The sequence below is a fragment of the Scardinius erythrophthalmus genome, assembly GCF_964197995.2.
Source record: "Scardinius erythrophthalmus genome assembly, chromosome: 2".
Classification (NCBI taxonomy): Eukaryota; Metazoa; Chordata; class Actinopteri; order Cypriniformes; family Leuciscidae; genus Scardinius; species Scardinius erythrophthalmus.
The window spans coordinates 64,801,111-64,941,955 of record NC_138222.1 but is presented as its reverse complement, the minus strand read 5'-3'; the positions used below and the strand labels follow the sequence as shown (position 1 = coordinate 64,941,955).

At 41.6% G+C, this 140,845-nt stretch overlaps 4 protein-coding genes across 5 annotated transcripts in view; 1 reads left to right on the top strand and 3 right to left on the bottom strand.

Annotated features, from left to right (window-relative positions):
- The window catches only part of LOC308687333 (uncharacterized protein), a 64,926-nt gene extending 42,070 nt beyond the window's left edge, over window positions 1–22,856 (bottom strand). The window contains exons 1-3 of one of the 2 annotated variants that reach the window (XM_081359823.1): window positions 22,561–22,856; window positions 21,461–21,521; window positions 15,291–15,390 (exon numbers count right to left, since the gene is read on the bottom strand). In XM_081359823.1, coding sequence (XP_081215949.1) covers window positions 15,291–15,390; window positions 21,461–21,475 — 115 coding nt within the window. In that variant the 5' untranslated portion in view covers window positions 21,476–21,521; window positions 22,561–22,856. The remainder of the gene's footprint in view (window positions 1–15,290; window positions 15,391–21,460; window positions 21,522–22,560) is intronic. The other variant, XM_081359824.1, reaches the window with a different exon arrangement.
- Window positions 22,857–60,407: 37,551 nt separating this feature from the next.
- LOC308707564 (uncharacterized protein) lies at window positions 60,408–65,711 on the bottom strand. Its single transcript, XM_081394131.1, has 3 exons — window positions 64,269–65,711; window positions 63,589–63,730; window positions 60,408–63,164 (listed from the first exon to the last, which is right to left on the bottom strand). Exons 1-3 carry the CDS (start codon window positions 64,367–64,369, stop codon window positions 62,622–62,624), a joined length of 786 nt encoding a protein of 261 aa, XP_081250257.1. The 5' UTR covers window positions 64,370–65,711; the 3' UTR covers window positions 60,408–62,621.
- Window positions 65,712–74,696: 8,985 nt separating this feature from the next.
- Window positions 74,697–87,468, bottom strand: LOC308686979 (uncharacterized protein). The gene is made up of 4 exons (XM_081359138.1): window positions 87,083–87,468; window positions 79,183–79,258; window positions 79,010–79,037; window positions 74,697–78,721 (listed from the first exon to the last, which is right to left on the bottom strand). The coding sequence occupies exons 2-4, from the start codon at window positions 79,256–79,258 to the stop codon at window positions 77,089–77,091; spliced, it is 1,737 nt and encodes a 578-aa protein (XP_081215264.1). The 5' UTR covers window positions 87,083–87,468; the 3' UTR covers window positions 74,697–77,088.
- A 4,487-nt stretch (window positions 87,469–91,955) lies between these two features.
- Window positions 91,956–122,732, top strand: LOC308705822 (uncharacterized protein; the record flags this gene model as incomplete). The annotated part of the gene is made up of 10 exons (XM_081391046.1): window positions 91,956–92,062; window positions 92,158–92,393; window positions 92,486–92,764; window positions 111,669–111,832; window positions 116,589–116,662; window positions 117,586–117,710; window positions 118,703–119,536; window positions 120,075–120,139; window positions 120,802–120,845; window positions 121,779–122,732. 10 exons carry the CDS (start codon window positions 91,956–91,958, stop codon window positions 121,813–121,815), a joined length of 1,965 nt encoding a protein of 654 aa, XP_081247172.1. The 3' UTR covers window positions 121,816–122,732.
- Between the last annotated feature and the right edge of the window lie 18,113 nt (window positions 122,733–140,845).

Genomic DNA, 140,845 nt, shown 5'->3' with positions numbered 1-140,845 from the left:
TGTGCTCGCGTCTCAGATGAGTATGTGCGCGGAGAGTTTGTGTGTGTGTGTGTGTGTGTGTGTGTGTGTGTGCTCGCGTCTCAGATGAGTATGTGCATGGAGAGTTCCGCGCGTCTAGAGTTTGCGTGTGTGTGCGTGAGCGACTTTAGAAGTTGTGCATTTCATATGTATTAGTTTGAGCATTCAGCAGTATACGTATGTGTGACTACCTAGTATACGTGTATGCAAGGGTTTCATATGTGCGTGCAGCGTGAATGAAGTTTGATTTAAGCCCTAGACGGCGCGTATACTCATATATATTCGTTCTGGTGAAATCTCAAAATATAATGGACACAAAGGGCCCTATCTTGCACCCAGCGCAATTGACTTTGTACAGCGACGCATGTATCATTCCTATTTTGCACCCGCGCAAAGCGCACTTTTCCCTCCACAGAAGCACGTCGCTAAACTAGGGAATGAACTTGCGCTCCCTGGGCGGTTCAGCGCAAAAAAGGAGGCGTGTCCCGGTGCAAACGTTCCTTCATGCTATTTTGCAGGTTTAGAAAACAATTGCGCCACTAACCAGGAAAAACTAGTTTAAAGTCAGTGGCGCGTTGCGCATGTTATTCATATGCTATTTTAAGGGCGCATGCTTGGCCATAATCAATGTAGCGTGTGCACAACGCGCATACACTTTGATTCTCTTTTGATACACTTTCATTTTTTGATTCTCTCATCTACACAGAAGCAGCAGTTTTCATTTTTGCAAATCATACATTATTACGATAGATAGATAGATAGATAGATAGATAGATAGATAGATAGATAGATAGATAGATAGATAGATAGATAGATAGATAGATAGATAGATAGATAGATAGATAGATAGATAGATAGATAGATAGATAGATAGATAGATAGATCTATGAATAATGAAGCTACTTCAGACCAACCCATTTTAGACTTGCGCCTGGCGCAAATGTCATTTATCACGCCGGGAAAATAGCAACAGCGCCAAGACCCGCCCACAAAGTTACTTGCGCTTTGCGCTTTGACACTTGCGTTTCAGATCATTAAAATAGGGCCCAAAGTGTCCCTGCTTGATATACAACCACTGATGAGCATAATCGGTTTAAAAAAAATAAAAAAAATTAAAAACTACAAATGCGGATTAGAACCCGAAACCTCTGACACGCTTGACTAAAGTTCAAGTTCAGCTGCCAGTGTCGGGTAAGTCTAGTATTTTAATGCCAACTGCAAATCTTGCATATCAAGTATGAAGTATATCAATATCAAGTATATTTATATGAGGCTATACTGTGTGTGTTAAATTTGTCAGATATTTTTCTGTTCTGTAAAAGTCATAATATGAGAAGACAATTTTGATCTTAACTCAAGTGTTTTGTGCTACATCAGTAGCCTTTTAAAGGGCACAATTTTTCATTTAATCAGAAAATCTTTTTCAGAAAAACACACACACACACACACACACACACACACACAGAGAGGTATTATTTTTTTGATAAAGTGTGTGCAGTTTAGTTTTCTTAAGTACCGTTTCAAGAACCGTTTAAGCACCGGAACCGTTTGAAAAATACCGAGTAGGTACTGGTATCGGATAAAACCCAACCAATACCCATCCCTAGTTCTAACCATAATTAAACTAAACTATACCTGTTCTATCTCCATACAGCATATATTCTCTGGCTCTGTGGGCATTATTGTCTGACTCCAAGTCGAAATAAACACCGTTACTGAGAGTTTCTGTTCTGATATTATCAGATGAGATTGTCCTGACTCTGAGGCTCCGCCCCCTGGGCCAGCAGCAGCAGCTCATTTGCATTTAAAGGGATAGGGGAGAGAGCGGGGCACAACCTAACGCTTTTTGACTTTCTTAGTTTGTGTAAATCTACTTATGGTTCAGAGTATTTATTTTTTCCCACATTAATTTCCCACATGTCTAGTACAATTATGCGTTTTTGTTTTATTAATACAGTATATACTTTTTTCTTGATATATCCCGAAAGAATGGAAGTGAAATGTGACAACATGCCCCATAGGTGGGGTACAGTGTAACATGTGTGGGGCACATTGTAACATAACATATGCTTAAAATGTTATCTGATCTAATAAATAAAATATACAAAACAAACTAAAATATTTTCTAAATAAAATACAATTAAAAAACTTTTTCATATAAAATAATGGCAATTTTTAATAATTAAATATAAACAAATTTTTGAGTTTTGACTACGAACACATGAAAACACAGCTATACAACATAATTCAAAACAAATAAATAATTAGTCATTTCTGAACATTGACACTCAGTCTTTATTCACCTTGTTCTCACGTTTTCTCAATAAAATTAATAAAAGTATAGAATATAATAGCATATTTCTAATAGGGGCACATTGTAACGCAGTGTTACAACATGCCCTCGCCTGCACAACTGGGATTTAAACCCTGCTAGTGTCTTCTGCTATTAGCGAAGCATTAAATAACTATCTCAACTGTTAAATAACATATTGAAGATTAAAATAATATCAGATTTGTCTTATTTTAAATAAACACAAAAAATAGAGATGAAAAATGAACTTAAGTAAGACATTTACTTTTGCTATGGTTTAATAAATGTCTATGGATATCTTCCAAAAAAAAAAAAAAATTTTGCCGGATTTTTTTTTTATATATAGTGTTGATATGGCAACTAGTAAATAAACAAAGTTCCGACATCCAAGCATGTGCGGAAGTATTTAAAACAAGTGTGTTACAACTAACCCCGAGTTAGGTTGTGCCCCGCGCTCCCCTACACACTAAAACAGCGCGTTTTTCTGAGCCCCAAAAAATGACAATTTAAACATTATCTGTTGGGTATTTTGAGCTAAGACTTCACATACATACTCTGGGGACATCAGAGACTTATTTTACATCTTGTGAAAAGGGTCATAATAGGTGCCCTTTAATGCACGGCTTTTCAAAATGTCACAAAGCGTTTTGGGATTGGTTTGAATGAAATATTGCAGTTTATAATTAGTATTTTGGCACACCACGATGAGTGGCGCTATGCATTGTTCTAAAATCGTGTTTTATTCTGGCATGCTGAATTACAGTAGTGTTCGACAGACGCGGTGGCACGTTCACTTGGTTTTATTTTTCTCACAACAGCTAAAATAACTTAATACTTTTGGGGTCATACAAATAAGAGTACATTGTTCAAAACTGTAAACTTTTATTCATATTAGGCTAGCGACAAAAGTTTGTCTGTCGTCTCTCTCTCCGGGAACTGCGCATCACAAAAATGAACTGAAACCCACTAGCCTCAGCTCAGTCACAATAAGATGAAAAATTTAAGGAAAAGGGATCGACAGGTAGACGTATATCGGTAACAGGTCGAGTTGCAGGCACACGTGCAGTTTAACGGTGTCCTGACACGGAAAGAATTTTGCCAGCTGAGCTCACTGTTATCTTCACTTATATGAATGAGCAACGCATGAGAAGTGAAACTAGAAATAGCAAGCGCAGAAAGTGGAAAGAAGAGCGAAGAGAAAAACAGCAGAAGCGTCCAAAAGAGTAAAATAAGAGCAAAACATGTAAGAGAGCACAAAGTACAGAGTAATAAAATCAAGGAAAATTATTTTTTAAGAAAACATGAACATAAGTTTAAGTTTTGTGCAATATATTTTTACATGTGTTTTTTATATTTTTGATTCATGCTTATTAATTTTGTATCCGTGACTGCAATTTGTTTGACGGGATATTGATCCCATATTAAAGGTGTAGGATAAAAAGACACACCCACGAAATGTATTTAAAAAGTAATAATAACAATAATAGTAATAAACAGTAAGTTAAAAAACAGTTATGTAATGGCAAAACACTGTAGCCAGTAGTTTACTGTATGTAACCCTGGTTACAAAGCACCATTTCAAACTAAAGCTGTTAATAAAAAACAGTCATAAAGAATTACATTGCAAGCAATGAATAGGCAACAAATAGGTTAAAAGAAATTTAAAATGCATTAAAATAGTCAAATGTTTTATTTCATACGTTTCATTTAGGTTTAAGAACATATAAAAAGGGTTAAAAATATGTGAATTTATTTTATTTATTTTTTTCTTTCTTCATTTAACATGGTTTAAAATGTGTTCAGACTCTTATTTTGAAGAGTCACGTTGCAGCGTGACTCTTGAGACTAGCCACAGCCAACCGGGTTGTTTTGTCTTTTCCTGCTTGTTAAACGCAGACAGTCGTTGCAGAGCTGCTGCTGAAAAACAGAGGAAAACAAGAAAGAATAAGTAAAGAGTCCATTTAAAGTTAATTTTGTGCCTTGAAGAAGTTTTTTTTTGTGTTCCAACCTGCTGTGACCTGGCGATTTTTCATACTTGTGTTCATTACCGAACGGGACTTGGTGAGTTAAAAGGAATGTATTTTATTTTATGTGTGGAACATTTTGTTGTGATGTATCGGTACTTTCATGAAGATGGAAAGCTAAGGTAGTTAAATTATGATGTTTTGTGTTGGAATGGTGGATGTACATGGTGGATTGAAGCACAGGCCTGTAGTTCAATGTCCTGTGATGTTACGTTTTTTTCCTGCCGCCATGATGCGAATACGCCATTTCATGAAGTGCCAATTAAGCTAAAAAACAAGCTTTTATCAATATGTAAAGCTACCAGATGTAGTATTTGATTTTTTTGTGTGCATATTATTTTATTATTATGCTAGGCCATTAAGGTTTGGACTGGAAATTCTGAGCGAATATCGGAGTTGGATTCCACGTGCATGAGATGTAAGATGGCCACCCAGTGACCCCATGAACTGTGCATCACACAGGAGTAAGGCGCCTCTGCTGGGTGTTGCATGGTTTTCATCAGAAACTGGTAGGATTTATCCACATTTCACTGCAGAGCTGCAGTGGATCCACAGAGACACTGGATTAACCATTCAGGACAATCAGGACTGATACCAAAGAGAACAAAGACAATTACTTGTGAAATACAAGTTTATTCAGTCTTTTGCTGAATACAATTTGAGTTGTTTTTTTTATTTTTTGTTATTGTTTTATTTGTTAACCCTTCATGTTAATGCTGTAATGGTGTTTTCTGACAGGTAATATTTTTTTGGGGGTACGAGCAACAAAATAGAAAACGGTTGAAACTAACAGGGAATTTAACCAAACTTGAACTAAACCTTGAAACTTAAGAACTAAACTTTATGCAGAATAAAGCTGAGTTAACTCACATAAATTAGTGATACAACTTGAGACTAATAATAACCTAGGTTGAAAATAGTATCCTTTTAAGCCAAATAGTAGGTTTAACCTGTTAACTGTCACGGGCCCACCGGTGGGCCCAAATCCATTACATATTTAAAACAGTAATATCCCATACTAAACCTAAACTAATCTTGACAAACTATATATCATTTGAAAGCTTACAATCTCTAGTTTTCATATTTGGTGACTGATTTTCAAAATAAATTACAGAGGAGCCATAATTTATCAATTTGCAACAAGAATATTTTCATATTCCTAAGGCGTGTTCAGACCTTTATTTTGAAATAGCAATGAACATGAAAAATCATGAAAGAATGGTAGAAACCTGTTTGTTTTCATGCCAAGAGTTCAAAAGATAGCATCCATTCAATTATTTTAGAAAAAAGGGTCTGAAAATGTTTCAAATATGAAGAAAAAAATTATAGATTCACCATTTGTGATGTTGCAGCGAGCTATAGCGCGTATACGTGTTATTTTATGTTTCTTAGAGGTTGAATTAATATCAAAATCTGTCAAACTTCCCATATTACTTCTGAATAGAATGTCTACTTCATAAATTGCATGAAAATTGTGGAAATGATGGTTTAGATCACTCAAACCACATATGGAAATGGAGGCGCCCTTATATGGGCAGTAATGGAGTCTGGTTGTCACCTAGTGAAAAAGTTTGGTACTGCGCCCAAACAAAATCTTACTGAAAGCTAATTTTTTGAGATATCAACCTAAATTTTGAAACACAACTTGTTCAGATTTTTGACTTTGATTTTCTTGCAGTTTTAGAGTCACCCAGGTTTTAAAAATATATATTTTATATAAAATATGAATAATATTTTTTTTTATATTGGATATTTCCATAAACTCAAACTTCTATAACTTTTTTTCTTTTTCACTTTCTTAATTTATTTCACTTCTACAAAAATCTGCCAAATGTCTTCTTTAAAACAAGACCAATTGTATGTCTATACTCCAAAGCATTCTTTAATTACAACCATTTAAGTTCGAAATGTGTATTTTCATGTCAACTCAAAAAAAGGGGGGTGACAGTTAACAGGTTAAATAAAAAAAGAGGGGGAAATAATTATTTTTTCCTTGAGTGATTTTGAAATTAATGTTAACTGTATGTCAACTGTCTGTTTTATGCTGTCAACTAAACGTATTAAGCCGGCAATTTAAACTGATTCTGTGGTCTGTGGTTATTAAGCATCCTACATCAATCACTGCTCCCGTAGGGAACCTAGCACTGAGCCTAGTATACTGTAACGGTTACAAAAGTGTTACAGAAGTGGCGAGCCAGCCAGGAGAGCAGTAATTTAACCTTCCAGTCTTTATTTTTAACCCAGACCTGACAAACAGGCCAAGCCGGCAAAATGGACATAGTTGACAGAGAAAATGTTAAAGTTCCAAACTCAGTTATCATTAGTGGAATTACTGACACAGCTGATGAGGAAGATTTAATTGACTTCCTGAACAAGTATGGGCGAACTGCAAGAACCTTTAAAATAGATGATCCCCAGTCTTTCTACCACAAAAATGCCATTGTGGAGTATGAGAGTGGAGCTGCCTTGACAGCACTTGGACCCTTATTGCCCTACACTCTTGAGAGCCAAAAGCAAGTCACTTATGTAATCCGAGCCCTGTCAACTGAGTACGTATCAGCTGTTACAACCAGCGCCACCCACAGTTTGTTCAGTGAACTGCGGAAAATCGCCAAGTTAAGTGGCAAATCTTTTGAAGCTGTTCTGCATGAGCACCTTTCCGAGTGTGCTCAATCAGTCACAAGCAGTGCAGAACCACCTGAAATTGTGGGTTCTACCCAAAAGACACAGAGTGAACCCACAACTCCAGTTGCTAGACCAGCACAGGAAATTCGACAACTTTTCCAGAGTGAAACTGTAGAATCGACTGCAACTAGTGTAAGCACCAGTGCTTCTGAATCAGTCAACCAACCACAACCTGATCTACCATCTAACATACCAACAAGCTTTATATCTCATCCTGAGGTGCAAAAAGTTGTTGTAGAGCATATCATCCGAAGTGAAGCTCCTACCTCACAAGTCAGTGCCTCTTTCCGTTTAAGACAGTTCTCAGGAAAACTACCTTGTCCTAGTCATGAGGTTGATTTTGATTCCTGGCGCCATAGTGTTGAGCTCGTACTTCAAGACCCCGATCTGTCTGACTTGCAACGCTCACGAAAGATCTTGGACAGCCTTTTGCCACCTGCTGCAACCGTGGTGAAACCTTTAGGCCCCAAAGCCTTACCATCTGCTTACCTTGAATTGCTTAATTCAGCTTTCGGCACAGTGGAGGATGGCGATGAGCTTTTCGCTAAATTCCTAAACACACTCCAAGATGCAGGTGAGAAGCCCTCACATTATCTCCATCGCTTGCAGACAGCTCTCTCCAAAGCTTTGAAAAGAGGCGGTGTTGTAGCTGGTGAAGCAGACCGACACCTATTGCGTCAGTTCTGTCGGGGGTGTTGGGACAATGCCCTTTTAGCTGGTCTTCAGCTCGAAAGAAAAAAAGATGATCCACCTTCATTCAGTGAGCTACTGCTACAGTTGAGAGTGGAAGAGGACAAACACACTGCAAAAGAAAGTCGAATGAAAAAACACTTTGCTGCCACCAGACCAAAAGTAGCCTCACACGCTATAGCTGTAAACACTGGCATTCCCGAACCCACAATGCAAGACGATCTCACTCAGATGCGAACCCAGATAACTGAGCTGCAAGGTCAGCTGACGAGACTGAAACCCCAAAAGGTATACCCACCTGTAGTTTCTCCAAGTGATCTGGTCACAGAATTAAAAGCACAGATCACTGAGCTCCAGAGCCATCTCGCTAGACTAAAGCCACCAAACCCTAAGAAAAATCCTAAACCACCAAAAGCTAATGCTAATACTAAACCAAGAGGACCTGAGCAAATTCCCTTGACAAACCAAGCTGCAAAGGGTAGGCCGAAGCCCTGGTACTGTTTCCAATGCGGCGAGGACGGCCATATTGTCTCTGCATGCTCCAATGACCCAAATCCATCCTTGGTTGCTGATAAAAGGAAACAGTTGAGAGAGAAACAGTTACTTTGGGATACACAAAACAATCAAACACGGTCTTTAAACTAAAGCAAGCCCTCATTGCGGGACAAATGGGTGCTACTGATGAAGCTAGTCCCACTGAATATTCACATAAATCCAATAAACGATTCCTATCTAACAAATCAGCCACTGTGAAAATACCTAAAGGCTTAGTGGGGGCTAAGTACACTGCTCAAGTACAGATTAATGGACAGGCTTGCAATTGCCTTCTCGATACCGGGTCACAAGTAACCACAGTGTCCCAGTCATTCTATGAAAGTAATCTCTCACATCTGGAAATTTATCCAATACAAGATCTGCTGGAAGTCGAGGCGGCAAATGGTCAAAATGTCCCATATTCAGGCTATATTGGTGTCGACATTACCTTTCCTAAAAACTGTTTCGGAACTGAACTTACTGTGTCCTCTCTTGTGTTAGTGGTTCCAGACACTCGATCTAATGTTCAGTCATCTCTCTTAATCGGTACCAACACTCTTGACTTTCTCTTTGACAGTCTCTCCCTAAACGATACGAATCTCAGTGCCCTGCCATACGGTTACAGAGTGGTGCTGAATGTATTACGACAGAGAAACAAGCAAAAAGAGAGTGGCGGCTTTGGTCTTGTCAGACTGTCAGGGAAAGAGTCTGAAATCATTCCTGCGGGCCAAAGTCGAGTCCTTGAGGGGTCAATTAATGCAAACACCGAAATCTCTGACAAGTGGGTAGTAGTTGAGTCTCCCTCCTTATCCTCCTTGCCAGGTGGTATTCTAGTCACCCAGTGTTTACTTACCCTCCCTGAGAAACTCTCACAAAAGCTTCCAGTGGTCCTGCGAAATGAAAGTAAACATGACATAGTTATCCCTGCAAAGAGTGTCATCGCTGAAATGCATGCCATGCTGGAGGTATTGCCAAACAGTCAGATTCCACAGCAGTCCGAGCATACTTCCAGCTCAAACGCCGTTAAGCTCGACCTCAACTTTGCCGATTCTCCAGTCCCTGCTGAATGGAAAGAGCGAATCATACAAAAGCTGAATGCGATGCCAGAAGTGTTTGCACTACATGATACAGATTTCGGTTGCACCGACCAAGTAAAACACCAAATCAAAATGAGTGATGGAACCCCCTTTAAGCACAGACCCCGTCCTATTCGACCCCAAGATCTGGATGCTGTACGGAAGCATTTGCAGGAACTGAGCGAGGCAGGAGTAATCCGTGAGTCTGAATCACCATTTTCCTCACCGATAGTGGTGGTGAAGAAGAAGAACGGAGACATAAGACTCTGCGTTGATTACCGAAAGTTGAATCTGAATACAATCAAAGATGCCTATGCGCTTCCTAATGTGGAAGAGGCGTTTTCGGCCCTCACTGGGTCGAAGTGGTTTTCGGTCCTTGACCTAAAAAGTGGGTACTATCAGATTGAGGTCGATGAGACTGACAAGCACAAGACAGCCTTTGTATGTCCGATGGGGTTCTTCGAGTTTAACAGGATGCCCCAGGGCATAACAAACGCTCCCAGCACATTTCAAAGGTTGATGGAGAAATGTATGTGTGACATCAACCTTAAGGAAGTCCTGGTCTTCCTGGACGACCTGATAGTTTTCTCCGACACCCTTGAACAACATGAAACCCGCCTTCTCCATGTGCTTAGTCGTCTAAAAGCATACGGTTTGAAGCTTTCGATTGAAAAATGCAAGTTCTTCCAGACATCCGTAAGGTACTTAGGGCACGTCGTTTCTCAGCATGGGGTTGAAACGGACCCTGAAAAAGTTGCAGCCTTAAAAACATGGCCAAGTCCCAAAAACCTGAAAGAGCTCCGTTCCTTCTTAGGGTTCGCGGGGTATTATAGAAGGTTTATCAAGGACTTCTCTAAGATCGTCAAACCCCTTAGCAATCTGACTGCTGGATACCCCCCACTGAGAAAGAATAATAGCCCTAAGCCAAACGGTGTCCAGTACTTTCAGCCAAAATCTCCTTTCGGGGAGAGGTGGACAGAGAGTTGCCAACGAGCATTTGAGACGATAATAGAAAAACTGACTACTGCCCCCGTGTTAGGCTTTGCCAATCACGAGTTGCCTTACGTACTACATACCGATGCTAGTACAACTGGGTTAGGGGCAGCTCTTTATCAAGAACAGGAGGGAGAGATGCGCGTAATCGCATACGCGAGTAGGGGACTATCAAAAAGTGAAAGTCGCTACCCCGCCCACAAGCTCGAGTTTCTTGCCCTCAAGTGGGCTGTAACGGAAAAGTTTTGTGATTACTTATATGGCCGTCCTTTCACAGTGATAACTGATAGTAACCCCTTAACGTACATTCTGACCACCGCTAAGTTAGATGCGACAAGTTACCGCTGGTTATCCGCCCTGTCCTCTTTTGAGTTCCACCTCCGGTACAGAGCAGGCAAACAAAACATTGACGCAGATGGCTTATCCCGCCGTCCACACCCCGAGCCAGTAAATGACTTGGTCTCTCTGAAGGAACAAGAGCGGATCCGCCAGTTTTTACAACACCACTTACCTGGCACTGATCCTTTCACTCACATTCCTCCTCACGCTGTCAGTGCAATCTGTGACAAACACCAAGTCCTCCAGTCTCTTGATAAAGACCAAAATGCTTTTGCATCCCCACTCGTAACCTCTCTGTCCATGACCACCAATGCCCTTCCAGAGAGTTTCGAGCAGTGCAACGCTTCTCCTGTCATTCCAAGTATGTCAGAAGAAGAGTTGAGACAAAGTCAAAGAAACGATCCTGCTATTGGCGAAATCATACATCAGCTCGAAACGGGTGAAACATCTTCCTCTACTGTACGGCAAGAGATTCCATTACTTTCCATCTTTCTCCGCGAACTAAACAAACTAGAGTTTCAGAATGGAATTTTGTACAGAAAGAGGCAAGTAGGTGAAGGAACCCAATATCAACTCGTTCTCCCTGAAAACCTGAGATCTATGGTGTTAAAAAGCCTTCACGATGACATGGGTCACCTCGGCTTTGACCGGACTCTTGACCTAACTAGGACCAGATTTTTCTGGCCAAAAATGGCTTCAGACATTGAGCAAAAGGTCAAAAGTTGTAGCAGGTGCGTTTGCAGAAAAACACTTCCAGAGAAGGCAGCGCCCCTAGTAAACATACAAGTCACCAGACCTCTCGAGTTAGTATGTATCGACTTTTTAACTATCGAACCAGACCGCAGTAATACAAAGGATGTCCTTGTCATTACAGACTTCTTCACGAAGTACGCTGTAGCAACTCCTACCCCAAACCAAAAGGCTCGAACCGTAGCCAAAGCTCTGTGGGAAAATTTCATCATCCACTATGGTTTTCCGGAGAAGTTGCACAGTGACCAAGGAGCAGACTTTGAATCGAAAACCATCAAAGAGCTGTGTGACCTAGCTGGAATACAAAAAGTCAGAACTTCACCTTATCACCCCAGGGGAAACCCTGTAGAAAGGTTTAATAGGACCCTACTAAACATGCTAGGTACACTCAACGACGAACACAAGATACATTGGCGTGACTTTGTTAAGCCACTCGTACACGCCTATAACTGCACCAAACATGAAAGTACCGGGTTTACGCCTTACGAGTTAATGTTTGGTAGGCAGCCTAGATTACCAATAGATCTGGCTTTTAATACCCCTTTGAACCATCGTCAGCAACAATCTCACTCACAGTACGTTGATGCCCTCAAATCTCACCTCCAAGAGAGTTACCAACTGGCTACCAAAAATGCTGCTAAAGCTGCTGAACGGAATAAAACCAGATATGACAAGCATGTAACTGAATCTGTCCTGGATGTTGGCGATCGTGTGCTTGTGAGGAATGTTAGGATTAGGGGTAAACACAAGTTGGCCGATAGGTGGGAGTCCGTTGTCCATGTGGTTGTGAGTCAAAAAGACAACCTACCGGTATATACGGTCAAACCAGAGCACCACAATGGTCCCACTAGAACTCTTCACAGAGATCTTTTGTTACCGTGCGGGTTCTTGCCAACTGTCCCTGAAAATCCTCCTGCAGTCCAAGAAAAACCACGCCGAGCAAACACGCGTCAACACCCTATAACTGATCCTGATGAACCGGAACAGGACTATGATTCTGAGGAAGGGGACAACTATCCTCTGTATTACTCTCCAAGTCCTCTCAGAGAGCTCTCCAGGTCCTTTGAGGAATACAAAGTAGTTTTTCCTCTCAACACTCATTCAAACCCTGCTGTTGAGCAACCAAAATCAGACAATGCTCAAGTCTCAGAACCTGCCAGACCCCCTGAACTGGTTGATGCTCCTAGAGAGGCTGGTGGTGAGGTATCGGCCAGCCATGATGAGCCTGGTAACGCTACATTGCCTGATAATGCCCCAGAGGGCATGAACATAATGGAAATGGCAAAGTCGCTTGAGACAGAGAATGTACCTGAACCTGCAAGGGAAGAAGAACCAAAAACACAACTAGGTGAAATGGACAGTGCACCAGATTCAAATGAGGAAACAAGTCAAATTCACATTGAAATGAATGAGGACCCACCTGTGAACAATGACAACAAAGAACATGACCCAGAGGCAGAACAAGCTCTCAGGCGATCTTCTCGAGAAAGACTAAAACCCAAACTCTTAACCTACCCTGAATTGGGGAATCCTCTAGTCAGCATAGTTCAATCTCTGTTCCAAAGCTTAAGTGACGCTGTAACAAACACTATTGAAACCCACGAGATCAAAGTAGTCTAAACTATGCCTTGTGCAAAGGGACTTGCATATATTTGAGCAGGGAGGGTGTAACCCTGGTTACAAAGCACCATTTCAAACTAAAGCTGTTAATAAAAAACAGTCATAAAGAATTACATTGCAAGCAATGAATAGGCAACAAATAGGTTAAAAGAAATTTAAAATGCATTAAAATAGTCAAATGTTTTATTTCATACGTTTCATTTAGGTTTAAGAACATATAAAAAGGGTTAAAAATATGTGAATTTATTTTATTTATTTTTTTCTTTCTTCATTTAACATGGTTTAAAATGTGTTCAGACTCTTATTTTGAAGAGTCACGTTGCAGCGTGACTCTTGAGACTAGCCACAGCCAACCGGGTTGTTTTGTCTTTTCCTGCTTGTTAACGAGGGAGAAACGCAGACAGTCGTTGCAGAGCTGCTGCTGAAAAACAGAGGAAAACAAGAAAGAATAAGTAAAGAGTCCATTTAAAGTTAATTTTGTGCCTTGAAGAAGTTTTTTTTTGTGTTCCAACCTGCTGTGACCTGGCGATTTTTCATACTTGTGTTCATTACCGAACGGGACTTGGTGAGTTAAAAGGAATGTATTTTATTTTATGTGTGGAACATTTTGTTGTGATGTATCGGTACTTTCATGAAGATGGAAAGCTAAGGTAGTTAAATTATGATGTTTTGTGTTGGAATGGTGGATGTACATGGTGGATTGAAGCACAGGCCTGTAGTTCAATGTCCTGTGATGTTACGTTTTTTTCCTGCCGCCATGATGCGAATACGCCATTTCATGAAGTGCCAATTAAGCTAAAAAACAAGCTTTTATCAATATGTAAAGCTACCAGATGTAGTATTTGATTTTTTTGTGTGCATATTATTTTATTATTATGCTAGGCCATTAAGGTTTGGACTGGAAATTCTGAGCGAATATCGGAGTTGGATTCCACGTGCATGAGATGTAAGATGGCGAGCCACCCAGTGACCCCATGAACTGTGCATCACACAGGAGTAAGGCGCCTCTGCTGGGTGTTGCATGGTTTTCATCAGAAACTGGTAGGATTTATCCACATTTCACTGCAGAGCTGCAGTGGATCCACAGAGACACTGGATTAACCATTCAGGACAATCAGGACTGATACCAAAGAGAACAAAGACAATTACTTGTGAAATACAAGTTTATTCAGTCTTTTGCTGAATACAATTTGAGTTGTTTTTTTTATTTTTTGTTATTGTTTTATTTGTTAACCCTTCATGTTAATGCTGTAATGGTGTTTTCTGACAGGTAATATTTTTTTGGGGGTACGAGCAACAAAATAGAAAACGGTTGAAACTAACAGGGAATTTAACCAAACTTGAACTAAACCTTGAAACTTAAGAACTAAACTTTATGCAGAATAAAGCTGAGTTAACTCACATAAATTAGTGATACAACTTGAGACTAATAATAACCTAGGTTGAAAATAGTATCCTTTTAAGCCAAATAGTAGGTTTAAATAAAAAAAGAGGGGGAAATAATTATTTTTTCCTTGAGTGATTTTGAAATTAATGTTAACTGTATGTCAACTGTCTGTTTTATGCTGTCAACTAAACGTATTAAGCCGGCAATTTAAACTGATTCTGTGGTCTGTGGTTATTAAGCATCCTACATCAATCACTGCTCCCGTAGGGAACCTAGCACTGAGCCTAGTATACTGTAACGGTTACAAAAGTGTTACATGTACAATTGAGTTTTGTGGGTCACCACTGGGCTGACAAATCAACAAAATTAGTTTTTTTTAGCTAATATGTAATGTAATTTCATATTTTTGGTATCGGATCTCATAAATTGGTATCGATAAAAGGTATTGTTCAGGAACCGGTATCAGTCAAGGTATAGATATCGTATTTTTTTTTTACGATACCCAGCCCTAATTACTAGGGATTTTAAGGTATTTTCTGAAAATTGACTTTGACTATGAACTTTAAATATGTGTAGCGTGTCATTTTTTCTCGGATTCCATGAAATCATAAATCATTTTGAAGAAAAATGAGAAGAAAAGCTCAGAAGAGAGAATCGAGATGCATTTTAGCACATTCAATTTATGGATCAATCGATATTAAATACACATACACAGGACTAAATGTAATATTAATTTCCCTTTAAACATGATTGTTTTCAAATAAATTTAGTACAAACAATTGTCAATTTCTGAGGGTGATTTGATGTTTAAAGCTGCTAACATAAAACTATTGTTGCTCAAATTCATAATGAAATTTACTTACCGAATGAAGGAGGTTGTCCAATGCTCCTATTTGAGGAATCACTGAAACCACTGTCAACACAGACAGCACAGGCATCAGGGAGTTTGCGATAGTGATGCATCTTTAGGGGGGAGAAAATACATCCTCTTAATAAAGAATCTATAATTCACATATTAAATATTGTTGAATGAAAACAAATATTAAAACTAAATATTCCTTGTGAATCTTAAATCTGTGGTAACTTGTTATTGAATTTCTGATTATGAAACATTAAAGTTTTTTAATAGCCTGGTTAAAACCAGACCATTCTCAGTAGTAACTGAGTTATGGTCTGGCAAAGCTTCATTAATAACTCATTTCCAAAGGGGCGTCACCAACGGACGTCGCTCAAATGCCTCTGGGCGCAATTGGATAGACCTACACCTATCAGAGCGATCGTCATCATGTGTAAAGCCATATGCTGCATCCCAATTAGAGGTGGGCGATATATCATTTAGACGATAGTATCCAAATTGTTGTCTGGACAATATGCAAAATTGGGATATCGAATATTTCATAATTTGTACAATCCGACCCCCCAAACAAGAAAAGAGCTGAAAGAAGTTAAAGAGAAAAATAACGCACACTATAACCTTCTAAACAATTATATGTAGTGATTTTTAATACTGTAGTGCAGTACTATTCCTGGAAGCAACCTCCGAGTGGCCCAGCCCATGGTCCCATGTCGTCAAAAACACACATTCATACGTAAATTCGAAATAGTGTGCACAGAAGCACATGCACAAACCGTTTTGCAAAATGATATATGAATTATTTTTATTTTATCATATGTCATTTTACAAAAGGACATTTTACAAACCTACGTTTTGCGCATGTGCTCCAGCACGCATTTTTTCTATCACAACACAGCAATCAAAGGAGGACGCGCTGAAAACTGTAATGCTGTTCTCTTTCTTCATAACTCGTACTGAGAAGGTTTGAGTCAGAGGAATTTGTGACTGTTTCACCTGTTCAACCACATCAAAGTTTCGTAATTAGTAAGTCCTGCTTTTTCTCTTTTGTTCTTATGTGCTGAAGGGCTGCTGTGCCTTGGTGAAACGGTGTTTGTAGCCAAGTGAAGAGCTCTTTTCCAAAACGCCATAAACCTAAAAAGCTGCCTCAAAGAACCAGCAAAAGTAATGATTATGAATATGTAAAATATTGCAATAAGACATTTTAATTGTTTATTAATTTCTGTGTCGGCTACAAAGATGAAGTTGATTAGATCTCCGCAGTAGGCTAGTGAACACACCGGAGAAATGCACATTAGGCTACATAGTTTTATTTTATTTTTGGATGGTTTTGTTTAGAACCAGCTTTCTGTAAATATATTTCACATTTTTTAGACCTGTGAGGCGAGTAGGCTACGGTCTGGTTCATGATGATCTCCAGTTCAAGCACCTTATGTTGTGATTGCTAGCCTATATTTACTTTTTATGTATTAAATCCAGGAAATGTGTTAATGAAAAATGTATTAAAATTAAGATACAATTAATACAAAACGAAATTCGTTTTAAAGAAAGGCTTTGTGCTTTCTGTTTTGAGGTCTCTGTGAAAGTTTGAAAGTCTTTTATGCCGCTTTCAGAGCACTCGCGCCCATAATGGAGAACTGTCACGTAATATTGTTTTTTCCTCATAAATGCGAACACGAAAAATAAAACACAAAAGACTTTTTTAAAAAGACAAACCATCAATTTAAAAAAAAAAAAAAAAAGTATTTATAGCGTTTTGGTGAAAAAAATGGATGGATTTATAGCATTTTGAAAATATTTTTTTTTTACTTTCAATTTATCATCAACAATATTGTTGTTTGATTTAATAATCACTGTTGCCAGAGGTGCCTAGTTCCGTTTTTTTTTTTTTTTTTTTTTTGTAAGTGGAAAAAGTAGGGGCTACCTCAGATTCTGTTTAGTTAGCTCCTTTATTGTTTTTTCTATAGCCTGCAATAACAGGTCAAATGCAGCAAGTCAAAAGACCAACTGGACCTTCTTTGCCAGTTTGCACACATTTCTTTGAAGGATGGCAAAAATATCGCCTGAATATCGATATCGAGATATTGGAAAAAAATATCGAGATATTCATTTTTGTCAATATCTCCCACCCCTAATCCCAATTTGCATAAGTTACACTACGCCATAAAAGTATGTACTCTTTTTGTGAAGAAAATGTATTTACTTTTGAATGTGTAGCAAAAAAGTAGGCAAACTTTGGGACATACGACTTCGTCATCTTTATCGGACGGATCTGTCGCGTGCATCCTGTCACGTAAACTGCCCTGTCAATCATCTTGTCACAGTTAAAATCCTTTATTAAATCTAATTTAATTTCCTACCGTTTAGGATAGAAATGTATTCATCTGCCAGTGGGTCTTTCATGGAGACTGTCCTCATGTGTAGCAATTTGAATATAATAATGCATGTAAAAGTTGGTGGCTTCACCAACGGACGTCGCTCAAATGCCTCTGGGCGCAATTGGATAGGCATTTAACCAATCAGAGCGATCGTCATTGTGTAAAGCCCGCCCAAACATTTCTGATTTCGCAATTCGAAACATTCCGCAATTTCGACGGATTAGAATGTGCTTCCAGAAATTAATGGGGTGTGCTATGGGGGTGCTTTGGTCTTTTTTGGGGGTGCTGAAGCTCCTGCTAGCCCCTCCCTAGCGCCGCCCATGAAGCACATTATACGCTTTACACTCAGTTTGCAATTGTAAAACAAAGTTTTAGCAAAATGCTCTACAGTATTTTATTTGCTTGTATGTTTGCTGTGACTTTTCTGTAGCCTGTTTTTTTCACCATTGTTGAGATTGATATGCTGATTTTTTATGTTTGTGTGTGACTCTAAAGGATGTTGTTTATTTTTTTGTGCATGATGCTTAAAAATCCATCATTATAACGGAGTGTTGTTGGAACTAGAGGTCTTCACAGTGAACCCGAGACCCGTCGACCCGGGACCCGACCTGGGTATTTTAAATGATCAGCCGAGTTCGGGTCGGGTCCGAATCTATTACGTCGGGTACCGGGTCTGTTTAACATTGTGTGTAATACCTGTGCGATCGGAGTCATTAGATCAGACTCGGAGAAAACCCGGCCGTGATTAGACACTGCTTGTGTTTTTTTGCAACTTGTAAAATTAGGACACTCAAAATAAATTGCGTTAAAAAGCATATTTTAGATTGATCCAGCTAGCGTGCGTGTGCAGTCTCAAGCGCGAGTCATGTTTCTATGGCAACCAGTTACCAGAGCTTCAGTGAGGGACCGCCAAACCGCGCTTTAGATTTTACAATATAAATTAACCGTCTTGTTTAATCTTAAAGTTTTAGTGGTCAGATTCAGACTCGATTCAGAGCAAAGAGCACGGAGATGATAGCAAATAAATAAGCGGCTATGGCACTGAACGAGCAATCGTTATTAGTTCAAAAGGGCAAACAGTCAAAGTTATTATGCGAGTTAACTCGAGTCAGAATGTAAGTTACATGTGCAAAGTTGCATTTGTCATCCGCAGTGTTGTTTTTGGCAGCCCTTTTAGTTTTAGTCTTAGTTTTAGTCTTTTGGACGAAAATGCTTTTTAGTTTTAGTCACATTTTAGTCACTTATAAACTTGATAGTTTTAGTCAAGTTTTAGTCGACGAAAACGCAAAAAAGTTTTAGTCAAGTTTTAGTCAATTTTAGTAAAAAAAAAAAAAAAGTAGGCTAGTCTTTAAAATTTTTATTTAGGTTAAAAAGTATTGGAAATGAGCTTAGGTTTGACAGGTTGTAGCAAGTGTTGCAATTCATAATTTTTTTTGTGAAAAATAACCCCTGAAATGATTAGCCTACTTCTGGTGAATACTGTGGAAACTAATTATACATTTAGATAAATATATTTCATATAGCATATTATAATACAACTTATTAGGCCTATATATAGAATAGCAAAGTAGGCCTAATCAATATACAAGACTGAACCACATAGATGTGAAATATAAAGACTATCATGATCATTTTGCCAACAATGAACCATGGATTTGTTTAGTTTATAATACGTTTTATTTTTAAATTATTTTTAAACAAATACAACATATAACATTCAAAACTCACCGGCTTAGACTGCATTTGAAGAAAGATAAACACAACAGTTTTCTGTAGCCTTCTGTGCGAATTTATTCAATAGAATTATTAGATTATCTCCTGATGCGTGCTGCTTAATATCACACACTCCGCCGTGAAAAACGAAAAAAAAAACGCGACGGCATATGGTACGCCTTGTATTCATTGTCCCTCACGCATTCACGGGTATTTTAATCCCATTCAATTTTACATTTCTGTGCTCTTTTCTTTTTCGCCGGCTGCTCGGAGGTCATTTTTACATTTCCCGCTGTTGTCACTTGTCGTCATCGTTGCTACGATACGTGACTCACAATGACTGAAACGACCAATTAAAAGGGCATTCTCTGATGATGTTCCAAGATGTTAAAAACGCTACGCTGATCAAACAGGGGGAGAAATTAGTATCTACCGCACCGTCGGTTTTTTTCTCATAGCCTACAAATATCTTCGTTCATAGTCTGACATATTAGAAGCTATGTGTCTGTCATGGATTTGCACTGAATTGATTCTCAAAAATGCGGAACGGAACAAGACTTTATTGTGTCAAATACGGGACGATTCCGTATTGGAGAGGTTGGCAACCGTCAGACGTGTAATAATTTTCGTTCCATCTCGTCTCGTCAATGAAAACTCGAAAACGTCTCGTCATGTTTTAGTCCCCTTGGAGCCATTTTAGCTAGTCATCGTCGCGTTATCGTCATAAAAAAAAGGTGCGTCAACGAAATCATTTCGTTATCGTCATCGTTGACGAAAACAACACTGGTCATCCGTCACCGTGACATCAAGTGGACTTTTGAAGCTGAAATAATGAGTGGATTAAGCTTGGACTTGGAATAACGAGAGGAATAACATGAATAACTTTCTTGTCGGAGGATTGTAATGCATGATCACAGCCAGTCAGGTAACGTTAACGTTACAAGGAAGGGAGAGGAGACTACTAACGTTACGCTACCACGGCTCCTTAAATTAAGACAAAAAGTTGTATTTTTCGTAACCGGTTTATTGACTTGTAATAGCAGTTTAAGGTGGAATATGTGACAATCGGGTCCAGTCGGGTCTGTGTCTTCCCGGCGGTTTCGGGTCCAGCTTTCAAATAATAGACGGGTCCAGGTCGGGTCCGGTTAGGCATTTCTCGGATCTGCACGGGTCCGGGTCCAGCTTTTGAAATAATAGACGGGTCCGGGTCAGTTCGGTTTAGCACATTACGGGTCTCTTTCGGGTTCGGGCACGAATTTTTGGACCCGTGAAGACCTCTAGTTGGAACTCTTGCTGTAGTTTCACAGTGGTGGTAAAGTCAAATTAAAGTCTGTTAATAATGTAACTCTTTTGATAAGGGATTGACACTGAGATCAGTGAATCAAGCGTGATATAACGCTATAATCTCTTTCTCTTCACTATCATTTACAGGATAAACATGAATGAACATCAGAAGGTTGAAAGATTCAGAACAACTTACAGAGAAGTATCTGGAGTAATCGCTCAATCAGTGTTTCATCCGCAGAAATAAAACAGCTTGTAAACAATGTCACGTAACATTACATTCGCTTTATTGGAGTTGTATGAATTACTGTTATGATGATGGATGCGCTTTCTGGGGCTTCAAAATCTAGGGGACCATTCACTGCCATTATAAAGCTTTGAAGAGCAGGATATTATTTTATATAACTCTGATTATGTTTGGCTGAAAGAAGAAAGTCAATCATGTACATCTAGGGTGGCTTGAGGGTGAGTAAATCATGGGATCATTTTAATTTTGGGGTGAACTATCCCTTTAAGATGTGTTTACTTTTACATTTAAGGGTTATATTCTCATCTGTCAACCTTTTTAATTGTAGAGAGTATTTAAAATAGCATTTCCATTTTGCACAAAGGCAAAGAAAATAATAATATCAACAACAAATATTTTGGTATACGATGCCATACTTGTTACAGAACTTACAATTGATTACAAATTCAATAAAAGATCTATCAAATCATCATACATCAAATGTATTAAAATTAAACTATTGCAGGTTAATGGTTTTACGCCTTCAAATAAGGTTCATGAACATAAGCTTTAACTCACAGGGTTTGTTTCCATCTTGTTTCCTCCTCACAGAAGACCTCCACAACTCTTCAGTTATCTGCTAAACACAAAATAATTCATTACAAATAAACACTCATTACTCAGATTTTTTTTCCCCCAATTTTTGTATTTAAACAATTTGATATATAATATAATTATTGGTCTCTCTCTCTCTCTCTCTCTCTCTCTCTCTCTCTCTCTCTCTCTCTCTCTCTCTCTCTCTCTCTGTGTGTGTGAAAAAGATGTGTGTTATAAAACAACTGTGTTGAAGGTATTTTGTGTTTATGACAAAATAAGATGTATTTTAAATGGTCTCCTATAAAAGCTCTAAAATAAATAATACAATAAATGAAAACAAATGAATAAAATATGAATTTTTAAAACCTTAAAGATTGAAGGGTGTTTTTTGGCAGCCAATCACTTCATGCCTCTTGTCTTTTTCAAATGCTGCATTCACTGCGCTTTTCACTTGTTATTAACCAGATAAACTGCATCTCTGTCAGACGTCTACAGAAGCTCTTATTGGTTTTAAACAATACTTTATTAAATGTCACTGGACTACAAAAAACAAGTTAACAATACGTTTCTGTGTTCTTCCAATCCAAAACACCACCTCAGTTGTAAAAACACAGGAAGTAACTCAAATACAACACACGTGACTGAGTTATTTTTTCTCTGGTTTCAACGACATATTATTCACCGTGTATTTATATTTTCATTTGTTTCTTGAAAAGTTACGATATTAAAGGCAAAAAAATAATCCCATAGTTGCACATGGCCATATAAAGACATACTTTAGCCTCAACAGACCAATCAAACATCTCTGTGGAAACGGGTCAGTGATATCAGTAAAATAAAGTTTCAAGTTTCTCTACAAAGGGCTCATTTTGAGTGAAAATTATATATACTGAAGACTCTAATCATATAGCTTAATCACGAGCTCACGCTTATTTCTATTCCAAACAAAGTCTAATAGGCCTATATCAAATGTCCCTTTCGGTTTCGTTTTTGTCAGGTTAACGGTGCGTCATTACTTAATCCTCTCAAATTCAATCAGTTATTGCAAACTGTACACTAGTAACCCATCACACTAGACAAACCTGGTTGCAGTCTTGATCGAAGCTCTTCTGTATTTTGCGTCCTCATGAAAATTGAAACTGACGAAGCTCGAGCTTGAAGAGTTTTAAAGCGCGACGATAGAAACCAAATTATACTTAACGTACGGAACTAATATATTCTGTTTAGTTTTAAACCATTTTAGTAACATAAATAACAGGCAAACAAGGTCTAAATCGTTGAAAATCAGCCAAAATGAACAACATCAAACTTTCAATGCTCCGCCCTTCTTCTTCTTCTTTCTTTCTTCTCTGAGTCCCGCCCTATTTTTTTTACAGTCTATGGTCCCGCCTCAAAAGAGGAAGAACAGATCAAACAGCCGGAAGAACAAAATACACATGCAAATGATGTTTCAAGATGTATTGGCGCTTTTTTTCCGCACACGAAAACATTACAGATATAGGCTACAGTTAATGTTTTAAACCAGACTCAAAATGAGTGAACAGCTACAGACGTTATTAACTTTTTCAGCATCATTGCAGGTTCACTGAAGGACACTGAATTTACTGATTACAATAAAACATCCCCAGCAAACATTTGGACGTTTAATGACCGTTGAAAAGACGTCCGTTCGAGACGTCCCGTCATGGTTGAAAAATAGTTCCAAAACGAGAGTAGAACCGACGTCTTTGACGTCGTCTGGCCGTGAATTGCACGTCTTTTCTGCGCGTCTAAATGGGTTTATTTTTTTAGTTCTTCTGGATGTTTATAAGATATATATAGGCCTATATATATATATATATATATATATATATATATATATATATATATATATATATATATATATATATATATATATATATATTCCTGCATATAAAATAATCACACCCATATTGTGTAACACCGTGAAAGGCAATCATTTAGGCTATTTTTACACATCTGAACTTGACAAAGGTTCTAAAAAGGGTCCAAAATCGGTCCGGTCAGACCTGAACGTCTATAAAACAGTTTAATCACGTGTACATCAACACATTATTTGTGGACTGAAAGCAAAAAAAAGTGCTATAATTCAGCACAACATTTTATTGTGAATATTACATTTGAAATGTCTTCCAGTTGTTAAAGGGTTACTTCAGGATTTAGCATTAAGCTTTGTATTAGTAGAAAACCTGTAGTATTTTCGAATTAGCCTACCATGCTTTCCACTCTCATATCCCCCTGAGACAAGAGATTTAAGTATTTTTTGTCTGGAAAAAATCCTCCGATGACGCAAAAATCGTCATTTTGCGTCATCGGAGGATTTTCTGGCCAGAGGCTAAAGACTACAGCCAGTAGATGGCGTTGTTCCGCATGTTTTCAACCCGCCCATAGAGGGTGGGATCTCACTCAGAATGTACAGTGTCAGCCGTCTTTCTTTGGAAGCTAAGCTAGCAGGCTCTTGTTCTGTGGAGAAAGCTGAATAGTATGAGAAAGCTGAGTAAGTAACCATCCTCTCCTATTCCCGGACTTGTCCGGCGGGCGAGATCGTTCAAAATGTGCGGGATTCAGCTTTTGCTTTCTGCGGTCGCCATTCATTGTTTAACATTACATGCACACCTTTCAATCTAACTGAATTCATTCCGATTGGTGAATTTGAATGTAGTGTTTACATGAACGCTAAACAAGTGATCGGTTGATGTGCGTTTTACCATTGCTAAGAAAAATTCCCGCTCCTCCGTGAGAGATGCGAGACCCGGCGTAATCATGCCACCGGCCTCGCGCTGTTCTCCCGCGGCCGTCAGCCTCGTCCTGCTTGCCACAGTAAACATGATGAATGGCGACTGAAGAACGCAAAAGCCGAATCCCGGACATTTTGGACGATCTCGAAATCACGGGCAAACTCGTCACGTAGGCTAGCTTTGTTCTTCTTCTTCTTCTTTCGTTTTTTGGCACATTGCATTCTTAGTGCATACCGCCACCTACCTTTGCTGTTATGCAGTCATGATTTCTTATAATCAGTTTTTCCTTTTTTCTTTTTTCATTCTCACTTGCCTCTTCCTCACAAATCAATCCTTATAATTATTTGATGCTCCATCTCATTCCAATTCCCATATCCGATCTGGCGCTGCGTGTTCAGCTCCTCCAGACCGGCCTATGAAATCTGGAATAGACCAAAGCATCCTTATATTAAATCCTTTCACTTAAACCTGTAGTATATATGTATTCTATTAACATTCTGTATCCTACTCTATCTCTATTAAAATCATAACCTATACAAATATGTCAAATCCTTATTAACCTTCCCTCTTTCGTTTAAATATGATATCAACTCCTTCCTTTCCTCATCAAACCTTTTACAATCGTATATCACATGTTCTACTGTTTCTTTCTCCCCACAATTCTCACATAAACCAGTCTCATGAACTCCAATTATAAAGAGCGATGCGTTCAGTCTTGAGTGTCCAAGTCTCATCCTAGTCATTATAACCTCTTCTTTCCTATTTCTACCATTTATACATTTCTTACCTACCATTTTTTTAATATTATATAAATGCCGCCCCTTATTATCTGTATTCCAGTTTTCCTGCCACTCTTTAATAATATTTTCCTTAATAATAGATTTGATTTTGCCTTTACTTAATGGAACATTAAAATCTATTTCTTCCCTTTTTAAAGCATTTTTTGCTAATTCATCAGCAGATTCATTACCAGCTATTCCTGCATGTGCTGGCACCCAGCAGAATCCAACTTCTATTCCTATCCTTTGTATTCTCCATAATAATGAAAATATTTCACACATCAAATCTTCTCTAGCAGTACAATAAGTAAACAGTGATGTTAAGACAGAAGCAGAGTCAGAGCATATGACTACTCTGTCCGCTTTTACCTCCTCTACCCATGTTAATCCTATTATAATAGCAACCATTTCAACAGTATAAATTGACAATTTAGATGTTAATCGTTTAATTATTGATATTTTAAACTCTGGAATATACACTCCTATTCCTGTAATCCCTGATCTTGGTTCTTTAGATCCATCAGTATAGATGTGCATACTTGCATAGAATCTTTCCTGTATGTATTTATTAACTTGGTACTTAATCATACCCATTTCCTCCCATTCCCGTTTCTTATCTAATATTCCTAAATCAATTTTAACCTCAGAAATAATCCATTTTGGAACCTCTCCCCACACAGGTGACACACTACATTCCAAATTAGCAATCTGATATTTCTCTGCTAACTGATTTATCTTCCATCCATATCCTCTCTCGTTACTTAAATATTCCCAACAATTATTTAAAACATCAGCTATACTTTCTCCGGTGTAACTCTTTAAGGATGTCCAAAATACCAAAGACAATTGAACTCTCCGTAATTTCAATGGCATCTCATTCGCTTCTACTAATAATGCATTGACTGGTGTTGTTTTAACTGCTCCTAAGCATATTCTGATAGCTCTATATTGAATTCTATCTAGCTTTTTTAACAATGATTCTGACGCTGACCCATAAATCATGCATCCATAATCAAGTGTCGATCTTATCAAGGCTTGATAAATTGTTATCATTGAGTCTCTTTCTGCTCCCCATTCTTTCCCAGCTATTGCCCTCATCACATTTAAAACCCTCCTGCATTTTTTATCTAATTCCTCAATATGCTTATTCCAAGTATATCTCCCATCTAAACAAATTCCTAAATATTTAAAACTTTTAACTTGTTCTAAAGGCTTTCCATATAATAATAATTTAATATCCTTAAAATCTTCCTTTTTCCTACTGAATATCATATAACTTGATTTACTAGTTGACATTTTAAAACTCCATTCTATACTCCATTCTTCCACCTTTTTAATAGCTGTTTGCATACCTGAAATCACTTGCTTTGTATTTCGCCCTCTCTTCCAAATAGCCCCGTCATCAGCATATAATGCACATCCCACACCAAATCCTACATTGTCAAAGATATCATTTATCATAATATTAAAAAGAATTGGACTTATAACACTCCCTTGAGGAATACCATTTTCTGCCTTATAAATTAATGACTGACACATTCCCACTTGAACTACAAATGTTCTTTCAAACAAAAATTGAGATAACCAATTATACATATTTCCATCTATTCCTATCCTTGATGCTTTGATTAATAGCCCTTCTCTCCATACCGTGTCATACGCTTTTTCTATATCAAAATACACTACTGCCATGATTTCATTTATAGCTATTGTCTTCTCTACTTCATTACTAACCTTGATTAACGCATCCATAGTTGATCTTTTACCTCTAAATCCACATTGATACTTACTAAATTGACCCTTTTTCTCTAGTTCATATGTTAACCTCTGAACTATAATCTTTTCCATTAATTTACATAAATTTGAAGTCAGAGCAATTGATCGATAACTTCCTGGGTTTGTTGGATTTTTTCCTGGCTTTACAATAGGGATTACTACAGCTTTCTTCCATATTTTTGGCATAATTCCTTCCATCCATATTTTATTATATAACTCAAGTATCTTTAACAATATACTATCTGACAAATGCTTTATCATTTTTTATTACATGGCTTGGCTGAATTCCAATGTAGAATGCGGTCTGTTATTTCTTGATAACAGACCGCTGCAAAGTATAACAGACCGTTGCCATGAAAAACAGCGCGTTGCTATGGACGCGGAACAGACTATTTTCTTTGGCGGAAGCAATACAATCGTTTTTAAATCAATAAACTCCTTTTAAAATCAATAATTCGTGGCAAATTATTTATTTATTTTGTAGGTAGCCATGTAATAAGCGGGATAATGTATAGTGAGCCGGTTGTTATAGTGAATAACAACCCCTTCAGGCTGATTCAAGATCCCTCCGCTTCGCGTCGGGATCCCGTTCAGCCTGTCGGGGTTGTTATTCACTATAACAACCGGCTCACTATACATTATCCCTTACATAACTTACCCTATCCACCCCAGGAGCGGTATTGGCACATTTTTGTAATGCAACTTTCAGTTCTGTAAGTATCCATACAGCTACTATTGCTATTTCTTTTCTTCATTATATCTGGATTTTTGTCTAAAATGTCCTTTTTCCTTATCTCATATTCTTCTCCCAATTCTATTCTATGTGCTCTTTCTAAAACCTCGCCTGTCATGTTTGCTTTATCTATATTGTCATGGATTTTTTCCTAAACCTAACTATCTGGGGCGTCTGCACTCGACACCTGCCTTAATATCCCTGGCGTCTACACTCGACACCAATAGCTCTATACTCTAGCTCTTGCGTCTTCAGTCGACAACTGGCCGAGTTTCTAACTAACTTGCTTCCCTAAACTAGCTTCCTGCGCAGGAATAAATTGACAAACAGACCTGCAGTTGCCCTTTAAATGTTTTAATCACGGCCAGGAGATCTTCCCGAGCAGTTCTCAGGGAATCTCTCCCAAGAAACAAAGGCCGGAGGATCTCAGACAAATTCCATTGAGAATCCCACCGAAAAACACATATACAACAGTTTTTATAGCAAAGAGGTATGACTTAAATTTCATACTGCATTACATAATTTCCCCACTATTTGATTGGTTCTTCATATGCAAACCCCTCTGTTACTAGGTAAAGAAAACTCTGATCTGGTGATTACTTATCACAAGGTTTTAACGATGACTTAATTAGTTAATCACAAGATTCTAACAGACTGTCTAGTTTCACTTCCCCTTTTTGTTATTAATATACATAGACACATACTGTCACAAGTCACAAGTTTTTCCCCAAAGAGTTTTGACACATTAAAAGAATGTTGTTCCTGCAAGAAAAACAAATGTTAGTTGATTAATTAAAGTTGATCAATTAAAATTTCATTGACAATATTTATTACTGCAACTTTATCTCCTTCAATTAAAACTGGTATTAGAGCCGACTTCTTTCCTTTCCCACTCATATTCCTTAACATATTCCATATTTTATCCATAGGAGTATCTTTTCCTATGGTAGAACAAAATTATCTCCATCCTTCTCTCTTCGCATTCTTAATTATTCTTCTTGTTTTAGCTCTTGCTTTCTTATACTCTACCAAATTTCTGATACTCATATTTTCCCTGAGTTGTTTAAATGCTTTATTTCTTTCTTTAATTGCATTACTGCATTCTTCCTTCCACCATGGAATATTTCTGTTTTTCTGTTATTCTTTGTGGTATAAATAATGTTGCAGCTTCCATTATTAGATTTGTAATTGAATCACAAAAAGTTTCTACTGAATCTCCAGCCACTGAATCTTTATTATCTTCACAATGCTTACTAAAGGAATTCCAATCTGCCTTCTCATACAACCATTTCTTTTGAAGTAAACATTCTGGATTATTATTTACATTTATTTTACAAATAATTGGAAAATGATCACTCCCAACTGTGTTCTCGCTAATTACTTTCCATTCACATAAGTCATCCATACTATTTGATATTAATGTTAAATCTATACTTGATACCGTATTCTCTGTTAAATTATACCTAGTTCCTTCTCCTGTGTTTAAACATACTAATGATCTATCATCCATGAGCTGTTCAATTACTTCCCCGTTATAATCTATATTTTTACTTCCCCATAGCCAATTATGTGCATTAAAATCACCACACCATAATTCCTTTGTCTCTTTCCTAATTTTTTCAAACAACTTTATTGAAATCTTCTTACACGGGTTATAAAAATTATATATTACAATTGATTCTTCTCTAAAATATATTTCAACTACAACACATTCCATATCTTTAATCTCACTTAATTCCCTATAAATAGTTCCTTCTTTTATAAAAGTTACCACCCCTCCCCCTTGTTTCCCAACCCTATCCTTTCGAACAGCCTTATATCCTGGTAACACAAATTGCAGATTTGGCTTGAGCCAAGACTCTTGAACACAAATTACGCTTGGTTTATCAGTGTTTCCCACAGAATTAGATTCTATGTGCGGTGGTGTGGTGTTTGGGGACGGGGACGGAGGGGGGGGGGGACGTGTGGATATTAAGTTAAATATATCATATATATATATATATATATATATATATATATATATATATATATATATATATATATATATATATATATATATTATTTTTGTGGGTGTAGCCTGTACCCCTAGGGGGGTCCGGGGGCTTGCCCCCCCGGAAGAAATTTTTGTAAATTTTAAAGATAAATTCATTAATCTGGTGCACTTTGAGTCACCCGAATCCACTGTTAAAAATAAATAATCCACCCGCAAACCGCCCATATTCTTTGATTATCTGCATCTGTCAATGTTTCATTACATCACTGTTTGAAAACACTCAGAATAATTTTTTGTACCTTTTATAAAGGGCATTTTTTTCCTTAATTTTATTAAATGTTTGCTCCATCTTTCATTTCAAATTCTTAAATTTGATTATTTGATTAATCTTAATATAAATAAAAAATAATAAGACACTAGGCTGTTACCAATCAAATTAAATAATTTACATTGAAAATTATAACTGTATATTAAATTAGATTATTTTATATATTTTTGAATATACAAATAAGGAATGTTGAAAAGAGTGATACTTTATGAAACTAAACCGCCAGTAGGAGGCGGCAGGCGACCGTCTTAATGAGCGAGTCATTGAGTCATTCATTCAAACGATTCGTTCAAAAGGCTGATTCATTCAGAATGAGGCAGTTTATGAATAGGTAATTGGATCTTTGACTCAACCGATTCGTTCAAAACGCTGAATCATTCATTAATGAAACATGGCTGAGTGTTGCTGTGAGATGCGCGATGGTTCTGCGTGATCTTTGTTTGGAACTATTTTCGCTGCTGAAACAGAACAAAAACAGTCAATGCGTCTAAATGTGTAAGTGACTTAATTTGAACTATTTGTTTATTGAACTGTTATGATTATGAAATCAGTCTCGGTTTCAATCTTGATGGCATTCAGGAAAACAGCACTCTGGTCGTGTGTAGTGTAGCCATGTTATAAATAACATCGCAAGCCTCAACAGCGCAACTTTGTTACCGTTAGTAGCCTACATTAGGTAGGTCTAATCACCACTTACATTAACTGAAATAAAACAGAATCATCCTCACGTTTTCGGTGATTCCCTAGTTTTTTTTAATTTTTATATAAAAAATTGTTTTAATCAGGGCATTTGTCCGGATGGGCTACAATTCTCTCTCACTTTTCCCTTCAAAAAAAGAAGAAAAAAAAACTTTTTCATTGATTGGTTTTCCCTGAAGAGAATTAGCCTACGTTGTTGAAAATGACGTTTAGTCGCATAACATCGGTGAAACGCCTTCGCAATAGTTGTTTATCGATGTTTAGAAAAAAAATCGCAAAAGTTAACTTTCAACAAAAGTTATGTTGAGCAACAGTGTTCATTACTAACCATTCAACTCCGGATTTATTCTGGAATCTTCGCTGGGGGAATAAGCATTAAGCACCGGCAACAATCCGTCCTCTAACCAACGCATGCTCATGTTTTGATTCAGAGGGGCTAGTCGTGCCTCCGTTGTCAGTTTGTGTGTGAGAGAGAGAGGGAGCAAGCAGCGCGCAGCTCTACAATAAAATACAATTTTACCCATATTAAATAGTTAAAACAATCTGAATCAATCCGTGGCGGTCAGCGTTGATATTGTGGCGGGCCGCCACAAATTAATGAATGTATGGGAAACCCATTATGTTCCAAATCGAGCACATATTTTTTTAATTCTTGACCATTTAAAATTACAGAATAGTCAACGCATTCTATTTTTAGAGTCTTTCTATTCCATCATTGATGAATAGTCAGAGCTGTGGCAGTGCTAAGTTTCAGTTACTAACAGTCTTGCATTACTGTTAAACAGCCATAAATAAAAGTTTTTAGAGTCTATGAAGTTTATGGCTTTATGGTTTTTGTTTTGTTCATGGCTCATTTTTTAAATCCACCACCCCCAGCTGTTCCTGGAGCGTTCTTCAGGTGTTCCTCCACTGCTGCATCAATGTCTGAGTCTGGAGAATCGGGCTCCACCTCATCACAGCATCTGAGGAAAGTGAACATGGTTTAAAAAAAAAAGAAAAACGCTCATTTCTAGGTAAATTACGTACTTTTTTTTTTTGGAAAATGTCAGAAAATAACCATGTTATTTTACTGCATAATAATCTTATGCCAATAAAAGATGTTCTGCATTAAATGTGTTCGAATAGTAAAAAATAAATAAATAAATAAAAAACGCATTTGCCCTCTTCAATACTGAGCCCTTAAAGGGGTCATATAATGCCATTTTTGTACAAGCTAATATGATTCTTTAGGGTCTAAATTAAAAGTTTGTAATATACTTTAATTAAAAATTCTCATTAGTATTGTAAGAAAACACTAATTTCACCTGCTCAAAAACAGCTCTGTTCTCAGCACGCCGTTTCAGTGCATGTGTCTTTAAATGATAATGAGCTTTGCTCACTCCGCCCCTCTGTTCTGTGCGTACACCGTTTCTAATACAATAACCACGCGTTGTTCATTATAAACGTGGGATTATGAATTATATTGAGAACGTCGTACATAGAAAACATGCCGTAATGTACCCGGAGTGTAAACCTTAGATGCATTCATCATGAAGCGTGCAGCAAGGTTTGCAAATTTGCAAAGATTAATATAAATATTAATATAAAGGTTAATAAAACATCACACTCACTTCTGGAGGTTCAGCAGGAACACGTTGGTACCGATCCGTTTTTTCTCGTTTGTAAAGCTGTCTGGTGTGAAATGATTCACGCAAACAGGAAAGCGCAGACGATCGTGGGGAATCCCTGTGAGGGAATCCCCGCGTCAATCCTTTGGGCATATCGCTTCAAAAACAAAACTCAGCCACTGCATCTTCAACGGCTCGGATTTAGGAACATCCAAATGACTGCTGTGTTCCTTATTACATCAAAGAACAATCGCAGACGCCATTATGCTCATAGACAGCGCTCCAGTGAGGGTATCAACAATGACGCGCGGACTATGATTGACAGCTCGCTCATGAGCGGGGGCGGGTCTGTGTTGAAACGCTGCAGCTGTCAATCACAATCATGGGAGGGGCGTCCGACCGTGTGACGTCACACGGTCGAACGGCTTGATTTCTGAGTGTCTCAAACATATAAGGAGATAAAAAAAAAAACACTGGATGGATTTTTATCATTTTATGATTGTTGTGTACAGGCACTGCCAACACACATTCCAGCACAATCAACTTGTAAAAGTGCATGTACCATTATATGACCCCTTTAAGAAAGACCCTTCACTAGGTGTGTAACACTAAAAGTGAAAAGGGCATTTCTGATAAAGACAGGTGGTCTTATAAAGAATGTCCCCTGAATAGATGGACATTAAACAATAGTAAACAATTTAAAAGTAAACAATAAAAATTACATTATTATTGATTTTTTTTTTTTGAAGGCCAAAATTACCTTGAATTACATCGTACAAAGCGCTCATGTAGCGTTGAATGACTTCTTTTCAATTTGGCCACCACTCCTCATATTGAAAATCACCATTAAGGCATTTGACATGATTCTGTGAAAGAAATTACACAGGATTACTTCATAAAATAAATAAATCCAAGTAAAGGTCAATTCAGGGGAGACTGAATTGACAACGAGCGAAAACAATGGTATCAATAATCATTCAATACTTGGTTAAATAATTCTAACAAAGGTTGACAAACTATTTTAAACACACCATATATAGTTAGTTAAATTTTATTTGTGTCATGCCAAACATTTGGCCCATCCCACATGGGATTACAAGACACCACAAACTTATTTAGCAAACATCTTCCGGTCGCATATACAAATCATTCGGAGAAATACATGAATACAAATATATACATAGCTTTTTTCCTCTTCTCCCAGGCTTTTTCAAGATAATTGGCTAATTTATGTTTCACATGTGAACAGCCAGCTCAGTCTTTGAGCATAATCCATACTTACCAAATCAATCTCTGATTTTATCTTACAAAACAAAAACAAAAATCACGCTGTTCACAATAATTAGAAGTATATAATATTTCTTACTTTCACTTTCATTTGACATGGGGTAAGCGCTCCTTGAGGGTCTGGTGCCAGCTATTTCAAAATGTTAAGATTTGTAAAATGTAAATTCAATTTTGGACAGGACAACCCCATGGCTGGAGAAGACCATTAACACACATTGTTCTGTTCTTAATAACAAAATTATTGCAAAAATGTAAATAAGCATTAAGTTTTTCTTTTAGTCAGCATTTCAGTATTCTGTGTTTCAGTAATATGCATTATTTCTTATGCGTTTCTATTTGGGTCATGTCACTTTAAGATCGCGCTGCTCTAAATGTCCTTTTGCAGGATCCTTAGTTGGGAAGTTAACACTCACGCGTTTCGGCAGTTTGTTCGAGTGTGCAAAATTCACGGAGCTTCTATCATTTCTGTCTTCTTCTCATTTCTGACGTGGCATCGTCGGTATGTGTATTTTGTTTTGTGGGATTATCCGGGAAATATTATTAGTTATTTTTGACTATTTTAAGTTGTTAGTGTAATTTGAGGATGGTTTGAATGCACGTCGGCTATGTAGGCCTATATGCAAGCGCTCACGTGTTCGCTCACGTGTACTACGTACGAGCTGCACAGTCTAGGTGCTATTATGTCCTTTATGTAGTTCATATGTATTTCTTATTAGTTTTAAAATGAGTACAAACGAAATACAACAGTAAATTGTACAAATTTCCTTTATTCATGTGTATTTTGTCATTGTTTTTTTGTGTGTTGCAGTTTCACTATTTTCCTTGCAACTCCATTAAACCTGTGGAATCAAAAATCAGTCTTCAGAGTTTTGGTGTTGGGAAAAAGTTTAGCTGGCTGTCAGGATATTGAGCAGACATATCAAGGACGGCATAGTGAAACGACGCCTTACAAGCAAGTGAGATAAATCAGAGCAAGTAGGAAGCTAGCCGACATGTCGTCGTCGCACGCAGCCAGTGGACGATCAACGGACCATACTCTACAGTCATGTGCTACTGGAGCAGCACGCGCCACCGAGCTACAGGCTACAGAGGAGAGTTTGCATGAAAATACAGCAGCACAGGAGAACCCATATAGTGCATCGTTAAGGACACGCTCGCAAGTATGTTGTTCAGTGAGATCCAGTTCATCGTCAGCGGGGTCTGCAGCAGTCAGAGCAAGAGCGAGAGCCGAAGCAGCAAAGGCACGCCTATGCTATGCTGACGAGGAAGCTAATCTGAGGCTACAACAAGCTAAGTTGGAAGTGTCTATAGAAATGCTAAAACATAAAAAAGAGGCTGCAGCAGCCATTGCAGAAGCAGAGGCACTTGAAGCTGCTGCTGATGTAAAGAGCGAGAAACATAGTTGTGACCTGAACAAAGACTGTGTTCCTTTAGAAGCCTCACAACGCACAAGGCAGTATGTGCTTGATCAACTAAAAGAAAGGGATTCAGAACTTAAGTCATGTGATAACGGTGACACACAAGCAAAGACAGCGCCGGTCCTTAACCACAACGTGTCACCTCCACCACTAAAGCCTGAAGCCTGTCCCTTCTATCCACAACAGAACATTACTGCTCCACATCGTCTCATCTCACAGCAGCCTTACATCAGCACATACGAGGACAGCTACAAGCCATTCAACAGGATGCCTGGAGACGTTCGTCTACCTCACATCAAGTCCAGCAGTGAGCATGCTTCTCTAGTACAAAACTTCAGAACACAAAATCACCACACCCAGCCTCCTCCCGCACACCATGCCATACCGCCAGACTACAATGATGGCAGTTCATACATAAATGAGGGCGGCTCACACATAAATGACTTTGTCAGGTATCTAGCCCGCCGTGAGCTTGTGGCTACAGGCTTGCTTCAATTCAATGACAAACCCCAAAACTACAGAGCATGGAAGCGTTCTTTTTTGACTGCCATCAGAGGCCTTATCCTGGAACCGAGTGAGGAGATGGATCTTCTGCTAAAGTGGCTCGGGAAGGAGTCGGCAGAGCATATTGAGCAGATAAGAGCAATACACATCAATCGTCCAGAAGCAGGACTGGCCATGGCATGGGAAAGGCTCGAGCAAACATATGGCTCAGCTGAAGCAATAGAAAATGCTCTGTTCAAACGCATTGACAGCTTTCCAAAAATAGTAAACCGAGATGGATCTAACCTGACAAAGCTGGGTGATCTGCTAATGGAACTGCAGGCCGCTAAGGCTGAAGGAGACTTACCAGGCCTGGCTTTCCTGGACACGTCGAGAGGCGTCAATCCAATTGTACAGAAACTCCCGCCTCGTCTCCAGGACAAGTGGGTGATAGCTGGTGCAGCCTACAAGCGTCAAAACCATGTGAGCTATCCTCCCTTTGGCTTCTTTGTTGATTTTGTCAGCGAGCAGGCTCGCATCGCAAATGACCCAAGCTTCAGCCTCATCGGCAACACAGACATGGCCCCCAGGACAGAGAAGACAGCGTGGAAGCCCAACAGACAGCGGGAAGTCTCCGTCCACAAGACAGAGGTGTCATCCAGAGCCACATCTGACACGGGTGAGCCTCCAACAAAATCCGACGAAGGCGACAAACTGTGTCTGTTGCATAAGAAGCCACACCCTCTCCGTAAGTGCCGGGCATTCAGAGAGAAGCCCATTGACGAGCGCAAAACACTCCTCAAAGAAAACAATGTGTGCTTTAAATGTCTTTCATCCTCGTCTCACATAGCAAGGAACTGCAAAGTCAATGTCCAGTGTTTTGAATGTAAGAGCGACAGGCACAACACAGCGCTTCACCCTGGAGCTGCACCCTGGCAGCAGAGGGCTGGCCCTACTGCTGAGCACGGCGGGGAGGAGGATGAAGCTTCACCGCAGCCTCAGGTCACCAACAAATGCACGAAAGTCTGCGGAGGGGAACTCACAGACCGCTCCTGCTCGAAAATATGCCTCGTCAAAGTGTTCCCAGTCGGCCACAGAGAAAAAGCCGTGAAACTGTATGCGATCATGGACGAGCAGAGCAACAGGTCACTGGTGCGCTCACAGTTCTTCGACATGTTCAACGACCAAAGTCCAAGCGCTCCTTACACACTGAGAACATGTGCCGGAGTGAAGCCATCGGCAGGCAGAAGGGCCAGTGGCTATGAAGTGGAGTCTCTGGATGGAGCTGTTCGCATCCCGTTGCCAAGCCTCATAGAATGTAACGATATACCGAACAACAGAGAGGAGATTCCAACCCCCGAAGTAGCTCGTCATCATGCTCATCTAAGGTCAGTGGCACACCTCATCCCAGACATTGATCCGCAAGCCCCCATTATGCTTCTCTTAGGACGAGACATTATCAGAGTGCATAAAGTCCGCAAACAGGTGAATGGCCCTCACAACCTGCCTTACGCACAGAAGTTAGACCTGGGGTGGGTCATTGTTGGAAATGTGTGCCTAGGTAATGTTCACAGGCCACTGACAATTAGCACGTTCCACACGAACACCACAGAGCTGCAACGGCCCACTCTCTTTGCCGCATGCCCCAATGTGTTCCATGTAAAGGAGAGGTTCAGTGACACCCAAGCCACCAGTGAGCCTCCAGCCTATTCTGAGGACCAGCCTATCTGCGAAACCGATCACCTTGGATGCACAGTGTTCAGGCGAACCAAGGATGACAACCAGGTGGCTCCCTCCATTCAAGATACAAAGTTCATGAAGATAATGGATGAGGGACTGCAAAAAGACTCAAATAACAGTTGGGTGGCTCCATTACCCTTCAAGAGCCCACGGCCACGGCTCCCAGACAACAGGCCTCAGGCGCTGAGGCGTCTCATGTCTCTCAAGCGTAACTTTGAGAAAAAGCCTGAGATGAGAGACCACTTTCTCGCCTTCATGAGCAACATGTTTCGGAACGGTCATGCAGAGTTAGCCCCCCCTCTCAGTCCGGATGAAGAAAGGTGGTACTTACCAACGTTCGGGGTGTATCATCTGAAAAAACCTAAGAAAATCCGTGTGGTATTCGATTCCAGTGCCCAATACAACGGCGTGTCACTCAACAACGTGCTGTTAACGGGACCTGACCTGAATAACACACTACTGGGAGTGCTGATTCGGTTCAGAAGAGAGGCCATCGCCGTCACAGCCGACATAGAACAGATGTTCTATTGCTTCCGGGTAAGAGAGAAAGACCGTGACTTTTTACGCTTTCTCTGGTTCCAGGACAATGACCTCTCCAAAGCCATCGTGGATTACCGGATGAACGTCCACGTCTTCGGCAACAGCCCTTCACCTGCAGTGGCTATTCACAGTCTACACAAGTCTGTTCAAGGCAACGAGTTCCACGTCGACCCAGATGTGCAGCACTTTGTCGATGATGGGTTGAAGTCCCTGCCCACAGTTCAAGCTGCTATCAGCCTGTTAAAAAGAACACAGGATGTGCTCTCCAAGTCGAATCTGAGACTTCACAAGATTGCAGCGAACAACAAAGAAGTCATGGACGCCTTTCCTTCCAGCGACCACGCGAGTGACCTCAAAGATCTTGACCTCGACGCAGACGCGCTGCCATTGCAGCGCAGCCTTGGGCTTGACTGGAATCTCAAAACAGACTGTTTCCTTTTTAATGTCTCCAGTGAGACCAAGCCCTACACACGGCGGGGTGTCTTGTCAACAATCAATAGCCTATACGACCCACTTGGATTCGTTGCGCCCGTCACTATCCAAGGCAAGGCTATCCTGCGAGAGCTCACGGTGGAGAACGGTGACTGGGATGCGCCCTTACCTCCAGCCATGGAAGATGCCTGGATGTCATGGAGAGCCTCTCTGTCTGAGCTTGCTGAGCTTTCCATCCCAAGGCGCTACACGGAAACCTCACCATCAGCAGCGGTAAGAAGAGAACTGTGTGTGTTCTGTGATGCATCAGTCAAAGCTATCGGTGCTGTGTGCTACCTGAAAGTGACAGACAGTAATGGCAACAATCAGGTTGGATTTGTAATGGGAAAAGCCAAGCTGGCCCCCCGCCCTGAACACACAGTGCCAAGACTCGAACTCTGCGCAGCAGTGCTTGCTGTTGAGTTAGCAGACCTGGTCTCAGCAGAACTAGACCTACAGCTTGATGCAGTAACCTACTACTCAGACAGTAAAGTAGTCCTGGGCTATATTTGCAATGAGACCAGGCGCTTTTATGTCTATGTCAGCAACCGAGTGTTACGCATCCGAAGATCCTGCCGTCCAGACCAGTGGCGTTACGTGCCTACAGAAATGAACCCTGCTGACCACGCAACACGTTCCGTCCCTGCTAGTCAGTTGAAACACACCAACTGGTTAAGTGGGCCCAAATTTCTCTCCAAGCCAGAGCCCAGTATTTCTGAGAGCACTTATGACCTTGTTGACCCGAGCTCAGACCCAGATATCCGCCCTCTGGTCTCTGCCTTAAGCACTACAGCCTCAAACCAGCAACTGGATTCACAACGCTTTGCAAAATTCTCTACCTGGAAGTCATTAACTCGTGCATTCACTCGCCTCAATCACATAGCTTGTCATTTCAAGACAGTTCACAGAGAGAACAGAGCATGCCAGGGCTGGCATTACTGCAAAGCTGGATTCACAGTTGAGGAATCAGAGAAAGCGTCAGCTGTAATCATCCAAGCAGTTCAAAAGGAAGTCTACAACCAAGAGATAAAGTGCATTCAAAAACATGAAAGGATGCCAAAAACAAGCCCTCTCAGAAATCTGGACCCGTTCATCGACACAAACGGCCTTCTAAGAGTTGGAGGCCGTCTTCATCATTCAAGTGTCAATCAGAGTGAAAAGACTCCCCTGATTATTCCTGGCCAGCATCACATCGCCACTTTGCTTATCAAACACCACCACGAGCAAGTCCAGCATCAAGGCCGTCACTTTACCGAAGGGGCGGTCCGTTCAGCTGGCCTTTGGATAGTTGGAGGGAAGAAAAGAGTAAGCAGCATCATTCACCAATGCGTAACATGCAGAAGGCTCAGAGCTCCACTCAGTATGCAGAAAATGGCTAACCTGCCAGCCGATCGTCTTTCAGCAGATCCTCCGTTCTCTAATGTGGGTCTTGACGTGTTCGGCCCATGGAACGTCTCCTCACGCAAAACCAGAGGTGGCTTCGCTCAAAGTAAAAGGTGGGCAGTGATCTTTACGTGCATGAGCATAAGAGCTGTGCACATTGAAGTCATAGAATCCCTCGACACCTCTAGCTTCATCAATGCGCTACGGCGCTTCCTTTCAATACGTGGGCCGGTCAAATACATTTGTTCCGACCGTGGCACAAACTTCATTGGTGCCTGTAAGGAACTGAAGATAGCCTCAAACATTGACAGCACTGCTGTAAAGACTTACCTCTCAGACAAGGGTTGCATCTGGTCCTTTAATCCCCCACACGCATCCCATTGGGGTGGATCATGGGAGAGTATGATAGGGCTGGCTAGGAGGATTCTGGACGCAATGTTCCTCCAGCTGAAAGACAAGCTCACCCATGAAGTGCTGGTGACTTTCATGGCAGAAGTTGCAGCGATTATCAACGCCAGGCCACTTGTTCCAGTGACTATGGACCCTGATGACTCGTTCATACTTACACCAGCTGCTCTTCTCACACAAAAGACGAACGTTGTGCCTGCTCCTGCTGGTGAGTTTGGAGTTGCAGACCTTTACAAGTCCCAGTGGCGGCAGGTTCAGCACCTGTCCAACACTTTCTGGGACCGCTGGAGGAAACAATTCCTCCCAACACTGCAGGCCCGCAAAAAATGGCAGTCCACTCAGTCAAACATTCAGTCTGGAAGCGTTGTTCTCCTTAAGAACATCCAAGCACCTAGGAATGAATGGCCTCTTGGATTGATTACTCAGGCCTTCCCTAGCAAGGATGGGAAAGTACGCCAGGTTGAGGTAAAGATCATCAAACCAGGCGGGTCTAGCCTCTTTCTCAGGCCAGTCAATGAAATTGTTCTCCTCCTACCTCCAGAGGCACAGTAAATAGACTGTTTAGTAAATGGACTGTTTGAAAAAAAAAAAAAAAGAGGACTGTGCATGGACTGTGGGGGTGACGTGTGTCCACGTCAGACGGGGAGTGTTCTGTTCTTAATAACAAAATTATTGCAAAAATGTAAATAAGCATTAAGTTTTTCTTTTAGTCAGCATTTCAGTATTCTGTGTTTCAGTAATATGCATTATTTCTTATGCGTTTCTATTTGGGTCATGTCACTTTAAGATCGCGCTGCTCTAAATGTCCTTTTGCAGGATCCTTAGTTGGGAAGTTAACACTCACGCGTTTCGGCAGTTTGTTCGAGTGTGCAAAATTCACGGAGCTTCTATCATTTCTGTCTTCTTCTCATTTCTGACGTGGCATCGTCGGTATGTGTATTTTGTTTTGTGGGATTATCCGGGAAATATTATTAGTTATTTTTGACTATTTTAAGTTGTTAGTGTAATTTGAGGATGGTTTGAATGCACGTCGGCTATGTAGGCCTATATGCAAGCGCTCACGTGTTCGCTCACGTGTACTACGTACGAGCTGCACAGTCTAGGTGCTATTATGTCCTTTATGTAGTTCATATGTATTTCTTATTAGTTTTAAAATGAGTACAAACGAAATACAACAGTAAATTGTACAAATTTCCTTTATTCATGTGTATTTTGTCATTGTTTTTTTGTGTGTTGCAGTTTCACTATTTTCCTTGCAACTCCATTAAACCTGTGGAATCAAAAATCAGTCTTCAGAGTTTTGGTGTTGGGAAAAAGTTTAGCTGGCTGTCAGGATATTGAGCAGACATATCAAGGACGGCACACACATACCCTCACTTCTGTGCTCTCTCGCGAATGCAGCGGTCAAGAGGCAAGACAACATTAGGAAATTCTGTTAATGAAAACAAAACACACAAACTTAGGGTGTATTCACACCTGCCTTGTTTGTTTCGATTGAATCGAACTCTAGTTCGTTTCCCGCCTTGGTGCGGACCTTTTGGGCAGGTGTGAATACAGCAATCGAACTCGGGTGCGGACCAAACAATCGAACCGAGACCCAGCTGAAGAGGTGGTCTCGGTACGGTTCCAAACGAACTCTGGTACGGTTCGTTTACGGTGTGAACATGAACCGACCCAACTGCAGAAAACTGCGTCTTTTTATTTGACTGCTCTTATGAGGATACTTAACAAAACGGACATTTTAGCATAATCCTGCAGTAAAATAATGTCATAATAAAGAAGTTCGCGGGAGTCCCCCGCATGTCGATAGCGGCTCCCTGATACCCGCGAATCAGTTCAAATCTCCGGGAATCTACGAGCGAGCAAGAGTGCGCGCACGGCAGAGAGAGGGAGCGAGAGACTTTGCGTGTGTGTGCCAGCTAGTGTGCCTCACGAAGCGCATGTAAGGACTCACCCATATGAAAAAAACCTGCATGGTTCATATACAGCAACCATGGCATATATTTTCCTTACTTAAATCGGCCAGAATTACCTTCTGTGTTTCATATAAGGCCAATACATGTCCTATACAAAATCAGACCGATTATGGCCCATTTCATACTAAATAGTACACATACAACTTGTAGGGGATTTTTGCGTTATATATGAATACTGTTAAAAGACTTATATGAGTTTTACATGACAAAAGTATGCAAATGTGTATGGTATTAGTAGAAATATATAAAACTCATAAAATTCATATAAAAATCATTTAAAGTTCTTATATTGAATCATATGCTAGTCAAATTAAAGTCATATAGAATTTATACACGTTTTGTGTCATTTGTTTATATGTTTCGTACAGATTTCATGTTTTGATGACCAACATCTGATTCACTTATATGCAGTTGGCAAATTTTTAAAGGGATACTCCACTTTAAAATGAAAATTCTGTCATCATATACTCACCCTCATGTTGTTTTAAACCTGTATGAATTTCTTTCTTCTGCTGAACAGAAAGGAAGATATTTAGAAGATTGTCAGTAACCAGACAGTTTCTGGTCTCATTGACTTCCATAGAATATTTTTTCCTACTATGGAAGTCAATGAGACCAGAAACTGTCTGGTTACTGACAATCTTCTAAATATTGAATAAATATTGTTCACTTGCAACGCCAAGGTCATGGGTTTGATTCCCAGGGAAAGCAAGAACTGATAAGAATGCAAAAAAATAAAATAAATGTGTACCTTGAAATGCAATGTAAGTCGCTTTGGATAAAAGCGTCTGCTAAATGTAAATGTAATGATAATGGCTTACAGTTTATGAAAACCCCAAATTTGAATATTGTGAAAAGGTTTTCATAAGCTGTAAGCCATAATCATCAAAATTATAACAAATAAAGGCTTGAAATATCCTACTTTGCAAGTAATGAGTCTATATAATTAGTTTCACATTTTAAGTTGAATTACTGAAATAAACGAACTTTAGCACGATATTCTAATTTTTCGAGTTTCACCTGTAAGTGTCACGGTGCATGGATCGGCTGTGTTCTCAGGTCCTGTGATTTGGTGTCTTTCATGTGGTTACATCATGCTCATTGGAATCAGCTGCTAATCAGTCCCCGCACCAGGTGTCTCACATTACCGTCAGCTACATATACTCACCTCATTCTCTCCTTCCTTGTCTGATAGTTTATCCGGATGTTGGACTGTCTTGTTGGTTTGTCTTGGTCTTGTTCGTGTTGGATTGTCTATTTCGCCGTTGATCGTCACTGGATTGTATTCATCACGGGAGATTCACGCCACGTCATCACCAGCCATCAAGCCACTGCGCCACCCAGCCGAGAGATAACATCATCACCCACGGAGTTCATCATTGTCTTCACGGAGTTTGTGTTCACCATATTTGTCGTCAATAAATATATGTGTTCACACTGCTTTTGCTTCCTATCTCATTCATTAGCATCACAGTAAGAGTCAGTGATAAAATAAGAATAAATAAAATAATTACAAGCAATATGACAAAAAAAAAAAAGAAATGAAAAAAACACAATAGGACAAAGAAACAACTAAAAGACCTACCTGAAATGCTACATAAATTGTATAAAGCAATCAAATGTATTAAAAAAAAACAAGGCAAGGAACCCAAAGTCCATCAGGTGACAGAAATGGAGAAGAAAAAAACCTTTGGGAGAAACCAGGCTCAGTCAGGGACCAGTTCTCCTCTGGCCAACGAACGAAAGTGGTGTGATTATGAGTCAGGCTGCATCAGATTGTGGATTGGTGTAATTCAGAATATTTCATCTGGTTCCATCAACTTGAAGATCAGGATAAAACACGCCGGCTTGGAGTTGAAGCTGGCCGTTAGGGTCTGTGAAGAGGACTTGTGTGGTTCTTATGGTCTATGCTGTGGATCTGTGCCTATGGTGGTTAATAAGGTCCTCACAGGGGATCCGTCTCTAGGGCTTGTCTAATTGACATGGTCTCAGCTGACATTTAGTGCTGCGTTGTGGTCATGCCTAGGTGCAGGTCCACCATCTGATCTGGATTTAGACCAGATCCGGCTGACTATGGTAACCTCGGGATGAAACAGACAGTTTGTTAGCAAAAAAATAAACCATTACTACACCTTATCTGGGCATGATCAGTAATAACTGTCATGTTCAGAATTATTGGTAGAGTCGCATAAAGCCAGTAGTCCGTCCATATTCTCCCTCAGAGCATTAATGAGGTCTGGTACATCTTCACTACAGACGAGCCGATCCTCTGCCATGAGTCCTGCTGCCTTCAGCACATGTTTGATCATATTAATCACAGGTTTCCAGAGGATGAAGCTTCGGGTTTGTCTCTCTAGCACAGAGACTCTTCCTCTAAGGACGCTCAGTAGGTGTGTGGCTCTCCTGACCTTCTCCTGAACATCGCCTGAGATCTCCAGCTGCTGCTTCACCTCTTTAATGTCCTTCTGAATGTTATCCAGCACATTATTGGTCTCATAAATGTCCTTCTGAACATTAGAGATCCTGGATTGATAATCAGACACCTTCCTGCTGTTCTCCTTCACTTGGGAGTTGGTTCATTTGAGTTCTTCTTCAGCTTCCCTGATAGCGTTTAAAGCCTTGTTGATTACACGAACTCCTTCATACATCATTATCGGACCTAGAGGACAGCAAAAAATCCTATCAGCCACACACTGTACTCTTTAATATGATGAAAGTAGGATTTCTTCTTACCAGCAATCCATCCAGCAATTGGTATCACGAGAACAGCGACTCCTGCTCCTGTTACCAATGCACCCGTGCCCATCCTCTCTTTCTCTCTGTTTAATTCATATTTTGTTAATTCAACTTGTTTTTCCGCTGTCTCCAAAGCCGCTCTGGAATAATTCAGGGATTCTTCCATAGAGGTCTTCTCGATGCGCAACTTATCCATGCTCATGCATTTCTCTTTGTGCTGCTGCTCAACCTTTTCTTTTTCTTTGATAAGTTGCTCCATGTGTTCATCCAGATGTTTCAGTTTTTGTACGATCATCATCTCTGATAGTTTCAGGCTCTGCTCAGCGTGTTCAATGTGTTCCCTGATTTCTTTGTAATTGGAGCACATGTCAGTATTGGGATCTACATCTGCATCCATAAGGCACTTGCTGATCTTCCAGATGGAGGCAATGCCCTCATTCAGAGGCCCAGTGACCGCCTCCATATCCATAACCCTGAGAGTATGAAGGGATGGTGAGGGGGAAAGATGCTGACAATATGAATGGCGTTTACCATGTACATACACTAGGGCTGCACGATTAATTGCAGTTAAACCGAAACGTTGATTTTGCTTAGTGCGATTATGAAATCACAAAAGTTGCGATATTTTTTTCATTTACATTTACATTTAGTCATTTAGCAGACGCTTTTATCCAAAGCGACTTACAAATTAGGACTAAATAAGCGAGTCATCTAAAAGAGGCAAAACCAACAACAACGCAAGGAGTGCTCAAAATACGAAGTTCAGACATTATTCAGAGTAGCATAAGCCAGATAAGTGAGGTTTCAAAGGGAAAGGATTTTTTTTTTTTTTTTTTTTTTTTTAAGAGGTTAAGTGCTCACGGAAGAGATGGGTTTTCAGCTGTCTTTTGAATGTTGTCAGGGATTCTACATTCCGGATGAGGATGGGGAGAGCGTTCCACCAGCATGGAACTGTGAATGAGAATGTTCTGGAAAGTGATTTTGTGGCTTTCTGTGATGGAACCACGAGACGTCGCTCGTTGGCCGATCGTAGGCGTCTGGTAGGGATGTAGACTCGTAGGAGTGAGTGAAAGTAGGAGGGAGCTGAGCCTGTGACAGATCTGTGAGCAAGCGTCAATGCCTTGAACTTGATGCGAGCAGCGAGAGGTAGCCAGTGCAGAGAGATGAACAGAGGAGTGACGTGGGCCCTTTTGGGCTCGTTGAAGACAAGACGAGCTGCAGCGTTCTGGATCATCTGTAGAGGTTTGGTTGCACATGCTGGAAGTCCCGCCAGAAGAGCATTACAGTAGTCAAGCCTAGAAATGACCAGGGCCTGGACGAGAAGTTGTGTTGCATGCTCAGTTAGGAAAGGCCTGATCTTCCTGATGTTGTGCAGTGCAAACCTGCATGATCGAGCTCTCTTTGAAATGTGATCTGTGAAGGTCAGCTGGTCATCAAACGTTACTCCAAGATTTCTGACCGACCTTGATGGGGTGATTGATGATGAATCTAGCTGGATGGTGAAGTCGTGCTGTAGAGACGGATTGGCAGGGAGGACGAGAAGCTCAGTCTTTGCCAGGTTGAGCTGCAGGTGATGTTCCTTCATCCATGTGGAGATGTCCGCCAGACAGCTTGAGATCCGTGCAGCTACTGTGGGATCATCTGGTTGAAACGAGAGGAAGAGCTGTGTGTCATCAGCATAGCAGTGGTAGGAGAAACCGTGTGCCTGTATGATGTGTCCCAGTGATGTGGTGTAGATGGAGAAGAGGAGGGGACCAAGAACTGAACCCTGGGGAACCCCTGTGGTCAGTTGATGTGCTCTGGATACCTCGCCTCTCCATGCTACCTTGAATGACCTACCTGTGAGATAGGACTCAAACCAGTGGAGAGGAGTTCCTGTGATGCCCAGTGATGAGAGGCTGGACATAAGGATCTGATGATTCACTGTGTCGAAGGCAGCAGACAGATCCAGGAGAATGAGGACTGATTTTTTCGATTTTAAATGAAATAAATATATGCACAGTGTGTTAGTGAAGAGCGGCTCTGTGATCAGGAGTAATCGCTCCATCTCTGAAAGCACTGTGAGTTTGAGTCGCTTATATCGTACATTTGAAAAAGCAACACGCGTCAAACATCTTTCCAAACATGAGAAGCATTTATGAAGCTCTTGTCCAACAAAAGACAACATTTAGTAACATGTTTTCTCTCCAAACTCACTTCATAACGTCATTTGAGTGTTTGAAATAACTTCCTTCCAGGGTTGCCAACTCTCACGCATCTGGCGTGACAGTCACGCATTCAGCCTTAATCTCACGCTCTCACGCTTAACAAAGAAATCTCACGCTAAATTATGCATTCTTCTGTGCTGTATTTTTTTTTCACTCATGTGCACTAAATTTCAGAATTACTATAAACAATTCAGGCTCTTAACTACTGGATGGACCACTATTTATGGCGCAAATTAGTTAAAATCTCCCGGAATCTAGAGCGAGCACGCATGCGAGACAGAGACTGTGCTCCAAACCGCGTAGCGCACGCACGGCAGAGAGGGAAAGCAAGCAAGAGACCGGTGTGCAAGGGCGTCGCTAGGGCTGGGCTAAGGGGGCTTAAGCCCCGAATGTTTTTAGTAAAGCCCCGAATATTTTTTTAGCTTGTCTTTCTCATAGAGCAAAACAATTAATAATAATAAAAAAATGAATAAGATTACAGCAGCCGCGATTACCATGAAAAGTGCATATTACAGTTTTATTTATATTTTTCCCTTTGCATTAAAGAGGGGGTGAAATGCTCATTTTCACTCAATCTCCTGTTAATCTTGAGTGCCTATAGAGTAGTATAGCATCCTTCATATCTCCAAAAAGTCTTTAGTTTTATTATATTTATAAAAGAAAGATAGGCTGTACCGAGTCTTTCCGGAAAAACCCGAGCGTCTGGAGGCGGGCCGTGTGGGCGAAGCCAGAGCCATAGAGAGAATCCGTCGATCTCCTTGGTCGATCTGGGCTTTGTTTATAAAACATTCATCGTCGAAATGCAGGGAACAAACAGTCTACACAACAATCTGCATCCACTGTTCCTAACGCTGGGTTCTTTGGGAAGCTTTCCCTCACATCCAAAAACACACTTTGGAGACACTATGCAGCGCTGCCGATGATTTCCTGTTGAAGCGCGTTGATGTGCGCGGTCTCGCTCTCCACTGGTCGACGTGTGCGCGGGCGAGCTTTTCCGGGAGAAATGCTCATATAAGGAGTTCCACTCTGGTCTACGTCATTAGATCCACGGTCGAAAAAAAAAACAGCCGAAACTTGTACCAACCCGAAGTAAGATATTCGGCACAGAAATTCTCCGTTATTCGTCCAAAATATTTTTTAAAAACTTTGGCCATGTTAAGCATGAGAATCCATCTCTTTAACACTGTAAACAACTCTGAATACATGAAACACCATTGTACCCCCCCTTTAAAGATACTTACGACTTGAGTTTGCAGCGTTGAAGATTGTAGCCAATCACTGACATGTCTGTTGAACGCATCGGCCAATCAGAGGCGTTTAAATGAGTCGCTGTCCTGAAGATGTGTTTTGCGCGAGCTCACCGAGTTCTACACTTTCGTAAACCTGTCATTATTATTGCCTATAAGATGCAAATAAAAGATTCACTGCAATGTATTTGATATTCCTGATGCTGTTCTGATGCGCTCCATTACGCACCGCTCTGTTTGGTGTTAGGATGACTAAAACTTCAGCGGTCTAGCTCTTCAATGTCAGAATGATTAAAGAAGTGAACGAATGCCTGGCAAAATGTAAGTGGAAAACATTTAATATTTGACTGTTTTACAATAGAAATGTTCAACTACCGACAGTATCCGGTGACGCGAATTACTCAACTTTATTTATTTATTTAATAAATTTCGCCTTTTTGAATTGAAAATATGCTATAATTTCCTTGATTCATTTAGAGAGAATGCATGCATAATTAAAAATAAAATATTATTTGCAAATACACTGAAAAAAAACATTTAGAAAATTCAATGAATTTACTGAAATCATTGAATTTACTTAAAAAATTTATCGTAAGTGGTTCCACGCAATTGATTTTAGCTACATTTAAACAAATGCATTAAGCTGAACTTAGTTCAACGTAATGCATTTGTTTAAATGTAGCTAAAATTAATTATGTGGAACCAATTAACATAATTTCTTTTAGTAAATTCAACTAGTCAATGAATCATTTTTTCAGTGTAGTTACAATTATTTCACTAATACAATAAGCTATTTTTTTTCTTTATTCCCTTAAATCGCTTTTATTGTCACGGTTCACGGATTCATTGACTCGCCTTGCTATGTGTGTGCGTGTTGTATGAATGGGCGCGGCTCATCAGCATGGCTCGTTATCGCTGATGAGCTGATCAGCGCCAGCTGTTTTGAATGAGAATGTCCTATATATTGTTTGTCACCTCGTCTTGTCTTTGTCAGATGGTTGTGGAGGTTCTCAGGCTCAGCTCACAGTCTTCTCTTCCTTGCTCCAGTTTCTATTCTGAGATTCGTCTGCCTGTTCCGAGGATTGGGTTCTAGTTCCTGTATTCCTGTTCCGAGATTCGTCTACCTGTTCTGAGGATTGTCTGCGGTTCGTCCGTTGCTGTCTGCCCACTGAGTCCTGCGTTGCCGAGCCTGAGTTTCTACGTTGCCTTATATCTCTACCTGCACTTCATCTTCTATTGTGTTAATAAACACCAGTATTCACTTGCTATTGAATCCTTGACTTTTCATTCGCGTCATGACAGAACCATCTGACCAGATCATGGATTCAGCGAGTGCAGCCACATTGGAGCAGATGTACGCCGGTAATCACGCCCGCATGGACCGTCAGGATGAACAGATCGGTGCCTCGGGTCGGGCGATACAGGCTCTGGTAACGCAGGTGTCCGAGCTCACCTCTCAATTACAACGTCTGAGAGGTCCCGCTGCGCCAGCACCGCCCCCGCCTGTTCCCCGGAACATCTCAACATCAACCGACCAGAGCCGCGCATCCCCACCCCCGAGAGGTATTCTGGAGAATCGAATATGTGCCGAACCTTTCTAACCAAATGTTCGATTTACTTCTCTCTTCAGCCTGTGACGTTTTCCTCTGAGGAGAGTAAAGTGGCACTAGTGATGACACTGCTGTCTGGAAGCGCGGCTCTGTGGGGAACAGCAGTGTGGAAGAATCAACACCCGTGCTGCTCCTCGTTCCAAGCACTCGAGCAAGAGATGAGCCGCGTGTTCGATCGCGCGGTCGCCGGACGCGAGGCGGCTCGCCAACTTGCCGATCTCCGACAGAACAACAACTCGGTTTCCGACTATTCTATCCAGTTCAGGACGTTGGCCGCCGAGTGCAAATGGAACGAGGAGGCGCAGTGGGACTTGTTCCTGCATGGGTTGGCTGATCGTGTTCAAAAGGAGATCTACACGTTGGATTTACCCAAGACTCTTGATGAACTGATTGAACTGGCGTTACGAGTCGATGCACGATTACAACAGAGAGCTAATCGGTCTTTACGGACTCCAGTGGAGGATTTCGCTGAGTTTCCCAGTTTCAGGGGAGTGAACACGGTCAGCCCCTCGAACGATCCTGAACCCATGCAGGTAGGTCGAGCTCGGCTCTCCCGGGAGGAGAGAGAACATCGCCGCTCGAGAGGTCTGTGTCTCTACTGTGGGGAGGCCGGCCATTTCATCTCCAACTGTCCTTTAAAAGGCCAAGCCCGGCGGTAGGACGGAGGCTACTGTCGGGCGGGATATCCTTGACCAGACCCTCGAACGCCACCCTCCTCCCGGTGAGACTCCAGTGGGCAGACCACACCTTCAACGGCCAGGCGCTGGTGGATTCAGGAGCGGAGGGGAATCTTATGGACTTTTCCTTGGCACAGAAACTTCACATCCCCATCACACCGCTGGAGCACAGTATCACCATTCACGCATTAAATGGACAGGAACTTCCGGGCATCACTCACACCACTGGACCCATCACACTTATCACCTCGGGTAACCACACTGAGAGGACCTCACTATACCTCACTCAGTCACCTCACGCTCCCATTGTCCTGGGTCATCCGTGGTTGGTGAAACACGGACCCAGGATAGAGTGGGGTCAGAACTCCGTGTCCACTTGGAGTAATCAGTGTTATGCCTCATGTCTTTCGTCTGCTGTTCCGTCTGTTTCTTGTTCTGTGTTGCAGGAGGAGCCAGTGAATCTGTCTAACGTGCCACCAGAGTATCTCGACCTGAAGGAGGTGTTCAGTAAGTCTCGGGCTGCTTCTCTTCCTCCGCATCGTCCCTATGACTGTGCTATAGATCTACTGCCAGGTACGTCTCCGCCTAAGGGCAAGTTATATTCGCTTTCTGTTCCAGAAAGGGAGGCTATGGAGAAATATATTTCTGATTCTCTAGCAACTGGATTCATCCGCCCTTCCTCTTCTCCAGCGGGGGCGGGATTCTTTTTTGTGGGGAAGAAGGATGGTTCACTGCGACCTTGTATTGATTACCGGGGGTTGAATAACATCACGGTAAAGAATACTTATCCTTTGCCGTTGATGTCTTCAGCCTTCGAGAGGTTGCAGGGAGCATCAATCTTCACAAAATTGGATTTACGTAATGCATATCATTTGGTTCGCATCAGGAAGGGGGATGAATGGAAGACCGCGTTCAACACCCCCAGGGGGCACTTTGAATATTTGGTTATGCCGTTGTATGCCGCTTTCCAACTCCCCAGCGGTCTTCCAAGCACTCATCAACGACGTGTTGAGAGACATGGTAGACCAGTTCATATATGTTTACCTGGATGACATATTGATTGTTTCTTCGTCTCTCCAGGAACACGTTCAACACGTCAGACGAGTGCTTCAGAGGTTGCTAGAGAATGGGCTTTTTGTCAAGGCGGAGAAATGCGCTTTTCATGCACAGTCTGTTCCTTTCCTAGGGTACATCATTTCGTCTGAGGGAATGCGAATGGATCCTGAGAAGGTTAAGGCTGTGGTAGAGTGGCCAAGTCCAGATTCCCGTAAGGCCCTACAGAGGTTTCTGGGGTTTGCCAATTTCTACCGGCGTTTTATTCGCAATTTCAGCCAACTAGCCGCGCCTCTGACTGCCTTGACCTCCCCCAGAACGGCGTTCAGGTGGTCAGACACAGCTGAGGCTGTGTTTGCTAAACTGAAAGGTCGCTTCGTTTCAGCCCCCATCCTTATAGCCCCTGATCCGTCACGTCAGTTTGTGGTGGAGGTCGATGCATCAGAGGTGGGGGTAGGAGCAGTGCTATCCCAGCGTTCTCCCACAGACGACAAGATGCATCCCTGCGCGTTTTTGTCCCGTCGTTTATCGCCTGCCGAACGTAACTACGACATTGGTAACAGAGAGTTGTTGGCAGTTAAGTTAGCATTGGAAGAATGGCGTCACTGGTTAGAGGGATCGGGGGTACCTTTTATCGTCTGGACCGATCATAAGAACCTGGAATATATCAGAACCGCCAAAAGATTGAACTCCAGGCAGGCTCGGTGGGCACTTTTTTTCGGTCGTTTTGATTTTTCTCTCTCGTACCGCCCGGGTTCCAAAAACATCAAACCCGATTCTTTATCGCGTATTTTTGACCATTCCGATCGCCCGTCTACTCCCGAGTGCATTTTACCTGAGACCCTATTTGTCTCCACACTCACATGGGAGGTCGAGTCGAAGGTCAAATTGGCCTTAGAAGGGGTAACGCCTCCGCCCGGTTGCCCACCGAATCGTTTGTTTGTGCCTGAGGGATTACGGTCCGACGTCATTCAGTGGGGTCATTGTTCCAATGTAGCTTGCCACCCAGGAGATAATCGCACTAGTTTTTTAGTCAAGCAACGGTTCTGGTGGCCACTGATGGCTCGTGACATTCACAGTTTTGTTTTGGCTTGCTCGGTTTGTGCCAATGGTAAGACTTCCAATCGACCCCCAGATGGGTTACTTCAACCGCTGCCTGTCCCTTCGAGACCCTGGTCCCACATAGCGCTAGATTTTATCACCGCCCTCCCACCCTCTCAGGGCAATACGGTCGTTTTGACTGTGGTGGACCGGTTCTCGAAGGCGGCTCATTTTATTCCCTTGCCCAAATTACCCTCAGCCAAGGAGACAGCGTTGACCGTTGTAGATCACGTCTTTCGCTTACATGGCCTCCCGATAGACGTGGTTTCTGACAGAGGACCCCAGTTTGTGTCCAAATTTTGGCGAGAGTTTTGTAAGTTACTGGGAGCGACTGTCAGTCTGTCCTCAGGGTTTCACCCCCAGAGCAATGGTCAAACCGAGTGAGCCAACCAAGATTTGGAAAGGGTGTTACGATGTTTGGTCTCCAAGAATCCTTCCTCCTGGAGTCAGCAACTTTCAATGGTGGAGTACGCGCACAATACGTTACCAGTGTCGTCCACGGGCCTATCTCCGTTTGAATGTAGTGTAGGTTACCAGCCACCAATTTTTCCCAGTCTGGAATCCGAAGTCGCGGTCCCCTCCGCTCACGCCTTCGTCCAGAGGTGTCACCGCACATGGACTAGAGCCCGTGAGACTCTACTCCAGGTGGGGGCGCGCACCAAGGCTAAAGCCGATCGCCACCGGTCCAAGCCTCCCGTATACGTCGTTGGTCAAAAAGTGTGGCTTTCAACCAGGAACATTCCTCTCCGCTCCGTTTCTAATAAGCTTGCTCCCAAATTCATTGGCCCGTTCACTGTCACCAAGATCATTAGTCCGGTGGCAGTCCGCCTCAACCTTCCTCCAGCGTACAGGAGAATTCATCCCGTTTTCCATGTATCCAAGATTAAGCCTGTGTTTCGATCAGCGATTAACCCGCCAGTTCCGGTTCCTCCCCCGCCGCGTCTCGTAGATGGGGAACCTACTTATTCGGTCAATCGTATACTGGACTCAAGGCGGAGGGGACGCGGATTCCAGTACTTGGTGGACTGGGAAGGTTACGGTCCGGAGGAGAGAAGTTGGGTTCCGGCTAGGGACATCCTGGATCACTCCCTTATCGATGATTACAATCGACAGGTAAGGGTGTCTGGGAACGCCAGGCGGCGTTCCTAGGAGGGGGGGTACTGTCACGGTTCACGGATTCATTGACTCGCCTTGCTATGTGTGTGCGTGTTGTATGAATGGGCGCGGCTCATCAGCATGGCTCGTTATCGCTGATGAGCTGATCAGCGCCAGCTGTTTTGAATGAGAATGTCCTATATATTGTTTGTCACCTCGTCTTGTCTTTGTCAGATGGTTGTGGAGGTTCTCAGGCTCAGCTCACAGTCTTCTCTTCCTTGCTCCAGTTTCTATTCTGAGATTCGTCTGCCTGTTCCGAGGATTGGGTTCTAGTTCCTGTATTCCTGTTCCGAGATTCGTCTACCTGTTCTGAGGATTGTCTGCGGTTCGTCCGTTGCTGTCTGCCCACTGAGTCCTGCGTTGCCGAGCCTGAGTTTCTACGTTGCCTTATATCTCTACCTGCACTTCATCTTCTATTGTGTTAATAAACACCAGTATTCACTTGCTATTGAATCCTTGACTTTTCATTCGCGCCATGACATTTATAATTAATTAATTCCTTTAAATAAAAATACCCCTAAAAAATTTTGGGTTGGAATATTCCCGAATATTCCCCTATAAGGCTATGCCGATTAGCATTGCATTATATATATATACTTTATTATTATGAACATACCTGAGAAGGCTTGAAGAACTGAGATAAAACATTGTTAGTCGTGTGTTTATTAGTCGTGTTTAATGAATCTTAGTGTCTCTGTCTTCTTGTATTCAGCTACAGTGATAGTATGATGCCCACAGGGCTTTCCTCTTATATTACTTCTGCAAGGTATAATAAAATGAAAAAAACTTCTGAGGTGTAAGTGGAGTTTCTGCGCGATGGCGCCCTCTGGCTTCCAGTATGAATGAAACAGAAGTGTGTTTAGCACACGGTAATGTTCACTCCATCCTATGTTGTGTAAAGTTAGGGAAAATAATCATTCTCTCTACATATATTGTTGTAGTCGTGTGTTTATTAGTCGTGTTTAATGAATCTAAGCGTCTCTATCTTCTTGTATTCAGCTACAGTGATAGTATGATGCCCACAAGACTTTCCTCCATAGACAGTAAAAGAAATGGACACAGCGACCCCATTGGAACTCAATAGAGACAAGTGAAGCCCATTTTCAGCGATTTCTTAGCACTTCCTTTCCTGACGCGCAGACTCAAACCGAGCAAAGCGTTACACGGACCACGTGAGCAAACCGTCTGTCTTCTAGTGGCTGTGCCGAGAGAAATCTGAATCATTCCCTTCCGAATCTTGCAGAGACGGAGAGTGTGAGTACGAGCTGTCCATGAGCGATGAGCAGGAGAAACTTTTAGTAGGTGTTCTGATTAATTACTTTGCCATTTTCCCTCCACTTCTCCCCGATTGCCCGCGAGCTTATCCTCCTGTCCATACGGTAATCTCTCTACTGTGCGACAGAGAGTCGAGTGGTTATGACGCAATCGTTAGCCTACTTTTACAAAAACTGCTTCTACGGGCCATAACATAAGCTACAAGGTAATGGAGCATTTTATACATTGCAGTGTTTCTTTAGAAATAAAAAAATGGACAAATGGAGTCTTCAAACGCCTCAGATGTAAAGTTATTCGCTGTCAAAGTGACGCCAAAATGAATGGAAGTCAATGGGATTGCTAACGCAAGTGAAGTTCCGCTCAAGATGGCGGCACCCGGCCGACTTCAACTTCCGGTCGACTTCCTTCCCGCCTGCTTTCCTCTTATATTACTTCTGCAAGGTATAAACAAATGAACTTCTGAGGTGTAAGTGGAGTTTCTGCGCGAGGGCGCCCTCTGGCTTCCAGTATGAATGAAACAGAAGTGTGTTTAACACAAGGTAATGTTCACTCCATCCTATTTTGTGTAAAAAAAGAAAAAATAATCATTCTCTCTAAAGAAATTTGAGGTAAACATGATAATCCATATGTGTTTATTTAGTGTACAGAAGTGTGCAGGAGGGTTTTCTTACACAATATATATATATAAGAGGCTCAAATTTCATACTAAAGACTCTGTTTTTGATTTTACATACCTTCTGACAAAAAAGAATAAATTATAATTTCAATATCACTTTTATCATAAAAATATAATATTTACAATAAACACTTAAGACCTTTCTAATGATTAATAGTCATGCTGCCTGCATGTTAATTAACAGGTAACCCTGCAGTTTTTCATTAAATATGAAATTATTATTACGATTATTATTATTATGATTATCTAATTATTATATTGCCATATTTATTTTAAAATATTTATTAATAATGAGAATGTTATAATTATTGTGTTTAAAAAAATATTTAGCAATAATAATAATAATAATAATAATATTCAAGCACAACATTTTGGGCCAAATTGTGCAGTCCCCGAACAAGCACAGCACACTTGTTGTTCCTTATAATTTTGTTTTGTTTATTTGTTTCAAAAATCACATTAAAAATCGTAATTTTAACCAGAAAAATCGCAATTAGATTTTCGTGCAGCCCTATATGCACATGTTTTAATTTACAACACAATGTCAATAACTGATCATTTTTCTCTTTACTTTGTGAATGGAGGCAAAAACCCTTTATATACCTGGATAAGTGGACCGGTCTCATTTCATCTCTCATAGAGAAACACAATAGAACAGAATTACTGATATTGTGGGCCATTCATCAGCAATGATTACTTTAATTAAAATAAAGTGTTGGAGTTAGTGTAAATATTACTCTTTTAATTTAACTTAAATTCACAATAACTCAAAGGAAAAAAATGTCTTATCTGTGGTATCTGTGGCATTAGTGAAAAACCTATTAAGGAATATCACAATATAATCACACATAATGATGATATTCAGTATACAGCATGACACACTTTAACACACGCAGTTCAATGAACAATCAGTGCTGATATTTAACTATTTTAAATGTCAGACAAGATTAGTTTAATAAATAATATATTATTATTATACCTATGTCCTCAGATTGTGATTTGCATAATGTAGGCCTTCAGGAAGCTTTTCAACACTGCGATCATCACTGTAGTCAGGGTGAAGCTGATGGATCTCTAGGAAAGAGTTTTACTGCCTTGTATTAAGATATTCATCACGTGCATTAATAATAGATATTGCACGAGCATCTTTAATCTGCAGCGGTTCATTAACAAAGTATAATTAATTAATTATTTGATTTGGAGGACAAAACGAAAGTGTGTTTTATCAGTCGATATTCCCCACTTACAAGAAATCTTTGCTAAACTTCTGTGAGAACAACACTTTGAGAGCTTAATAAAAGGCACAGATGATCCGATGGAAAATGTTCAACATCACAAACATTTGAATATTTTAAGGGGAAAAAAATCTTACCAGAAACAAACCACCACATAGTTCACTCTAAGACCAGTTCGTTATCAGCTCTGTGTCTTTCTGTAAAAAATTGGCTCTATGCGCAACTTACTTCCGCATTCTGCGAAACGGGTCTCACAACATCCGGTTCAGGTCCACTGTACCGCGCTACTTTGGATATGGCACTGTTTTACTCTAGATGCCTTCAGGAATTACCCAAAATGAGTATAACTGATGTCAATCGCCTATGCAGGTTGACATCTAAAACTCCTGCCTCCAAAATGGACAAGGGGTTTAAGCTATACGCCTCCTCATACATATTTGACTATGAAGGTTTGTATCTGCCTGCGATAGCTCATGTTAGCATTCCCGAGCGGGAAGAATGCAGTATGTCACTATGGTAGCTAAACTAACGATAACATTAACCTACTAATCTGAGCTGATAGAAAACAATTTTGATAGAACAAAATGTATGTACCTACATAATCACGTTTTCACTTAGGTATCACCAGTATCAAACAAAGACAGACTGACTGGTGCTGTCAGTATCAGGGCAGCTAGTCACAGATCTATGAAGAAAAACGAGAAGCCACACAGTCTGAGAGTAACGTTAGGGATGGGTTGGGTGTTCTGTTCGGGATCTCAATCTGTTCCAGTTCAGGGACAGTATTTATCAAGCCTCTCAGGGTAGGAGTAAGTAAGAGTAGATTAATCAGTGATCATGAGCGGGTCCCTTTGACTGTCTAATCACCATGGACAGACTTGCAGGAGCTGCTTTAGTCTTGAGACGCTTGGTAAATACATGCACAGTTGTTCCAAGTTCAATGTTGTTTTTTGTCTACTTGTTAAAATGTGTATAGTGAGGTTACTGGGGTAACTCTGATTGGACATCCTTGATTCTTGAGTGCCATCTTTCCATGTTATTCATAATACGACGTATACAAATCTCTCTATTACAGCATGAACAAATTCTGTTATTGTGTTTGTTGTATTAATGTCATTGGCAAACTTGCCCCAGCAACCTAACTAGACTGTTACTCAAATCAGTGGGATCTGTTTGAACCACTGCTCAAATATGATACATTAAAGCTCAACCACACTCTCAAATCTGTGTCAATGTTTGTAAAAAAAATTCTCCATATACTTTTGTACAGATAGTGCTTCGGGATTCGGACCCTGTCATCCTCACATCATATAGGTGCTCATGTGTAGCTGGCACTGCAATGTGTAATCACATAGTTGCTTTGCTGTTTCAAACGGCACACTATTCACAGTTGAATGTGCAGGTTGTGCCACCTGTCCACACCTGCACTGAAACAGAGCAGCGATGGCACAAGCCCAGAACCGCAGTAAGTGTTTAGACACAATTCCTAGGCCTAATACTGTCCCTCTTCTACTATGTTCTCCTTCACATTTTATATATCATTTCTATGTTATGTGTATTTGTAATTACTGGTATTGTAAAGTGACCTTGAGTCCTCAGAAAGGCGCTATAGAAAAAAAACATTATTATTGTTATTATTAATAATAATACTCCTGGCATTAGTGATATTTAAGTATACATATGTATTAATTTGTGTGTGTGTGTGTGTGTGTGGGGGGGGGGGGTCCTTTCAATTTTATTGTCTCCTATTGTTAAGATTGTATGTTGTTTGTCCTTTTTTTTGTCAGGGAGTGAAACCTGGGCCAATAGACAAAACGGTCATCAGCAAACCAAGACTCAACCGGCTCACAGAAGGAGGAGTCAGGTGAAGTACAGTAGTGAGATGCTATTGCAATTACTGCATCATACAGTCTACATATGTATACACACACACACACACTTATGTACACATATACATAAGTGTGTGTGTACACAAGTGTGTGTGTGTGTATACATATGTAGACTGTATGATGCACACACACACACTTATGTACACATATACATACATACAGTATACACACACAGACTTGTGTACACACACACACACACACTTATGTACACATATACATACATACAGTATACACACACAGACTTATGTGTACACACACACACACACACACACACACAAATAAAAAGAAAGATTCCATAGGTGTCAGTAACATGCAAATATTACTAACACTAATTACACTACTAAAAACTAAGATTACTAACACTATTACATTCTTTACATTACACTATTACATTCTTTCACAGGAGTACACTCTACAAGGGCTTGGTTGGGGACCCACTAGACATGTCTTTACTACTGATGGAAGACATGTACAAAGACTTTAGCATTAGAGAGAAACCTCTAGCAGAAACTATGGGCATCAGTGACGAGAAGACCCTTGTTGAGACAGCTTTTGGCTTAGCACAAAGGGGCAGTGTGCTCTCGTACCAGCAGCCTGTATTGGCCACAAAGTCAGTTAAGATGCACCAGGATCCTCCACCTTACCCACCGCTGCCTATTGGGGAGTACAGGCTTGCCCCGACAGACTGTGTGCATGTGTGCACTGAGGAGGAGCACTTCCACCTTAAAAGCTTGAATGTTACACTGGACATGGCCTATAAGATTGAGGCAGCGACAAGAGAGTAGGCAGCAGACCAGGAGTGGCATCAGCTCCGCAGGCCTAGGATCACCTCCTCACGTTTTAGAGAGGTGTGTTTTGTGAGGGGAGAGAGCTCTGCAGAGTCTCTTGCAGAAAGAGTCCTCAAAGGAACAAGGCAGACTGCAGAAATGAGAAGAGGTGCAGACATGGAGTTTGAGGTGGCAAGGGAGTACTGTCAGATAAAAAATGTCAACTACACACCCTGTGGCCTCGTCATCCACCCTGATGCCCCTTGGCTTGGTGCCTCGCCAGATGGCTTGATTTTTGATCCATTCGCACAGCCACCGTTTGGACTGGTTGAGATAAAGTGCCCTAATTGAAGAACTATGTGGACTGTAAATACCTTAAAATGCAGGATGGCACTTTGGCTCTTCGTAAAAGCCACTCTTACTACTGGCAGGTGCAGGGTCAACTGTTGATCACTGGCCTGCAATGGTGTGATTTTGTGGTTTGTGCTCAGGAAGACATGCTGGTGCAGCGTATCCAGTTTGACCCGGAGGTAAAAGCAGTCATCAGAGAGAGGGTGGACCAGTTTTACTTTACAGTGTACATGCAGAAGTACTTGTCTGTGTCCAAAAGATCTTACTGATCGATGCAGGATAATTCAGGTGGGGGCTTCAGATTTTTCAAGCAAGATGACTTTTTTTTCACAGTTCACATTTGTCATTTAAATCTAGAAATGAAACCATAGCCATTTTTGAGGGGCTCTTACAGGCAATTTAAATGTTTCATGCATCACTGTTGGAAGGATGTTCTTTAGGTCAGCCAAACTCTTTTTCGCCAGAAGCAATAGTTAGTTGCATCAAAGTTACACCATAATTGTTATATAAATAGGTTATATAAATACAGCGTATTTTGCAATAAACACAAAGGAATGAAGAAAGTTTTTTTTTCTGATTTATTTGTTACAAAAATAAATCACTTCATATACAAATGTCTCATGGTAACTGTATAAAAGATGTTTTCAGATTTCATATACAATATTTTACTGTATGCATGGTTTGATTTCATACATTTTACTACAAGAGATAGAGAGGGGGACAATTAATGAACAGTTGGCACTTTAAATCACTCAAAGTCAAACATAAACATGTATCATGGAATACATGTCAAATCTACATCAGAGAATCCAGTTCGTTGAAACTATGTAGGCTAGTGTTATCGTTTATAAAGAGAGACAAATGGAACAGAATTGACCCTTCAGTGTATTAGTATATCCAGACAGACTGGCTCAGTGAGGTTAACACAGTTATTTGGCCCAAGCTTTGACCAGTGGCTTGTTTTGATAGTTTGCTAGGAGGCAGGCTACTGCAAAAAGCTGGTTGATACTGCCACAAATTGACAGAGGGATTAGAGTGTCAAACAGTTTGTTCTCTTTGATGCGCCTAATTGTCCTCTCCACATGTATCCTTAACCGTGCAATGTCCTGAGTGACCAGCACTTCGCCATGAGAGAGTTGTGACTTTTTACTCAGAAAAGGTGGTCTGTAAACTTTGCAAGGCACTAGGTCGTCAATTCTGAATCCCTTATCCACCATTACAGCCATATCTTTATCCAAAAGAGGGATAATGCCAGATTGCCTGAACAATTCTTTGTCACTGATAGAGCCGGAATACAGTGAGGAAATAAAAGTAACAGCACCATGTGGTGACACACCAATCAGGGCCGTGCACAGACATTTTGAGGGGCAGTGGCCTAAACCAAAAAAAGGGGCACTAAGGGGTGGTTGCTTGTTAAGACAAATTATCCAGTTATTACAAAATATTCAATTAAAAGAGAAGACAGCACACGCTCAAATACATTTTAGACTTTTTTGTAGATGTTTTGATAGAACATCACAATTACATATTGCTGATAATAACAGAAATTATTTGCTGTTTTACATTTTTATATTTCCCTGTTCCATTTACAGCAACACTTTTTTATTTGGTACCATGACCTGAAATATCTTGATAACCTAATTTTTTAGGATTCACAATTACACATTGGTGATAATAACAGAAACTATTTACCATTTTACATTTTGGTATTTACCTTTTCCTTTTACATCAAACCTTGTCTACAAAGTGTGCCAACAACAGAAAATTTAGATATTTGTATTAGATCTTATCGAGAGTACAATAATTTGATAAGCAGCAAATTCTAAGAACGTGGATATGTTGTACAAATTGTTAGCACTAGTAGAAGACCAAGAGCAAAACATTACCGACATAAATACAAAAAAAAAAAGAAAAAAAAAAAAGACTCATTTTGCAGATTCAACCACTGTCTTGCATAGCCTACCTGTTAATGCGGCAGCTTTCGTGAACTGTCGTTTCAAGAGAGCGCCACAGACACTGGGCCCTATCTTGCACCCAGCGCAATTGACTTTGTACAGCGACACATGTATCATTCCTATTTTGCACCCGACGCACAGCGGACTTTTCCCTCCACAGACGCACGTTGGTAAATTAGGAAATGAACTTGCGCAAACGTTCCCTGGTGCTATATTGCAGTTTCAGAAAACAATTCCGCCACTGACCAGGAAAAAATGAGTCTAAAGTCAGTGGCGTGTTGCGCATGTTATTCATATACTATTTTAAGGGCGCATGCTTGGCCATAATGTAGCGTGTGCACAACGCACATACACTTTGCTTCTCTCAGCTACACACAGACACAGTTCTCATTTTTAGAAAACCATACATTATTACAAGGAAAAATATTACCACACGAGGGAAATCATTGTGGTGTCCATGAAGATGTGAAAAAATAGGCATAAATCTAGCTTACACATTTACCCAAATTATTATACGCCTGTTTAACTGAAGCTAATTTGGGTGTGACGAGAACGCTCCTGGCGTGCGCCTGGCAAATCCACCATTATAATAACAATCCGCCAAGGCACAAGCGCGCCTGCTCTTAAAGGGAATGTGAGATGATGCTCTGATTTGTTTATTTCATGTTACGCCCAAACCACACCTTTGAGTAATGAAGCTACTTCAGACCAACCCATTTCAGATTTGCGTCGGGCGCAAGAGTAATTTATCCCGCCGGTATAATAGCAACAGCGCCTGAGATCCGCCCACAGAGTTACTTGTGTTTCGCGTTTCGCGCTTGATACTTGCGTTTCAGATCGTTAAAATAGGGCCCATATACTGTGAGTGATGCTGCGGAGCGAGCGGGAAAACGTGGAACGGATTAGCGGAATCAGCGGATTGCTTTGAGCGGAGCGGTGGGGGTGGGGAAGAGGGGCACCTCAGTTGATGAGGGCAGAGGGGCAGTGGCTCTAGCCACCGGGCCACCCCCCTGTGCACGGCCCTGACACCAATCATTCCTTTCAGGGTAGTGTGGGATTTATACTGTGAAAACATCTCACTCTGTAAGAGTAAAGATGAAGGCATCTGACATCTCATCTCTGTACAGTCAATAAGGACTTGGGTGTCAGAGTATTTGCCGAATACACTCGGCATCGTGGCTCTAATTGTCTCAGGAGACATCCATATCCCAACAGCACCCAATAAGGTGTACAAAAAATTTACCCAGGTTTTGATTATCCTGCTGACGGTGGACTGGTGAATACCGAAACGATCACCCAGATCTTTCTCCTTCAGTCCCAGTGAAAGGTAGACCAAGAACAGGAACAGTTCATCAATCATCGGAAGGCATCGGCTCTGGTGGGGAGCAGGTAAAATCGTTATCGTTAGTAAAAGCGATAATCATTGCAAGGTCATCATAAATGTTTGTAAAGTGTAAAGTCTAACCAATCAATAAATAGTGTTCCAACCAATCACTGACAGGGGGGTGGGTGTTGTGAGGTTTTGCGCTCGTGCACGGCTGCACGCAAAAACCTCACAACACCCACCCCTGTCGGTGATTGGTTGGAACACTATTTAATTTTGGTTTTGAGTGATGTTGATACCAACTGTTTTTGTGTGCAGATCTCAGAGCCTAGGCTGCCTACAGAGACGCATTTTTTTGACGGCTTGCTTATGAGGCGGGCAGATAGGGGATCGTTAGGAAAGATCAGATGAATATGATAATTTATGTTTGGGCCTAAAATCACTGATACAACCTTTAAGTATGAACTATGCCTACCGGTCGACGAGGTGGATCAGTGGCATTGTCAAGAGCTGCTGTTGTGCTGGAAGTGGATGACTGTGTACCAACACGCACTATTCTCCTTGTTGCAGGTTCAATCTGTCTCCAAAATGCCTGTAGGTGGCGGTAGCTGGCAAATCTAAAAGTGAAAGAAAATTATTATTAGCTTTAAATCAAAGCATTACCCATTATTGATGTTTGCAAAATGCATCATCACAAAGCAGAGATATGTGGTTCTCACAGGACAGAGATGCTACAAACAGGCTATGATGATCTTGTAGATTAAACTAGCCAACAGTATATAAAGAAGTTAAAATAATCTCAACCTTAAACATCTACAGAAGTGTTAAAATGTGTAAAAAAAATGAAACATACACATTAATGCAGCAGTTATATTAATCCATCATTTTACCGCACTATGAGTACTTTTACTTTTCATACTTTTAAGTACATTTTTCTGATAATACTAACATACTTTTACATAATTAAGGTTTTGGATGCAGGTAGTGTAGTATTTTCACAGTGTGGTATTAGTGCTTTTACTGAATTAAAGGATCTGAATATTCTGCACACTACTGTGATTCATATGAATCGATTTTAACACAATCTAGGTCTGCAAGAAAGTCATAATAACCACAGAGGTATGCAAGCTAAGTATCATATGACATGATACATACCTGTTATAGAATCTGATGTCATCGTCCGATGCTAAAAACCTCTCCAGGCCAAACGACTGCTTCAGTGTAACCTCAGCCATTCTCTTTTGCATCTCCTCCATCGCCTGCTACTGGGCCTCTATTTTCTCACATGCTATATCCAAAGCTGACGGTTCTGGTTTTGCATCGTAATCATGGCACTGAAGCAACAGTTGAACATCCATCTCTTCCTCTTCAGTTGATTCATCCTCTAGTCGTTGTGTTCTATCCCAGACACTTGGTCTGGCTGCCGGCAGAGAGTAGTCGTTCCAGGCGAACAACACGGGCACAGCCCCCTCTTTCAAGCGTCGTCGTCCACCTTGAATGACATCCGTGGAGACGAAATGTCTACTACAGACTGATAATTACCAAATTATCACGTCTCACATTACGTATCCATATTTTTCTTATGGTTTCTTCCTTTGGGAAGTGGTGGAAACTCACGGTGGAGTTTAACTTCCCTGACATCGCGCATTGAGGCACGCAGCAGAAATCACTGTTGGGATTATCCCGCTTCTGGTACTTTACTGGCTTTGACATTTTCTTCTTGTCACTAACATTCAGATGTTAAAATCAAATAAAACGCCAACAGTAAAAGGGCTAACTGGGTTAGTTAGGTCAAGTCAATAGCTGTTGCCGATTCTCAATCAGTACCAAAACAGCAAAACAGAAGCAAACCGGAAGTTAGGAGACCCGTTTTCCGGTTTGGTCACGTGACGCTCGGCATAAAGCCTATTAGACGAATCCTGAAAAAGCGATTCTACACCGCGCTGATCCGTTATAGAGAAAGTGAAACCACATTACGGGACGCGATGAGGTACAAAAATCTCAAAACGAAACGCGGTTTCTGCGTCCACATTCAGTTTCACTCCAGCGATCCTCATTCAACAATGAACAGCGACAAGGCAACACCGAAAGAAAAAATAATTACAATTAATATGACAACGTCTACAAAACAGTAACATCGCTCGAAAAACGGGAAATCCCCCTGCGTTGCAATGAGTTTCATCTTATAGCCTACTACACACTGGCTGTCATGATTCTGCCTTCTTGTCTCTGATTTTCCCTGGTCTTGAGGCAGGATCATGACAGGCCCATGTTTTGTGTGTAAGCACATGGCCATTTGTTTGGCTGTGTGCTTGCGTTGTCTCATCATGTAACCCCGCTCCCTTGTTATCTCATCTTGTTATCATTATTGTATCATCGCCGTCACCTGTTTCCCTCATTAGTTTCTCCCTATTTAATCCCCTCATGTTTTCTGTCCTGTGCCGGTTCATTGCCAATCTTTATGTGAAGATTCATTCGTGAGTAACCTGTTGAGTAGTCTTGTGAAGTGTTTGATCCTGTCTTAGCTGTTAGTTTATTGTTCAGTTTTCTGTCAGTCTTAGTCTAGTCTTGTTAGTCAATCCTGTCTTGTTTTGCCCCCTCGTGGGTTTTGTTTTCCCTGTTATTTGTAAAGAATAAACCTTGTTTCCTGCAAACCGTCTGCAATTGGGTTCATCCTTGCACCACCATAACAGAATGAACCGGCCTATGAAGAACCCAGCAGACTGTATGTCTTCTCCCGCTAAACCACAGCTGACTGATCAAGAACTATAGTGGCAGTTGGCCATTGCTGACAGTGGAAATGGAAAACTTCCATTCCCTCCCCAGGGTGAGTTGTCCCTGAAGAGGTATGCCCAAGTTGTTGAAGAGAAGAGATTCTTCCTGCCTGAGATCCTGGTTTCTCGCTATTTCATCGCTGGTCTCAACTATCCTCCTCCTCTGTCTGAACGAGAGGAGCTTACAGTACTCATCGCCCATTTCGAGCAATGGTGGATTGCTTGTCTCAGAGAGAGCCTAAGGGTCCCACGAGGTTTTCTTCTGCCATGCTTCCTGTGGTCCCAGAGGGTCGAGTCCTTGCTGTCGTCACTCAAGGGGATCAGGCTCTCTCCGTTTCTTCTCCCGAGGTTTCATCCACACCCACTGAGCTCCGTGGCAAGCGAGGGAGACGGGTTTCATGGGATTCTCCTTCGGAATCATCCTCGACGGAGTCAACGCTGCCGGAGCCCGCCCTTCCAGCTCCAGTTATGGTCCCTGCTGAGCATCTCCAACTGGTCGCTAGTCCGGCTATGGATTCTGCACCCCGTCCTAGGAGAAAGAGGAGGAGGAAAGGAGCTTTCCGTTCTTCATCTCTTCCTGTTCCAGAGCCCGCTACTGCAAGCGCTGTTCCAGAGCCCGCTACTGCAAGCGCTGTCCCAAGCGCTGTTCCAGAGCCCGCTGCTGCAAGCGCTGTCCCAAGCGCTGTTCCAGAGCCCGCTACTGCAAGCGCTGTTCCAGAGCCCGCTACTGCAAGCGCTGTCCCAGAACCCGCTACTGCAAGCGCTGTTCCAGAGCCCGCTACTGCAAGCGCTGTTCCAGAGCCCGCTACTGCAAGCGCTGTCCCAGAACCCGCTACTGCAAGCGCTGTTCCAGAGCCCGCTACTGCAAGCGCTGTTCCAGAGCCCGCTACTGCAAGCGCTGTTCCAGAGCCCGCTACTGCAAGCGCTGTTCCAGAGCCCGCTACTGCAAGCGCTGTTCCAGAGCCCGCTACTGCAAGCGCTGTTCCAGAGCCCGCTACTGCAAGCGCTGTTCCAGAGCCCGCTACTGCAAGCGCTGTCCCAGAGCCCGCTACTGCAAGCGCTGTCCCAGAACCCGCTACTGCAAGCGCTGTTCCAGAGCCCGCTACTGCAAGCGCTGTTCCAGAGCCCGCTACTGCAAGCGCTGTCCCAGAACCCGCTACTGCAAGCGCTGTCCCAGAACCCGCTACTGCAAGCGCTGTTCCAGAACCCGCTACTGCAAGCGCAGTTCCAGAGCCCGCTGCTGCAAGCGCTGTCCCAGAACCCGCTACTGCAAGCGCTGTCCCAGAACCCGCTACTGCAAGCGCTGTTCCAGAGCCCGCTGCTGCAAGCGCTGTTCCAGAGCCCGCTGCTGCAAGCGCTGTTCCAGAGCCCGCTGCTGCAAGCGCTGTCCCAGAACCCGCTACTGCAAGCGCTGTTCCAGAGCCCGCTACTGCAAGCGCTGTTCCAGAGCCCGCTACTGCAAGCGCTGTTCCAGAGCCCGCTACTGCAAGCGCTGTCCCAGAGCCCGCTACTGCAAGCGCTGTCCCAGAGCCCGCTACTGCAAGCGCTGTCCCAGAGCCCGCTACTGCAAGCGCTGTTCCAGAGCCCGCTACTGCAAGCGCTGTCCCAGAACCCGCTACTGCAAGCGCTGTTCCAGAGCCCGCTACTGCAAGCGCTGTTCCAGAGCCCGCTACTGCAAGCGCTGTCCCAGAACCCGCTACTGCAAGCGCTGTTCCAGAACCCGCTACTGCAAGCGCTGTTCCAGAGCCCGCTGCTGCAAGCGCAGTTCCAGAACCCGCTGCTGCAAGCGCTGTCCCAGAACCCGCTACTGCAAGCGCTGTTCCAGAGCCCGCTACTGCAAGCGCTGTTCCAGAGCCCGCTACTGCAAGCGCTGTCCCAGAACCCGCTACTGCAAGCGCTGTTCCAGAACCCGCTACTGCAAGCGCTGTTCCAGAGCCCGCTGCTGCAAGCGCAGTTCCAGAGCCCGCTACTGCAAGCGCTGTCCCAAGCGCTGTTCCAGAACCCGCTACTGCAAGCGCTGTTCCAGAACCCGCTACTGCAAGCGCTGTTCCAGAACCCGCTACTGCAAGCGCTGTTCCAGAGCCCGCTGCTGCAAGCGCAGTTCCAGAGCCCGCTGCTGCAAGCGCAGTTCCAGAGCCCGCTGCTGCAAGCGCAGTTCCAGAGCCCGCTGCTGCAAGCGCAGTTCCAGAGCCCGCTGCTGCAAGCGCTGTTCCAGAGCCCCCTGCTGCAAGCGCTGTTCCAGAGCCCACTGCTGCAAGCGCTGTACCAGGTGCCGTCCCGGAGCCCGCTGCTGCAGGTGCTATCCCCGGATCTGCTGAGAGAGTTGCGGCCGACTTAGCAGCTAAAGAGATTCTTCAAGCTGTTTCTGCCCCTAAGACGATGCCTGTCGTCTTAGCTGCTCGAGCCGTATCTGACTATCTTACCGCTCTTGTCAAGATCCTTGATGTCCCTGTCTGTCCTGTCAAATCCTCTAGTCCGGAATCCACAGCTGCAAGAGATCCGGTTCCTGAGTCAGCTGCAGCCAGTGTTGATCTGAGGCCAGCCACCCAGAGCGCTGTTCCTAAGTCAGCCACCGCTTGCACTGTTCCTGCTAATGTGTCCAGTCCTGTCCCAGCAGATGTGTCCTGTCCCAGCAGATGTGTCCAGCCCTGTCCCAGCAGATGTGTCCAGCCCTGTCCCAACTAATGTGTCCAGCCCTGTCCCAGCAGACAGGAGGATGTCTGTGTCCAGTCCTGTCCCAACTAATGTGTCCAGCCCTGTCCCAGCAGACTGGAGGATGTCTGTGTCCAGCCCTGTCCCAGCTAATGTGTCCAGCCCTGTCCCAGCTAATGTCAAGTCAAGTCAAGTCAACTTTATTTATATAGCGCTTTTCACAATACAGATTGTATCAAAGCAGCTTCACAGGATTAAATAAAATAGTACATCAGTGTTTGTTTCTAGTTTAAAATATCCATGTTTGATAATGCTGATCAATAGTATTGTTGATTGATTAACTAAATTAAGTATCCCCAACTGAGCAAGCCAAAGGCAACAGTGGCAAGGAACCGAAAAACTCCATCAGGTGACCTAATGGAGAAAAAAAAAAAAACCTTGGGAGAACCCAGGCTCAGTCGGGGGCCAGTTCTCCTCTGGCGTTTATGAGGTAAAGACCGGATTTTACTGTAAGATTAAAAATATTATATAAATGCCTGGCTGAAGAGATGCGTCTTTAATCTAGTTTTAAACTGGGAGAGCGAGTCTGAGCAACGAACAGTATCCGGAAGACTATTCCAGAGTTTTGGTGCTAAATGTGAAAATGCTCTCCCTCCTTTGGTGGATCTGGATATCCTAGGTATGACCAAAAGCCTCGAATTTAGTGATCTTAAAGAGCGTGATGGATTATAGGGCGATAGAAGATCCGTTAAATAGACTGGAGCTAAGCCGTTTAGGGCTTTATAAGTCAGTAGCAATACCTTGTAATTAATACGGAACTTTATAGGTAACCAATGCAGTGATGATAAAATTGGTGTTATATGGTCAAATTTTCTTGATCTAGTAAGAACTCTAGCGGCGGCATTTTGGACTAACTGTAGCTTGTTTATTGAGGATGCAGGACAACCAGCCAATAAAGCATTACAGTAATCTAATCTCGAGGTCATGAACGCATGAACTAACTTTTCTGCATCAGAAACAGAGAGCATATTACGTAGCTTAGCAATGTTTCTGAGGTGGAAAAAGGCTGTTTTTGTAACATATGAAATATGATTTTCAAAAGACAGGTTACAATCTAATATAACACCTAGGTCTTTTACAGTAGAGGATAAAGTAACGGGACATCCTACTATGTTAAAGTTGTATTGTAAGAGGTTTTGTGGGCGGTTTTTTGAACCGATAAGTAGTACCTCTGTCTTGTCTGGATTTAATAAAAGAAAATTGCGCGTCATCCAATTTTTTATATCTTTAACACACTCTGTCAATTTGGATAATTTAGCGTTTTCATCCGGCCGTGATGAAATATATATTTGAGTGTCATCAGCATAACAATGGAAACTAATTCCATGTTTCCTTATAATATTTCCAAGTGGCAGCATATATATTGAGAATAATAGAGGGCCTAACACAGATCCTTGCGGCACTCCATAGTTAACTGGAGTTATGATCGATTTTTCTCCATTTAAATAGACAAAATGGTATCGGTCAGATAGGTATGATCTGAACCAGCTTAGTGCTTGTCCTTGAACACCGGTATAATTTTGTAGTCGATCTAAGAGTATTGTATGATCTATAGTATCGAACGCAGCACTAAGATCAAGTAAAACTAATATTGAGATACAGCCTTGGTCAGAAGCTAAGAGTAAATCATTTGTGATTTTAACGAGCGCAGTTTCAGTGCTATGATGCGGCCTGAACCCAGACTGAAACTTTTCATAGATGTCATTTTCTTGTAAGAAAGAGCCTAGTTGGGCGGACACAACTTTTTCTAGTATTTTGGACATAAAAGGAAGATTTGAAATGGGTCTATAATTTGCTAGATTATTTGGGTCTAATTGTGGTTTCTTAATGAGAGGTTTTATAACTGCCTGTTTAAATGTTTTTGGAACATGACCTAAAGTTAAAGACGAGTTAATAATATTGAGGAGAGGCTCTTCCACTACAGGTAACACTTCTTTTAGTAGTTTAGTTGGTATGGGATCTAATAAACATGTTGTTGTTTTAGAGGAAGTGATAAGTTTATTTAACTCTATTTGTTCTATAGTTGTAAAGCTCTGTATTTGTTCTTGCGGGGTGATAATCGAGGCTGAATTATAAGGCGCGATTGAAGATTGAACGTTTACAATTGTGGTTCTGATGTTTTCTATTTTCTCAGTGAAAAATTTCATGAAATCATTACTACTAAACTGTAACGGAATATTTTGTTCAGGTGACGCTTGTTTATTTGTTAGTCTAGCCACGGTGTTAAATAAAAACCTAGGATTGTTTTGGTTATTTTCTATTAGTTTGCGGAGATGCTCAGCCCTGGCCGCTTTTAGGGCCTTTTTATAACGTGACGTACTGTCTTTCCAAGCGATTCTAAAAACCTCTAAATTAGTTTGTTTCCATTTACGCTCTAAATTACGAGTTTCTCTCTTTAGAACACGCGTAGTATTGTTGTACCATGGTACTTTAATTTTCTCTCTGACCTTTTTTAGTCTCATAGGTGCAACAATATTCAATTTCCCAGAGAGAATGGTGCTCATAGTGCTGGTTAGTTCCTCTAGTTCATCTGTTTGTTTGGGTTCAGGCAGCAGCTGAGACAGATCCGATAAGCAATTTGAAAAATTATCTATGGTGGATGGAAGGATTGTTCTGCCTAATCGATAACGCGGCGCAGCATGATATATTACAGGGGTACGTAATATGCAAGTTACCATGTAATGGTCAGTGACATCATCACTTTGTGGAATGATATCTATATCGGTTGGATCGGTTCCAAGTGATATAATTAAATCGAGTGTATGATTAAAACGATGAGTTGGTCCGGTAACGTTTTGCTTAGCCCCAAAGGAGTTTAATAAATCGATAAACGCAGCCCCTAACGCATCATTTTGATTATCTACGTGGATATTAAAGTCTCCAAAATGTGTCCTAATGTGTCCAGCCCTGTCCCAGCTAATGTGTCCAGCCCTGTCCCAGCTAATTTGTCCAGCCCTGTCCCAGCTAATGTGTCCAGCCCCGTACCAGCTGTCACCCGACCTCTGTTTGTTTCCCCGGACACCCCTGTCACCACTTCACCCCGGTCTGTTTCCCCTAAGACTGTTCCTTGTGTTTCCCCATCCAAGTCTGCCCGGACCCCTCGTCCTCAGCCATCGTCCTGTCCACCCAAGACCACAGTCCCACCCACCCTGGACATTCCTCCATGAACTCTGTGTTGTCTCCACCTCCTCTGCCTTGTCTGTTGTTTTTGATGTTTCACCCCAACCCTGCTATTGTTTATTCATGTTTGCCGTTGTTGGTTTTTGTCATGTTTTGTTGGTTTGTGTCCATGTCTCAGTCCGTCATGTCACGTGTTTAGTGTTCCCTTAGGGAGCGTCTGGAAGCCGCTCCTTAAGGGAGGGGTTCTGTCATGATTCTGCCTTGTCTCTGATTTTCCCTGGTCTTGAGGCAGGATCATGACAGGCCCATGTTTTGTGTGTAAGCACATGGCCATTTGTTTGGCTGTGTGCTTGCGTTGTCTCATCATGTAACCCCGCTCCCTTGTTATCTCATCTTGTTATCATTATTGTATCATCGCCGTCACCTGTTTCCCTCATTAGTTTCTCCCTATTTAATCCCCTCATGTTTTCTGTCCTGTGCCGGTTCATTGCCAATCTTTATGTGAAGATTCATTCGTGAGTAACCTGTTGAGTAGTCTTGTGAAGTGTTTGATCCTGTCTTAGCTGTTAGTTTATTGTTCAGTTTTCTGTCAGTCTTAGTCTAGTCTTGTTAGTCAATCCTGTCTTGTTTTGCCCCCTCGTGGGTTTTGTTTTCCCTGTTATTTGTAAAGAATAAACCTTGTTTCCTGCAAACCGTCTGCAATTGGGTTCATCCTTGCACCACCATAACACTGGCATTCTGACACAGCGAGCTTCACTGCCAAACTTATCTGTGTTTCAGCTCAGCCACATCCAACAATTTTAGCAATCATCATTATCAGTATGATTAAATGCTAAACAGTTTAAGATTATTATTTTTATTTATTTTACAGAAGGAAAACAAAAGACTTAAAACATATTTTAAAGACTTTAAATATAATTGCTGTACCAAGTTCAAGATTAAGTTTGAGAATGATTCTTACAAAACTGTAGGCTACTCTCTGCAAGCTTTTTTAAAGGTAGTTAAAATAAATATTTTTTCTTTTTCATAATTCACAATTTGTGCATTGTAAAGTGCAACAGCGAGACTGTGAGGGAAAAACAATTAATGTTACATTTGTTTAGAGCTTTTTTTATAGGCTGTAAATAACTACACACAAAGCTGCAATACCAAACAGGACCACATGGAGACCAGCCGATTTAACCTTACTACATATACAGATCCGATCAGAATTATCAAACACAGCAACATACAAATAAAATAAAACAATAATGTGTGTGTAATGTGGTGATCTGAAGCTGGCTCAACATCATGAACAGTTCCTCTGTCAGAGCGAGTGTCTGATAAACAGATCCTCACAATCTACTGTATATAAAACACTCACCAGACATGCGGACATACTTACATGTGCTCGAGCATAAAGCTATCAGTGCGCCGAGACTCTCCTTCCTAAAATTTTTGTGTGAGCATATCAGTGAACACCCCTGAGTTTCACGTCTTTGTAAACGAAAGTTTAATGTGTTTTAGGAAGGAGTGTTCGAGTGCACCTATACACCCAGTCTACTAAGAAAGAGTCTGTACCGAACTTGTCCTTTAAAATAATGTATACCACTTTTTTTACACAGATATTCCCCTATTGCATTCTTATACATTATATTCAACATTATATATAATATTTTAATGTAGTACTGACACTAAAACTCTGAAACTTTCTCACATAGTAATTTTTATTTTGGGTGAACTATTCACAATACATATTGTTGCAGTTTTGTATTGCGATATATTGTGACACGATATATTGGGTAACACTTTACTTGAAGGGGTGTGCATAAGACTGACATGACACATGCCATGAATATGAAGGAGGTTTTATGCATGTTTATGACAAATGTCATTAAGTGTCATTCGCTCAATTATGACATTTTGAATGCAAATATGACATTGTGTGAGATGTCTCTGTTATGGCAACTTGACTTTATTAAGACAACACAACCTGTCATAAATATGTAATAAACATGACATAGCAGATTAATTATCAAACTTAAGAAACCACTTAGCTTTATGGGTTAACATTTCATTAAACTGTCATGTGGTTGGTTTTGGCATTGGCTGTCATGAAGCCATTATAACATTTTAATGACAAATTAAATTTGTACCACAGTAGTTGAGGTCAAGAAAAACATTCATGACAGTTATAATGGCCTCATGACAGCCAATGTCAAAACCAATCACCTGACAGTTTAATGAAATGTTAACCCATAAAGCTAAGTGGTTTCTTAAGTTTGATAGTTAATCTGCTGTCATGTTTATGACAATTTATGTTGTCTTGGTAATGTCAAGTTGTCATGACAAAGACACTGACAGGTTATGATGTATTGGTTTATGTCAAGTTGTCATAACAAAGACATCTCAAACAATGTCATATTTGCATTAAAAATGTCATAATTGAGCGAATGACACTTAATGACAGTTGTCATAAACATGCATAAAACCTCCTTCATATTTATGACATCTGCCATGTCATGATTATGAAGGTGTCATGTCAGTCTTATGCACACCCCTTCAAGTAAAGTGTTACCATATATTGTTACACCCCTATATATGTGTGTGTGTGTGTGTAAACGAATATATATATATAGTACAGTACATATTGCAACTGCTTGCAGTCCCCAAACAAACCACATGAGGGCAGCACTACAACATCAAATTAAAAACCTCTGCTGAATTCAGGAGGAATTCACAATAAATAGTAGAGTATTAGTAGAGTATTAGTAGATTATTATTAGAGTATTATTAGAGTATTAGTAGATTATTATTAGAGTATTAGTAGAGTATTAGTAGACTGGGGTTCGGGTTAGTAGAATAAGTTGACATGTAGTTGCAAAGTTACTTATATTCAGAGAATATTCAAAAGGGACTTTATCAAAATAAAGTGTTACCGAAAACTTACATTTACAGTATGAATATAATATTTTGCCAATAAAATAATTACATTCTCTATATATTCTAAATTATAATTATAATGAGAAAAAAATACAATTATCACACAATGTTAAAGCAATCTCTGATTCAGTTTTTGAAGTGAATAATTTAGACAGATTAAACCAAAATTAATAAGGAGACGTTTTAAAAAAAATATGCTCAATTGCCTCAAGACAGTTTTTATATGTGCCACAGTTAGAGAACTGCTGAAACTGTGGACTGATCACCAGAACAGAACAGACTCAAACCAGATTAACCAGTAAAGCACAAGTCAAAAAAGGTCCATTCAAGTCAGATTTATTTGTATAGTTGTTCATTACGATACACAAATCAGATTTAGATCTGGACATTAGAGAGAAAGAGCACAGAGAACTACATCATTCTGTTAAACAGGGCCGTGCACAGACATTTTGAGGGGCAGTGGCCTAAACCAAAAAAAGGGGCACTAAGGGGTGGTTGCTTGTTAAGACAAATTATCCAGTTATTACAAAATATTCAATTAAAAGAGAAGACAGCACACGCTCAAATACATTTTAGACTTTTTTGTAGATGTTTTGATAGAACATCACAATTACATATTGCTGATAATAACAGAAATTATTTGCTGTTTTACATTTTTATATTTCCCTGTTCCATTTACAGCAACACTTTTTTATTTGGTACCATGACCTGAAATATCTTGATAACCTAATTTTTTAGGATTCACAATTACACATTGGTGATAATAACAGAAACTATTTACCATTTTACATTTTGGTATTTACCTTTTCCTTTTACATCAAACCTTGTCTACAAAGTGTGCCAACAACAGAAAATTTAGATATTTGTATTAGATCTTATCGAGAGTACAATAATTTGATAAGCAGCAAATTCTAAGAACGTGGATATGTTGTACAAATTGTTAGCACTAGTAGAAGACCAAGAGCAAAACATTACCGACATAAATACAAAAAAAAAAAGAAAAAAAAAAAAGACTCATTTTGCAGATTCAACCACTGTCTTGCATAGCCTACCTGTTAATGCGGCAGCTTTCGTGAACTGTCGTTTCAAGAGAGCGCCACAGACACTGGGCCCTATCTTGCACCCAGCGCAATTGACTTTGTACAGCGACACATGTATCATTCCTATTTTGCACCCGACGCACAGCGGACTTTTCCCTCCACAGACGCACGTTGGTAAATTAGGAAATGAACTTGCGCAAACGTTCCCTGGTGCTATATTGCAGTTTCAGAAAACAATTCCGCCACTGACCAGGAAAAAATGAGTCTAAAGTCAGTGGCGTGTTGCGCATGTTATTCATATACTATTTTAAGGGCGCATGCTTGGCCATAATGTAGCGTGTGCACAACGCACATACACTTTGCTTCTCTCAGCTACACACAGACACAGTTCTCATTTTTAGAAAACCATACATTATTACAAGGAAAAATATTACCACACGAGGGAAATCATTGTGGTGTCCATGAAGATGTGAAAAAATAGGCATAAATCTAGCTTACACATTTACCCAAATTATTATACGCCTGTTTAACTGAAGCTAATTTGGGTGTGACGAGAACGCTCCTGGCGTGCGCCTGGCAAATCCACCATTATAATAACAATCCGCCAAGGCACAAGCGCGCCTGCTCTTAAAGGGAATGTGAGATGATGCTCTGATTTGTTTATTTCATGTTACGCCCAAACCACACCTTTGAGTAATGAAGCTACTTCAGACCAACCCATTTCAGATTTGCGTCGGGCGCAAGAGTAATTTATCCCGCCGGTATAATAGCAACAGCGCCTGAGATCCGCCCACAGAGTTACTTGTGTTTCGCGTTTCGCGCTTGATACTTGCGTTTCAGATCGTTAAAATAGGGCCCATATACTGTGAGTGATGCTGCGGAGCGAGCGGGAAAACGTGGAGCGGATTAGCGGAATCAGCGGATTGCTTTGAGCGGAGCGGTGGGGGTGGGGAAGAGGGGCACCTCAGTTGATGAGGGCAGAGGGGCAGTGGCTCTAGCCACCGGGCCACCCCCCTGTGCACGGCCCTGCTGTTAAATGATTATTATCACATGCAATTTCTCATATAAGCGCAACAAAACACATTACTGTAAGACAGAGATACAAGAGTACGCTGGAGTAATACATGAGAACTAGAGAAGAAGTGATATACCTTAATAAAAGAAAGTATTTTTAAAATAAAATATTTATAGGACATTAGTGATAATGTGGTGTAAGTAGGCATTATGATTATAAACCTGTTACGTGATAATATCTAAAGTTAAAATAAAGACACAAAATAACAGTGCCAACTTAAACTGTTATAATCATTTGTCATTTTCAATATATTCATATATTCAATAATTTCATCATTAAACTCAAAACACCTCTTTCTATTTTCTGTAATGAAATTTTCTGAATTTGTTGCATTATTCTTTACCTGTGAAACGACCCCATAAACCCCTCACATAACGCACAGCCCCCTTGTTTTTCCTTTCTTCTCCAGCTTTCTTCAGCTCCTCCAGCTCCTTCATCTCTTCATCTTTTCCCTCCTCCTTCAGTCTGGGAATCAGGAAATCCAGATGTTGAAGAGTGAAAGCGCTGTCTGCTTTTAATGCGATCTTACACAGACTCATGATGCTGGTGTAAGCTTCACAGAGCAGTTTGGACTTTTCTTCTTTATTCTTCTCCAGATCGCTCTTCAGTTTTTCTTCTATTTTATTCTTAGACTCTTCAATTTCTTTCTTACAAGTTTCATATTTTTCTTTATCAAAGTTGGCTTCATTCTGGTCACCAGTGCGTTCATACTCCTGTTTGAGCTCGTCAAATGTCATAGTGACTGTCTTTGTCTTCAGCTTATATTTTTTATTCTCTTTGACATGTTTGCTGTAATGACACTTTCCTGAACACACAGTGCAGTGGTTGTTTCTCATGACTGAACACTCTGAGAGATTACTGGAAGAGACCCACCAGCAGCCCCACTCATGACAGTTTTCCTCACAGACGGAGCAGCAGGTTGCCTTACTGTTCCACGACCATTCATTTACAATGGGGACTTTTTCTCTGAAAACTCTCTTGACTGGAAACTCAAAGTTTTCACATTTCTCAATCTTGTCTCTGTTCTGTCTGAGGGCTTCCTGAATCTGAGACAGTTCATTCATTTTTGACTCCTTCAGATCTATTCGGTCCTTCAGATTAGAGACACAGGCTTCAAGTCGTCTTCGCTCTATCAGAACATCTAATGTCATCTCAACCCTTTTTCTGTTCTTTTCTTCCAGGAGTTTGAAGAACTCATTCATGCTTTCGTCTCCCATTTCCCAGTCTAATATGTCACGATGCTTGTACTTCTCATCCCTTTCTTCTTTCTGTCGGTTGTTGAATAAGAAGTGAACAGGTTCTTTGTCTTCATCTTTTCTGCAGGGTATTTCTGCTGTGTTAATGGCATTGAGGGCATTTGTTGGAGGTCGTCCATCTGAGTGTGTGAGAAGAAACACTATGTTGTTCTCTATATCTTTACCAAACAGAGACAGAACTGAGTGAAATATGTAAAACTCTTTTCCAGAGAGACGATTGTGAGACGCCTTTATCACAAAACACACTGCATCAATATAATGAATCCCATCATCCTTATCTGAAAATAATCTGGTCAGATACTCAGAAATCTTTCTGTCTTTCTCGAATCCTTCAGTGTGTCCGTATCCTGGAGTGTCAATGATGGTCAGAGATATTGGGTTTTCTTCAACAAACGCCTCATAAACAGTGATCTCAGATGTCTGGGATTGGGACTGATCGTGATGTTCTTCTTCTTCTGTGATTTGATAAAACTCTTGATCCTCAAACTTCACTCCCAGTAAGTTGTTGATCATGGTGTTGATCATGGTGGTTTTCCCAGAGCCGGTTTCTCCCACCATCAGGATGACTTTGTTCTGCTTGTTTCTGTCTCTTCTTCCATATGTCCACTGTCTGACCTTGGTCTCAGTCCCACAAACATATTTTCTTTCAGTGTTCAGTCGGTAAAGTGCTGGAGGACCTGGATCCAATTGTGTGGCATCATGACGTGATCTAAAGAAGAGAGAATTGATTTAGAATTTATTTGTTATGATTTCAATCAGTTAAAATGATTCAGTTATTATAATAGGGTTGATAAAGGATTGTTATTGGTTTGTAGCCAGTGTAAGAGTGTTGGCCCGTTTGACAGAACAGCCTTTTGGTCCAGTTCAGTGTTAAACATTTCACAATCCTTTATCTCTTCTGATGTTTTTTTTTTTTTTTTTTTTTTTTTTTTTGCTGATTCAACAACAAGTTTATGTTATTTATCTGGCTAACACAGATTAAGGAAGAAGATCTTACCGCTTCCCCTCTGGTCGATTCCCATCACCTGTATTTGATAGTAAGCATTTTCAAAGATTTTAATAATAAATAACAGACAATATAAATAACTTTTGACTTATTTTAATATTATTCATGTCATTAAATACTGCTTTCTGTCATTATAAAAAAAATGTGGTAATTTACAGACTCACATTTAAAAGTAGTAGGATGTTCAATACTGCGATCTGAAACAGAGTCGTTCTCAGAGTCATTCTTACGGTGATCCATCTAAAAGAAAACATTTTACTTTCTCTTAAAGGGCACCTATTATGGAATTTTGAAATTTACCTTTCATGTAGTGTGTAACATAGATCTAAGTGAACAAAAACATCCTGCAAAGTTTGAAATATGAAAGTGCACCGTATGTAAGGGATAATGTATAGTGAGCCGGTTGTTATAGTGAATAACAACCCCGACAGGCTGAACGGGATCCCGACGCGAAGCGGAGCTTGAATCAGCCTGAAGGGGTTGTTATTCACTATAACAACCGGCTCACTATACATTATCCCGCTTATTACATGGCTACCTACAAAATAAATAAATAATTTGACACAAATTATTTATTTAAAAATGAGTTTATTGATTTAAAAACGATTGTATTGCTTCCGCTAAAGAAAATAGTCCGTTCCGCGTCCATAGCAACGCGCTGTTTTTCATGGCAACGGTCTGTTATACTTTGCAGCGGTCTGTTATAAAGAAATAACAGACCGCATTCTACATTGGAATTCAGCCAAGCCATGTAATAAATAAAGTTATTGTCTTTCAAAAGTAAGAGTCGACTCTGAGTCATTTTTATGAATCGTTAGAAGACCGAAGCTTTTTCTCTGACTAGATGACGTCAACTTGTCAAGTTATTTGAATAAGATACGCCCACTTATTGCGCTCCATGGCCAGGGAAAACTTGAAAACATCATGGCGACGAGATGCTAGGTGCGTTCGACATCGGCTGCGGCTGGATGTAACCGTTTATATACCGTCTATGGATTTAACCGATCGGTGAGAGTAGCCGCGTGCAGGCAGGGAGGAGCTGCAAACGGAGACGTGAAGTCGGACACTTTCTGGTTCCCGTAGTGACCGCTCACGTGGTGTTTGCATACTTTACCACAGCTGAAGTGAAATAAATGCAATATTTGCCTAATAATATACAGTATGTTTCAGAGACATTTTCATTCAATACTTTATTGCTTCATACAGTGTCTGTTTGAACAAGAATAAAGTTCAACATAAGCTACTATCAATGAAGTGGAGTCTACATTTTTTAAGCAGTTTTAATTTGATAAACATGACACAATATAACATCGCAACTACATGAAAAGAGTATTTACTGTTATAAAAAACGGATTTGTGAGCTTTAGAGGAACTAAAGGTGTTCGAATAAACACAAGCTGCATGAAGTCGAACAAGCCTGCTGTGTTCGAAGTGCGACACAAAAGCAAACTTTTTCTGCACAGAGTAACGTTATACTGACCAATCACCGCAGATTAGCGTCACGCAAAGGAGGGGTTTGGAAAAATTAGTCGTTGAACGAATCATTTGGGAGTCGGTGAGCAAATCAGGTAAAAATAAATGCATATTATACGACAACAAAAGTGTTTTTTGTCATTGCATGCATGTAAAGCTGTTGTTGGGGACTCCCAAAACAACATTAGGAACATTTTAAATGTCATAATAGGTGCCCTTTAAGTTATCCATCACATGTCCTTATAAATATTGTTGATTGAGTTCAGTGTTCAACAAATCATTACAAAGTTATCACAATTGGAAGAAGTTCATTTGATTAACATGTAAAATATTTAAACATGTCCATGTTTTCTGTAGCGTTACAGTCCACCGCACCTACTGTAACAGTGTCACAACAGCTCTCTGTGTGTTTGACATTCAGTTACAGTTTATGAAATTATTTTTTAAAGACTGAGGAAAATTATGCTAAAATCCCAATGTTAAAGCATGTTCTTCCCTACAACTCTATAAGTTGAAAATGTCATTTTTTTTAATAATTGAAAAAACACATTATTCTGTTCCTGTACACATTTCCTACACTATAGTTTATAACATCTTATACCATGGTCTGGGTGAATACTCGATTCTGATTGGCTGCAGGGTGTCCATTAAAAAGTGATAGAGGACACCTAGTAAATAAACCGTCAGGTGTAACCAGGGAAACCAAGTTATTGTTTGTAAAAACTTTAGATTTTGATTGTAAAACTAATTAAAATATAAACTAATGTTTTAAAAATTATTGTTAATTAATTTAAAAATTATTGTTAATTAAAAATTAAAGTTATTTGGCAAGTGACCATGGTATAAGCGGGTTAATGCCCTTCGAGGTGTCCATTGTCCGCTGCGCGTCGGACGGTTCACGCCTCGCCGTCGTCCATTAATACCTGACAATGGACACCTGGTCGGGCATTAAACCTTACATAGTATATAACATTAGGGCTGCACGATACTGGGAAAATATGCGATATTGTTGTTGAGTATTGCGATAATGATATTTATTGCGATATAACATTTCCCTAGAGAAATGCTATTTTTATTAACTATGCTATTGCTATGTAATGATCATACTAAAATAAACAGGTAGGCTAATAGATATTCTTCTGATCTTCAGAAGAATATCTCAGTTTTTTCATCAGGAGTTAACGTTACACATGCAACACTTTGATTAATGGTTGTCTGTGATACTCTGTTATTGTTACTTGGCATTTCGTTAGCAGTTTTGGTAGATTTGGGCTTACACTTTTTGAAGTCTTCATAAAGCTCCCTGAGATTGCGTTCCAGATGACTGTGGAGATTAGTTTCCTCTCGATGTGGCCAACATTTTTCGGCACGACTTAGTGACACCGCCACTTATGTTCACATATCGCGTTTTTTGCGCAAATTTGTTATTTCAAATGCAGTTGTGCGGCAAGCGCGCTCAAAATGGAAGCACATTTTTCCAGGCCCGCCTATGACGAGAACTTTTCAGAATTCCACAAGTTCACGCAGGACGCAAGCGCTTGTGGAAAGGAGATAGCGGCGCGGCTGCGCTTTCCATGCGTTTTTAGACACGATATGTGAACGGCCCCTTTCACAGTACCTGCATTTATGACAAGTCTTCTCTATTGAAGCCAAAATATTGCCATATTTCAGACGTACAGTTCTCTTTAGGCACAGGTTCTTCGCTGTTGTCATTTTCCTCGCTTGTCTCTACTCCCGCCATTTGTTATTATTTTCCACTCTCTGCTCTGAGCCACTAGGTTCCCCTTTGGGCCCGATCTAGCCAATAGCATAGCAGCTCCTACTGGGGAGGCGGGTATAAAGATAGTATAAGGCCACATATGATTGGTCGAATTTGGATAAACAACCTATGCATGCATCACACAAATGCTTGGCACATAAAATAAATGCAATTTATCGCACCTCGCTGCGATACGGATATCGCATATACTATTATCGTGATAACGATAATTTTTCAATATATTGTGCAGCCCTAATATTTATGTGCGCGCCTAAACTTTTCTCAGAGACATTTTCTTTGACTCACAGTGGAAAGCAGACGAGGAAGTGCTTTTAACAGGGAAAATTCCCAAAGTTAGTGTTTTACCTCATTTACAATATGCATTTTGTAACATCATATTGTCAAACCAAATTATTATAAGCTGCCCAAATTTAAAATGTTAACATTAGTCTGTATTTCTTGCATATCTAGTGACCAAATGTTATCATGAACGGTGAGTTTTGATTGTTTCTGTGTCGTTATGTTGGATTTGACTGCTGTTTTAATATATTTAATTTGAACAATATACTCAAACTCTGAGTTACGTTGTTCATCATTCAAAGCGATTTTGTGCCTTCACAAGAATATGGCACACGAGTCGCATAAACTATGTGTACTTTTTTAAGCATTGCAGTGTGTTTCGTGTTCAGCAAAAGTGAGTCATATGGGTTTGGAATTACATTTGAGTAAATGATTCCTTTAATGTTGTTACAGAGGGATCATGCTGGCTTAATAGAGAAATCAAAAGGAGACGTTTTATTTCCATAATTATTGATTGTCATTTTAATTATTAATATTTATGTTTGCCTAATAATAATTAAGAGTTTGACCTCTTTCTAGAAAAATGTGTAATTTGTAAAATGTAGGACATGAGGGTAAATACATGATGACAGAATTTTCAGTTCTAGGTGACCTATACTAGTATTGTAATTGATACTTGACTAGTTTTGATAAATGTGTGTGAAATGACCCTGTTTTAGGACAGGAGCTTTTCTGTGATGCTGCCAGTGGGAGTGGATATCTTGCTTGGCTGATACAGTGCAGAGAAACACATATCAACATGCTTAAAACAAGGAGACTAACTCTCTCCAAAGAGGTCATACACCATTAACTCAGAACAGCGAGTTGACTGATCCTGCAAGAGAGGCCATTCAACATCTTGCCAATACAGCATTCGAGATGAGTGAATCATTTCACCATCATTAACTGGATTACTTGAGTTGGAGAAATATTTTTTTTAGATTTGTTCAGTGAGTATTAACATAAGTTTGATGGTAATGAACGGGATGCTGTTGTTTAAGATGATAAACGTAAGGATTATAAACCTTATGACACTCAACGTACATATGGATCAAATAAGAATATATGTATTTCATGCTTTTGCTTGGACAGTATGATGTTTTAATTGTTGTAAGAATGTTGTTTACATGTTTTGAAAATATTGAATGTGAAAATATGTTGTTGTTGGGAAAAGATTTTCATTAAAAAATTTAATGTAAAAGTCCATTGTTTTGTGAGTTTATTTTTTACAAATTATAAGCGTTCAGCCTACAAGAAGAATTGTAAAATCATAATAGTGTGACAACAACTATGACATAGCCTATTAACAATTTACATAACTGTGTTCTTCTGATACACCATAATTCCATGTATCTACTCAGTCAAGAGTTACATAAAATTTTTTTAGGAGTTATGAACACTCATGTGAGATTTTAAATTAACTTCATGAGTGTTAAATGTTGAACTCTTGAGACAGTGTTAAAGGGATAGTTCACTTTGAAATTAATTTTTGATATGTTTTAGCTTACCTCAAAGGCATCCAAGATGTAGGTGTCTTTTTTTCCGCAGTAGTTTCAATTTTTATATTTTTAGGTCAAACCGTTCTTGTCTGTCAGTCATATAATGCAAGTCTATGGTCACTGTCTCAAACCCCAAGCACAAAGTCCAAATTAAACAATTCCCCATCGGCCAAGTTAAACAATTCCTCATCGTAAGTACACATTGATGGCCTAAGACACGAAACGAGCGGTTTGTGTGAGAAAACGAACAGTATTTATATTGTTTTTGTCCTCTTGTAAACACACACACCCAAATGATCAGAGGACGCGGGTGCTTCGGTCTGCGCAAGCGCCGGAAAAGGTCAGAGGGCGCGGGCGCTTCGATCTGCGCAAGCGCCGGAAATTATCTCTACACTATAGCTACACGAACATGAATCCACACTGTCTATTACTACCATAGGCGTAATTTGCGGGTGGGACATGTCCCCACCACTTTTTGCTAAGGTCGATATTGTCCCCACCACTTTTGAAACATCTCGCGGCACGAATGTACCAATACAAATAAATAAAACATCTCCAGTTAACTAGCAGAGCATTCATTTAGTTCGTTTGTAAGAGGCGATCTAGCACTGAAATGTGTTGTTTTTGAAATCAAGTGATCAAAGTGCTCGTTGCCGCTGCGATCAGATACAGACACAGGCGCGGTACTGTCTTCACTCGGACTCGTGCTTCAAACCGTTGTGGAGACTCTATTCGTTCCAGTGAAATTACAAAACAAAATGCATACAAACGTATGCTTGCCTGATATACAACCACTGATAAACATAATCGGTTTTAATGAGAAAAAAAAAAAACTATACGAGTGCGGATTAGAACCCACAACCTCTGACACGCTTGGCAAAAGTTCTATCACTGAACCATTTCAATATACAAATTTTTTTAATGGATTTACCCACACCAACATATATCAAACCTCATTAAACGACAAATTAAACCCATGCACTATTTCAATCGATTGCTGGACATCGTAATGTTATTGTACATACATCGATTTATGATTTAGCATTCATAAATCCTCCTCCCACACGTTTTTTTTTTTTTTAAAAACCCGTCCCACCCACTTTTCAAAACAAAGTTACGCCACTGATTTCTACTATTATTATTATCATTATTAGGCTAGTAGTAGTAGTAGTATCATTGACTGCACCCTTATGAGTAGTAGCCTACACATAGTTTCACATTGGTTTGACTAGCAGCTGCTTAGTATAGGCTACACATATCTTATAAGTTATAACTCTCTCATGTAAAACCATTCTTACCAAATATATGGTGCAGAAATACATTTTATTGCTCATTTCATGTAATGCCAGCTTTACAAATACAAAGGACACATACAAAGACGTTGTTCACATAAAGTTACCTCCGTTGGATGAGAAAACACCATAGGCACAGCTGATGATGTCAGTACTATGCGATCCTCTCCTTGGTTTATAAAATCATCAGGGGAAAAATGATCGCTGCAGACCCTCCTCAACTTTAGTACGTTTATGGGTGTGTTGATATCCAGCCGAAGAGCGATCAACCATAACTTCAAGAGGGAAGGCTTATAAATTGGGAATTCGTGAAAAGTCACCACTCCCGGATGAGTTCGCGCGAGTATACGTAATTGTTTTCTTTTACGTCGGTTTAAACATCCTGGATAAGCGCAAATTAGAACCATTTCGATTAGCCGTCTTACCTACAATCTCTGTTCTGTGTAAACAATGAGTGACGTACACGCGCGAGAGATAATTTCCGGCGCTTGCGCAGATCGAAGCGCCCGCGCCCTCTGAGCTTTTCCGTCGCTTTCCGGCGCTTGCGCAGACCGAAGCACCCGCGTCCTCTGATCATTTGGGTGTGTGTGTTTACAAGAGGACAAAAACTATATAAACACTGTTCGTTTTCTCACACAAACCGCTCGTTTCGTGTCTTAGGCCATCAATGTGTACTTACGATGGGGAATTGTTTAACTTGGCCGATGGGGAATTGTTTAATTTGGACTTTGTGCTTGGGGTTTGAGACAGTGACCATAGACTTGCATTATATGACTGACAGACAAGAACGGTTCGACCTAAAAATATCAAAATTGAAACTACTGCGGAAAAAAAGACACCTACATCTTGGATGCCTTTGAGGTAAGCTAAAACATATCAAAAATGAATTTCAAAGTGAACTATCCCTTTAATTCATAAACCTCAAATTCATAAAAAAAGGTCACTACTGGAGCCACTGCTGTGACGCTGTACAAACGCTAGTTGTGAAATGGCCGAAAATTCGCGCATGCGCAACAGAACGCTCTTCCTAGTTCCTATTTTCAGTCACGTACACGCGCATGGTGCATTTTATATATATATATATATATATATATATATAGCCTATATATTTTTTAATATATTATATAATATGTTATATATGTTTTAATATTTTCATTTAATATTTAAAAGATTAAAACATTTTGCCAACATGAGGTCTCGTGTGACTGTCAGTCTTTTTACATCAGTGCAAAACTAGTGTATACGCAGATTAAGACAACTGTTCATCAGCCTGCACTGATTAATTCCATGTTGAAGCAAAACAATAAATTAAAGGTGCGACCAAATGAGAAAGTTGTTAGCACCAGTGCATTGAGTGTAACCAGTGTATAAGTTAGTCTGGAGCCCGTGTTTATGGGATGTTGAATGCGGAAATCTGTCCACGCAGTTTTATGATGAACCCAAAAGTCAAATTAACGCCTGGTTCTTCATGAGGATTTGATATGACTACTTTGACAAACAATATTAATAATTTGTTTTGTGATTAAAAATCGAATTACAACAGATTTTTTTTGTAAATTTTCGCTCCATGTATTTAGTTTTGGTTTCATTTCGAGCAAATCGTTTTAATGTCGGTGCGTCACTCGCAACTTCAAACCAACGCATTGCAAACTGTACAATAATGTCCCACACACATTCATTCACACTATTCCACTAGCCTTACCTTGTTTCAGTTCTAGTCGAAGCGTGTGTGTGTGTGTGTCCGGAGAACAGGAGAAGCTCGACACACCAGCTCGATCTCCGCGCGCTGAAAGAGCTCTGTACTTTAGGCTACTGCGCGATTAATAATTTCACTTCTCATACACGGAACAAAACTATCCAGTTTAGTTTTAAGCCATGTTCATTACACAAATAAAAGATAAACAATGTGTAAATCTTAAGCTAAGATCAGAAATTAAGGTAAAACAAAAACATCAAATGATCAGCGCTCCTCCCTTCTTCTTTCTCTTCTCTTCCTGCTCTCTTTTCGTCCCGCCCAAAACAGGCTGAACAGTTTAACCCATACAACCTACAGTTTCAGACTGTATAAATATTGACTTCATATTTGTAGGCTATTTACATGTATTTAACCAAATCATTGATTGATTGGGCTAGCCTACATACTCGCATACATTTTTCAAACTGTTATGGGTTGCTAAGTAAGTTAATAAGGAAACCCCCTGTGTTATGGGGAACATTTATACTGTTCAGTACAAGAGTGAACAGCTATACATGTTTGAATATGTTTTTAACACAAAATATGTATAGGCCTACATACAGAGATGGACAAATAATGTAAAATGGCAGAAACAGCTAAAGATCCTAATTATACTTCACAGTTTATGTGACATTTTGTTTTATATGACGTCAGCAGCTATATTTAAAGGTGGGAAAATCGTTTAGGGTTGAAAATATTTTAATAAAACCCCTTTTACAATACAGTTTAGAGGAATCACTTTTAACTCATAAAGAAACCCTATTGATATTTATACATATTTTGTGTCGTTTTTTTTCTGTTATTCAAAATCTTTTATATTTATTTTAAGCAATTCTAGTCTAGATTCTAGTCTGCTGATGCTGCATAAATTAAGATTTGCCATGTTGCAGTTTTTTTTATTTTATTTTTTATTAATATAACCTTGTATGAAAATACCATATGAAAAGTAAATGCAGGATTAAAAATTGTTTTGCAAGACATAAGGGCACAAATTTAATAGAAAACGTGACCGCTTCCTTGACCGTGTTGAAAAATCGCTTTTTTTCACCATCGCGTCATGACGTCACATGAGGTAGTCGTTTGGCTCTGCGTTCGCGCTCAGTGCAGAGATATGTATATGGTGGCCTCAGCAGGAAGACTCTCAGTGGAGAGGAGGCCTGACACATATCTAACCATAGACAGCCTAACTATGTATATGGTGGCCTCAGCAGGAAGACTCTCAGTGGAGAGGAGGCCTGACACATATCTAACCATAGACAGCTTAACTATGTATATGGTGGCCTCAGCAGGAAGACTCTCAGTGGAGAGGAGGCCTGACACATATCTAACCATAGACAGCCTAACTATGTATATGGTGGCCTCAGCAGGAAGACTAACTTCCTGAAAAGTAAATGCAGGATTAAAAATTGTTTTGCAAGACATAAGGGCGCAAATTCAATAGAAAACGTGACCGTTTCCTTGACCGTGTTGAAAAAGCGCTTTTTTCCACCATCGCGTCATGACGTCACATGAGGTAGTCGTTTGGCTCTGCGTTCGCGCTCAGTGCAGAGATAGGTTGGTATTCAGTTGGAGCGGTCATGATTCACTGTGTTTTCTGTGCTTATTGTATTTCAATTAATCATCGTCGTGGTAAATGATTGTGAATTATGGCCTGTCAGGACATCGAGTCCACAGGTTTCCGAATAAGAAAAAGGAGGGTGCGATCTTCCGTGCCTGTGTGTGTGTGCGTTTTGTGCCGGGTAAGAGACGGGACTTCACTTCTGCTTCTGCTTTGAAAAACGCGGTAGTTTGTAGCGTTCACTATAGACCGGATGATTATAATCCCGGCGATATGTGCACACTGTCCCGGCTCATTCATCGGGTCGCCCGGTGACGGCCCGTCGTCAGCATGTGGTTCCGGCAGGAAACATGACGCTCACGGATCCGTCAGAGATCACTTATTGTACATCTGTTTTACAAAATGTGCCTTGTCTTAATTTAATTCATTAACATATCCTACATAAACTTGTAATGTAGGCTAATGCATTTATGTGTTTGTTATTAGTCTGCAGCCGACACTATTATTATTATTATTATAAATATAACTTATTATGTTCTATAATTCATTTTAAATCTGTACAAACCGACTTTAATGTTTGTGTTGGCTGTTTCTACATATAAAGTTTTTGTACAGTAAGACAGTTGTGATTGTGATCTTTTTTTTTTTATTCATCGTCACCAAATGGGTCAATTCAAAGCCTTTATAAAGTCCCTCTTCCTCTGGAAACTGTCTCCTAATGGCTGACACACACAACACATGCAGGTATGGGTCTAAGTTCTAGCTTTGCTATTGCTTGATACATGATGATAATAATCTGTACAGTATTGTGATCTGAGCAAAGTGTTGTACATATTGTCGGCTAACGTGAATACATATAAGCTAACACTGTTCTCTCGCCCTGTTCTCCTCACACCACAACTCACAGTTGTTCTGTCTAACCCTGGCCTGTCCTGCTCACTTGGCTTCATATCAGGCTCATAATTATATGATATCATCATATATGTCAATTATATATATAGGCTATCATACGAGTAAACATTTAGGCTACAATTCCCCCAGCTTTCCGAGCTGTCATTGCGATCCATTGCTTATTCGCTAGTTGATTTACTTTGACCGCTCTACCTCATGTTACGTCACTTCAGGTTCGGCGGTTTAAGCGATTTTCAAATGCGGAAGTAAAAATGTCTCACAAAAACGACTCCAGAAGCCTAAATAGCGTTTTATAAGGATATGTTTATATTTAAATCTAGTTCCTACATTATTTTTCTATACATTGGCTTACTGGGTAGGCTACTCTAACCTGCAACATGGGCTTTAAAGCTTTTGATATAATAATGAGCAATTTAATAGTTTAATTTTGAAGCACTAGGTTATTTTTTTTTTTTTATCATACCTTAAATCTGCTGCAGTGTTTAATTGTGTCCTCTATAAAAAAATAAATATCAGTGAACTAATGTAGGGACTAGTGAATGAGGGTATGCTTGCTACTGTATATTACTGTTTTAATGGGAAATGGAGTGTATACAGTCAGAACTTTGCCGGTTTTTACAGCAAAGGTTAATAGTGATTAATAACTCTTTTGATGAAAATTACCATATTAGCTACCAGACAAACGTAGCCTGGCAAGCCAGACTACATCAAGATGTTTAGTCTGGAAACTCACCATATATGGCGAGTACTCCGTATCAAAATCAAACATCCGAACGACCGACCGACCGATCGAACGTCTATCCGAACGTCTTGAACTTTCAAACGGGTGACCCACGTGACGACCTGACGTAACGTCAGCGTCTTCGAATTTGCAGCTTTTTAACCATACAAGTATACAAGCTGATGTGTAAAGGCTATAAATGGACATGATAGGCACTAAATATGCCTACAGATGTTATACCTAAAATAATACTCAACCATTTCCTGCACTTCCCTGAATAAGCCTATTGTAGGCTAAGTGATGAACTGACCAAGTTGCCACCTGTAGGCTATATCATGACTTTCTGTGTATTTCATGACTCTAATGTTTCAAACACCAGACTCACCTATTGTAACTGTATAGGCTACAGTGGTATGCTTTTAATTAATGTTGTTGTATTTTTCCTTTTTTATTTTTTTATTTGTCAAACTGATTGTTTTACAAGTAAGAGTTAAAAGTTATAAGATAAAGGGTTTTTAATTTCAAAGTCTTCAATGCCATGGACCATGTTGTCATTAGTTGGCCATTGACTTTTCATGGTAATAACACATTGAGAAAGACACAGTTAAGATTATCCAATATAATCTATTGCCTAGACTACTTTGTTCAATTTTACCATGATTTCATCTTCATTCTGAAATTTACTTTGCTGACTCTGCTGACTCTTGGCCAACACCTGCTCAGTGAGCCTCAATCTACCGATGTGCTCAACATTTAATGATTTTTCTGAAGGCATGGCATTAGCCATAGCTTGTGCCAAGACATTTGAAATGCCATGGGTCTGCGGAATTTGCATAGCGTATCTCCGCCCACCGCAGGGGGTATAAAGGAAGTACGCTGGCATAATGCAGATATGTTTTCGCTTCGGAGCCAAGAGTTTTCTTCACTCCTACAAGCCATTCTGTATCATCTTCACTCTACGAGACGAGCGGCTCTTCAGTGTGTTTGTGTGATGGCGTATTCCAGCGAGATCGCATTGCCTGCTGCTGATCTGTGCAGTGATCTGCCGACAGTGAGTGTGTTTCTTCCTGAGCGCTTCAGCACACTGCTGAGCTTTTTCTCTCTCTAAAATAGCTGCACACGGCACGTCTTTTTCAAGACGGTTCGCACGTGTATTACTGGATGTGGGCGCGTGACTCATCTGTTTAACGGTCGCGAGCGCTGTTTTGCGTGTTGGGCTTAATCGCGCTCGGCAGCGCTCGTGGATGAGTTATGTTTTCATTACGGGAACATGACCATCGCGATGTTTATAGATCGAGACTCAATGATCTTTGTGTGAGAGTCCCCTCTGCCACACCCCAATCTATCTCTTCCTAAAACGTGAAGGATACTTTGGCTGGTGGCCAGGGTGATCTGAGGGTTATAGTGTGGCATAATTCCGACGAGCTTTCCTCGGGCCACGCCCCCCTCCACATCGCAAACTGTGGAGCTTCCGTGTGTGCCTGGTTCCTCTCAGGGACCCAGTGTTTTCATTCGGGACTCCAGCAGATGGTGTCATGTCACTCACAGCATCATAAGGCGGGCTTGATTCCTCTGGAAATGAGGATTTGACTGCGCTGCCTCCCTCGGTAGTGTCAGCGTTAGTCGAGTCAGATCCAGAGCTGATGGCCATGCTTTCCCGGGCAGCTGAAAGCATCGGTTGGAGTGGCATCCTCCCCCCGAGCGCTGTAGGCTTCCCGGATGTGCATCAGGACGCTTCCGGCCTGCGGGAGTCCACGTGACTTTTGCGGCCCGCGGGCGTCCTCCGCCTTTGCTGCCCTTGATCGTGAGGCGATCCTGGTCTGTATGTTCTCTGTCACTATTATGACACAGGCATGCAGTCCTGTGTGTCGCCTTCGCCTTCGAGGCAGTGCTGACTCTGGAGTTCTGTCAGAACCGGCCGCAGTGGAACGCTGGTCCTTCCCTGGCCAACACTGACAGAATGCGGAAACTCGACCACGCCCCCTTGCTGGGACGCTATGCCTCCCATGCCTGGTCTGGTCATTCCGCCACGCACACTACTGACCTCGCTCTCGGGCGACATCGGTACCTGCGTGTTCCTGGGTCAGGTGGTGTCCACAAGAGTGGTCCAGTTATGGGCTTAGCCAGGTTGATGTGAGGGGGTCTGGGAGTTCACTTTCTCAGCTCCCCCATGTCCCAGGCTGGGCTCTTCGGCGGGGTGGCTTCGGCCACCAGAAGCAGACTGAGGCGAGCACATTCTGCCCCGACGCTTCGCTGCTCAGCCGTCGGCACAGAATCCTCAGCCTGCCCACCGCCGAGGGCGCCCTCCCGCGGCTCCCACTCCTCCCGCACGGCCCCAGTAGCAGCCTTCATCTGGGCCGCGTCGTGGAGGAAGCCGCAGGAAGGCGCCACAGCCCTCTCCAGCCCCGCCGCCCGCTAAAGCCAGGCCAAGCGGCGCTCCTGAGACGGGCTGCTCAGGGTTGGCTTCAATTCTGTCCCAGGAGCTGGTAGCAGGGCCACTCCTTCCCCCGGTGGAGGGCCGGGGGAGAATCTTTTGTTCTCCACTCCCCGCTGCTCGTCCAACGACAAGCAGTACTCTGATGTGGTTGAAGACAGAATTGAATTCCCCAATCCTCCTCTCATCCCCCTCTGTCGCTAGACCCCTGACAGAGCACGCCCCCGTGGGACGCGCGCCCTCCCCTGGCCTCCTCTGGCAGGACGCGGTTAATGACCGTGCCCCCGCACAGGGCCGCTATGCCACCCTCGCCGGTGCCGGTCATTCCGCCTCGCTGCCCCACCGACGGTACGTCTGTGGTTCGTATGACCCCGCTGGTGCACTTTCTGGAGGCCTGGCTAGAGCTTCCCAGACTGTCCCGCTGGGTCGCGAGAACCATCAGGCTCGGCTACGCGATTCAGTTCGCGAGATCTCCTCCCCGCTTCAGGGGAGTCCGCTTCACTATGGTCGGTGGCAATGCCCCTGTCATGAGAGCGGAGGTCGCCACCCTACTGGCGAAGGGTGCAAGCGAGATTGTCCCTCCAGCCGAGATGAAGTCCGGCTTCTACAGCCCTTACTTCATTGTACCCAAGAAGTCCGGTGGGTTACGGCCAATCCTCAACCTGCGCGTCTTGAACCGCTCCCTTCACAGGCTGCCGTTCAAGATGCTAACGGCCAAACACATCCTCCAGTGTGTGCGGCCGCAGGATTGGTTTGCAGCGATCGACCTGAAGGACGCCTACTTCCATGTCTCCATTTTACCTCGACACAGACCGTTTCTACGGTTTGCTTTCGAGGGGCAGGCATACCAGTACGCGGTTCTCCCTTTCGGGCTAGCCCTGTCTCCTCGCGTCTTTACGAAGGTCGTCGAGGCAGCCCTTGTTCCCCTCCGGGAACACGGGGTTCGCATCCTGAACTATCTCGACGACTAGCTGATCCTAGCTCACTCTCGAGACCAGGTTTGCGAACACAGGAACCTAGAGCTCCGGCACCTAGATCGTCTGGGCCTTCGGGTCAACTGGGAGAAGAGCAAACTCTGCCCCGTGCAGAGGATCTCTTTTCTCGGTATGGAGGTCGACTCGGTCGCCATGTGCGCGCAGCTTACGAGCGAGCGCGCGCAGTCACTGCTGACTTGTCTTCGTCAGTTCGAGGGCAAGAGTGCGGTTCCACTGAAACTTTTTCAGAGGCTCCTGGGGCATATGGCATCCGCAGCCGCAGTAACGCCGCTGGGATTGCTTCATATGAGACCGCTTCAGCTTTGGCTTCGCGATCGAGTCCCGAGGTGGGCATGGCAACACGGCACGCTCCGAGTCCCAGTGACTCCAGCCTGCCGTCAGACCTTCACCCCGTGGACGAACCTCAATTTTCTACGGGCCGGAGTGCCCTTAGAACGAGTTTCCCGGCATGTTGTTGTATCAACAGATGCCTCCACCACGGGCTGGGGCGCCATGTGCAATGGTCATGCTGCCGCGGGCTCCTGGACAGGACCCCAGCGCCTTTGGCATGTCAATTGCCTCGAGTTGCTGGCTGTACGTCTCGCCCTGCACCGTTTCCATGCGCTGCTCAGGGGTCAGCACGTACTAGTCCGATCAGACAATACTGCAACAGTAGCGTACATCAACCATCAGGGTGGTCTACGCTCCCGCCGTATGTCGCAACTCGCTCGCCACCTCCTCATATGGAGTCAGAAGCATCTGAGGTCGCTTCGAGCCATTTATATCCCGGGACACCTGAACCAGGCGGCCGACAAGCTGTCTCGAGTTCGGCCTCTCGCTGGAGAATGGCGACTCCATCCCCAGACGGTCCAGCTGATTTGGGATCAGTTCGGCGACGCACAGGTAGACCTGTTTGCCTCCCACGACTCGTCCCATTGCGACCTGTTTTATTCCCTGACCGAGGGCACGCTCGGCACGGATGCACTGGCGCACAGCTGGCCGCGGGGCCTTCGCAAGTATGCGTTTCCCCCAGTGAGCCTTCTTGAGCAGACCTTGCGCGAGATCAGGGAGGACGAGGAGCAGGTCATTTTGGTTGCCCCGTATTGGCACAACCGGACCTGGTTCTCCGAACTAGTACTCCTCGCGACAGCACCTCCCTGGCCAATTCCTCTGAGGAAGGACCTCCTTTCTCAGGGACGGGGCACCCTTTGGCACCCTCGTCCCGATCTTTGGAACCTCCACGTGTGGCTCCTGGACGAGACGAGGCAGGTTTGAGTACCCTACCACCTGCGGTGGTGGCTACCATCACTTCCGCTAGAGCATCGTCCACGAGACATGCCTATGCGTTGAAGTGGAACCTCTTCGTCAACTGGTGTTCTTCTAAACATCAAGAACCCACGAAATGCCCGATCAGTGTCGTGCTTTCCTTCCTGCAAGAAGGGTTGGAGCGAAGGCTGTCTCCCTCCACCCTGAAAGTGTATGTTGCCGCCATTGCCGCACATCACGAAGCAGTTGATGGTAAGTCTTTGGGGAAGCACGACCTTATCGTCAGGTTCCTGAGGGGAGCAAGGAGACTAAATCCTCCTCGTCTTCCCCTCGTATCCTCTTGGGACCTCTCAGTGGTTCTAACTGCCCTGCAGAGTGCACCATTTGAGCCTTTACAATCTGTGGAGCTTAAGTTCCTGTCAATGAAGACAGCGCTCCTGGTTGCATTGGCCTCCATCAAGAGGGTAGGGGACCTGCAGGCATTTTCGGTTGACGAAGCGTGCCTGGAATTCGGGCCGGCTAACTCTCACGTGATCCTGAGACCCCGGCTTGGATACGTGCCCAAGGTTCCTACCACACCCTTTCGAGACCAGGTAGTGAACCTGCAAGCGCTGCCCTTGGAGGAGGCAGACCCAGCCTTGGCACTGCTCTGTCCAGTATGCGCCCTTCATGCTTACGTAGACAGAACGCGGTGTTTCAGGACCTCAGACCAGCTCTTTGTCTGTTATGGTGGGAAGCTGAAGGGAAAGGCTCTCTCAAAGCGAAGGTTATCACACTGGTAAGTGGATACCATTGCTTTGGCATACCAGCAGCAAGGCCGTCAATGCCCCCTTGGTGTGAAAGCCCACTCCACTCGTAGTGTGGCTTCCTCTTGGGCTCTAGCGCATGGCGCCTCGCTAACAGACATTTGTAGAGCTGCAGGCTGGGCGACACCCAACACATTCACGAGATTCTATAATCTCCGCGTAGAGCCAGTTTCTTCTCATGCACTCGCTTCAACCAGCCAGTTCTAGATTCTGCTCAGGTGTCTTCGCTTGCTCGCCATTCCTCTCCACGGACGGGATACGTGCGATTTTCTTCTCAGGTGAGTCTGATAAGCTCTGAGTTTCCTCCAGCACTGGTGACGTCAACGCCTGACTTATGCCATTCTGCCATAACGCAGCTTTTGCGCTTGACTAGGTGCCTCCATGTGCATGGTTCCCCCTCTGGGCGACCCCCACATGTGCATTCTACTGTAAGTCTCCTTGTGAGCGTGTGTCTTTCCCTTGGCAAGCCACCTTGCCACCCCTGGGGTTTAAAAATTCCACCTGCGGCTGGACACCCCAGTGATGTTCCATATGCATCCCTCTGGGTCATATGTGTATTCTTAGTCCCCCCCATCAATGGCTGGTCATAATTGCATATTTCTCTCTGGAGATATGCTTCCCAGTGTACCTTGGTATCCCTGTGTTAAGTAGGACTCCTTCGTTCGTGCTAGTCTCACAACAGGGAGCTCAGACTTACGCAGGGCACTGGAAGACAGCCGAGGTGGCGTGATTAGACTGGAACCCCAATCATCGTCATCCGACGTAACTCGGAGTGACCACGAAAGGGAACGTCTCGGTTACGGATGTAACCCTCGTTCCCTGAGTGGGAACGGAGACGTTACGTCTTCCTGCCACTTCCGCTGTACCGCTGAAAAACGCCTGAGTTCAGTCTCGGCTCCTCAGCGAAGACATATCTGCATTATGCCAGCGTACTTCCTTTATACCCCCTGCGGTGTGCGGAGATACGCTATGCAAATTCCGCAGACCCATGGCATTTCATTGCCATTGGCTCGTTTTATATACTCGAAGGTGATAGGCTTTCTAAGCGAAACCCCAATCGTCGTCATCCGACGTAACGTCTCCGTTCCCACTCAGGGAACGAGGGTTACATCCGTAACCGAGACGTTTCTGTTTTGGGGGTCACCTGTGAATGAATTGTAGAGCACCTCCTAGTGGTCCAATTTACAGGATATTTCAGGGGGAAAGATCTACAATATTAATTATTGTTACTGAAAATGTTATAACATAAACAATAAAAAATACTTTTCTAAATAATGTGACAAGTTGAAAAAACTGTCATATTAAGAACCTTTTTTGTTGATACTTCAGGATTTAGCATTAAGCTTTGTATTATTAGAAAACCTGTAGACCTCCCTCATGTCCCCCTGAGACGAGAGACTTCATGAAATTAAGTCTGGGTTACATTACACTCTTAAAGGTCCCGTTCTATGCCCCTTTTCACAAGATGTAAAATAAGTCTCTGATGTCCCCAGAGTGTGTATGTGAAGTTTGAGCTCAAAATACCCAACAGATCATTTTTTACAGCATGTTTAAATTGACATTTTTTGGGGCTCAGAAAAACGAGCCGTTTCAGTGTGTCCCCTTTAAATGCAAATAAGCTGCTGCTGGACGACACAGGGGGCGGAGCTTCATGAGCTCGCGCTCAGTCTCTCAGGACAATCTCATCTCACGGAATGATGATAATATCAGAAACTCTCAGTAACGGCGTTCATTTCGAGTCGGATAATAATGCCTACAGAGTCAGATTGCTGTATAGAGATGAAACAGGTATGGTTTAGTAGTTTAATTACGGTTATTATAACGTATTTGTCATCTGCTTGTAGGCTATGTATCCATTATTTATTAATAGCCTACAAGTCTGCTGTCTGAATGATGATCAAACATGTACTGATGAGTTTAATAAAGTTTATTGTACATCACACAAAAGATGAAGCGTCAGTTTTACTTCAGAAAATCACTGTAAGAGCTGAGTAAACACAGTAGGCTAAGTTATAAGAAGTGCGCAGGTAGCCAGTAGAGTTGAGGGAGCATTCCTGTGGGCGGAGGTTAGTCAAGAAACGGTTCTGGTGATGTCATGAATGCAGGATGTAGAGGGGTGTAGTCCAATCGAGCCGTTTTTTGTAGTCAACTTCTGTTAAAGGGTTACTTCAGGATTTAGCATTAAGCTTTGTATTAGTAGAAAACCTGTAGTATTTTCGAATTACCATGCTTTCCACCCTCATATCCCCCTGAGACAAGAGATTTTTGTATTTTTTGTCTGGAAAAAATCCTCCGATGACGCAAAAATCGTCATTTTGCGTCATCGGAGGATTTTTTGGCCAGAGGCTAAAGACTACAGCCAGTAGATGGCGTTGTTCCGCATGTTTTCAGCCCGCCCATAGAGGGTGGGATCTCACTCACAGAATGTACACAGTGTCAGCCGTCTTTCTTTGGAAGCTAAGCTAGCAGGCTCTTGTTCTGTGGAGAAAGCTGAATAGTAGGAGAAAGCTGAATAGTAGGAGAAAGCTGAGTAAGTAACCATCCTCCTTTTCCCGGACTTGTCCGGCGGGCGAGATCGTTCAAAATGTACGGGATTCAGCTTTTGCTTTCTGCGGTCGCTGTTGTTTACATGACACCTTTTGTTTCAATCTAACTGAATTCATTCCGATTGGTGAATTTGAATGTAGTGTTTACATGAACGCTAAACAAGTGATCGGTTGATGTGCGTTTTACCCTTTTACCATTGCTAAGAAAAATTCCCGCTCCTCCGTGAGAGATGGGAGACCCGCCGGCGCGTCTCAGTAATCATGCCGCCGGCCTCGCGCTGTTCTCCCGCGGCCGTCAGCCTCGTCCTGCTCGCCACAGTAAACATGATGAATGAATGGCGACTGTAGAACGCAAAAGCCGAATCCCGGACATTTTGGGCTATCTCTAAATCCCTCGCAAACTCATCACGTAGGCTAGCTTTGTTGTTTAAACTGCGCACTCTTACCGGTAGGCGTGCCCTCCTGAGACAGCGAAGCAAGTGCATTCTGGGAGTTGTTGTCTTTCATCCACATAAGCCAAAAATACATTTTCTGGCTTTTCTCAGTCTAGAAAGCTCCAAATTCAAAAATTTCTTCACATTTCTTCTACTTAAATGACCTATTTTAAATACACATTCATCTTCCCAGAGGTGAAGTATCCCTTTAAATAAAATATCTCGCTTGGCATTGAACTTTGAGCTTTATAATTTTACAGATATTATTTATGCTCTAACTGCAACATTACACACTAACTAAAGTTTGAAACATGGAATCGCATGCAACGGGACCTTTAAGGGTATCATAAAGTAGACATTTAGGCCGGCTTTGTATTTGAAATGCCAATATGTCTGATAAAAGGTAAGCATATTTTATGTAGCCTATATAATTCATTTCCTATTATTTTTATATTTAGGTAAAGCAGATGGGATACTGATTGCAGTTTTTGCTGCATTTGAATACGCTACAGCGTATTTCTATTCAATAAGATCTATTCCCGATTTAATGGGAGATGGAGAAAAATTATGTGGAATATCGTGCTTTTCCAAAATAACAGTTTAAGCATGTCAGGTTTGTCAATAATATTTAGCCTTAATTTAACTTTATTTAACTTTAATAATACTACACCATACATAACTTTCTAAATCACTTTCTAAATCAGTCATTGATTGCAGTAATCAAATGTGGACTAGTTAGAGGATACAATCGAAGAATAAGAAGTTGAACTAAGGTAGGCTATATATAAAAAAAACGTGTTACAACGTGTCTTCACACGTAAACAACACGTTGGGAAGACGATCAGTTACTCGCGCTTCCGACCGGTCGCCATGGGAATGCGTTAACAACACGTAAGCACATGTAGGAACATGTTACATATGATTTTATTTAAATGATCATTACATTTTTTTGGGCTCATTGTTTATAAGTTGCAGACATGAAAATCAAAGAACCTTAATTACAAAATAAGATATATTCAGCTGATCTTGTCTAAATGTAATATTAGAACTATTATACATATGTTTTTAATAAACCTTTCCACTTTAACATTTATGATGATTATTTGTAAAAGATTATGATAATTTAGTAAGTGTTGAGATCTCTAAGTTCTTGAAACAAAAAATCATGCTTGATTAGATTTACTTTTTATTGGGCCTACTTTATTTGTTTGATATTATGTATAAAAAATGTTTTTAATCTATAGGACAGTTTTCCTGAATTGCTAAAATACATTTCTTGGAACCATCACCCACTTTCGCAAAAATGTAAATACAAAACCAAATCTTCAAACTACATTCAGAGACCATCTGATGCTTTTCAAAATAAAGAAATTTACTCAAAACCATTTTATCTGTGCTCAAAATCAAACAATGCTTTCAGATCATGCAGCTCAATATCATAAACACTACAGAGCATTCATTAGATCATTCAGTCCAAATATATAAATCTAATATGAAAACCTTCTGGATCAAAAAGCAAAAAATAAAATAATCGACTTTTGAGTGTTTTTATGGACAGTGGGAACTTTGTACATTGGGCAATAAAATTAACAATAAAAACTAGTTAAAATGATTATATGGTCAAGACTATTGAATGTCTGTAGCTTATAGGCAGTATTTCTGCTCTTTGAAAGTAAAACAAATAGCCGCACAAGCACAGAATTCAGGAAAGTTGTTTTTGGGGTACAATATTTATATGTATTGCCTATCATGTCCATTTATAGCCTTTACACATCAGCTTGTATACTTGTATGGTTAAAAAGCTGCAAATTCGAAGATGCTGACGTCACGTCAGGTCGTCACGTGGGTCACCCGTTTGAAAGTTCAAGACGTTCGGATAGACGTTCGATCGGTCGGTCGGTCGTTCGGATGTTTGATTTTGATACGGAGTACCCGCCATAACCATAGACACGGCTCAATCCGAGGGGCGGGATAAACGGCTGTCTTTCAAATTCCCTCTGCACGCAATAGGACAGCGCTACAACCAACCAGAGCGTTTTCCCAACAGCTGAGCTAACGTTAGATGATAGATTCAACTTTTGCCATATCTGACAGGCAAAAAAAGCATTTCTAAACAAACGTGTCGTAAATAGGCCTACTTCACCTTTGGCTTATAGTCAGAAGTTATGCTGTTTGCGTAGATCACGGAGCACGCAGTGACAACCGCGCCCACAAATTATGACGGTCACAGAATCTGGTGTAACACCGGCAAAACTACGAACACATCTTCCTTTTTAAAGAATGACTTAAGTGCCGTTCTTTGCTCTTTTCTTAAAGAAAAACTTAACTCCAAGTCCTCCAGAGTCGCGGCCAAAGCCGATTCGAAAGACTGTTCGCCAGCAGCCATTCTTTGTTTTCAAGCCAGGGAACGTCACGTAGTGATGTGACATTTGAACCAACCGAGGCGTCGGAGCGTGTGTCGAGAAAAAGTGGGCGTGCCAGATGAAGCCGCGATTCGAGGCTTGTGTTGTTAAAGGGATAGTTCACTTTGAAATTAATTTTTGATATGTTTTAGCATACCTCAAGGGCATCCAAGATGTAGGTGTCTTTTCTTCCGCAGTAGTTTCAATTTTGATATTTTTAGTTCAAACCGTTCTTGTCTGTCAGTCATATAATGCAGGTCTGTGGTCACTGTCTCAAAACACAAGCACAGAGTCCAAATGGTCTGACGGTGCGGGCGGCTATAGATGTATACTTAGATGTCGCCTTGGCTACGGTTTCGTTCCAATGAACTGCAGAAGCCAAGGCGACATCTAAGTATATATCTATACCCGCCCGCGCCGTCAGACCATTTGGACGGTGTGCTGTTTTCAAGAGCTAAAAACGATATAAATACTGTTCGTTTTCTCACACAAACCGCTCGTTTCGTGTCTTAGGCCATCAATGTGTACTTATGATGGGGAATTGTTTCATTTGGACGATGGGGAATTGTTTTAATTTGGACTCTGCGCTTGGGGTTTGAGACAGTGACCACAGACCTGCATTATATGACTGACAGACAAGAACGGTTTGACCTAAAAATGTCAAAATTTAAACTACTGCGGAAACAAAGACACCTACATCTTGGATGCCCTCGAGGTAAGCTAAAACATATCAAAAATTAATATCAAAGTGAACTATCCCTTTAACGTGAAAACCACGTGACTAATGACAAACGAGGCCTCGGTTTGTGTAAATACGTCATCGGTTCGGTCTGAGTGTCGCTTCCGGATAAAAGGCGATTCGAAACTCGCGCCACCTTGTGGGTGATGTCAGGAGTTGTAGTAGTGTCAGAGAGTCAGAGAGTTATCATTGTCACTGTCGTTATTGTGTCATATGTGAGGGCTGTAGGCCTATATTATTACATTATTAGGTTAGAATAGTTATAGTAGCCTATATTATTATTATAGTAGGCCTATATTATAGTCTTGTTATATTAATTAGATAAGATTATTTGGATTGCTCTGGATTTTTGGATCTGGAATGGACTGCTTTTTGATTTGGATTGCCCTTTTGGATTTGTTTGCTTTTTGTGACTCTTCCTTTTTCCTGGTAATGGAGCCAGCAAGAACGAGGGAATCAGAATCAACAGAAGCATCAGTGTCCTCATTTGTACCACTGCCATTTTTACGTTCCCCTGCATCCTCTGTTCCTTGTGAAAGGATCTTTTCCAAGGCTAGAGAGATTTTGTCCAAGAAGAGGAATCGTCTAAACCCCAACACACTTGAAATAATTCTGTTTCTCAATAAAAAATCTATTTTTATTTTCCTTCCTTCCGGACTATTCTGTTGCAGTTTACTTTAATCTGTTATCTATAATCTGTTAAATTAATAAATGTACTTTATTACACTCCCTCTATAAGCACTGCACTCAACACAGTGTCACTGTTGTTGTTCATACTGTCCCTATCCAAACAATTTATGAATAATTAATTAACTGTGTGTGAGACTCTGGACAAGTAAATTCAGACAGAGAAAGATACATATGTAATATTATACACAGTAATGGACAAATGTCTGATCATGTATTTTTATTATTGCAAATGAAAGGTACAAAATAAATAATATTTTTTTATTTATAAAAATATTTTTATAAAATATACATTTAAATATAAATATACAAATAAATATAAATATTTATTTGTATATTTACATTACAAATAAATATTTTTATTTATAAAAGTATTTTTATAAAATATTTTTTTTTTATTAAAAACTTTTTTTTTTTTTTTAAATTAGGGAGGGAGGGCACTGGTTCAGAATGAAATAATTTGTCTGCTATTTCTTTGCACAGTAGCTAGGTGTCACTAGTGAGCAATGCTGAATGAAGCTTCGAGTAATGAACCTTTAGCTGAAGCAATGGCCTGCGAGGTCTCAGTGGTTCAGGAAGCCTCATTTTGCCATCACTAACGTCACCTCACATCTCTGTCGTCATTATGTTAAATAAGCCCGCCCCGCCTCCTCTATACGCGTTGTGATTGGCCTGACCCAATATGGGTTTTTGCAGCTAGAAGGTCTATAGACCAATTTTCGGTTGGTAAACATGGTGACGTTTTTGTGTGGGCGGAGCTTAGGTGGTGGCAGAACGATCCCTCTGGCCGCTTTACTAACGTTGGTTTGCAAGTTTTGTAAGCTTGTTTTTTTAACAATGACTGGAGAAAATCCGATTTTATCTTGATGTACAAGGTCACTCACTGTCCAGGACTGCGATTGTTATTTGGAAAATTTAATTTTAACGTACATCCCAGATTGGCTGACCTGTACGCGCTCAGTCAATGAATGGACGATCTGACAGGATTAACGTCAACGCTACCTCCGGTTGAGTGGCCTGACTTCTACACCTACCCGATAGAGAAACTGAGTGTAAAGAGAAACTGAGGGCATATAAATCTTTAGATGCCTATAACTGTAATGGTCAAGTACAATTTAAGCCTTGTGTGGTAGCCTATGATCCGCAGTTCTGCCTAGCCAGCGCCACGGCCAGACACAAAGACGACAATGTAAGTGACATTAAGGTGCAATTTTAACGATGTGATTAAATAAAAATTCCAGATACAGCATATTCATTTTTTAACTATGTATTTGATTACCCTTTTTTACCAGGTTCTTCAAAAAGTATAGTCACAATCAATCAAAACTATGTATAAAATCATAGATGATTCACAAATAATCACAATAATTTAGAAAACATTATGCGATAAAATTTCAAATTGGAGCCTGTACTCCGTTGATTCTTGCACCCAACAACACAACAAGATGACATTTAATAACAATAATAATAATTTAAGCTCCTTATTATGTAGCCGAATCTGTGCTGGTTTGTATTGGCCGCCTTCAGTTTTCCCTTCCTTTTGCCACCAGCTAGCGCCGTGACGTAACTGTGACGTCGGCTCGAAATTGGTCTATTGAGAGTGTCTAGACCCACCTGGCTGCAAAATAATTTTTGCTGCCGCTAGGGTGCGTCTAGTTTCTAGGCTAAGACAAACGTGCACTTATTATCAGTGTAGGCTATTTACATAACTCCTTTGTAATGGCTTTTATTTTTGCAGATATATTATCAAATCCCTTCAAATTAGAAAGAAAAAAACAGATGGTGATTGTTAATGTTAAATTCAGATTTACATGCATTAACAGCCTCTGTTTAGGCAGCGCTGTGACTTGCATGTGACTTGAAAAAATGGTTTGCATTTACAGTATAGTTTAGGGATAGTGTTTTCCCAGTTTACCATGATGAAAACCTGACATTTTACACTGAGACATTTAAAGTTATGTGAAAAGGGGAAAGATTCATAATCATATGTGGTATAATGATAATCTTAGTTAACTTTCAGTGACGCATGCAGAAAGAGAGGGAAAGTGGAGATAGAGGGTCATATATATATATATATATATATATATATATATATATATATATATATATATATATATATATATATATATATAACTCTTAAAAAATTGAAGTATTAAAAAAATATATACTAAAGCCTAAACTTGCCAGAAAATATGATATATAAACTTTTATTTTATGTAATACACAGACAGGTAGCCTTTATAGGCTCTAGCACCACCCAAATCAAACCCGTGCTTTTGTTTTTTCATCCACAGAGTTTGCCGTCTTGTAAACATGGAACGACATGATCTGTGCTTTTTTCTTGGTTGTGTTTGTTGTTCGCCATTTACATGCGAATGTTACACCACTCCATGTTAACAAACTTATAAGACTATCAAGTTTATAAAAACAAATATAGGCTAGTTATCTTTGGAAAAAAAGGTCACCATTGGAGCCACTGCTGCTGTGACCTGTGACAAACGCTAGATCGAAATGGCCGAAATTCGCGCATGCGCAACAGAACGCTCTTGCCGTTGTCTCAGCATCTGCTGTTTAAAGTTCATATTTTCAGTCACGTACACGCGCATGGCGCACTGATGAAACGCGCACATTTGATTTATTTTTATTTTTATTATTTTTATTAAAATATTATATAATATATTATATATTTTTTTCATATTTTCATTTGATATTTAAAAGATTAGGCTAAAACATTTTGCCAACATGAGGTCTCGTGTGACTGTCAGTCTTTTTACATCAGTGCAAAACTAGTGTATACGCAGATTAAGACAACTGTTCATCAGCCTGCACTGATTAATTCCATGTTGAAGCAAAACAATAAATTAAAGGTGCGACCAAATGAGAAAGTTGTTAGCACCAGTGCATTGAGTGTAACCAGTGTATAAGTTAGTCTGGAGCCCGTGTTTATGGGATGTTGAATGCGGAAATCTGTCCACGCAGTTTTGATGAACCCAAAAGTCAAATTAACGCCTGGTTCTTCATGAGGATTTGATATGACTACTTTGACAAACAATATTAATAATTTGTTTTGTGATTAAAAATCGAATTACAACAGATTTTTTTTTTTGTAAATTTTCGCTCCATGTATTTAGTTTTGGTTTCATTTCGAGCAAATCGTTTTAATGTCGGTGCGTCACACTCGCAACTTCAAACCAACGCATTGCAAACTGTACAATAATGTCCCACACACATTCATTCACACTATTCCACTAGCCTTACCTTGTTTCAGTTCTAGTCGAAGCGTGTGTGTGTGTGTGTCCGGAGAACAGGAGAAGCTCGACACACCAGCTCGATCTCCGCGCGCTGAAAGAGCTCTGTACTTTAGGCTACTGCGCGATTAATAATTTCACTTCTCATACACGGAACAAAACTATCCAGTTTAGTTTTAAGCCATGTTCATTACACAAATAAAAGATAAACAATGTGTAAATCTTAAGCTAAGATCAGAAATTAAGGTAAAACAAAAACATCAAATGATCAGCGCTCCTCCCTTCTTCTTTCTCTTCTCTTCCTGCTCTCTTTACGTCCCGCCCATGGGTCCAGGACTGTAGGCTAGATTACGCGGGGGACGCGGGGGACGTGTCCCCCCCACTTTTTATAAAATGTAAATTCGTCCCCCGCACTTTTTCATAGGGCAAGTATGTCCAGGACAAGCTGAGGTTTTCGCGGGTGTGTATAGCCTACATCGAGAAGTAAAATCCAAAGAGTCAACGATAGTCTATCTACATACGTGACTTTCTCGTTTCCATGGTAATCAGTCACTCGCTCATCACGACACGCATGCTCGCACCCGCACCCAATCCATTTTTTTTCATAGGTCGTCGCAATGAGTTCAAAACGGCAAAAAAACAACAACTCTTCACTCCTTTTTCACGAAAAAGTCAAGCACTGTAAGTAAGTTGTCATGTGGTATCCGAATTGTGTTGCATAATGATGAATAACTCTGTCTACTTCTCTTGTTGAATAATTAACACGTTTTGTTGTAAATTGAAAATATTCACTACCCGCACAAACGTGCTCTTATTTTCAATCTTTTTTTATTCGTAATGTGTTTTATTTTCACAGATGTTATTAAAGCTCTTCAAATTAGAATAAACATGGTGATTGTTAATGCTGAATTTGTATTTTCATGCATTATTAAGCCTGCTTGAATCAGGCAGCGTTGTAACATGTGTAGCCTAGGCTACATGATGACAAACTTTAAGTTCTCTTGAAAAAGCCTAACCAGAAAGTTTGAAGTAGTTTTAAAAGCTTGAAGTTTGAAGGTTTTCAATTGGAAAGTTTTAGTTTAGTAAGACAGACAGACAGATAGATAGATGGATAATAATAAATAGTATTATATTAATAATGTTAATAATAAATAGGGAATCACAGATAATGCAAGGATGATTCTGATTTCATTTCATTTAATGTTTCACTAGTTCACACTTACAAATAAGTCAGATAGAATAAATGCGTATTTGGCGTGCTGTCCGAGGAGAGGGCTCCGGGCTCAGTATTTGGCCCGAACCCAGAGTACTCCCCCCGTATTCCTGGCTGTGAAAGAACAAGCCAAGAGTGAGGAGTCGGGGTGGTGCAGGAATGCTGAAACCTGTCAAGGAAGTTAGGTGAGTTGACAGAGTGAATATATATACATGCTTTCTCTCATGCTGATAGGGTAGACATGGTAATTGTTTGATGAGTTGATTGATTGATTGATTGGATTATTTGAACGTGCTCCTCCCGAACTTTGTTTATAAAACATCATTAAGTGGTGATTGATTGCCTGTAGTTGATAATACACTGACGGTAACAAAGTTTTGCTGTTTCAGTTTGAAATGAAAGATGGAACATAGGCTACATTTAATAAAATTAAGGAAAAAATGCCCTTTATAAAGGTAAAAAAATGTATTCTGATAAGAGTGTTTTCCAACAGTGATGTAATGAAACATTGACAATTTAAGTTTGAAGGGAGCCTCTGTTTAGTCTATAGAAAATGTAATTTTGCCAAAAGAAGAACTTTTATTTTAAGTAAATGTTATTTTTAAAGCAGCCTACTTCAGTGTGACATTTTACCATATTATCATGCTTAACACTGAGAATTTGAATAATTGTAATTGTGATGATCAAATATCATAGGTTTATGCGGTTGGCGGGTGGATTATTTATTTTTAACAGCAGATTCGGGTGACTCAAAGTGCACCAGATTAAAGAATTTATCTTTAAAATGTAAATTTTTTCTTCCGGGGGGGCATGCCCCCGGACCCCCCTAGAGGTACCGAGCTCCACCCACAAACACAGGAGGCTATATGATGGTCTACGAAAAATACAAATTTAATTATCTTATTAAAACACGCGATCTGGATTTTACCACCTCCGTCTAGTTTTGAGCCAGGAAAAACCCTGCATACATGCAATATAAAGTACTGAACATCTTTCTTTCTTTCGTTCTTTCTTTTTGTTTTATTGCTTTAAAAATAAATTGCATATTAAGCCAATTAAGCAAAAACCTGTCAACAAAAGTCTGAAAAAAAAACTGGTATTACACTTGACATTCTGTCCCCCTCACTTTTGAAATGATGGCTACGCCCCTGGTCCCGCCCAAAACAGGCTGAACAGTTTAACCCATACAACCTACAGTTTCAGACTGTATAAATATTGATTTAATATTTGTAGGCTATTTACATGTATTTAACCAAATCATTGATTGATTGGGCTAGCCTACATACTCGCATACATTTTTCAAACTGTTATGGGTTGCTAAGTAAGTTAATAAGGAAACCCCCTGTGTTATGGGGAACATTTATACTGTTCAGTACAAGAGTGAACAGCTATACATGTTTGAATATGTTTTTAACACAAAATATGTGTATAGGCCTACATACAGAGATGGACAAATGTTTTCTAAAACTGCTCAAGGGAGAAGTGCCCTGAATGATTAAATGACACTCAGTAACAGTCACATAGTGACGCTCCTCATGATGCTGAAAATGCTCCTGTTGATCTTTAGTGTATAAAGTCCAGAGTCTGTGAAACTCATGTCTTTGATGATCAGAGACCATGAACCCCAATAATCCAGCTTCAGTCTGTCTCTGAATCTATCATTACTATCCTTCCACTGAGCATCTGTAGTTCTGTACAGAATACAGATCTTACTGAGATCTCCAGTGACTAGAGCGATGAGAATGTCATTAAAATACCAAGTTATCATATCATTTTGTTTCATTACACCAGCGTCTAAAATGACAGATCTTCCCTCCACGATGTTCTTTTGTTTTGCAACAGAAAAACCTGAAACACAAAACAACGGATGCAAAGGTGCCATTTTTGACACACACACACACACACACACACACACACACACACACACACACACACACACACACACACACACACACACACACACACGGTACTCATTTTACACATGCAGGTGTTTAACATACAATTTAATGCATTACTAAAATGAGAATATAAACGACCATAGAATATGTAAGGAATAATTGACTTCAGGCCGTTGAATTATTAGAAAAATAATGCACACCCGAGGTGATAATGCGGTCACGACGCGAAGCGGAGTCCATTATTACAGTCCTCGGTGTGCATTATTTTTCTAATAATTCAACGGCCTGAAGTCAATTATTCCGCTTATACTTACCACACCTCGAAACATTGTTCAGATTATGTAGCCTATTTCAAGACGTTTGTAAAGTTGTTGTCATTAAAACGCTCTTGTATGTAAAAACATAAATTCAACGTCAAAACAACGTTGAACACCAAATGGTTGAAATGGTGTTGTAAACTCACTACGGATTCAACATAGAAATAAAAATAAATTTTTGAGATGTACGTCAAATCAACATTATTTTTTACAACCATGACTTTTAAACATTTTGTTGAAATATATCAGTAGAAAAATAACGTTCCAACATCCAAACAATGCTGATCAATTAACTGTTGAAAAAGTGTTGATAGGCTACATGAATGATACAACGTTGAAATATCAACTCTGAATTAAACGTTTGTTGAGTCGTGATAAAAGCGTTTTCTAAACGTTACATCTTTTTAAAAAAAAAAAATTTAATTATTTTTTTTATTGCATAACACATAGCCTGAAGCAGCGGTATTAAAGTGAACTCGCACAATGGGTTCAAGGAAAATTTACAAATGTGTTCGATGCAGATCGGTATACGCAACAACTGAGGATATGTTTGTCGTAAGTTTTATTGTAAAATTATAGGATATCAACATAATGATGTAGTTGTTTATATTTTTAGCTTCATTGCAAGTGTATGACATTTGGTATAGAAATAAACAATGGTAATTAAGTGCTTTTCCTAAAAATGCGAAAGAAAATACAGGGTATTAAAACAGTATGAACTACAAATAAAGTCAGTATGTGAGGCTAAATAGATGTGTTTTAGTCTGAATTAGGTAAGATGTGCGCTTCAGTTTCAGTTTCAGCAATCCCTTCACTCGATTGGGATGTTCTCTTTTGTTCTGGGCGGCAAGTGCAGTAGCCTAACTGTAATATCGGGCATATTTTGTAGTATTAAAAACATATTTATACCGACTTCATCAGGCTCCTAAAATTCTTCACAAAGAACACAAAGAATGGCCTTCTCAGCTGCCATAGTTGCGACTCTTGCATCATCAGAACAGTGTGTTCAACGCATCACCGTTTCTGTTTAAAAAACGTTGTGCAACATTTTGTCGGGGCTGAACGCAGCCATGGCGTACTTTGAGAGCAACTCCAGTCTGATTGATTATTTTGGAATATTGTTCAATACAAGAGCTTGATTGGAGGACGGCGGTTGTCCATCACACAACTGTGATTCTATTGGCTCTGACGGTTCCAGACAACACCCGATTGCGCATGCGTGAAGTGGGTCTGTGTCGTCATCGTCAGGCAGATTCTGTCCTGGACCGGTTCGGAATGAATTTGGGGGTAACAGCTCAAACGGTAAGCAAAGTTTTTGAAGTCACATTTTATAACTAGAAAATTCCTAAATAAATGTTGTGTGTGCCTGACTCTGTCACATATATTAATACGTATTGTGTTAATTAATATTGTGTGTGTATGGGCAGAGACTAGTTTAACCGCGAACCGCCGTTGTGTGCTAACTAACCGCCAACCGCCGTTCTCTCTCTCTCTCTCTCTCTCAGTCTCTCTCTGTGTGTGTGTGTGTGCGTGCGTGCGTGCGTGCGTGCAGACTAGTTTAACCGCGAACCGTCGTTGTGTGCTAGGGAGTGTGTGTGCTAGTGTTAGGGATGTCTCTGTTGGTCGAACGCGGCACATTGACACACTTTCCATCCACAAACGTTAAAAATAAGGTTGAGATTTCACATTATTCTTCCTTCTCTTTTCCAGAGATTTGGAAGAACACGACTTGAAAGTCTCCTTTAATGGTGAGTTGTCCCCCCATAACTTACATAACCCAACCATCTATTTGAATCTGAAAGTAATTTAACAGTTAAAACAAAAATCATTTACATTTTTATACAAGTTACATTAAATACAAGTTGATGTGGAAAATATTATTTAAAAAATGATGAGGACAGCCCTCATTTGATTGATTGTTTTTATGACTTATTTTCAAATTAAATGATTTTCTTTATAAAAAAAATATTTAGTTTTTATATTTTACACTCCCAGATGTATCACAAAGAATGGAGACGACAAAATGCAAAATTGAATTAGAATTGAATGTGAAATCTCAACCTTATTTTTAAAGTTTGTGGATGGAAAGTGTGTCAATGTGCTGTGTTTGATCAACTAACAAAATTAAAAATGGCTCCACTGGCAAATTTTTCTATTTATTTTGTGAAAATTTGCATGAAACAAGTGAAAATTGTCTAAACACAAGTTACTTTTTAGTGTATGAGATTATTTTGAATAGAAAATAGACATTTGACTAGAAATATCATAAATTTTCTCGGTAAAATTGAGTTTTTGCAGTGCATTTTTATTGGGCAAATGAAAAAACTTGGATTTTGTGGTGTAGAGCGTACTCAATACATTATTAAAATAATAATCAATCGCTTCTTTTTTTGGCTAGAATTCCAGAAGAGAGTTCTTCAGCTCCTTGTTGAAATCAAGGATAAAATTCATGTTGCCACCTCATCTGCTGGAACAAGTTATGAAGTGAAGCCGGCAAACACTGAAGAAGAGCTTGAAGCTTTAGAGAATCGCTTGGAGGACAAGAATGAGGGAGCAGAACTGGTAAGTTTTAAATAATTAATCGTGTAAAGTGCTGGCAAAGTTTCATTATGACAATTGGCTTAATATGTAGCATTCTTAAGTAATAGAAGAATGCAATTCCTTGGATCCTTTAAGGATTATGTGGCTGCTCTCTACTTTTCTTGTTTCTGTGTTCATTTTGTGCACATGGCTGTCTTTGGCTGCGTATGAAAGCTGAAAAATTTAAGTATGGAAGTAGAAAGGTAAAAAGGCGCATCCTGTCTACTGAGATACCTTCATATGATTGATTTTTGAGGGCAGCATATATACAGTATATCCTTCGCTCCACTCCCTATGATATCCCACTTTCCTGTGCCTTCAATTCTGTGACTAAATCACTCCCCCCACACACCCACTTACTCACTCTCTGCTACATTTTTATAATGAACTTGATTGCAATATAATATTCTAATATAAATCTGTTTTACCATGGCAGAACTATGACAAATAAAATGATGGCCATAATGAGCCTCAGAGGAAGAAGTGGGAAGGTTGCCTTCATGAAGACCCGTCTCTACAAGATAATCTGTGGTGAGTTTGCTTTAACATAGTAGTTTTGTAACAGTGTTTTAAATAATTGAATATAGTAAGCTGAATAATAATTCATAAGGAATGAAGAAATCATTTTAGTTGGAGGACTCTACAGAGCATGGTCAAATATTATATACAGTACTCCATTCTGGGCTCTAGACTAACTTCTCTACCGGCAGCACTGGTTACTACCAACTGCCTTTTGTTGCTTGCCCAAGCACATGATTATCAATGACCTTGCACATTGATAAATACTAATTTATATACTTGAAACATTGGCAATTCCACAAAAGTTGATATTTGCAAAATATTTTAATTTGAGAGGTTAATGTTTGCTAATACTGATCTGTCCCCCCCCCCCCCCCCCTCATCAGACGCTGTCTTGAGCTTATTTGATACAACTACAACAAAAGTAGACGAATACATGGCCAAATACTTGAAATATGCACCAGAGAGGATAGGTGGCGGTGGCAGAAAGAAGTAACAAGAAGGGAAGATTTAACCAGCCGTGTTCAATGTTGCCCAATGTTTGGGCTGTTTTTCTAAAGGTTAAAGTTCGACACGTGTAAAATGATGTTGTGTGAAATGTTGGCACACTTGCAGCCATGCAATAAAGCATGTTTCTTACGTCAGTGAAATGTCTTTATTAATCTTCTTCCTGGTCTTGCTTTGACCAATTGGCCTCTTCCTAGCTGACTGTGCGTGTCCGCAAACTTAGTGTTTATGTATCCATTTCAAGGTGTTTAGTGTTATTGTTGAACACATCAATACTTTAGTGAAAACAGTTTAACAAAATAAACTATGTTGAAAAGCAGGACTATATAGTGACGTTGAAATTTCAACGTTGATTAGATTTGCAAAATCTAAACCAAAATCAATATTGATTCAATGTTGGCGAATTCACCTATGTTGAGAAACGTGACGTTGGAATGACGTTGCTATTTCAACGTTGATTAGATTTGCAAAATCTAAACAAAATCCAGCGGTTATCCAACACTGACACCTGACGTTGATTCAACGCTGACTCTGCGTTAAAATGCCAGCTGGGATAGCTGACACATTCTCTGACTGTTTTCATCGACTGCAGCAGATCTTAAACACCAACCTGATCTCACAGAATTACGTGAAATGAACACGACCCCTTAACCCCGATTTGCGTGGTGGTGGCACGTAATGTGTTACAATTACGTGTCGGCACCACGAAAACAACACCCATACAAAGTCAATAGGCTTGTTTGAGATGCGCCTCGCCTCGCCTGAAATGTATGCGAGAGTAGGCGGCTGCAGTGAGAGGAGGAGTGAAAAAAGCGCAGGCAAGCCGGACAGTTCTCTCTTCTCGCAGTGGATCTGACACCTGCGAGATCAAAGACGGATATCGCGGGATTCACCGGATTCACGCTCGTGCACAGTGTTACTAATAAACTGAATGGAATTTAAGTTCTGTTGCTTTTATATGAAAATAAATATAATGAACAAGACACCCAAAGTAGAATACTTATTTAATTCCATTCCAAATACATGTTTATCAGTCTTTTTTCTTGTGTTTTTTTTTTTCTTTTCTTTTTTTTTTAAATAAAAATTACATTGCATAACCCATAGAGATCGCACTGAGGTAGTTTGGGAATATTATCACATAACGTACACATAAAACATGATATCAGAGTTTTAAAATCAAACATTTTAAATAAGAGCAATACATCACGGTTGTTTAAACCAATGAACATCAAGCTGTGTCGTCAGCAAGTCGTTTCCCATCATGCTTTTGATCAGCGAAGTCAGTGGAGAGCAACTGCGCTCGACTGCAGAATCCGACAGGTGCGCCTTGCGCTCGCGAGAGATTTTTGACATACGTCAGCATGACATCAGAGCAAGGCGGACCGCACTCGGACACATTTCTAACCGGCATGCATCTCGCGCTGATCACCGGTGATCGATTCTGCGCAGATTTTGCTCATCTCAAACAAGCCTACTGAGGCTCATTTGTCGTGGTGGACACACGGATTCCCTGGTTAGACAACGTCACAGTGGGCAGTTAAATGTTGTTTTCTAGTTTACGAAACGTCCTCCTTTTATAATTTATTGTAGTGTATTACTTCCGATTTTTGTTGTCTAAATAACAGTAAATTGTTTGTGATATAACTATCCATTTATAGATGGAGTAGTTTTAAAGAATGGCCCGAGGATGTGTTAAATAGATTGTTCCCTTTACTTTATTAAACCATTTACGATATTTTATTCTTTTCAAATGTATTGTCTGTCATAGCAGCGAATATTATTAATTATTATGATTATGAATCAGAAGACTTTCAGTCGTTACCACGGCAACGATACGTCACGTTACGCACGCTTCTTACCCATAATCACCGCGCTTTTACCACTCATTTCTCCCGCCACATGACTACAGTAAGTATCTCAACCCCTCGGGGTGTTTGTTTGTTAAAAAGCACGTAAAACCTTTGCTGTTATTTCTTTAGTTGTAGCTGGATTTAATCATCCCTGGAGTTTAGGTTGAATTTGTTAGTGTTGCATTATCATTTACACGGCTACCCGCCGAAGTAGTTACGTTAGCTAGCCAGCCAAATGACAGCTGTCCCGACCCCGGCACAGTAGGAATGTGGCACTTCCACAACAAAAATCAGTTTAAACTCATGTATTTGTCCATGTGTTGTGAGGACAACAATTAACAATGTGTTGTTGCAGTGGTTAAAGTTTTATTCAAAGTGCAAAGTAAATGTCAGAAGTGTAACTAAGGAGAATTACCGCAATCGGGGATGGACTAGAATAAAAAAGTGGACCGGGAGTCTTTCCAGAGGATTTGACTGCTCAGTGCGACTCAATGTCAATGACCGTTCATACCTGATATAATTAATGCATAATTAACTTGTAATTAACATAATTATCCTGTAACACTTTCGTGCCATACTTTTATAAGACTTTGCCATTTTAGAAGACACTGAATCATAATTGTTACTTTAGTTATGTGTGACGATTGAGAAGAGAGAGCAGTAGATATTATGAGAAGCGTTTTATGCAACAGGACAGAAGAAGACCACCTTTTCCATTATTTGTGGGCCTAAATAAAAATAGATTTGTGTTGGTACTTGCTTGTGTCAAGTGAATGTGGTACAAATCTGATATTTGTACAGTAAGGATTGATTTGTATTGTACGTAGTGGTTGTGATTGATACATAGTCAGTTAATAAGTACAATTACTCTGTCCTAACAATTAAGAAATGATAATTTACTACAAATGCTATTCTAATAATCTTTTGCTTTTTTCTTGTTTTACAGCTATATTGCAACACTTGACTCCACCAACACACACACATATACACACATGCACACAAATCAAACCAACGGCACTTTTAAGAGCCACTCTCTCTCTCGTTCTCACTTGTCTCTTTCGATCTCTCTCTTTCTGTTATTGTCTCTCTTTTAATCACTCTTTCAATCTATCTATCTCTCTCACTTCCATCTATTTCTGTTCAGAAATGGCTGGAGGGTCACAAAAAAAGACCTGCCCAAACTGCGAGGAAAAAATATATTGTGGACTTAAAATTTGTTCATTTTGCAACCATCAACAACCCCAAAATGTAAGACTCCAAAAAAAGATGGAAAAATTTTAAAGTCAGCAGAAGCAGTGGTTGGCATCTATGAAAAAATAAATAAAAATAAGTCCCACGTTCTTGATGATGCTGCCATTCTGGTATGTAGTTTTCCTATCATCTCATTCACCAAAAGTGTTTTATTATTTTCACATAAGCAAATAAATTGACTAGTTTAATAAATTGCCTCACATCCACACTATTAATAAGAATATAATTCATGTTTACTGTTTTTTCCTACTATTATATCTAGGGAGTTGAAACTCATACAAATCCTCACATTTATCTATCCAAAAATTATGTAAAAATTGTTTGTAGATGTTTCCGAGCTTTGATGTAACTTCACACATTCATGCACCGACAGCAGTGTCAACCATGCAAGGCACCATCCAGCTCGTCAGGACCAGCTGGGGTTAGGTGTCTTGCTCATGGACACCTCGACACTTGATTCAGTGGAACCGGGGATTGAACCACCAATCTTCCGAATTTGTAGACAACCTACATGAACCACTGAGCCACTGCCGTCCCAGTGTAAACTGTAAAATTCAGCTGTAAACTACAGTTTTGTGTATCTAATTGATCTCTCTACCTCTCTGTTCCAGCTTGAGAAGTTGTATGCCCTTGGCATGAAGCCCCTGCTGCTAATTGCCCATCCTCCTAAGGTGGTGACAGCGACGTGCCATACTAAAACAAAACTAATGCTGCCAATGCATGCCTTGATAATGTGGATGCCATCTATAAATTGATGGTTGAAGGTGAGATTGCATTTATTTAACCTTGAAATGCATACGCATGCATGTATTCACTATCCGTTGTACAATTGTTGGTGTTGTCCTGTACATTTCCAAACAGCAAAGACTAGAAATTCTGATCTGGCTGTAGCCTAGCTGCAACCTAGAGTCATTTTAAAGAGCCTAAACACTCAGCTGGGAAGTTAGCGCAAATGGGAAACAGGACTTCCTGTGGTTTCTCAAAAAATAAAAGCCAGGGCCCTTATTCATAAAAAATCTTAATGCAAAGAGTAGCTCCTAGTGACAAAATTCTAGGAAAATTCTTAGAAATGTGGGAGTTTAAAGTGGCAGTAAGATGAAGAGGGAGAAGAAATGTGTTGATGGACAGTGAGTTAGCCTATAAGACGCTATAGATTAGCTAATGCAGAAGATCATGTTTAGTGACCGATCTTATTAAAGACACGCTAACATCTCCGTTACAGCACATAAATGCTATAGCGCCAGATTACGCATGTAATTTCAATGTGAAGGCTTAGAATAGACCCTATACATAAAAATTGTTTTCCTTCGTGGACAACCAACCAATCACAGTCTTCAAAAGATTTTGTCACACATAGCAACGGGGTCAGCCCCGCCTCCTCACTAAGATAAAAGTTTTTGTTTTTTCCTTGCTCAAGAGTTGCTCTCAGAATCACTCTTAAGCTAAGACTCCTATGTAAAAGTTTTTAAGCTAAATTAGGAGTTTTCTGAGAGGATTCTTAGAATCTTTAAGAATATGGGCCCAGGACTCTGACTCTATAGTAACGTAGCAATCAGGTTACATTGCTGTCTCCTTCTCTTTCCTCTGTGTTCTCTCTCCATCATACAGGTCTGTGTGTCTGAGCTACACACACACTTATAGCAGACATATCTTAAAGGCTGACGGTGGCTTCGGCTGTATTCACACAAAATCCGCCAAAGTCGCTCTTTCCAACAGGGTTCTGTGGAGGTGGGGTCATGTTTATTTGTGCTTTAGAATGTAACCGAAATGAAACAATCAGAAGACCTTTTATTTCTCTGATTCACTGCTTTGTTCTTGCTAACACTGCTCACTCTCTTTTGGAGCTCGCTCAATCGCCGCTCTCTCTGCATGGGCCAACTTTGAATCATGTGTTTACAAACAGCAAGAGACTATCCTACTAATTTTGCCCTTTAAGACTAACTTGTGTTAATGTTAATGTATTTTTTTAAAACATAGTCAAAGTAAATCTACTACTTGTGCCACTGCGAATAGAGATTGGATGTGCAAAAAAGTACCTAACGGCATGAAAGTCACTGAGACCACAACCGGTGTTGGGTAAGTTACTCCTTCTGTAAAAGTTATAATATTACTTTTATTAATTTTACTTATTACAGGGAATTAAAAGTTACTAGTTACATTACTTGTCATGTTACTATATTACCTTTACTATCCCGCGCCCTGCCCCTTTCTAAAAAGTGACAGATAACCTGTTTAGTCCACTTATTTTAGAAATTAATCCACTTTACTGGAACAACAATAATTAACATTAGGAGTCAACAATCAGCCAAACTTTACACATTGCTGCCTCTCCGACCAGGTGATGCTATACAGAGAAGCAATGTGCATATTTAAAAAATAATACACAGTTTCTCCCAACATCGGTAATAGCTATCTAATGCTATTTAACTAATAGCATATTGATAAGAGCAGGGTGGACTATGTTTTTTTTACAAAACATATAACGTTTCCCAACATCACTGGCTGAAATAAAAAATAAAGCAAGTCAACCCCGATTTTTGAACTAATGTTTTTTCTGCACATGTATTAATAAGAGCAGTATTCAGTGTTTTTACAGAAGATTCAACTTTGCTTAATGCCACTCTCCCGACGAGTGCATGCATCACTGGCAGTAGCTTCCTACCGGTCAGCACCGGCGTTTGCATATTATATATTATATTTGTGTGTTCTCCATGTCCATTTATAGGTTGGACAAGACTCAACTCAGACCAACTACCTCAAGAAGAGGAGAACTTCGTCCTACATTTGGTGACGTGTGACTTAACCCCTACCACCCATATCCAGTCACAACAACAGGAAACACCAGCCACAGCATCACAAAACCAGGCTCCATCCATTGGCACACCAGCAACCCAGACTACATCCGTCTGCACATCACCACAGCTGTCTCCTTCCTACCACACATCACCGCACCCTGCTCCATCCATCTACAAACCAGCACTCCAGGGTCCATCCATCTACAAAGCAGCACACCTGGCTCCATCCATCCAGGAACCAGCACACCTGGGTCTTTCCAGCCACACACCACCACACCTGGCTCCATCCATCCAGGAACCAGCACACCTGGGTCTTTCCATCCAGGAACCAGCACACCTGGCTCCATCCATCCAGGAACCAGCACACCTGGGTCTTTCCAGCCACACACCACCACACCTGGCTCCATCCATCCAGGAACCAGCACACCTGGGTCTTTCCATCCAGGAACCAGCACACCTGGCTCCATCCATCCAGGAACCAGCACACCTGGGTCTTTCCAGCCACACACCACCACACCTGGCTCCATCCATCCAGGAACCAGCACACCTGGGTCTTTCCATCCAGGAACCAGCACACCTGGGTCTTTCCAGCCACACACCACCACACCTGGCTCCATCCATCCGAGAACCACCACACCTGGCTCCATCCATCCAGGAACCACCACACCCAGCTCCACCCTTCCAGGAACCAGCACACCAGGTCCCAGCTGTGCAGCCACCACTGCAGGGTCCACGGCAACGTAAAAGACCACAAAAAATTAAAGGTGTGTTTTAGTCTATGCACGGCATGTATTGTACAAACATTTTACCCCCGCACAATCGTCATGAAGTTAATGTGATTTTTGTAAACCCTCTAAAAATTATTGATTTATTATGGATCTGATTCAGGATTGCAATTATACAGTATGCCTAGATGCTATATTATTTTATTATTTTTTCTATAAATAGTAATTTAATTGAAGGTTGTCTACACATCCCTGTAATTAGAGAGCTGCAAAGTTAAAGTGTAAAGAATACCAGTGTAAAATATATCTGCTCTGTGGCAAGCGATGTAAAATGTAAACAGTCCATTAGGAGACACAACATAAAGAAGGGATGGCAAAGAAAAAAAGATTTTGAATAGAACCATGCAGTCTTTGATACTCCTGTGGTTCTCAAATCTCACTAGGAGGAGCTAAATGTGCTAATGACAAACAGTGGAAAAAATGCATAAATGTGTGCATTGTGAATTGATTCCTGCACAAAAAAAATACTACACATATTGTGGACATTGGTGCAATAATATATTCCTTACAATTACAGATTGCCCTCACAATCGGCTTGAAATGTTCCCAGTCCGTGAAATAATAAAGACAAGGAACAGAAAGGTAGGACAATGACTAACTGGATAACAGTGTTTCCTCTCAATTAGTTAAAGGTATAGTGGAGGATTTTTTATTTCCGGGTGGATTCTCTATACTATTGGTCCTCCTAATTGTCAATCATTCTGGTGAATCAATCAAACTTTTCAAAAAGTGGAGAGGGCGGGACTTATTTAAAATTCGGAAAGATCCTCTGCTATACCTTTAAATAATGCTATTGGCTATTGTCATTTCAAAACCTTAACCAAGTTAAATTTCACTTAAAATGCAGCAACAAATATGTGATTATAAAAACAATGGTTTTATCGCTTTTATTATTTATCCCCCCAAAAAAACAATTATTACCCCTAAAGACACCCACGTCAAGACAAGTCACCTTTTTATATAGCGCTTTTTACAATACAGATTGTATGAAAGCAGCTTCACAGTGATTACTTAATGTTACCTTGACAAAATGCTGTTGTCTAAGTCACAACATTGAGCTGTATATGTAGGCATCCTGTAAATACCTTTAGCTTGAAGTGTCAGTCATGGATCTTATTTGATGACTATTATTCTAAATATGCAGTATATAAACTATGTCAACAATTAATATATTTTCACTCCTTGTTAAAGTGCAATATTTAAATAACATACAGTAATACAATGTCTTTGTCTTCCTGCCACAGGGGAGGACAGAACATCTTTATGACTGGCAGCCCTGCACAATGTGGTATGTTAAATAGCTTTTGGTTATGTACGATTACATGCATTTTATTATTGGGCTCTTGGATCTCTCTGTACATCCCTGAGCAAGACTCTTAACCCCTAGTTGCTCCAGAGGCGTGCAACATTTGACATAAACAGCAATTGTAAGTCGCTTTGGATAAAAGCGTCGGCTAAATGAATAAATGTAGTGTAATGTACTGTTTTCATTTGTTGGGATTGTTGACAAGACATTGTCATGGGTAGAGATTATTAAAGAAAAATGATCATGCAAACAGTTTTTGTATGCTGTTTACAATTGTGAGTGTATCCACAGCCATATGAAACCAAAAGTGAAATTCACTATTTAAATGTAACTATGGAAGGGCCACAAAGTAGGGATGCATTATTTACACAACATTTTTCCAATAATTCAGCATATAGCTACTAGCTAGTCTTTATTCCAAGCATTTTTCAGGTCAACGTACATGGGCTGTTGTCTTTTGGCTTAGGTCAGGCTACACAAAATTACCTATCTGAATTTTCCCAAGGGGATATATAAAGTACTTTTAATGACTTAACTTAGATTATGATGTGCATGCTTGAGTATTTATTATTCACTTTTGAGTTTCTGCTGCAAGTCTCTAGAAGAGGAATGCAGTGATTGGAGATGTTGATGGTATAGTCAGAGGAAACATCAGGGTTTCAGGGTTTGACGATTAGTACACTGAGAATGGATACATTTATTTGTGAGTCAGAGGATTTATTTTATTCCACAACATTTTGACCTTTTAAGCTGCTCACCTCGTCCTCACTCTGGAACAACAGATTCTTGATGCTCTGCATTACTCTGCAAAGTATTGTAAAACAGTAAATGTTACATTCATGACAATCAATTCAATGTGTATTATACTAACTAATTCTCCCTCAACTTCCCTCTATTCATTTATGTTTTTCTCAGTGGAAAGACCTGGCCTCCATCCTGGCAGCCAGCCTGATTCCCATGCAGCTAGCCTGCAAATATGCAACATACATTGCAAACATGCATTTTTTCCTTGTTCTTGTTAAGTGTATTTTCTTTACATATTTTGTTGTTGTCCACTTGTATTGTTCCATAACATTGTCATGTTACATCAGCTAAACAGTTTGTAATGTAATTTGAACTTTAATATTCTTCATGGTTTTTATTCAAGCTTGTTGCAGCCTCTTTTATCTGTATGGATTCAATAAAGTGCAACAGTCAACAGACTTAACATTTCCTAAACTTGAAGGACCCCTATATGGATTGTTTTGTTGCCAACAGACCATGGAAAAGTTACAGTTGATTGTATTTTGACTCAGACAAGCTAAACTATGGGCAACAACTGATCCTTTCACAACTACCAAAATGTTCAGTCCACTGATGACACACACAGTTGGAGTGCTTTATTGGGGGACATAACTCAATATTGAAAAGATTTCATATTAAATAACCTCCGCCACAAATATAAAATTAAACTACATGAGCAACTTCCAATTTTATTCACAGGTTTCGAAATGCCTTAATTTTTATTATCAATCTTTCAACCTCTTGCTAAATTACAGTATCATAATTAACTATTAAATCATTCCATGTCCTTATTTGCATAACATACTTTTTGGACTATTTTTTGGACTAACCCTATGTAGCAGTTACTCATCTTGAAGCTGATTGTGTGTTGACAATGTAAAATAACTATTTAATTTTTTGATGGGAATGAAAATGTGCATTTCACAAATGGGACTACACACACACACACACTTCAAATAAGGGAATTGAGATCATCTTAAATAAAGTGCTGTTTTTGGTACTATATTTGTTGTTCATTTGCCATTTCTGTTATTCACTTCACTGTCATGAACTATACCTAACAAAATAAATGAAGTGTACTATGTGACATTTTCAGATTTGTCTTTTATTATGGAGTTTGACAATCTGTGACAGCTAGTTTGTTATGGACTGTTTTTATCAAGGGGATGGTTGAAAACTTCCAGTTAAACTTTATTTGATAATCAGTAAATCCACAATCAGAATTTAATATGGACATAAATCACATAAGGAGAGTTAATATATGGACATTAGCAAAGTTAATAGCCTATTGAGACTTTGATAAAGGTAATGTATACCTGTATAACAACAAGGAAAAGAGAAAGGAAATTATATACATATTTACACATTTAGGAGTAATTTGTAGCCTTATATTAGTAAGTTAAGCCTATTACAAACAACGTGAGTACGCACTGTAAATGTTTTAATTTATTATGGGTGTTTTTCAGGTCTGTCCATATATCATTGACCACACACTGTTCATATCATTGATCACGTAATTTACATAGCACCTTAATCCTTACTAACAAAATGCAGTATTGTGTAACGTAACAATTTTATTTAAGTCATAGCGGCCGAACAAATATTTTGAAATTCTAATTAAACAATATACAAATGCCCAAAGCTCCTAAATTACACTTCCGATGTGTAATTAGGGAGGTACGTTATGTAACTCCAGCCGAGTGTGAACATAATCCCGAAACGCGTGTATATGGGCCTACTTGCTAAAATCGCCTTAATCACCGGTTTGCTTTTTTAAAGTAAACCACATAAATTCATTGTAATATATGCTTCGGCTGCAGTTAAACGTTAAGATATTATCATGACATGTGTTTAGAAAACCCTATTTTGCAAACCGGAAGAACTACTGTGACGCTGATTTGTTTTGTTTTCCAGCTCGGAAAATATCCGAAATAAACCAAAATCTTTTGCATATCACACAACACCTAAATACAGTGCAAGTACTAGTTCGGCTGTACTAGATATTTAATATATTCAGTGCATACATCTTTTTACAACCCTATTCACAGCCTAACGTTTGCAAACAGAAAAAAACTACAAATATGGTACTAATTAGTATGAAGTGGCATGGCGCGGCTAGAGGGAATTGTAGTTTAAAAATATATGTCTCAATATATTGAAATTGAGATTTGTAAATAATGATGCAAAAATACACTGATGGGTTAAAGGGGATGGGAATCACATTTGTGTAATACAATTTTAAATACCTTACTGTTAAATAGGTGAAAATCAAGTTTGGCAATTTTTGTTAGCAAAACCTCTTGGTGACTCTACCCATATGGGTATAGTCATATAGCTGAAGTCAACAGCTATTTATAACAGTTGGTTTCATGTCTGTAGCCCTTTCTGTTCCTGAATGACAAGCTTTCAAACATGCACCAAGGTCAAGGTTCAGAGGTCAATATTTCAAAGCAGGAGCCATTTACAACCTTCAGACTGACATATGTTACTCTCCAGGTCGAGCCTTTTCCAACCATATATTTGGTTTAGTCCTACAACAAAGTTTAAATTTTAACTTTACATGCTGTGTGCCTTGGCTCAGGCATAGTTTCAGTGAGGACTTTGAGGCCCCGACCTCAACTTTTATATATTTTTTAGAAATATATTAAAAATATTTTTTTAGATTTTTTTTAGAAATTTAGTATTATAACAATACTGCACATATGTATGTACCGCAGCCAAGCAAAAAAAACAGACTATTTGGGTGTTTTAGCTAGAGTTATGAACTTATGAGCATCAGCATCAGCATCAATCTAAAAGATGCAATAGGCAATAGGCCCTATGCACAGCTGCACTACTTCCTGAACTTCAGCCAGCTCCTTTGTTTCCTGTCTGCCATTATTGGACAAACTGATTAATCCAGGTGTGTCTGACCAACAACAACAATAATCAGACACACCTGGATTAATCAGTTTGTACAAATCTCCAGTTCCTCTGTGTTGTTTGGCAGTGGTCTTTAGGTGTCTTCTTCCTCAGACTCGGGGCTGGTGAAGCCATTGTCATCCCACTCCTCAATGTCCTCCTGTATGGAAAGGAAATCACATTCCATAGTGGCTATACTGCTGTATGCATTAACAGCCTGTTTGTGTTGACTTCTAAGTGAGTGACCCCTCCGATTGAGGACACTGTTGAGCCCATGTGTAGCATCCTCTTTCAGGTCACCAAAACCTGTAGAGGAAATGTGGGAAAAAATAGAAAGAGAAAGAAGACACATCAAACAAAACATGACATTTGTAACTATTTTTGCATTTTACAATGCTGAATTTGCAACTTCAACATTACCTTTTAGTCATTATATTTACTGTATTTACAACACTACTGTACTACTGTAACACTCAGTATTCTCACCAAGACTTGCCAACTCTTGATCTTCTATCTGAAAGCCCTCCTCATGCACAGGATCCCTTCTTCTGGATTGAGAAGCAGCTGCAGAGACAGTCATTTTGCTTAACCCTTTGATCAATATAACATGAAACCAATTCATTTCCAAATGAAAATATTCCATAAGGACTGGAGGGAGGGAAACTTGTCACGGTGTGGGTGTTGTGTCTTGTGTGGACTTTAGTTATTTCCTGTTCTGTGTCATGTTTTGTAGTCCTTTGTAGTTTTTCTAGTTTATTAGTATCCCCAGGTGTCTCTGATTTACCACGCCCCCTTGTTATCTTGTCTAGCTCGTTTGTCCCTGATTATTTAAACCCTGTGTTTCAGCCTTGTCTTTGTGAGTTCTTGTATGTTTTACAGTTTGCTGTAGTACTTTGATGTTGTATGTTGGGCTGTTCCCGTTCCCGAGTCTCTGTCTGAGTTTGTTTATCTTTTTAGTTACTTTAATAATTTCTGCTGCACTTGGATTCTGCTTCTGCATCTGCTTCAGCCGCATCGTCACAGAAGAACTCACCTACACTGAATCCAGCAGCATGTTCACCAGTGTCTCTTCCCCAGCCACTGAGTGGGAGAGGGGACAATCTTTCGTGGGAACCCGGTTGGTCATATTTCGTGGGACCCGTGGAGGCCGCAGTAGAGGAGGTGGTCGAGAGGAGTCCCGACACCACTCTCCACTCTGGCCCCTCTTCAACCCTGGGTTGGTGATGTCCAGCCCAAGGCCCCATTCGCCACTGGTTCCGTCCAGCACAGAGCCTGTTCCGGTGGTCCCTAAACGGAGGAGAAGGAAGACTTCCTCCATGCCAGTGCCGGTGGTCCCAGTGCCGGTGGTCCAGAGTCCGGTAGCTCCCAAACACAGGAGGAGGAGAAAGGCTCCCTCCGTAACTGTTCACGTCACGTCTGCCCAGCCAGAGACTGTTCACGTCACGTCTGCCCAGCCAGAGACTGTTCACGTCACGTTTGCCGAGCCTGTGTCACCGGACAAGATGGCCGCCGCAGAGCCTGTGTCCCCTGACAAGATGCCTGCTTAAACGTTGTTGGGTTATTTTTCGACGCTATTCAAGATCCTAGAAATTCCCAGGAATTTTCACGTCACATCTGCCGAGCCTGTGTCTTCCGACAAGATGGCCGCAGCCGAGCCTGTTCACGTCACGCCTGCCGAGCCTGTGTCTTCGGACAAGATGGCTGCCGCCGAGACGGTTCACGTCATGTCTGCTGAGCCTGTGTCTCCGGACAAGATGGCCGTCGTCAAGCCTGTGTCTTCGGACAAGATGGCCGTCGTCAAGTTTGTGTCTCCGGACAAGATGGCCGTCGTCAAGCCTGTGTCTCTGGACAAGATGGCCGTCGTCAAGCCTGTGTCTTCGGACAAGATGGCCGCTGCCAAGCCTGTGTCTCCGGACAAGATGACCGCTGGGCCGGTACCTGTATCTGTTCTTGAGCCTGTGTCTGTTCCTGAGCCGGTGCCTGTGTCTGTTCCAGAGCCTGAGCCGGTGGTGTCTGTTCCAGTGCCTGAGCCGGTGGTGTCTGTTCCAGAGCCTGAGCCGGTGGTGTCTGTTCCAGAGCCTGAGCCGGTGGTGTCTGTTCCAGAGCCTGAGCCGGTGGTGTCTGTTCCAGTGCCTGAGCCGGTGGTGTCTGTTCCAGAGCCTGAGCCGGTGGTGTCTGTTCCAGAGCCTGAGCCGGTGGTGTCTGTTCCAGTGCCTGAGCCGGTGGTGTCTGTTCCAGTGCCTGAGCCGGTGGTGTCTGTTCCAGTGCCTGAGCCGGTGGTGTCTGTTCCAGAGCCTGAGCCGGTGGTGTCTGTTCCAGAGCCTGAGCCGGTGGTGTCTGTTCCAGAGCCTGAGCCGGTGGTGTCTGTTCCAGTGCCTGAGCCGGTGGTGTCTGTTCCAGAGCCTGAGCCGGTGGTGTCTGTTCCAGTGCCTGAGCCGGTGGTGTCTGTTCCAGAGCCTGAGCCGGTGGTGTCTGTTCCAGTGCCTGAGCCGGTGGTGTCTGTTCCAGTGCCTGAGCCGGTGGTGTCTGTTCCAGTGCCTGAGCCGGTGGTGTCTGTTCCAGTGCCTGAGCCGGTGGTGTCTGTTCCAGAGCCTGAGCCGGTGGTGTCTGTTCCAGAGCCTGAGCCGGTGGTGTCTGTTCCAGAGCCTGAGCCGGTGGTGTCTGTTCCAGTGCCTGAGCCGGTGGTGTCTGTTCCAGTGCCTGAGCCGGTGGTGTCTGTTCCAGAGCCTGAGCCGGTGGTGTCTGTTCCAGAGCCTGAGCCGGTGGTGTCTGTTCCAGAGCCTGAGCCGGTGGTGTCTGTTCCAGAGCCTGAGCCGGTGGTGTCTGTTCCAGTGCCTGAGCCGGTGGTGTCTGTTCCAGTGCCTGAGCCGGTGGTGTCTGTTCCAGAGCCTGAGCCGGTGGTGTCTGTTCCAGAGCCTGAGCCGGTGGTGTCTGTTCCAGAGCCTGAGCCGGTGGTGTCTGTTCCAGAGCCTGAGCCGGTGGTGTCTGTTCCAGAGCCTGAGCCGGTGGTGTCTGTTCCAGAGCCTGAGCCGGTGGTGTCTGTTCCAGTGCCTGAGCCGGTGGTGTCTGTTCCAGTGCCTGAGCCGGTGGTGTCTGTTCCAGTGCCTTTATTATTAATTATTAATTTTATTTATTTAACAGGACAGTGCATATTAACAACAGTATGCCTGTAACATGCCAGAGTTAGCCAGTGGCTAATTTTCATCTGTAGTCCTGTTTGCCAGATGTACAGTGGCACCCTAGGGAGAATACAATTTTTTTAAGAATTTGCATGTAAATACAAATATGTCTGCTACAGCATAGCTACAGTAGACAGTAATTATTAAAATATAAAATCTCACTAAAATTAGTTCTGAAAAACCTTTGTTAGACGCATATGAAGATGATCAGTTTTAACATCATTTGCAAGGTTATACAGAAATAAAAAATCAAAATCACGAAACAAAGACACACATTCACAACTGTAACACAAACGGGCAAAAACAAGACTTTAGTGTTGACAGGTCTGAATACTAAAAAGCCAATGTTTCAGATGTAATCGAAAGGCTATATGTGTTGATGTCTCTGATTGATGACGGAATGGTGTTCCACTCCTGCGAAGCCCTAACAGAGAAGGTGGACTGACTAAAAGCACTTTTTCTTAGTGGAATAATAGTCACCTCTTGACACTCCTCTGGTGATTCTGAGCCTGAGCCGGTGGTGTCTGTTCCAGTGCCTGAGCCGGTGGTGTCTGTTCCAGTGCCTGAGCCGGTGGTGTCTGTTCCAGTGCCTGAGCCGGTGGTGTCTGTTCCTGTGCCCTGGCCGCCCGAGGGGTCGTCTCCGCCCTGGCCGCCAGATGGACTGTCTGCTCCGCCTTGGCCACCTGAAGGGTCGTCTTCACTCTGGTCGCCAGATGGACTGCCCGTCCCGCCCTGATCTGTCCCTCCCGTCCCGCCCTGGTTTGTCCCTCCCGCCCCCTTGTTATCTTTTCTAGCTCGTTTGTCCCTGATTATTTAAACCCTGTGTTTCAGCCTTGTCTTTGTGAGTTCTTGTATGTTTTACAGTTTGCTGTAGTACTTTGATGTTGTATGTTGGGCTGTTCCCGTTCCAGAGTCTCTGTCTGAGTTTGTTTATCTTTTTAGTTACTTTAATAAATTCTGCTGCACTTGGATTCTGCTTCTGCATCTGCTTCAGCCGCATCGTCACAAAACTATATAAATTATTAATACACAACACAAGTAAGGATTATCAGTCGCATGCTCTTTAACTATCTTCTATATTAGTAAGAACATTTTTCACAAACATTGCAACACCATTTTGTCAAAGTGGTATCTGACTCTCATTTTATAATACGTGTAACCACCAAAACACTATTTAATGAATTATCGTTATTCTTAGATACAGTAATCATGTTTTAGTAAAGAACAAACCTGATTCAGGGCAGTGTGTTTCCCGACGTTTCTCATGCCTGCCTGTGACCAGTGGATTAGTGAGGGATCTCTTCCTCCTTTTCCTCGTTTTTTTTTTTAGGAAAGGCAGTTTCCATGGCCATGGCAGCATTGCAGAGCACTTATATCAGCAGCACTTATAATTGAGCATTATTCAGTAGTTGCATAAAAGGGTCTTACTAACCATTTACATCACATCTATAAAAGCAATAGCAATTAGTATTTTCAGACTTAGGCACTATTTGCTTATCATGACAAGCCTTACCCTGGCCTCATGGAGATAAGCATCACTAATTAATGCTGCCATGTGGATCCTGGCATCATTGGGATCATCAAAGATCCTCATGTCAGAATTGAGGGACATCACAAACAAATACAAACAATATAAAACAATACACAAAATGAAGAAAGACAGAAAGAGAGAGATCGAAAGAGACAAGTGAGAACGAGAGAGAGTGGCTCTTAAAAGTGCCGTTGGTTTGATTTGTGTGTGTGTGTGTGTGTATGTGTGTGTGTTGGTGGAGTCAAAGTGTTGCAATATAGCTGTAAAACAAGAAAAAAGCAAAAGATTATTAGAATAGCATTTGTAGTAAATGAGCATTTCTTAATTGTTAGGACAGAGTAATTGTACTTATTAATTGACTATTTATCAATCACAACCACTACGTACAATACAAATCAATCCTTACTGTACAAATATCAGATTTGTACCACATTCACTTGACACAAGCAAGTACCAACACAAATCTATTTTTATTTAGGCCTACAAATAATGGAAAAGGTGGTCTTCTTCTGTCCTATTGCATAAAACGCTTCTCATAATATCTACTGCTCTCTCTTCTTAATGTCACACATAACTAAAGTAACAATTATGATTCAGTGTCTTCTAAAATGGCAAAGTCTTACAAAAGTATGGCACGAAAGTATTACAGGATAATTATGTTAATTATGCATTAATTATATCAGGTATGAACGGTCATTGACATTGAGTCGCACTGAGCAGTCAAATCCTCTGGAAAGACTCCCGGTCCACTTTTTTATACTAGTCCATCCCCGATTGCGGTAATTCTCCTTAGTTACACTTCTGACATTTACTTTGCACTTTGAATAAAACTTTAACCACTGCAACAACACGTTGTTAATTGTTGTCCTCACAAATACACGAGTTTAAACTGATTTTTGTTGTGGAAGTGCCACATTCCTACTGTGCCGGGGTCGGGACAGCTGTCATTTGGCTGGCTAGCTAACGTAACTACTTTGGCGGGTAGCCGTGTAAATGATAATGCAACACTAACAAATTCAACCTAAACTCCATGGATGATTAAATCCAGCTACAACTAAAGAAATAACAGCAAAGGTTTTACGTGCTTTTTAACAAACAAACACCCCGAGGGGTTGAGATACTTACTGTAGTCATGTGGCGGGAGAAATGAGTGGTAAAAGCGCGGTGATTATGGGTAAGAAGCGTGCGTAACGTGACGTATCGTTGCCGTGGTAACGACTGAAAGTCTTCTGATTCATAATCATAATAATTAATAATATTCGCTGCTATGACAGACAATACATTTGAAAAGAATAAAATATCGTAAATGGTTTAATAAAGTAAAGGGAACAATCTATTTAACACATCCTCGGGCCATTCTTTAAAACTACTCCATCTATAAATGGATAGTTATATCACAAACAATTTACTGTTATTTAGACAACAAAAATCGGAAGTAATACACTACAATAAATTATAAAAGGAGGACGTTTCGTAAACTAGAAAACAACATACCGCTGCCCACTGTGACGTTGTCTTACCAGGGAATCCGTGTGTCCACCACGACAAATGAGCCTCATTGACTTTGTATGGGTGTTGTTTTCGTGGTGCCGACACGTAATTGTGCGTAACGTTTACTGTTATTATGTATTATTAGCCTAAACAATAAACCAGGTAATCTGGCTTTCATAACTCATTGCCTAGCCTCTTTAAGACATCACCGCACGTCACTGCTGCTACTATAATCAAGGCATATGTCTATGAGCATTATAAACTCTCGTAATCCCAAGTCATCTGTGCTTGTATGTCCGGTTCTAGGTTTTGCAATTCGACATTTAATTCATCAATAATCTTTGTTAGCTCCTCTTTAGTCTCCCTTATTTTTTTCCTAAATTTCATGATCTCAGACTGCAGCTCTTGAACATTTCTTGCATCGTTAGTTGACCCAGGGGTTTGGTTGCTTTCAGACTCTGCATTGGTTGCTGCAATTTCTGATTCTTGTTGAGTCGCTATTAAAGCATAATCTCTGCGGAGTTTGTGAATTTCTTTGGCGTCGAGGGCAATGAAGAGGATGTCAACAGCTACAAACAGTCCAGTCAAAACCCCTGTTGCTGCTTCAGCCACACGAACAGCTCTTGCAGTCTGAGCTGCAACTCTCCCAACATTTGAGACTTGAGTTAAACGGATAAGCTCTGCAATCCCTCCCAGTCCTCGTCCAAGTCGAGCCCCGATATTTGCCCATTCTGCCCCAGATTGTGCATTGGACCATGATTCCCTGCTTTCAGAAAGCACTTTTTGAGTTATCACTGCTATTTGGATGTTTTGGATGCAGCTGCTTGTGGAGGCTATTTTTTCTTGTAACTCTGTTATGATCATTTTGATCTTTTGGCGGTCTGTGCGCTGGTTAACCATCTTTGTTATGTTACTCACACCAGATGCTACTCCACCAGCTACCGCTACACCGATTCCCACTCCTGTTACTATCAGAGAAGCTCCAAGAGTGAACGGAGTCAGAATAAGCCCAACTATAGATGTGATTCCTCCAGCCAATCCTACTACACCTCCTGCAAGGCTGCCTACAGTTGTGTTGACGTGGACCTTCTCCAAACCTTTGGCCAGCTCTTCAAGAACATTTAGCCTCTCATAAAGCTCTTCAATAGTTTGTGTGCTCTGAAAAAAAATCAAGTTTAATGAAATATAAATTTAGTTTGATGGTTCAGTGTTTTGTTTAATTTCATTGTGCCCGTGTTGCAAACCATATTGCATAAACATAATTTATGACTTTAGGAAACAACAGCAAAACAAATAAAAGATATATTTTAATTATTCAACTCACCTTTTCATAAAGATGTTTAATGATAAAGGGCCTCATCAAGATTTGACTGATAGACGGGCGGTTCGCTGGATCGGTCTGAAGTGTGTCTTTTACCAGCTGACGAAGGTCCTCAGAGAAGGTCTCAGGAAGAGCTTCATAGGAGCAGGTGAGTATCTTTGTAATAATCTCAACTGTGCTTCTTCCTGTAAACTAAAGACAGACAAAAATATGAGGTTACAAGTTGGTAAAAAAGAAAAGAAAAAAATATATCAGTGGACAGCTACATTACTACACTTTAACGCTTCAAAAAGTCCATAAAGTCTAAATTCAGACTGCAGGTAAATGTGGCCCAAAACATTTTTCTAAATGTCATAATCATTGGTTAACAAACAAGTATTCATTACTTCAATGAGCTCATTGATTCTGCATTAAATGTCCTGTAAGTGATGCGACACGTTTTTTAGGCCACATTTTTTGTCACATACACAAACATCTCCTCACTATCCGCTAGCTGCCTGTCCCCTGAACACACTGTAAAAAAATGTGGTCTCTGTAGACACCACAGGCTCCACAAACGGCAACAAAAACCAACTGGGCTCACCCGCACCACGAAACATAATAAACCGTGCTCCAGCCAATAACCGACGGGGTTTGCGGGGTTAGTGCGCGTGCACGTGAAGGGGGTGTGTGGAGGAGAGAGAACGATCTTGGTTACTTAACTGTAACCTTGTTCCCTGAGAAAGCGTAACGAGATGCTGCGCTGCTCAGCGCATTGGGAACGTCTTTAGTCGGCTGTGAATATTGTGTGTAACACGTCGATAGAATTGACCCGGAGGTAATATAGCCTCGGTCGATGACGTCATCGGCGCGCACCCGCAACACGAGGCTATAAATAGATGAGCCACAGGTGCATCGTCAGGATATTTTGTCTGAAGAGCAGTCCTGGGACATCTTCAGCACGGCAAAGTAGCGCAGCATCTCGTTCTGCTTTCTCAGGGAACAAGGTTACAGTTAAGTAACCGAGATCGTTCCCTTTCGAAAGCTACAATCGATGCTGCGCTGCTCAGTGCATTGGGAACGAGAATACCCACGCCGCCGTGCTTGAACATGTCTGGACCCCCAAGGTTGTGCAGGTGTGTTTCACAAGAACGCAAGAAGGTCTAGACATTAGCTTGTGATGTCGATTTAAGGACATGAGAGCCCGGAGTGGCATGAACATCCAAACTATAAAATCTTATGAATGTGTGCAGAGAGGACCAGCCTGCCGCATCACAAATAAACTGCAAGGGGCACCTCTTGCCAAGGCAGCAGAGGAGGCGACCCCTCTGGTGGAGTGAGCCCTTAAACCCGTTGGCGAAGCTTGGCTGCGCGCCTCATAGGCAGGAGCAATAGCATCCCTGACCCAATGTGACATGGTCTGCTTAGTGGCGGCAGCCATCGGTTGCGGCCCCCATAACAGACGAAAAGTTGCCCTGACTTACGCCACTAGCTAGTGCGGTGGACGTAGGCCTGAAGAGCAAAGACTGGACATAGTCTATGAGATCTCTCCTGTTCCGGCGTCGTGAACGGCAGAGAGCAGAAGGCCTCAAGCATGACAGGATGTATAGCCGAAAAAGGCACCTTAGGCAGGTAATCAGGATGAGGATGCAAAATCACTTTCACCATTCCTGGGGCAAAGTCTAAGCAAGGTGGCGAAATCGACAGAGCCTGCATATCCCCAATTCTTTTCAAAGAAGTTATTGCCATAAGAAAAACCATCTTAGAGTCAGAAGTTCCCTTTCAAGGGAACTCGCGTTGCGTCGAGTTTGACGCTATGGGAACGCTTTGCGTGATGACGTCTTGAAGCACATGTAAAATCAGTCCAATGGTGTGGCGGAACGTCAGAGGCGGGTGACGTCACGTACCAGGAAGCTATAAAAGCCGGCCCGAAACAGAAAACGAAAGCTTTCTGAGTCTTCAGTTGCGCTCTGTGTGAAATCTGTCTCGTTATTTGGTGTTGTCTGTCTATATATATATTTATATTCAGTATGGCGAGCAAGCAGCAATTTAGAGTGTGTGTCCATCCCTGCCCGCGTTATATAACGGGAGGTGACACACACACTCTTTGTGTTGTTTGTTTGGGAGAGGAACATGCCCAGTCAGCACTCGAGGGTGGTGACTGTGAGCAATGCTGTGCGCTTCCATTGCGTACACTCCGATCCCGCTTGGCTCGGTTCAATCCCGACCACGTTCCCCAGGGCTCTGGTCCCGCCGCTGCTGAGGCACGGCGTCGATCTCAGACCTGGGGTTCGCAGATGGATTTATCAGTGGATGTTGAGACGGGCTCTGCCTTATCTCAGCCTCTTACTGACAGATCCAGTGCCTCTCATCAGGGTGTGGAAGCACGCGCTGCGGTTTCTTCCCCCCCGATGGAGGCACCAGTACTGCAACTATCCAGCTCTGAGGAGTTGGATGTTGTGAGAATTGATGCTGAGCCTGAGGATTCGCCACCTCAGTCTCATGCGTTTGAGGAACTGCTCGATGTTATTACTAGAGCTGTTGACAGACTGTCGATTGAGTGGCCAGAGGATAGGCAGGACGTTCGTTCGAAAAGTAAGCTCGACGAACGCTTCCTGCCATCTCGTGCGCAGCCCCAACGCAGGAGCCTGCCATTTTTCCCCGATCTCCACACCGAGGTGTCGAGATCGTGGGGGAAACCAGTGTCCTATAGAGTTTTCACACCACAAACATCACACTACTCATCTATATATAAATATAAAGAGTATGGTTATGGGGAGATGCCGAAGGTGGAAGAGATGCTTGGGGGCTATCTCTCTCCAGCAACGGCATCTTCCCTGAAAGCTCCTACACTTCCCTCTAAGCCAGTTAAAGTAACATCTGCCCTGGTTCATTAATCGTATGCAGCCGCTGGTCAAGCTGCAGCGTGTCTGCATACGATGTCTATCATGCAAGCCTATCAGGCTGAATTATTGGGGGATTTAGAGGAGGGCGGGGGAATTGGTCCTGACACTGTGGCCGAACTACGCAGAGCCACAGATTTGTCTCTCAGGGCCACCAAGGAGACCGCTAAATCTATCGGGCGGTCTATGGCAGCCCTGGTGGCCACTGAGAGGCATCTGTGGCTCAATCTGAGCGATATTAAGGATAAAGAAAAACATGTTCTCCTAGATGCTCCGGTCTCCACTGTTGGCTTGTTTGGCGATGCAGTTAACGTTGCGGTAGCAAAATCACAGGAACCTGCTAAGCAAGCAGCTGCTCTCCAAAAACTTCTCCACCGCTGTTCTTTCTATGAGGCTGCTGAGCGGGAGCAGCCTCACTCCTCTAAAAAGAGCGCTGAGCACCGTGCCACTCAGAAACAGAGTGTGTCCTCCCGTGCTCCCCCACAAAAATCTCGGGGACACGGAGGGCGCGCTCAAACCCAGCAGTCTTCGAGGGGTAGAGCGGATCTGCGGAACGTTATTACCGCCAAGAAGGCTGCTGGGAAGAAATCCTGACGTCCGAGGGCTCAGGACAAATGAGGGTAGTCCCCCCCGAAGCAGAGCGGTTAACACCTCTTTTTACGGTGCCCGTCTCTCTTCGGTACCCTCAGGGGACCGTTCTGCCAACCCTGCTGCCTCCGGTGTTACAGGGCGCAGCAACAACAAAATCCAGAAACCAGTCTCGAGAGGCTGGTACCTCTAGCAGAATCTTTGACAGCGTGGAAGCTACTGTCAAATGTTTCTCGTTGGGTCCTGCAGACCGTGGAAAAAGGGTATCAGATACAATTCAAGAAACGCCCACCTCGGTTTATGGGGGTCCTGCCCACTGTGGTGGCCCCCGAGCAGGTTCTGGTTATGGAACAGGAAGTAAACACTCTGTTAGAGAAAGGGGCCATAGAATGTGTACCCCCCTCCAACAGGGAGTCCGGGTTTTACAGCCAGTACTTCATACTTCCAAAAAAGGACGGAGGATTGCGTCCCATTTTAGATCTTCGAGTTCTGAACGAGTCAGTCATGCAGCTCAAGTTCAAAATGTTAACATTGAGACAAATCGTGCCACAGATCAGGTCCGAGGACTGGTTTGTCACGATAGACCTCAAGGACGCATATTTCCATATCTCCATCCGTCCGTGTCATTGGAAGTTCCTGAGGTTTGCTTTCGGGGGCAAAGCATACCAATATCGGGTTCTTCCATTCGGCCTGGCTTTATCACCCCGCACTTTTACCAAATGCGTGGATGCAGCTCTGGCGCCCCTGCGCCTCCAGGGCATTCGCATCATGAACTACATCGACGATTGGTTGATTTTAGCTCAGTCGCATCGAGATGTTGTTCTCGCACATATGAAAGAGTTGGGGTTACGGCTGAACGCCAAGAAGAGTGTGCTTTCTCCACTCCAGAGGACCACTTTCTTAGGCGTGGTTTGGGACTCAGTGTCGATGCAGGCGCGCCTGTCACCGCCACGTATAGAGTCCATCCTTGCAGCTGTGAAAAGTGTAAAGCTAGGCCAGCTACTCACTGTCAAACAGTTTCAGAGACTGCTGGGTCTCATGGCAGCAGCTTCCAACGTGATACCTTTTGGACTACTGCACATGAGGCCCCTGCAGTGGTGGCTCAGGACCAGGGGGTTTTCCCCGAGGGGCAACCCATTTCGCACAATCAAGGTCACGCGGCGATGCCTACGTGCCTTGGTTATGTGGAAGAAACCTTGGTTCCTGTCCCAGGGCCCAGTGTTGGGAGCTCCTTGTCGTCGCAAACTGCTAACGACGGATGCTTCCCTCACGGGTTGGGGAGCGATCCTGGAGGGTCTCTCGTCTCAAGGTCTGTGGGAAGACCATCATCGTTCCTGGCATATCAATCGCCTAGAGATGTTAGCTGTCTTCCGGGCTCTGAGGAGCTTTATCACAGATCTCAGGGGACACCATGTGTTAGTGCATGCGGACAACACGTCGGTAGTCGCCTATATCAACCACCAAGGGGGTTTGCGCTCACGCCCATTATCCAATCTGGCATGCCATATCCTCTTGTGGTCTCAGGGGAAGTTGCTGTCACTCAGGGCAGCCTACATCCCCGGGGTCCAGAATATGGGAGCAGACACTCTGTCGAGACAGGGGCAGAGGCCCGGGGAATGGAGGCTCCACCCCGAGGTGGTGGAGCTGATATGGAGGGAGTTTGGCCAAGCACAAGTGGATCTGTTTGCGTCTCGAGAGACGTCTCACTGTCCACTTTGGTTCTCCCTCACGCATCCAGCTCCTCTGGGACTGGATGCCATGGTACAGGCGTGGCCGAGGCTACGTCTGTACGCCTTTCCCCCAGTTGCTCTGCTCCCTGGAGTTCTGGAGAGAGTTCGCAGGGACCGGGTTTGCCTGCTTCTTTTAGCCCCGCGGTGGCCGGGCAGAGTATGGTTTCCCGACCTTGTGTCCCTCCTCGACGGGCCTCCTCTGGAGCTACCTGTCAGGAGGGACCTTCTCTCCCAAGCAGGGGGCTCGATTTTATACCCCCGACCGGAACTGTGGAACCTGTGGGCTTGGCCTCTGAGGGGGCCCAGCTCATAGAGTCAGGTCTCTCAACCGAGGTTGTTGAGACCATTCTACAGTCCAGAGCTCCCTCCACGAGGAAACTTTATGCCCTGAAGTGGAGAGTCTTCACTTCTTGGTGTAGTGACCGTCGGTTGGACCCAGTTAACTGCCCAATTGGTACAGTGCTGGAGTTCCTGCAGGACCGGTTCACGGCAGGTCTGACCCCGTCCACTTTAAAGGTCTATGTGGCGGCCATAGGTGCTTACCACATTCCTTTGGGTGGAATGTCTGTGGGGAAAGACCCTTTGATATCTCGTTTCCTTCGTGGCACTTGGAGGCTGAGGCCTGCAGTTCGCTCTAGGGTGCCACCATGGGACTTGTCCATTGCACTACAAGGCCTGTCCCTGGCCCCCTTTGAGCCCATTGAGGAGGTTCCTGAGAAGTTTCTAACTCTGAAAGCTCTTTTCCTTCTGGCTATTTCTTCTCTCAAGAGAATAGGGGATCTTCAAGCACTGTTGGTTGCTCCGTCATGCTTAGAGTTTGCTCCGGGTATGGTGAAAGCTTTTCTTCATCCGAGACCGGGTTATATCCCCAAGTTTCCCACTAATGTGGTTAGACCTATTGTTCTGCAGGCCTTTTGTCCTCCTCCTTTTCAGAATGCGGACCAGGAGGCTAATAATTTGCTGTGCCCAGTTCGGGCATTAGACGCCTATGTCCACAGAGCTGCCCTGTGGCGTAAAAGTGATCAGTTATTTGTATGCTTTGGCTCCCCTAATAAGGGAGGTCCGGTGTCTAAGCAAAGAATGAGCAAGTGGGTGGTCGAGGCTATCTCACTTGCTTATGAGGCGACTGGGCAGCCTTCTCCTTTGGCTGTCCGGTCGCACTCTACGATGAGTATGGCGGCCTCTAAGGCCCTTATTTCAGGAGTTTCTTTACAGGACGTCTGTGATGCGGCAGGCTGGTCCTCACCGAAAACTTTCGTCAGGTTCTACTCTCTGGATCTAGACTCTGCTCCAGGGTCTCATGTTTTGTCTTCCTAGTGCTGCTCACCAGATTCACACAGGACAGACATTTGTAGCTATGGAGGCGTTGGTATAGACGTTCCCATAGCGTCAAACTCGACGCAACGCGAGTTCCCTTGAAAGGGAACGCCTCGGTTACGACTGTAACCTCGGTTCCCTGAAGAGGGAACGAGCGTTGCGTCACCTTGCCATATCTCCTTCATGCCTGTCAGCACGACTTCAGACTTAACGATGCTTTCGTTTTCTGTTTCGGGCCGGCTTTTATAGCTTCCTGGTACGTGACGTCACCCGCCTCTGACGTTCCGCCACACCATTGGACTGATTTTACATGTGCTTCAAGACGTCATCACGCAAAGCGTTCCCATAGCGTCAAACTCGACGCAATGCTCGTTCCCTCTTCAGGGAACCGAGGTTACAGTCGTAATCGAGGCGTTTGTCAGATGCTGATTCTAGAGGTTCAAAAGGAGTCTCAACCAGACCCTCTAGGACTAAAGCTAAGTCCCATGATAGGATCTTGATTTTATGAGAAGCCTCAGTCGCCATGAATGAAATGAACGAACAGAGGATGTCTTCCGAGTGGCACCCCGTCAACCAAGGTATGGCAAGCTGAAAGAGCGGCCACATAAACCTTGAGAGTGGCGGGGCATGTGCCTGATGATAATATTTCCTGCAGGAATTCCAGAACTGAAGCAATCTGGCAGTTGACCGGATCTGCATTATGACACACCACCTTTCAAAGAGACTCCATTTGTTGACATAACTCTTTCTAGTGAAGGAAGCACTAGCACTGAGAATGGTCTTAACAACAACAGGCGAAAAGCCCAGTGTCCCTCAGTTGGTACCAATCAGGGGCCAAACATGAAGGTTCCAGAGGTTGGGCCTGGGATGGAATATCGTGCCCTCCGTCTGAGACAGAAGGTCCCTCCTCTCCGGAATCGTCCAAGGCGAGCCATTGACGAGAGATATTATCTCAGAGAACAAAACTCTGTCTAGAACTCCTGGGAGCAGAGAAACTGGAGGAAAATGCATACATGCACATTCTAGGCCATGTGTGCGCCATCGCATCCAGACCCAGGGGCTGGGTGATACAGAGATAAGTAGAGGGAACATTGTGCTTTCTAATAAGAGGCGAAGAGGTCCACCTCCGCTTCGTATCTAAATCTGTTTGACTACTCCTGGGTAGAGTTTCCCTATCGGTAGTTTCTGTCTGAACAGTAAATCCGCTCCCACATTCAGGTGCCCTGAAATGTACACTGCCCTGAGTGACAGGAACTTTTCCTGTGCCCAGAGAAAGATCTGCCTCGCTATTCTGTTCAGATTGCGTGAGCACAAACCTCCATGGTAATTTATGTAAGAGACTGCCGCTGTGCTGCACTAGGACATGACTGTCTCTCAACTGAGGGAGAAAGTATTTCAGGGCCAGAAATACAGTCATCAGCTTGAGGCAGTTGATGTGCCAATTGAACTGATGACCCTCCCATTCCCCTTGAGCTGGACGACCACTTAAGACCGCTCCCCAGCCCATCAGGGAGACGTCTGCCGTTAGCATTCTGCGACAGCAAGACGCACCTAAAGTGGGACCCAAAGCAAGGAACTGGGGTCTGAACCACATAGAAAGGGAACGAAGCCGCAGCGCCTAACCCTTACCATAAACATGGATTTTAGAAAGTGCACAAAGCATTCAGCGCGTGACTCACCATAAACATGGATTTTAGAAAGGACACGAAGCACTCAGCGAGTGTTCTTGCCTTTATTTGCCCTTGGGGATTGTAGTTGAAATCCCCCATTTTGAGCCACAACTGACATGGTCTCATGCGCAAAAGGCCCAGAGGAATCATTGTGGACGCAGCTGCCATGAGACCTATGTAATGTCCTGACCTAGCTAGATGTTGCTTAGAGTGTTAATTGGTCCTGACACGAGCGGGAGACAATTATGCCCGATGGTGACAGAATCCCATTTAACCCCAAACATGTTACCCTCAGGGTGGGAGAGAGTACACCCTTGGCATTGACCTCAGCCCCCTAGAGATAACATGGCTAGGTCGAATGGAAGGACCCAATATTGGTAAGCTTTGCCCCCAAACGCAAACTTGGGAACCTCCTGTGTTGTGGCAATATTCTATGTGAAAATATACGTCCCTCAGATCGATCATGACGAACTAAACGTGATGTTGAATTTATGACACGATCGTCTTTACAGTTAACATCTTGAACTTGAGTGCTTTAACTGTACGGTTTAAGCCTCAAAGATCGAAGATTGGACGCAACCCCCCATCC

Excerpts from the sequence above, each read along its gene's own strand:
- LOC308707564 (XM_081394131.1), bottom strand. The coding sequence starts at position 64,369 with ATGGAGGAGATGCAAAAGAGAATGGCTGAGGTTACACTGAAGCAGTCG. Across the intron at positions 63,731-64,268 it reads GACATCAGATTCTATAACAG|ATTTGCCAGCTACCGCCACC; the intron begins GTATGTATCATG and ends TTTCACTTTTAG. Across the intron at positions 63,165-63,588 it reads CTGATCCACCTCGTCGACCG|AGCCGATGCCTTCCGATGAT; the intron begins GTAGGCATAGTT and ends GCTCCCCACCAG.
- LOC308686979 (XM_081359138.1), bottom strand. The coding sequence starts at position 79,258 with ATGGATCACCGTAAGAATGACTCTGAGAACGACTCTGTTTCAGATCGC. Across the intron at positions 79,038-79,182 it reads ACATCCTACTACTTTTAAAT|GTGATGGGAATCGACCAGAG; the intron begins GTGAGTCTGTAA and ends TATCAAATACAG. Across the intron at positions 78,722-79,009 it reads AATCGACCAGAGGGGAAGCG|ATCACGTCATGATGCCACAC; the intron begins GTAAGATCTTCT and ends TCTCTTCTTTAG.